The sequence below is a fragment of the Lithobates pipiens genome, unplaced genomic scaffold, assembly GCF_037356315.1.
Source record: "Lithobates pipiens isolate NorthernLeopardFrog02 unplaced genomic scaffold, aLitPip1_a1.2 Scaffold_16, whole genome shotgun sequence".
NCBI lineage: Eukaryota > Metazoa > Chordata > Amphibia > Anura > Ranidae > Lithobates > Lithobates pipiens.
In genome coordinates, this window is record NW_027507748.1 from 364,438,211 (window position 1) to 364,582,389 (window position 144,179).

Here is a 144,179-nt window from a genome sequence, read left to right on the forward strand (position 1 = left end):
AAATATTACTACAAATACTGCAGCTGCTGACTTTTAATAAATCGGACACTTACCTGTCCCAAGTTCCAGCGATGCGGGGAACGAAGTCCCGCTCATCCCCCTCTCCGCTCTGCGGCACCAGCATTGCAACTGTGGGCACTACGCATGCGCGAGCGGCGCCGTGATTGGCCATGCAGTCACCTGGGACCTGTGACGTGTCCCAGATGACTAACAGGAGGGAGGGGGCAGAGCTGAGCCCTTACTGTGCTGAGGGGAATTGACATCAGGAGCCCAGGCACTGAAGGAGGCAGACTACGAGGGACCCCCTAGCAACAGGCATTTAGAGGTGAGTTAAAAAAAAAACATTTTCCCAAAAAATGTTATTTATTTTTTTAGGAATTTTAATAATATTTTTTTTTTTTTTGAGTGGAACGCCACTTTAACCCACTTCTATTAAATGCTGCAATACTCTCTGCACCATTATAATTGTCCCTGTGTTATGTAAAAAAAATATGCACTATTGTACCTGTATGAGCTCCGCTCCCGCCGCTCAGCCGATTTCTCTCATTGCTTCTCTCTCTGGCTCACAGCTGCAGTAGGCTAGAGAGGAGAGATCTGAGTCGCCAACAATCAGCTAAACAGCAGGAGAGGAGCTCATACAGGTACAATAGTGCATTTTTTTTTACAGAACACAGGGACAATTATTATAATGGTGCACAGAGGATGGGGGACAGGCACTAGTAGCAGAGACAGGCAGAGAGGGGAGAAGGACTCAGGAGACAGATAGCAGGCTGCAACTGATGAAATCACGCAAACCCGGACCACGATGTCAGGGCTCATTAGCCGTGATTATCGTGGTCTATTTGCAGAGTGGAGGATATAGGCAGGCAGGATCAGCCAGGTATTTCAAGTGATACGGGGGTCCAAATGACACAGGACAAGCACTGTGCTGTATAACATGCTTTAACCACTTGCCGACCGCCCGCTGTCCATTGACGGCGGCAGAATGGCACTCCTGCACAAAGCGCCATAGCTGTACGGTGGACACTTTGAGTATAGGGGGTGCACGCCCCCTCCCTAAGGAGCCGATGCCCGTGCCTGACAGCAGCGATGTCTGCCGGCACCCACGATTGCTCCTGACAGAGCAAGGAGATCTGAACACACAAATCCACATCCTGTCATGGGAGAGGAGACAGATCGTGCATTCCTAGTATATAGGAACAATGAACGGTCTCCTCCCTAGTCAGTGGCGCCCCCCACAGTTAGAACACACAGTGAGGGAAAACATTTAACCCTTGATCGCCCCCTACCAGTGACATTTATACAGTAATCAGTGGCTATTTTTAGCTCTGATTGCTGTATAAAATGTCAATGGTACCAAAAAAAGTGTCCAATCAGTCCGCTGCAACGTCGCAGTCCTGATAAAAAGCCATGCAGTTGCTCCAGGTTTTGATAAATTCCCTTAAGGAGTCATTCAGATAGGCGCCGAGACAGGTCCTGTATGCTGAGCCACTTACTTTTGCTTCAACTATACAAGTGGGTGCACAGATCCGAATGCAGACACTATGCGTTCGAATACATGCATCCCTTCCTGTCTGTGTGTCTAATTTTGACATTCGACTATGTCCACGCAGCTGCTGTGTCCCAATTGACTTTGACTGGACTGCCTGCAGGGAACATCCCCACGCGGTACACAGCCATCACACTGGGCATGGACGCATATGCTCCATGTGAATGAGGCCTAATTATCATGTGGGCCAGATAGCAGGAAAGAAAAAGATGCCGGGTATGGGAATTTTTTTTTTTTTTTAATCATACTTATGTAGGTGGATAGCTGTATTGTCCCCCCGCTAGCTCTAAGGATGACAACCGAGTAATCAAACACTGCCAATCACTAATTTCGCAGTGTTCCCTGAGCAGAGAGCTGCTGGCTGTCAGGCCATATATTTGCAATCTTTCTCCAGACTGGACAGGCTCTGTGACATTAGCCGTCAGCCCACTGTCAGCTGAAAACAGGTCACAGGAGTGCAAAACAATCTGAACTGCTGTGATTCACAGAAAAAGTACAGTCAAACAAGCAATGCCTCCAGACACCCCTCTCCTAATAAGAGACCTCCAGGCACCCCCTCACCTGGTTTAGCATCTCCTAGTACCCCCCATCCAGGGGCCTTTGCCATAGCAACTACCATTTCCTAGTCAAGGGCCTCTTCTTTCCCTCTCCCCCCAGTCTAAGGCCTCCTCTAAAGCCCCCCTCTCAAATTCAAGGCCTCCTTTGCACCCTGCCCTCTGAATCCAGGTCCTCTGCCACAGCAACACAACTTTTCAAGTCCAGGGCCTCCGGCGTGCTCCCCTCCCAGTTATCATCTCCTAATCCAGGGTCTTTGCCAAGCCAACCCTTTTCCAGTCCAAGGTCTCCTCTTCTAATCCAGTTCCACGAAGGCTCTCCCATGCTGAAGTACCACTCTGGAATGCCTTTCTATAGCGCCGGCTATAGATTCAGTGCTAGTCCTCCTGTGTAGTCTCCCTCCTATTTGGATCATTTGGCAAACTATACAGTGGGTGCTTGCTGCCTGTCCATTATGCTTGATTAGGTGGCAGTGACACGCTTCCCAGTGTGGGTGGGGGTGATGGAACCCCTGGCGTCACCACGGGCATATGACCACCCCCCCTGCCTCCCCCTAGTTTCGGCCCTGGGGACACATCCCCGAGAATATAATGTATGTCCCAAGGAATCATGGATTTCCTGTGCTCAGCCTCCCACCACCAACACCCAATACTCATGAAATGTGGCCTGGACCAACTGTCACCACATCCATAGTACCTCAGACAAGCAGCATGGAGAGCAGGAGGCCCTATCACAGGATAGACGTACCTTCTGGTACCTCCATAGGACTTAGCAGCCCCCCCCACCTCCCTCCATCACTGTAGACTGCTACCCACTACATAAAACACAAGTCACATCTCTGATCGGATAATATAGAGGGCCGCCCTTTCATTATATTACCGGCATCAGAGCTTCTCCTCTCCGGCTCACGTGTGCCCAGCCCATCACCTAGTTCCTAGTTGTCACGGATTGCATCCGGGGTTCACATCGATGCGTTCGGCACTCAGCTAAGCCTGCCTGCTCGTGCTCCTTGGTCTGAGTAGGTGCGCGTGCACATGAAAAGTTCCAGGAAAGAGTGCAGAGCAGGTAACGGTGGCATGTTGGCGCAGAGTGAGGGAAGTCGGGATGTCGTTCTAGTAGAAGTCTCGGATAGAGGTGGCTGTGTCCTTCCCGGGCTGTCCTGTTCCGTCTCCCCCTCAGTCTTGTGTATTGGAGCTCACTCTATACTTGTGGCGTCTCCGTCCTGCGGGTACTTCGCAGGTAAATGTTGGTGGTCTGTCCGTCCCAGGACTCGGGCCTACCTCATGTACTGGAAACTAACGGTCTCCCAGCACTCTCCTCTCATGTCTGTGTGTTGGAGCAAGGCTCTTCTCTCTTATGGTGGTCCATGAGGTGGGAACTTTTACCAACTTGTTCAACTACAGCTAATGGCAGCAAATCTTTATTAGTATTTAAAGCGGTAGTAAACCCGCAATTTTTTTTTTATTTTTTTTTAAACCTGCAAAGCAAAATGCATAATGAGCTAGTATGCACCGCATACTAGCTCATTATGAAATACTTACCTTAGAACGAGGCCCCGAAATCTGGCCCGATCCACGCTGAGGGAGCCGACATGCTCCCTCGGCGTCTCTTCCGGGTATCGCGGCTCCGGCGCTGTGAGTGGCCGGAGCCGCGATATCGTCACTCCCGCGCATGCGCGCGGGAGATTTCAGTCCGGCCGCACGAGCGCTGCCGGATTTTCACGGAGAGAACCCCCTTGTGCGCATGCGCCGCTGCAGTCAGCGGCGCATACCGAGGGGAATATCTCCTAAACCGTACAGGTTTAGGAGATATTTTTTTTTACCTACAAGTATGCCTTATTATAGGCTTTCCTGTAGGTAAAAGTTAAAAAATTGACCATACAACCACTTTAAAGGGATTGTAAGGAGATTTTTTTTTTTTTTTTTTAAATAACAAACATGTTATACTTACCTCCACTGTGCAGCTCGTTTTGCACAGAGTGGCCCTGAACCTGCTCTTCTGGGGTCCCTCGGCGGATGTCTCAGCTTCCTCCCTCAGATGCTTCTCACGTTCATGGGAACTCCCTCGCATGGTGAGAAGCATCTGCGGGCGCGCTCCCGTGATACAGCCGGCGGCTATAGCCGCTCGCTGTATCACACGGCCCCGGCGCTCCGCGTCGGTGGATGTGATTGACAGCAGCGCGAGCCAATGGCTGCGCTGCTTTTCATTCATCCACTCCAGCCAATCAGCGGCCAGGCTGAACGGTAGACAGTGGCGGGACTTTCGAGGGGTCAGGTAAGTAAAACGGGGGGCTGGCACTGTCAGATGTTTTTTCACCTTAATGCATAGAATGCATTAAGGTGAAAAAACATTTACCTTTACAACCCCTTTAATAGAATGGAAAGAGATTAGAACCCCTGTCAGTTTTTTTTTTTAATGCTGACTGTGCCCCCGTTAGGGAGATTCGCCTTCCCTAATTGCCCTGTTATCACTGAAAAGGGGGAAAAAATCCAAAATTTCTGGTTGTCCCCAGAACAGGAGTAGAAGGGGAATCTTTCATTGGGGACACTCTCGCTTCATGGTGTGGCTATGGGACAGGAAATCTACTTAATGAGATACAGATGGGGGAATACAACCTGACAGGGGCTATAACCCTCCCTTAGGCTGGGTTCTTAGTACTGCGACTTTGCCAGGTGACTTCCTGGCGACTTGAGTACTACTTTGAAGCGACTTTGTCTTGTGCACGTAAGCAGAGATAACCGCATACAAGAAGATGTCACGCACAGCGTGGGTACTCATCCTGCAATGTCAGATCCATATCACATCAGTATAGATGAGGATCCGACTTGGAGGTGACTTCCAATAAAGTCAGATAGAAGTAGTACAGGAACCTTTTCTAAAGTCAGAGTGACTCCAGTAGTGCTAATAAGACAGTTCTCATTGACTAACATGGGATATTACATGTCACGCGACTCAGGATCTCACAAGTTGGATCTCACGTTGCGGCAGTGTGAATTGAGTCCTAAAGGGTTTGTTGTTTTTCACCTTAATGCATCCTTTGCCATAAGTTGCAAAACCTTCTGTCAATGACTGGCCCCCCAGCCCTAATTTCCTTGGCGGAGACGCGCTCTCCCTCTCTGCATGGGGTCCCGACTCTTGATTGGATAGATTGCTAGCAGCGCAGCCATTGGCGCCCCCAAGGTAACCTCCCCCGGGGAGAGCGCTTCTCCTAGGGGGTTATCTGATGTGAGGAGGAGCCGCCGAGGGACCCCAGAAGAGGATGATCAGGGCCACTCTGTGCAAAACGATCTGCACAGTGGAGGTAAGTATGACCTGTTTGTTATTAAAAAATAAATAAAACACAAAGTCTTAAATCACTTTAAGCCCCATACACACTATTAGATTTTCTGCAGATTTGTTTTCAGATTTACCAAAACTATATAATATGAGGTCAAACCTTAAAGTGGTTGTAAAGGGAATTTTTTAAATAACAAACATGTTATACTTGCCTCCACTGTGCAGCTCGTTTTGGCCAGAGTGGCCCCGAATCTGGTCTTCTGGGGTCCCTCGGCGGCTGTCTCGGCTTCCCCCCGCAAGTACTTCTCACGCTCATGCGAGCTCCCACGCATGGTGAGAGGTACTTGCGTGGCGCACTCCCGTGATACAGCTGGCGGCTGTAGCAGCTCACTGTATCACTCGGCCCTGCCCCCTGGCGCACCGCATCATTGGATGTGATTGACAGCAGCGCGAGGCAATGGCTGCGCTGCTTTCAATCCATCCACTCTAGCCAATCAGCGGAGAGGCGAAGAGGATGTCGGAGGTGAGCGCGGGACTTTCGAGGGGTCGGGTAAGTAAAAGGGGGGGGGGGGGGCAGCACTGTCCAGATGTTTTTTCACCTCAATGCATAGAATGCATTAAGGTGAAAAAATGTTTACCTTTACAACCCCTTTAACCACCTCCTATCCACGCTATAGCCAAAAGAAGGCTGCAGCGCTGACTTAATTTGCCCGAGCAGCCTGTACGCCCCCTGCAGGGTGCACGTGGTGCGCTCTCTGATCAGCGAGGCTATGAGACTTGGCTGATCACAGATCGGAGTAAGAGGTCGATCTCGACCCCTTACCACATGTTCAGCTGTCAGCCAATGACAGCTGATCATGTGATGTAAACAGCCGGTAATTGGCTATTTTTTCTCCTCACGCTGGTTACGTGAGGAGAAAAAAAACAATCACTGGTGGCTTTGAGAGGGACATCAGTCCCGATTGTGGAGAGCCTCTGCAGAGGCTTCTTGTGTCACCTATCAGTGCCACCTATAAAAGTCACCACCAATGTGCCTCATCACCAGTGCTGCCTATCAATACCACCTACCAGTGCCCATCAGTGTCGCCTTATCTGTGCCTATCAGTGCAGCCTCATCAGCGAATGTCAATGAAGGAGAAAAATTACCCGTTTGCAAAATTTTATAACAAACTATAAAGCATGTTTGTCTCTCTTTGTGCTGAGACAAAAAATTATAAAAATGTAATTTTAATAAACAGTGTAGCATGACCCTCCCAGCAAATGAAGTCCCCGCTGTAGCTGTCTTTCGGCTATAGAGCAGACGGCAAGTGGTTAACCACCTGGCGCCCGACCTATAGCCGAATGACGGCCGTAGAGCAGGTGCTTTCGTCCGGGTGGCCATCCCTGGACGTCCTAATGTTTACTTCCGCAATGCGCACCGCCGCGGGCGCGCATCGGGGAAGTTCTGTGTTTGCCGTGTCCCCCGGGGACAGGCAAACACAGATCGCTGTAAACGGCCAATCACAGCGGCCGTTTACAGCGCGATCGGCGTGTCCAATGGGAGATGATCTCATATGTAAACATATGAGATCATCTCAGCGCCGCTCTCCCTCCTCACACAGAGTGTGAGAGGGGAGAGAAGAACGGCTGCAGCGCCGTCAGAGTAAAAAAGTAAAAAAAAAAAAGTGCCATCCCGCCCCAGTGCCACCTGTTAGTGCTATCTGTCCCCAGTGCCATTTGTCCCAAGTGTCATCAGTGCCACGTATCAGTGCCATTTGTCATCAGTGCCATCTGTCATCAGTTTCACGCGTCATCGGTGCCACGTATTAGTGCCATCTGTCATCGGTGGCACGTATTAGTGCCATCTGTCATCAGTGCCACGTGTCATCAGTGCCATATATTAGTGCCACATATTAGTGCCATCTGTCAGTGCCACATATTAGTGCCATCTGTCATCCGTGCCACGTGTCATCAGTGCCACGTATCAGTGTCATCATTGCCACGTATCAGTGCCATCTGTCATCAGTGTCGCGTGTCATTGTCCTGGTGCTTCAAAAGTGTAATAAGTAGTCAACAAGTTAGATGTGTAATTTATGTTCCTAGAACACATGATGGCGCTCCCTGCATGTTGGGCCTCTCTATGTGTCCAGGCTGTGAAAAAGTCCCACACGTGTGGTATTGTAATACTCAGGAGGAGTAGCAGAATTTTTTTGGGGGTGTAATTTGTGGTATACACATGCCATGTGAGAGAAATAACCTATTACAATGACAATTTTGTGGAGAAAAATAAAAAAAAATGAAAAATCTTAATTTTACAAAGAATTGTGGGGAAAAAATGACAACATCAAAAAGCTCACCATGCCTCTTACTAAATACCTTGGAATGTCTACTTTCCAAAAAGGGGTCATTTGGGGGGTATTTGTACTTTCCTGACTTGTTCGGGTCACAAGAAGCGAGATAGGCCACCAGTACATCAGATGTGATCAATTTTGTGCGATTCGCACCACAGCTTGTAGACTCTCTAACTTTCACAAAGACCAAATAATATCCACTAATTTGGGTTATTTTTACCAAAGATATGTAGCAGTATAAATTGTGGCCAAAATTTATGAAGAAAAATTAATAATTTGCATAATTCTGTCACAGAAACAAAGAAATATGCGTTTTTTTTTTTTTCAAAATTTTCGGTCTTTTTTCATTTATAGCGCAAAAAATAAAAACCCCAGAGGTGATCAAATACCACCAAAAGATAGCTCTATTTGTGGGAAAAAAAGGACAAAAAATTCATTTGAGTACAGTGTTGCATGACTAATTGTCATTCAAAGTGTGAGAGCACCGAAAGCTGAAAATTGGTCTGGGCAGGAAGGGTGTTTAAGTGCCCAGTAAGCAAGTGGTTAATGACAGCCTCTTTCTGAGATTTGTTTACAAGTTTTTTTTTTTTTTTTTTTGCTAGATAATTACTTAGAACCCCCAAACATTATACATTTCTTTTTTCTAACACACTAGAGAATAAAATGGTGGTCGTTGCAATACTTTCTGTCACACCGTATTTGCGCAGCGGTCTTACAAGCACACTTTTTTTGGAAAAAATACACTTTTTTAAATTAAAAAAGAAAACCGTAAAGTTAGCCCATTTTTGTTTATTTTTATATTGTGAAAGATAATGTTACACCGAGTAAATTGATACCCAACATGTAACGCTTCACAATTGCACCCGCTCATGGAATGGCGACAAACTTACCCTTAAAGATCTCCATAGGCGACATTTAAAAATATTCTACAGGTTGCATGTTTTGAGTTACAGAGGAGGTCTAGAATTATTGCTCTCGCTCTACTGATCACAGCGATACCTCGCGTGTGGTTTAAACACCGTTTTCATAAGCGGGCGATGCTCATGTATGCGTTCGCTTCTGCACACGAGCTCTGCCGGACGGGGCATGTTTAAAAAATTAAAATAAATGTTGTTCCTATTACAAGGAATGTAAAAAAAAAAAGCATGACGAGACCTCTTAAATATGAGGTCTGGGGTTTAAAAAGACCTCAGATCTCATATTTACACTAAAATGCAATAAAAAAAAATTTATTAAAAAAAATTTTGCTTTTAAGAGATATGGGCGGAACTGACGTTTTGACGCCGCTTCTGCCCTGCAATTTTATGGAGACGGGTGGATTCCATCTTCCCCTCGCTTTTCTCCATACCAGGCCAGGAAGAGGACCTGATCGCCTCCGCTGCTGCCATCGTCTATGGTAAGTGGCCCCTCTCCCGTCGCCGATAAAAGTGATCTTGCGACGAATCCACCCCAGAGACTACTTTTGTCGGAAAGCGAACTGCTCACTGAAGAAGAGGATGCCAGGGTTATGCCAGCTAGCTGCTGCCATAACGATATCCCTCTTCAAAGTACCGATGTATATCGGCGTAAGCTGGTCCGGAAGTGGTTGTTTCTCTAGTCGTCTGTCCAGGACAGCACTAGAGAGATAGGCTCCACCTCCAGAGGCAGGAAACACAAACCAGATCTTTAAAGGGCGGTCTCCGTCCCTTCCCCTTCAGTCTTTGTGTTTCCTCCACCGGAGGAGGAGGCTGGATCAGGAGCTCCCCTTCCCCTGACGGTGGGATAGCCCATAAGAGACGGGGAAGGAGTTCGGATTACCTGTTGGTAAACGGACGTTTTTGAAGTCCTCCGGTCGGGTTGACTGCAGCTTCGAACCGGCGTTCTCCTTCTGAAGCCCGGGGAGGGCGTTCGTTTCCCCGCCTGACAATAGGTTCTAAATTGGCGCGAAGTCAGGCGGGGGGCGGGCACAGGCTTCGAGTTCCGGCCTGTGCATCACAGGAGGAGGATAGAGGACTTCCGGCAATCCACTACCGGTTCCGGGTCGCGCGGCGAGCGTGGACGTTCGGGACTTTGGCGGCTATTATAAAAAGCCGCAGCCACGAGGCGTTCGCGCTGCATCGCTTTATCGCCATTACGAAGGAAAACCTCCAGGCGGTTAAGCGCGTGCTTCAAGCGTTCGTGCTGCATCGCTTCATCACCGTTACGAGGGGAAGCCTTCAGGCGTGCTCTGAACGAAATGGATGCAGTGGAGAGTGGCAGTGGAGCCGAACCAGCTCAGGTAGGCAAACACAGAGGTGTCTTGTACCTACAGGGCTGGGAGAGAGGGGGGGGGGGGGAGTAATGGACTAATCAATGCAAAGGCATTTTGAAATGGTCCAGGTGTATTTTTCCTCCCTCCCTCTCTCTCTCAAACAGGATCCGGACTAAAGAGTCTTGCGAATCCTGTTAGCGGTTGGTGGGGTGCACATAGGTGTTTGGTGAAGGCGTCCTATTTTGCTAAAGGTTTCGCTGACGTTGGCTTGTTTGTTTTTTCCCTTCCTTCTTCTCTCCTTCTCTTGCCTTAGGCTCTGCCCAAAGAACCAGAGAGGTCAGGGGGGAAGAAGAGATGTCCTTCATGTATGGCTAAATTAAAAGAAGGATGGTCTAAGCCCCTTTGTAAACCATGCATAGACAAATTGGTCTATAAGGAAGCTACGGGAGCTTGTAAGGATTTGATTTCTGGAGTACAGAAAGAAATGGAATCCATCAAAGCAATGTTAGCGAACCTTGAAACCCCAAAACCAGCCGCAGTCCCCTCTGCTTCCACCCCAGTTGTAGGTGACGAATCAGAGGAGGAGGAACTTGATTCTCTGGATGGCCTAAGTGAGGCGGCATCATCCAGAGATGTTCCTGTTCAAGGGTCAAGCTCTCCCAGATACAGGCTCTCACTCGAGGAGGTTGATGCCTTACTGGGGGTAATTTATGAGACACTCGAAATCAGAGAGGAGCCAGTCTCCCTGTCCTTGCATGACCGGATGTATCAGACCCTTAAAACTGATTCAGTTAGGGTCTTTCCGGTTCATAGCACACTGATAGACTCAATCAAAAAAGAGTGGGAGGAACCAGAGAAAAAGTTATTTTTTCCTAAAAGCATGAAGCGGAGATTCCCCTTCAGCGAGGACCCCTCTTGTGTTTGGAATAAAGTGCCCAAGGTAGACGCAGCTTTTTCCCAGTGTGCAAAGTCAACAGATCTCGCCTTTGAGGACATGGGTGTTCTAAAGGAACCCATGGATAAAAGGATGGAAGTACTGTTAAAGAGGTCATGGGAAGTAACCATGAATAACTTAAAACCTGCAATGGCCACGACAATAGTGGCTCGCAACTTGGAGGTCTGGCTGGAACAATTACAGGGCCACTTGGAAGGGGGGACCTCCAGAAAGGAAATTCTGGATTCCCTTCCTATGCTACATAAAGCAGCAGGCTATATAGCAGATGCCTCTGCGGAGTCTGTTAAATTGTCAGCCAGGACCGCTGCCCTCGTAAATTCATCACGTAGGGCACTTTGGCTGAAGTCTTGGTCGGGAGACTCAGCCTCAAAAGTGAGGTTATGTGGCATCCCCTTTGAGGGAGACCTTCTGTTCGGACAGGATCTTGAGAAAGTCCTGGACCGTACTGCAGACAAGAAAAAGGCTTTTCCTGTCAAACCTAAGAAGACTATAGGCAAACGCTTTTTTCGTCCTCAAAGACAGGGACAGTCACAAGGACAGACCTCTAAGGAGTCAACCCCTAAGAAACAGTGGATGGGAGGAAAACAGAAAAGCAATCTCTTTTCCTCTTCTAAAAAAACCACTAAATCCCAGTGACGCGGTTCCTGTGGGGGGGAGACTGGGGCAGTTCCTCCCACAGTGGGAATACACTACTCCAAGTCCTTTTATCCGGAGGATCATCAGGGAGGGTTACAAAATACAGTTCACACACGTCCCACCTGCAAGGATGTGTCTGACCAAACCTCCCAAAGACCCCCAGAAAGCGTCAGCTTTGCTGTCGCAAATTGGCGATTTAATAGATCAGAGGGTTCTAGTGCCAGTTCCGCCACAGGAAATAAATCAGGGTTTATATTCACACGTGTTTGTAGTAAGGAAACCGTCAGGCAAATTCCGGTTGATCTTGAATCTGAAGTTACTGAACAAGTGGGTAACTTACAGGAAATTCCGGATGGAAACAATTTTTACAGTGAGATCAGTACTCCCTCCAAATTGTTTCATGGCCTCTCTCGACCTAAGGGACGCGTATCTTCACATCCCGATTCGAGAAGACTCTCAAAAGTATTTGAGGATAGCGATTCTTTGGGGAAGTCAGATTCGATACCTCCAATTCAGGGCTCTGCCTTTCGGTCTGTCTTCTTCCCCCAGGATTTTCACCAAGGTCCTGGCAGAAGCATTGGCTCCCCTAAGACTGAAAGGGATCGCTGTCATACCGTACTTGGACGACCTTTTATTCTTTGCCCCCTCAAAGCTCCAATTGCAGGGAGATCTGAGGGTAGCTATCTCTTGTCTAAAAAGGTTGGGGTGGTTGATAAACCAAGAGAAGTCACACCTGATACCAACACAGGTCTTACAGTATCTAGGTTTTCTGGTGGATTCAGTGTAACAGAAAGTCTTCCTCACGGAGGAAAAAGTGATAAAGGTGAAAGACATGGTAACCTTCCTGCAGTCCAATCAGACAATTTCCATCAGGTCAGCTATGGCAGGGTTGGGCCTATTGGTGGCAACAATCCCTGCAGTTCCTTGGGCAAGAGCTCATTTCAGGTGTCTCCAGGCCAATATTCTGGGCAGTTGGGACGGGACACAAGAGTCCTTGGACAGGACTATCCATCTATCCTCAAAGACCAAAAGGTCTCTTTGGTGGTGGAAGAGAGAAGAGAACCTAGTACGGGGTCTTTGGTGGTCTCCTCCAGTGTCTGTTCGCATCACCACGGATGCCAGTGCTTGGGGCTGGGGGGCCCACTTGGGGTCGAAGGTAGCCCAAGGATGCTGGGGGAAGACACAGTCCCAGAGGTCAGCCAATTGGAGGGAGTTGCAGGCAGTCTGGGAAGCCTTAAGGGTGTTCGCCAGGGATCTGAAGGACCACCATGTACAGGTCCTTTCCGACAGTATAGTGACGATTTCCTACCTAAACAAGCAGGGAGGAACAAGATGCCCGTCCTTGATCAAACTAACAAGTACGATCATGCATTGGGCAGAAGAAAACCTAAAATCGCTTTCAGCGGTCCATCTAAAAGGGGTGGACAACCACCTGGCGGACTTTCTGAGTCGACACCGGGTGTACGAATCAGAATGGTCACTAAACAGGGAGATTTTCCAGATGTTAGTGCGCAAATGGGGTCTTCCGGAAGTGGACTTGTTCGCCAGGAAAGCGAACACCCAGGTCCCAGTATACTTTTCCCTAGAGAGGGAGGCAGGGGCAAAAGGGATAGACGCTTTGGCACAAAGCTGGGCTTTTCACATTTGCTACGCCTTCCCCCCATTCAAGTTAATTCCTCTAGTCCTGAGGAAATTTTTGCAGGAACAGACCACATTGATACTAGTGGTTCCGTACTGGCCGAAGAGACCATGGTTCTCGGTGCTGCTGGGCCTGACAGACGAACCTCCCCTCATACTGCCCGAGAGAGAGGATCTGCTGTCTCAGGGTCCAGTTCTGCTACAAGAACTACAGACCCTAAAGTTATCGGCCTGGCGTCTGAAGAGAGTCTCTTGAAGTCTAAGGGACTCTCAGATAGGGTAATTAAAACACTTCTTGCTAGTAGGAAGAAGGTAACCCAAGCAATTTATGTTAAATACTGGAAAGTTTTTTGTTCATGGTTGGACACTAAAAAGGTGTCTATAAGTATCCCGACAGTCTTGGAATTTTTACAAGACGGTGTGGATAAGGGGCTGGCCATTAGTACCTTAAAGGTACAAATTACGGCCCTGTCTGTTTTTTTGGATCAACCTCTGGCGATAGACCCGCTAGTTAGCAGATTCTTTAAGGGGTTGACCAGGATTAAACCTGTTCCTTTCAAAATTTTACCCAAATGGGACCTGTCAATTGTGTTACAGGGATGGGTAAAAAAGTCTCTGGAAGAAGAACCTTCCTTGAGATGGATCACGCTTAAAACGGTGTTCCTAGTGGCTATTTCCACAGCCAGACGCATTAGCGAGCTTCAGGCACTTTCGGTGAAAGAGCAGTTTTTACAAATTTTTGAGGATAGGCTGGTGTTGCGCACGGACCCTGGGTTTTTACCCAAAGTAGTGACAAAATTCCACAGAACACAGGAAATTGTTTTGCCTTCGTTCTGTGGGTCTCCCACTAATCCTAAGGAGGTTGAGTTCAACCAACTGGATGTGAGAGCCTGTGTCTTACAATATCTGGAGATGTCAAAAAACATTAGAAAATCAGATGCATTATTTGTTTTACATGCGGGTAAAAAATTGGGGTCACAAGCTTCAAAAAATACAATTGCAAGGTGGATCAAACAAGCTATTGTAGAAGCCTACAAAGGAATGAAAATGGAATGTCCTTTTTCCCCCATGGCTCACTCCACACGGGCGCTATCGACCTCATGGGCAGAGCGAGCTGGAGCAACACCAGAACAAATTTGTCGAGCAGCAACTTGGTCAAGCTACTCGACGTTTATGAAGCATTACAGATTGGACCTTATCTCAGCGCAAGACCAGGCGTTTGGGAGAAAGGTCCTTCAAGCGGTAGTCCCCCCCCTAATCTGGTAAGTTCTCGTTGATCCTCTCTAGTGCTGTCCTGGACAGACGACTAGAGAAAACGAGAGTTAGACTTACCGGTAACTCTGTTTCTAGGAGTCGTCCAGGACAGCATGGATTCCCTCCCTATATGCTGTTATAATGCTGGACAAGTGTTTTTGTCGTTACAGAAGCCGTTTCCGGGGAAGTTCTCGTTTACAAGACTGAAGGGGAAGGGACGGAGACCGCCCTTTAAAGATCTGGTTTGTGTTTCCTGCCTCTGGAGGTGGAGCCTATCTCTCTAGTGCTGTCCTGGACGACTCCTAGAAACAGAGTTACCGGTAAGTCTAACTCTCGTTTTTAGTTTGTATGCAGTCAGGCAGGCCCTTTCACTATGTGGTTTTGGTAAATCTGAAGGAAATTTGACAACAAAAATTGAATAGGGTCTCAAGCCCCATACACACTATCAGATTTTCTGCTGATTTTTGTTTTCAAATTTACCAAAACCATATAGTGCAAGGGCCTGCCTGATTGCATACAAATTGAAACCTAAGGTTTGACCTCATATTATATGGTTTTGGTAAATCTGAAGACAAAAATCAGCAGGAAATCTGATAGTGTGTATGGGGCTTAAAGTGGATGTAAACCCAAACATCATCCTTTCTAAACTACTGCCATAGGGGTTATCTAGAAGGATATACATGCCTCCTGCATGTATCTTTAACTGTCAAATGTCTCCCCTCTGTCTGTGACTGTCTGTCTCTGTCTGTGAGACCCAAAAAACTGCATATTCTGTGGATGGGTCTGTTGTCTGGAGCTCGGTGAGTGGAGTCGTGATGTCAGTAGACTCCCCGCCCACCTCTACAGTACCCTCAATATGCATTTTCTCGTGTGTATTTCTTACCCTGAACTTCTGCTATGATCTCTAACATCCAGTGAAAAGACAGGAAAGTAACCACATGACTTCAGCATGCCCAATCATGCTAAGGTGTGGAACGCCCAATTCTGGCAGAGCAGCAGAAGAAAGGAGTGGGAGGGAATTAAAAAATATTGCATGTCTCTTAGCCTAGTGCATCACCGGTCACTCATAGCAAGGGGGAGGATTTGTCAAAGTTTTTCTCTGTTTGTCAAGATTTATCTCACTGAACAATAAAATAGGATTGCTCAGAGCTGCATTAACTCTGTATGGCAAGACTGGGCTCAAATGATAGGAAATCTTATACTCTACATTATGACATCAAAAAGAAAATTGGGGTTCACCCCTAAGCAATCCGATTCCTGTCCAAATTGACAGTTGGTTTGCATATCGCAATGCAATCTGTGGGTGTCATCAACTTTGTATTGACACCCGCAGCAGTTCACATAGGGCAGTATGAACTGCCTGCGAGTTGTTTGTGATGCAGGAACCCGTACTGGATTTGCACAGGTTCTTGCATCGCAGCAGTGGGAACCGAGCCTAAAATGACATCACAGGTATGATGGAAAAATGAACACGTAACAGGTTTCACACTGAATTCAGCCCTTACTCAAACATCTTAATATTCTGGATTTGTACATGTTACTGAATCTCAGTAGGGAGAGTCGGTCACTCTCCTAGAGCAGCATTAATTTGGCCATTCCCTTTAGTTCTACATTCAGTAAATATTTCTATTGGTGGTCATTAGAAACACCACTACAGTATATGGGCATTTCTAAAAAAAAAAAAAATATATATATAAAATGTTTTTTTTTTGTTTTCGTACATCACGGGACACGGAGCCATAGTAGTTACTATGTGGGTTATAGGCCGCCTTCAGGTGATGGACACTGGCATGCCCTAAATTAAAAAGTGCACTCCCTACATAACCCCTCCCACTGGTGGGAGTACCTCAGTTTTTTTCGCCAGTGTCTAAGGTGTTGGTCACGAGTAAAGATGTGCTGTGCTCTACTGGAGAAATCCTTGCTGGGGCTAGCCATGCAGCCGGATCCATTCAAAGTGTCTTTTTGGCAGAATTGAATGGTACCCGGGCCTCGTATCCGAAGAAACAAGGTCTAGCCTGTAATGCTTCTCTTTAGAGGGCTGCACCCTGGGACCCAGTACTTTTTGGTATTAAAGCCATAAGGTTTTTACTCGAGGTGGTGCTATTACAGGTCCAGAATTGTGGGTTTCCTCTAGGATCCCCTGCTCCTGAAGGTTTAACAGAACCCACCGTGAAGGGTGAAGATTGCGTGTGTTGGTTTACCACAGAAAACCCTGCGACGGGAAGTGGAGTTTTCTAAAAAAAAAAAAAATGCTCAATACAAGTGGTAAATGCTCAATACAGTCCCCAGTGGTAACACAAAGGCATGACAACACTTACTAAATTTTAAAGTGGTTGTAAACCCTCTTTTTGGACTTCTACCAATAGGTAAGCCTAGAATTGAGCACCTTTCTTATGATTGTCTCCTTTAAAGCGGAAGTAAACCTTGATGGGTTTTACTTCCTCTTTTGCTTGCTGCAAAGCCTGCAATTGAAAAGCATAATGGGCTAGTATGTGATAGCCCATTATGTGCCACTTACCTGCAAAAGAATCCAGCGATGTCCCCTGTGTAGGCGGCATCCATCTTCTGGCCTCTTTTCCTTCTGGGCCGTGTGACGTCACGCCAGAGCCTCGTGACGTCACACACGGGAGCTGCGATTACCGAAACTGCACTTAGTTTTGTTTATTCCCCAAGCATGCACCGTTTAAATTTTTGGCGGACTACAAGTGAAATATCTCCTAAATAATCCTAAACTTACTGAGCCCAGGAGCGAGCCTGGGTGCCTTGTGCAGGAGGAAGGGGCCAGAAGCGCCAGCAGGGGACCCAAAAAGCGGAGGATCAGGGCTGCTCTGTGCATACCCACTGCATAGAGCAGATGAGTAACATGTTTGTTATTTTTTGTTATTTTTTACTCTTGCTTTTAATAACTCTCTAGGATGACTTTCCTTCTGCTCATGATGTCATGCACAGGGGTAGGGGATCTACAAAGGGAAAAACAGGAAAAAGGGTCTGGGAAAGTAAGCATAGCCACTAATACACGGTCAAATACTTGAGGTGACCGTCAATAGATCATTCGCCTATTATGGTGTTGTTGCTGTAACCATAGCATATAACGAACAAATTAGCCCGATAGAGCCAGGCTAAAGGGGGATACTTTTAGCAACAAATTATAGATCAAGCTTTCAATCAATTTATTGAAATTTTATTTAAACAATTATGTATCAAAAAGATCGTAAGGTGCATTGATTAAAACTGACCGAATGAACAATCAGATTTGGTTACTGCATGCAAATGTGACGAACAGGACAAACCTAAAACAACATATAACACTGAACAAGTCCGGACGTATTGTTTTAGTCCACTGCTACCACACATCAATATACAGTGGTGTGAAAAAGTGTTTGCCCCCTTCCTCATTTCCTGTTCCTTTGCATGTTTGTCACACTTAAGTGTTTCGGAACATCAAACCAATTTAAACAATAGTCAAGGACAACACAAGTAAACACAAAATGCAATTTGTAAATGAAGGTGTTTATTATTAAAGGTGAAAAAAAATCCAAACCATCATGGCCCTGTGTGAAAAAGTGATTGCCCCCCCTGTTAAAACATACTATAACTGTGGTTGTCCACACCTGAGTTCAATTTCTCTAGCCACACCCAGGCCTGATTATTGCCACACCTGTTCACAATCAAGGCATCACTTAAATAGCAGCTGCTTGACACAGTAAGGTCCACCAGAAGATCCTTAAAAGCTACACATCATGCCGAGACCCAAAGAAATTCAGGAACAATTGAGAAAGAAAGTAATTGAGATCTATCAGTCTGGAAAGGGTTATAAAGCCATTTCCAAAGCTTTGGGAATCCAGCGAACCACAGTGAGAGCCATTATCCACAAATGGCAAAGACATGGAACAGTGGTGAACCTTCCCAGGAGTGGCCGGCCGCCCAAAATTACCCCAAGAGCGCAGCGACGACTCATTCAAGAGGTCACAAAAGACCCCACAACAACGTCCAAGGAACTGCAGGCCTCACTTGCCTCAGTTAAGGTCAGCGTTCATGCCTCCACCATCAGGAAAAGACTGGGCAAAAATGGCCTGCATGGCAGAGTTCCAAGGAGAAAACCACTGCTGAGCAAAAAGAACATCAAAGCTCGTCTCAATTTCTCCACAACACATCTTGATGATCCCCAAGACTTTTGGGACAACATTCTGTGGACCGATGAGACAAAAGTGGAACTCTTTGGAAGGTGTGTGTCCAAGTATATCTGGCGTAGAAGGAACACTGCATTTCATAAAAAGAACATTATACCAACCGTAAAATATGGTGGTGGTAGTGTGATGGTCTGGGGCTGTTTTGCTGCTTCAGGACCTGGAAGACTTGCCGTGATAAAAGGAACTATGAATTCTGCTGTCTACCAAGAGATCCTGAAGGAGAATGTCCGACCATCTGTTCGTGTACTCAAGCTGAAACGAACTTGGGTTCTGCAGCAGGACAATGATCCTAAACACACCAGCAAGTCCACCACCGAATGGCTGAAGAAAAACAAAATGAAGACTTTGGAGTGGCCTAGCCAAAGTCCTGACCTGAATCCTATTGAGATGTTGTGGTATGACCTTTAAAAAGGCCGTTCATGCTCGAAAACCCTCTAATGTAACTGAATTAGGACAATTCTGCAAAGATGAGTGGGCCAAAATTCCTCCAGGACGCTGTAAAAGCCTCATTGCACGTTATCGCAAACGCTTGGTTGCAGTTGTTGCTGCTAAGGGTGGCCCAACCAGTTATTAGGTTTAGGGGGCAATCACTTTTTCACACAGGGCCATGATGGTTTGGATTTTTTTTCACCTTTAATAATAAACACCTTCATTTACAAATTGCATTTTGTGTTTACTTGTGTTGTCCTTGACTATTGTTTAAATTGGTTTGATGTTCCGAAACACTTAAGTGTGACAAACATGCAAAGGAACAGGAAATGAGGAAGGGGGCAAACACTTTTTCACACCACTGTAAATGTAAATTTGGTAAGATGGGATCTAATTGTATCCCCTATATCATCTAATTAAAAAGTGGTTAGGTAGTGGGCTAATTCAATTCTGGAGTGGGGGGGGGGCGCAGTGCGAGAGTCGTGAAGGTTTAGGCTTAAATATTAAGAATGCACAGAAATGTCCTATATTCATCATTGGAAATCCACTTCATATGGTAATTATTCATCCTTAGGTAGCACTGGAAAGTTGGAATAAAAAATTGTATAGAAATAAATACAAATAGTATTAATGTATAGCAGCTTATTTCAAAACACTCTAAGAGAAAAGTCCAAAGCTCATTCAATGCAATCAAAAGGCTCCTATGAATATCATAGATCACATAGATGACGAATTCATTAGTTCCCGGTTAACATTTATGGCTAAGAGCCGATGAACGTCTGAGATGAAGCTACGCTAATGGCCATAGCGAAATACGTTGATGTCACTACACTGCCCTGTTCCGAGACGCTACTATAGTGGAGTGAGTACTGACTGAGCCGGGAGCAGTAACTTGAGAGGAGAGCCCAGGACCGTTCAGAGTTACGGAAGTGGTGGCCGCAATATCCACATACGCCAATCCTTCTCTCCGCATCTCTGCACGCCAACCCCCCTTCCGCTGTATCCGTTGTTGTAAGTTCAGTTCCAATCAGCTGTTATCAGGCTGACGTATGTGGACATTGCGGCCACCACTTCCGTAACTCCGGACGGTCCTGGGCTCTCCTCTCAAGTTATTGCACCCGTCAGTACTCGCTCCACTATACAAACAAACCCAAGGATAAACTGAGGAAAAAACCAAGCCCCGCCAGGGCACCCCAGTATCTGTGGTACGTAACACTAACTTATAAGTGTCCCCACAGTGGAGGCACATGCATTCTGATGGATAGGTGAGAGCAGGTGGACTGAATGGGAGCCACCCCTTCTTAAAGGTACAGGAGCACACAGTGTGGGCTGGTGGTATATAAAGCTTGCTTTTTCCCTCAGTTTATCCTTGGGTTTGTTTATATCTGTTGTTAGCCTTCCAAGCTTCTTACTGCGATAGCCAGCTATAGGTGTGAGCAGGTGGCGTCTTTTTGTATCACTGTTGTGTTTTTTGGTCAGGCATCTCACAGACACCTGTGTTGCCATTGTGCTGGGTGTTCAGTGTGCTCCTGTACCTTTTTAAGAAGGGGTGGCTCCCCTTCAGTCCACCTGCTCCCACCTATCCATCAGAATGCATGTACCTCCACTTTGGGGACACTTATAAGTTAGTGTTGGTACCACAGATACTGGGTTGCCTTGGCGGGGCTCTGTGGCTTACGCATGCATTTGCAAATATGTGCAGACTAAACCCCTGTTTTTAACGCATACTGTTAGACAGGTTATTCGGTTGTCTGTGGGTTGGTGGTAAGTAAAGCTTGTTTTGTTTCCTCGGTTTATCCTTTGGGTTTGTATCTGCTGTTAGCCTTCCAAGCTTCTTACTGCGATAGCCAGCTATAGGTGTGAGCAGGTGGCGTCTTTTTGTCTCGCTCCACTATAGTAGTGTCTCAGGACAGGGCAGCGTAGTGAAGTCAACGCATTTCGCTATGGCGATTAGCGTAGCTTCATCTGGGACATTCGTTGGCTCTTAGCCACACACCCTTTTATTGTAAATTTGCTGGCGGCCATTACCAATGAGTTTCATAATTTTAAAGGGACAATGTCCTGTTAGCAACAACAACTCGCATGCATTAACCTCCCATCCTCATCATTCGATTGGCATCCCACTTGTGCGGACGAGTAGAGACCTGGAGCTGCCGCTGTGATACCAATATCACTAATACTGAACGGAGTGGTAATGTATTGATTGACACACGATCAAAGTAACATGTAATGGGAATCTTGAAAAGTTGGGGCACAACCTCTCAATGTGGAAAGCAACAGGTTAGTCAGCTTACTTGGGACCTGTGCTAATAGGCTTTATGCTTTTCTCTGCTTACAAGTAAATAGGAACCCAAAAGCAGCTTAAAACAAATCACCAGGAGGTCAACCGCAGGTCAGATGCATCTGTCAGTGGAATTTGGAATGATCTCAGAAGCAATGCAAATGGCTATCAAATGCAGGCTAAATGTACTTGAGAGCAAGCAGTGCAGCTAAGTTTCTGCTCCCCCTGAGCATTGCTACTGGCTGGATATAGTATCAACTCTACAGACAAGAGTACATGCCAATCTCTAGGCAACCACACACATTTGTCTTCCACGCTGAGGCACCAAGACTTCCCTTAGTCTTCTCTGTATTTAAAAGTCAATCCTCAGTCCTCCTCTCCGCACGCCAACCCCCCTTCCGCCGTATCCGCTATTGTAAGTTCAGTTCCAATCAGCTGTTATCAGGCTGACGTATGCGGACATTGCAGTCACCACTACCGTAACTCCGGGCGGTCCTAAGCTCTCCTCTCAAGTTATTGCTCCCAGCTCAATCAGTATTCACTCCACTATAGTAATAGTACCTTTTAAGAAGGGTTGGCTCCCCTTCAGTCCACCTGTTGCCACCTATCCATCAGAAGGCATGTACCTCCACTTTGGGGACACTTATAAGTTAGTGTTGGATACCACAGATACTGGGGTGCCTTGGCGGGGCTCTGTGGCTTATGCATGCATTTGCAAATGTGTGCAGACTAAACCCCTGTTTTTAACGCATACTGTTAGACAGGTTATTCGGTTGTCTGTGGGCTGGTGGTAAGTAAAGCTTGTTTTTTCGTGGTGTTGTCCCTGGCCTCACGACCAGGGACAAACCCCACTTGGTCACCATGAATTAAAGAGGGAAGAAGGGGGGCTAAGCGTGTAGCTAGAATTTTAGCGTCAACGTTCAGTAAAGATATGGGGCGATAGTTGCTACACAGTGTGTGGTCTTTCCCGGGTTTAGGGATCACCACTATCTGGGCTTGCAAAAGCGCAAGAGACAGTGGATGGTGGTCATCCACCTCCTCGAATGCCTTCGCCATTATTGGGGCCAGTTGTGCAAATTGTTTAAAAAATAGAGGTGTGTAGCCATCTGGACCAGGGCTCTTACCCTTCTTAAGACCGTTTATAGCGTCTAAAAAGTCAGAGGTGGTCAGTGGTTGTTCCAGGTCTGCTGCCACTTCTGGGGCTATCCTTGGCAGTGCTGTGTCTTGTATGTATTGTAAAAGGTCCGAGTGCGAGGAGGGGTCAGGGTTGGTAGCTGCTGGGAGGTTATACAGAGATGAATAAAAGTCCCGGAAGTCCGAAACTATTTCCGAGTTTTTGGAGTGTTTCATGTGGGAGGAGGACATGAGGTGTGAGATATTTTGTCTACGTTGTTGGGGGTGTATAGTACGAGCGAGGTGTCTCCCGCATTTATTTGCGTGGGCATAAAAGAGGTGTCTGCCTTTAATACAGGCATTCAGAGTGCTCTGTGAATATCTGTTTGAGGTCCCTACGTGCATTAGAAAGTTCTGCCAATGTCCTAGAATCCAGGGAATGTTTATGGGAATCTTCGAGGGTAGATATCAGCTTGGAACACTTGGCTGATATCTGCTGTACAGGCTTTTTTTAATCGAACCATGCTGTATGAAAACTCCTCGTAACACACATTTCAGTGTCTCCCATTTGGTTAGATTAGAGGTATCATCATGAGCATGGGTAAAATTAAATTCCACAATCGCTGCGGTTATCACTGCACTACACACAGGGTAATTTAAAAGGTTGTCATTCAGTCTCCAGGAGTTACGTCTAGGGAGGTGTGGGGGTCTCCCAAGAGTGAAATGCACCGGAGCGTGGTCAGACCATATTTTCAGGCCAATCTCGCTGACAGGGTCACAGTCTAACATTGATTGGGAGATAAGGATGTAATCAAGCCTACTGTAGGAGTTATGTGCAGGAGAGTAGTAAGTATAATCCCTGTCAGACGGGTGTAGTACCCTCCATGGATCCACTAGGGACATGTCTTTCAGAGCGGTGCGTATATTAGTCAGCGTGGATGGTGGTATATTCGACTTGCCAGTAGACAAGTCCAGTCTCGGTACAAGTGGTATGTTCAGGTCCCCTCCTAGGATCAGATTGTGAGTTCCAAAGGCATGTAGGCGGGACGCCATGGAGGAAAGGAAACGATACTGATTCTGATTTGGAAAAAAAACATTAGCAATGGTTAAAACAGTTTGCTGATATTGTAGTTTCAAAAATACATATCTACCTTTGGGGTCTATTTCCTGATCAAGTACCACAGGGTTAAAGGAATTATGGAAGGCCACGGAGGCACCTCTTGTCCTGGCTTAGGGGTTAGTGCTGTGGAACCAGGTCGGGAAACATTTGTCGGAAATGGAGGGGGTTTTATCTGACCGGAAGTGAGTTTCTTGTAATAATAAAATTTGTGTTTTAGCTTTGTGAAAGTGATGTAGAATATGTCTACGCTTTTCTGGTGTGTTAAACCCTCTACAATTAAGAGAGGAAATTTTGATATTTAGGGAAGACATAGTGGGAGGGGGCAAATGGGGGGTATTAGGGTTCCTGTCTAGGGAGCTGGAGGAGGCATCTCCAGCTTTGAGGATGAGGGATTGGTGAATGGAGGTTAAAACTCAGGAAAAGGGGAGGGCGCTGAGGAAATAGAAGGTTACCAGCCCCAACAAAGGGGCTTAACATTAACGTCCAGGTAGGACACACGGGAGCACCGTCAACCCCAAGAGGGCCCCGGCGGACCTGTGCAAATATGCTAGTATATAACACCCTCAGGTAGGGTAAGCAGGGCTCAGTTAGACTACACCCCCTAGTGTTCAGTGGGGAAGAGGGAGGTGAACACTACACAGTAGTTCTAAGAATATATAAAAAACAGAGGCAGTAAAGACTCACACCCTAACGTGGGGAACATGGTAGGGCGAATCCCAGGGGCACCGCCCCAACATAGTAAGACGTCTAATAAAAGATGCTTGCCTAAGGCGCGCAGCACAGTGCGTTAAAAGAGCTTAAACCAACAATTAACAGTGCAAAATTAGTAACATGAGTGGCTGAGATACAACAGAAGTTTGTGTCCGGATCAGACACATGTCTGTGTTCAGGGTGGCTGTCAGATGGGCCTGAACTGAGTCCCGCTACTCCGGAGAGGTGTCAAAAACAGTTAGACCAAGTAGGTAGAGAGGAAGTCCTGAAAAGGGGACAGAGCCCCATGGTCGGCAATGTATTGCTAGCACTCAAAGTCAAGTCAGGCGTTCTCTCTGGAAAGGGGTGAATGGAACACCCATCAGCCACTGCAAAAGGTGGACCGGGGCAGCAAAATAACAAGAGCTAAAGAAAAAAACAGGGGGAGTTCCCCCATAAAAGGACCAGAAAATCATCCCGAAGGGGATTTAGAAGTTTGGGATCGGGATCTCTTCTTTCTGGACTGCTTTTCCCATCTGGGGGCTTTAGGAAAACCTGGGGTGGCCGCTTCCAATGGCCAATCCGGAATTTTAATCTGGGGCAGTTCAAATGCTCCTAGGAAATTAGGCAGGTCTCAGAGGGTGCGAAAGGTAGCCAACTTACCCTTGTGGGATGCAAACAAGTGGAAGGGAAAGCCCCACCTGTATTTGATTTGCTTGGAATGAAGGGCATCCGTGAGCGGTTTCAGGGCTTTCCTCATGAGTAAAGTCTGCCTTGAGAAATCCGTCAGAAGCATAATAGGTGTGCCATTAAACAAGATGGAGTCTTGGGTACGGGCAGCTTGCATGATCTCAGATTTAGTGTGGAAGAAATGTATGCAACAGATGATATCTCTAGGGTACGCTGGGTTAGGGTTGCGAGGGCCCAGAGACCTGTGGATTCTGTCAATTTCCAGATGATCTTCTTTAGGTTTATTCAGCAGTTGATTAAACATTGCTGTGGCCACCTTAGCTAGGTCCTTGTTCTTAACCAACTCGGGACCCCACGGATGCGAATATTGTTGCGGCGACTTCTATTCTCCTGGTCGTCGAGACCATAGAACAACTGTTGAATCTGATTTGTATGCTCTTGCAATATGTGATCATGTTCTATAATCCTGTTCACTGACTCCTCAACAGTGGCTTCAATATCCTCAAAGCGCTGACCTATATCATGGTGCAGGTCAGTGATCTCACGTTTATATGAGCGCTCCAGCCTGCTGATGTAAGCCTCAATGTCCCCTTTAGTGGGGAGAGCTTTAATATAACTCTCCATATCCCATGTCCCATGCTGGTTGTGTGTTTGAGGCAATGGGCTCCTGGGTCGCATCGGGCTCTGGGGGCTCTGGTTTCCCGGCTCGGGATTGCGGTGAGGGAGGGGAGGGTGCAGGCTGTGTGGCCAGTACCTGTGAGGCAGTGAGGGCTGCCACGCGTGTCGCTGCCATCTTGGAAGCCGGCGTGGTCCGGCTTGCGGGTCCCTTCGTGACGAAATAACTGCCGATTTCCCCTTTTTGTGACTCCCCGAGGTGCGGGGGGGGTGTCATCCGGTCCCCCTTCTGCTCATGAGGAAAGGCTGTGCAGCGATAGCTGGCTGTGCGCCGTATTGTGCTGTGAAGCGGGAGCTGAGGTCTCAAGCTGCCGTCTCCTTCATGCGCCAAGCCACGCCCTGGGCCTTATTTTAATATTTTACTCGCCCTACATTTAAGAAGACAGTTTGTGGTGCTGGAGGGGTCTCGGCCAATGCTGCAGACACTTCATATTTTGAAACTATTAATTGGAGCAAAACACCAGGCAAACATCCAGGTACCTAGCTAAAATACGTAAATTGTTTGCAGTTCTGTGAAAAGGTCACTGGACCTCTATGGTTAAATGAATGGAAGTCTGTAACAACTTGCCTCATGCAGGAATAATTCCTAATACGAGTGATGGCTGGGGGTTTTATGGGGAGTCTGGGTTCAACTTAAAGTGTTACTAAACCCAGGACGATGCATTTACTATATCTGGTCTCCCACAGTACCCAGAACATGGAAATGCAAATATTTTAATAAATTATAAACTGCTAAATACCTTTTTTCATCTGCAGTTAGAGCAGTCTTGTGACTATTGGTGTCTGGTTAAAGCTTGTAGGAGGAGTTTTCATTTTCCTCTGATTGTCTTATGTGGCTGCGTGACCCCTGACTTTCTGTCTGAGCGGTGCTGATTGGTCTTGTGCTGATCAAATGCACTTGCCGAAGAAAAAACCCCGCCAGAATTGCACACCAAATTGAGCATGTGCAGAGTGACTCCAAAGGCTTTATCTTATCAGGAGATGGATTGAGGACTGTGGAAGAAGGGGAGGATCAGAGAAGACAGGATCAAACGGCCTTTTTGCACAATACGGAGGATTAACGCCTTAGGATACACAGTGAGTATGACAAGTATGCTTTACTGCATGTACAGATTGATTTTACTGTTGCGGCTTTACAACCACTTTAAAGTGTTACTAAAACCACAAGGTTTTTGACCTTATGCATTCTGTGCATTAAGGTGAAAAAGCTGCTGTGGTGCAGACCCCGCCTTTTTCTTACTTGAACTCAATCTGATCCAGCGACGTGCACGAGCACAGCGGCTCCAGCTGCTATCTCTCCTCATTGGACAGGTTGAAAGCAGTGGGAGCCGCTGGCTCCCGCTGCTGTCAATAACATCCAGTTACAGCCCCTTTTTAAATACAGAGAAGAATAAGGGAAGTCTTGGTGCCTCAGAATGGAAGACAAATGTGTGCGGTTGCCTAGATTGGCACGTACTCTTGTCTTTAGGATAGAGTTGATACTATATCCAGCCAGTAGCAATGCTCAGGGGATAGGGAGGGGATTGTCTGGGGGAGCAGAAACTCCGCTGCACTGCTTGCTCTCAAGTACATTTAGCCTGCATTTGATATCCATTTGCATTGCTTCTGAGATCATTCCAAGCTCCATTGACAGATGCATCTGACCTGCGGGTGACCTCCTGGTGATTTGTTTTAAGCTGCTTTTGGGTTCCTATTTACTTGTAAGCAGAGAAAAGCATAAAGCCTATTGGCACAAGTCCCAAGTAAGCTGACTAACCTGTTGCTTTCCACATTAAGAGGTTGTGTCCCAACTTTTTAAGATTCCCGTTACATGTTACTTTGTGAGTAGGTTGTGTGGGCCAGCACCAGGATCTTCATTTATTAGAACCATTGGGCGGTTGTCCTTCCATTTTTCCATGGAGGGTTTTAAGCAACTGAGGGACTACATGCGTGTGCACACTCCATGCTCCTGTTTCTGCTACTCAGTGTGAGGTAGTCCTTTCCTGCCACTGAGCACAGGAATAGTACATTTCCACATTGGTTAGTCCTTGCTGTCTCCTACAATTGACCTGGTCTCCTCCAGCCAATTGAATCTTGCCTGCTTTCGGTAGTTATTTGGTAAGTGTCAAGGTTTTACCTTGTTGTCTAAGGTAAGTTATCCCTACTTGCAGTACAAAATGTCAGATCCCAGATTCCCTAAACGCTGATCCCATAGTTGTAGAATGCATTGAGTGCATGGCGGCAGCTCTGAACTGTTGATTTATCGGTCATTACATGATGACACGATCGTTTGTGCTCACAGCCGAATGTTCGTTTTTCGAAAATGGGTTTGGACGTTTTTGCGTATAGTGTATGGCCAGCATTAGGCTGTTTTTAAAATTGTCCTCTACTTAAAGTGGTTAAAACAAACACATGGCTGTAGCTTGTTTAGGCTTTAAATACAATTCATTACATTAACTTAGTTTATTATAGGCATGTAAAAAACATTGACAATTTAGGCAGCACTGTAGATTTACATCCCTGTTCTCAAAGAGCTTCGTCATTATCTAAGTTTCCTACACTCGAGGCCCCTTACATACACAGCCATACAGCTGCAGTGCATTCCTCTCAGGTCTGCTGCTTTCCAGAACCTAGTCCCTGAATAGACTGCCTGTAGCAGGGAGCATTGCTGCTAAACAACTCCAGTGCATGGGGCCTAAGCAGTATTGCGACCTGGGCTATGTTTTAAGCCAAATCAGGTTTGCTTTAATATTAAATTCTAAAATGGCTCTTGCAGTAGCTTTTATGATCTCTCTATCTAATATTATTTTATTTTATTTTTTTTAGCAAAAGTGTAGTTGTCCACAGTATAGGATATTTTTTTTGTGCAGTGTAAGTATTTGTGCTGACTTTAGTAGCTTGCAACCATCATAAGAGTTTATTGTACCGTATATGCTCGAGTATAGGTCGATCCGAATATAAGCCGAGGCCCCTAATTTACCACAAAAAAAATGGGAAAACTTATTGACTCGTGTATAAGCCGAGGGTGAGACATGCAGCAGCTACTGTTACAGCTTAAAAGAGTGGAAAAGAGGGTCAACAATACCCATCTGCAGCTGTATACCTCCCTGTGTCCATTGCAGCCTACCTGTGTCTTGTGCATGCCTCCGTGTGCCAATCTGCAGCCTCTTTGTCCTTCTGCAGCCTCTGTGTCCTTCTGCAGCCTCTGTGTGCCAAAAAACATACGGCGGCCATGCCAGGATCGCCGCACCTCTCCTCCTCGTCTGTGACAGACGGCGGCCATTCCACTGTTCAAAAGCCGCGCCGCCGTCTGTGATAGGCGGAACACTCAATTTCCCAGCAGTCAGTGTTCCGCCTATCACGGACATCCTCTCATCCTCGTCCGTAGTATGAGGATGAGCGGATGTCCGTGATAGGCGGACCACTGACTGCTGGGAAATTGAGTGTTCCGCCTATCACAGACAGGGAGGCGCGGCTTTTGAATACTGGAATGGCCGCCGTCTGTCTGCACCACACGCTGATCGGGTAGGCAGACGGCGGTGACTCGAGTATAAGCCGAGGGGGGCACTTTCAGCCTAAAAAAAGGGGCTGAAAATCTCGGCTTATACTCGAGTATATACGGTATTGGTAAAAATACATTCATTATTCTGACATTTGCGATAGGCACTAAAAGGGAAGTCCAGAAATTTCTGAGTAGACGAGTTTGGAAGTGAGCAGTCTGGGTTTGCTGCATTGCTACACAGCTCGATCCAGTATTATTACCATACACAAAATATGATGTGCCAACTGTTTGTGCAGCACTTTACAAAATAAGGGGAACAGTACGGTTGCATTAAATTTTAGGACAAGAGGGTTGAAGGGGGTTGCTGCTTGTAAAAGCTTACAACCTAAAGGATGCTGCATTTCATTTCTGCACCAGAGACCCAAAAGGTTGGTCAATGAATCGACTGCAGAGATTCAAGTGACAGCATTACCAGGAAAAATAAGATTATGAAAATACCACTTAGTCTGTGCAAAATTATGAACAGCATAAGTACTGGTGTCACTTTAAGATGATAGAGTTCATGATGGTAATTCCATGATTTACCAGAGCTTAGTAAATACTGTATTTTTATATAGGTAATTATGTGACATTGGTTGTTTAGAGCAGGGCTCCCCAAACTTTTGAGTACGAAGGCCACATCAGTTTTATAATTAAATGAATTGTTTTACTTCTATATTTTGGGATTCGGAATGATATGATTTTAGAACAAAAGCAAAAGAGGGGAGAGGGTCCTAACAACGACAGCATGACCCTAGCTGGGGGCTAGATCCAATATTGTAGCAGGCTGGATATGGCCTGCAGGCAGTGTATTAGAGACCCCTTATTTAGAGTTACAAAAATAACAACATGTTTAGCTATAAGTATTGTAAAGCAGTTCTATTAATCATCTTACTTCTGCAGAATTTCAGGTGCTGAAAGACCTATGAAAAGTACCAATGAAAGCAGTGATTTGACTGTAGATACGGTGAACTCTGAGTGACAAGTTGTGCGATACCCATCAACTTGGGAAGAAAGATGGAAGATATAAAGATCAGTATTGTCAATGACCGAGCAACTGGTATGAAGCACAAACAAGATGTTGCAGCAGTAACCCCTTGCTCTAAGAAACTTCGCAGTGTTGTCTTTCATTGTAGTACACCACATTCTGCATCTTTCCCTTCGTGGAGCTCTCCTATCTCTCAATCTAAAGGTGTCAGACAGAGCCATGCAAGTACCGCATTTTATACACTGGAGCAAAATCCTGAGTTCAGCGATGAGTGGGATGATTCTTTGCTGGAACCTTCAGATAATGAAGATGACTCACCATTATATCTGACAGTGGATGAGATTGAGTCCTTACTTGAAGATGACTCCTGCTTTGCAGGTGAAACTTCTGGATTGGAGAAATGCAATGCTACATGTATTGTTACTCCAGAATCAGAAGATAAAGAAAAATGTTGTGCTTTACCCTGTAGTCAGTTAGATGGTCCTAATACTTTTACCAAAGCAACCCTGTTTGAGGAAGACCTGGATAACTTTGCAGCAATGGCTCCATCACCCTGTCATTCAATCCTACATTCTGTAGAGGTTCAGGTGTCAAAACAGAAAAGCAACATTGTTGGCAATGCGAAATCTTCTGATTCTGTACAAGAAATAAATGGATTGTCTACTTCAGCAGTGCCTATAGTAACGAACGTAGAAATACTTACTCATCAGCTTGCCAGTGATGGCTCAGCCAACCTTCCTGTTCAGTCACCCAACTCTCTGTATACTATAGATGTAGTGGAATGGAAGGTTGACCCTGAACTGTGTTTTGATGGGGACATTGACAATCTCTTAGCAACCAGTCCCAGAAGTGGTTTGTCATCTGAAGATGATACAGCTGCTGAACCTTCTATACAGTGCACAGAACAAGGCAGATCTGTGGTATCCGATTCGGCAAGCACTATCAAGCTTTTGAATGCTGTCGCTGTTAATCAAACAGCCAATTCTGCTGATTCTGATAGTGCAGATATTGTTCAGCAACTCTCTCCATCCACTTTAAACCTATCAGATACACTGAAGGTCCATTGTCCACCTTCCACTGTACCTGAGCCTCCAAAAGATTCTGAGTCGCCATCAACTTCTACAATGGTCATCTCTGAAACCCAGTCAACTACTGATGCTGTTGAAGATTTGAAACCCAGCACATCTACAGAAAGTGATGCCACGTCCACTGTAGTTGTAAGTGAACAGCCTGAAAATTCAAGTGCCACACAGACATCCAGCAGCCAGCAAACGGTATGCAACACCCTTTGGTTGAATAATTTCTTAAACATGTAACTTGAAAAATAGATTGTCAAAACATAACTTCTAAGAATTATTTAATTGGTTGTAGTTTAAGGGTAACTCAATTTTTGTGGGAAAACAATGTAGCAAAAAAAAAAAAGATTTTTGTGTGTGTGTGTGTGTGTGTGTGTATGTGTGTATATATATATATATATATATATATATATATATATATATATATATATATATATATATATATATATATATATATATATATATATATATATATATATATATATATATATATATAAATGTAGTGTGCACTAAGATGCAAGTTCAATTTTAGGCCTTTGCAACAAAAATTTAGGCCAAGGGGTTAAATACATCAAAAAAGAGGCATAAGATCATGAAAGAATTAAAGCAATATGAGGCGGAGGTGATCTTTCTGCAAGAAATGCATATTTCGCACGAATCAAAGGTCAGGCTTTACTCCAAAAACTACCCGAGTTGGTATCGCGGCGACACAATAACAAACAGGGGGAGGGGAGTAGCAATAGGATTTGCAAAAAATATTCGCTTTGTCCTGAAGGAAAGAGAGACTCTGCGAATAGAAACCCTATAAAGTAGTTAAAGGGAATATTGGCCAGGCTACAGGAGTTTAAGAGCGGTTATGTGATCATGATGGGAGACATAGATTTTTGTTTCGATCCTAAGTTAGATAGTACGTCCGGTGCGCAGGGGATGAGTAATGTACAACTAAAAAGATAAAACAAAAACTGAGCAGTTGCCAATTGGTAGATGTGTGGAGGGTCCAACACTCAAAATCATTGGACTATATGTTTTACTCTTCTGTGCACGGGACATACTCTAGGATCGACCTATATTTTTTGTGAAACACAGAGCACTGGAAAGTGTAATCGAAACCAGTATAGAAATAACTACACTGTCAGATCACACTCCTGTAAAGATGAAAATGCAGATTCCTGGTCATCATAGCCAAGCTTTCTCGTGGCATTTAAATGAAGAATTAATCCATGATAAGGAGGGGTGCGAAATAGTGCGTAGGGAATTACAAAAGTATTTTTTAATAAATAGCACAGAGATTTCAGGGCAAGCTCTATGGGACGCCCATAAAGCATATATCTGAGGGATCTTGATAGCCCTGGGGACTAGGAAAAAGAGCGCTCTGAAAAGATTAAAAAATTAAGGGATGAAATCTTTAGAGTAGAACAACAACATAAAAAGGGTATTACAGATAAAAAGCTCTTCCAGAAATTAATATCCAAAAGAGAAGAACTACGAGGGTTAATGGAACAGGAAACAAAAAAAATCTTCAATCAATTGGCTAAAGAAAGATATCAGTAAGGGAACAAACCTACTAAATATTTAGCAAAAATGCTTCAAAGGAAGAAATCTATTAATTACATAGAGAAAATTCAAACAGAACATGGGGATATGGTTTACACAACAAAAGAAATGGCAGAATCATTTAAAACTTATGAGAGACTCTATGCAGTAAAAAATAAGGAGAAGGCGACAGGAGAAAAAATAAGAAAAATAAACGATTACCTAAATAACGCTAGATTGTCCAAGATTGATGAAAATGAAAAGGAACACCTAGAAAGCCCCATAACGGGGGAGGAAATAAAGCGCTAATAGATTCAGCCCCTGGGAAAAGTCCCAGACCTGACGGACTAACAATTTATTATTATAAAAGGTTTAAAGATATCTTGATCTCGAGACTATGCAAATATATGAATGGATTAGGGACAGAATACGAGATGAGTAAAGAGGCATTGACAGCTTCAATAACTGTAATTCGGAAGGAGGGGAAAGGCAAGACTGTTCCAGCTATAGACCAATATCGCTGCTGAATGCAGATACTAAATTATTTGCCAAAATACTCACAGGTAGAATGAAGAAATCAATGAACTCACTGGTTCACCCGGACCAGGTAGGGTTTGTATCTGGCAGGGAGGGTAAGGACAATGGGGTGAGAACCCTTTTTCTGTTATCTCAAAGGGAGGAGACGGGACCCCCGGTACTACTACTACTGTCGACGGATGCTCAGAAGGCCTTCGACAGGGTAGACTGGGAATTTATGTTCCAGACATTAGAAAAAATGGGAATTGGACCAAGGATGGCCCAATGGGTTAAAACACTATATCATCATCCTGCAGCAACTATAAAGATAAACGGGACACCCTCCCCTCCCTTTGAGATGGAAAACGGGACTAGACAGGGTTGCCCACTGTCACTCCTCTTATTTGTGCTATCGCTGGAACCATTACTCTACAATTCAAAACAATCCGGAAATTGCAGGAATTAAGCTGGGAAAGGCGGTGCAAAAACTTGCCGCATTTACGGACGACGTATTGTTTTATATTAGTAAACCTAAAAGCACAATACCTAAGTTAATTAAGGCCCTGGAATATTATGGGGAATTTTCGAATTTTTAAAATTAACCAAACAAAATCTGAAATCCTAAATATCAATGTTCGTAAACAAGAAGTACAACAGCTCCAAGAGGAATGTAAATTTACATGGGGCAAAGAATTGAAATACTTGGGAATAAAATGAGCAAGCTCTTTGAAGTAGATCTATCAACTAAATTACATCCCACTATTAAATGAAATCAAAACTGAACTTAGAAGGTTCGCTAATAGACCATTATCCTGGCTGGGACGAATAAACACGTTAAAGATGTTTATACACCAAAAGATCCTATATAAATTCCAGATGATGCTGATCGAAATACCTGCCAGTTATTTTTTAAAGCTGAAATCCCTAATGATCAAATATGTTTGGAATAATAAAAAACCAAGGATCTCCTTTTCAATATTAGAACAGAAAATAAAAGCGAGGGGGATTAGCAGCTCCTGATATTCAAAATTATTATAAGGCGATAGTGCTGTCTAGAATAGTCGAATGGGTGGGGGAGAAAGAGAGTGAGAAAAGGTGGGTGAATTTTTTGAATGTGTGTATATATAGTAAGGCACAACTTAGTAAGATAGTGTGGAACCCTCCACGGATTGCACCTAAGATTTGGGATGGGGTTTACAAAAAATTAAATGGGCACTATAACTCACCTCTTGTAGCACTGAAAGAAAATGAGTTTTTCCCACCAGGTAGAGGGGTAATAGGAGGGAATTGGATAAAAAAGGATAAATTACAAATAAAAGATTATTATTAAAGAAGGGAAACTTATAATATATAGAGAATTAGAACACGAGGGATTCATGTTAATTGGTGAATGGCGGTATCTCCAGCTGGCCCACTTCATTGAAAGGCTACCTGAACTAATAAGATCTGAAGATGAGCTGACTATGTTGGAGCGACTCTGTACAACAGACAACTCTAAAGGAATTATTTCCAGGATGTATGGGCTGCTGATGTCGGTTGGCGAGCTGGAGATCCCGCCATATATTAAAAAATGGGAAAATGAATTGGGAATACAGAGGGATAAAGAAACAATAAGTAAAATATTGAAATTAATTCACAGTTCGGCAATAGATAGCAAAACCGCTAAGATTAATTACAAATGCCTAACTAGATGGTACAATACCCCGGATAAGACTGCTAAATATCAACAGGGAGGATCGGCAGATTGCTGGAGAGGTTGCAAAGCTATAGGAACGATGGCACACCTATGGTGGGGATGCCCAAAAATTTAAATATACTGGGGGAAGATTTTACAAAAGATAAGAGATAACTAAAACAACAGTGAAAGGTGATCCTAGGTGATAGTACTTTTCCATGGGGGTAAAACAATATCGAGAAACAATCATCCCACACCTCCTTAACGCAGCAAAAAAAAATGGATCCCTAAGAAATGGCAGGAGGTTGAATGCCCAACGATGTGGGAGTGGGTAGATGCAGTTGAAGATATATTCAATATGGAAAGCCTTAGTATTGGGGATGAAAATAAGAGAAGCATTAATAAAAAAAAATGGAGATGTTGGAAAGATTTCAAGAAAGTTTTTGGAGTTATACAGCACAATTAAGATTATAAAGACCTATGTCAGAGGAGGCTACGGGAAGAGATAAAATACTGACGTTTTGGGGATTTGTAGTTAAGAAATATACATAAGAGTAACAAATGCTACAATGATGTGAAGACAAAAGGAGACGGTGATGAACGGAAAGTTGATTTATGTCTCTCTAGAGAATTTGTTGATGTGGCTATAAAAAAAAAAAGAACCTTGCAAGTGCATCAGTGACTTGATAATGAAAGTAGCTCTGATACAGATGCACTTTGCACATTGACACAACCAAACAACCAACTATTTCTTCAGAGCAACTGAAGGTAGGAATCTGCAACAAAGTTTGTTAAAATCTTTACAAAGTTCATGGATCACCCAGAGGGGATTGTTTTCTCAACCTAGGTGGAGTTACTTTTTAAATAAAAATACATAATATAGTATATCTCGTTACACTGTGGTGAAAATAAATAGGTCACGTGTACAGGGATAACAGCTTGGACCTCCAAAAGCACAATTTATGTAATATAGCACATATATTCCTTAAATTCAGTTCAGTGATTTATATTTCATTTTTTTTTTTTTTTTTACTTCTATGCAGATCACAGCCCCTGCAACAAATTCCTCTACAGCTGTCCAACAAAGGTTATGTGTTGCAGTTACACCATTGCCAAAACCAGCACACAGGTATCTGACTTTTTCCAGTCCGTATCATTGATGCTTTGTTTGTCTTGATAAACAACTTGTCCTTATTAGTTCTCAGTATGCATTTTTGCTGTAACAGTTGCTAGATCTTTATTTAACATGAACCTATTTATCATTTTAAAACTTAAATAAGTTTACCTTTTAACAAAAAATAATAAATGCACATATTTTTGCTGGTAAAAAAAAAGCGCAATTTTTTTTTTTTTTAGATTCTGGGGGCCTCTAAGACTATTAGATTTTCTGCAGATTTTTGTCTTCAGATTTACCAAAATCATATAATATGAGGTCAAACCTTAGTAGTTCCAATTTGTATGCAGTCAAGCAGGCCCTTGCACTACATGGGTTTTTGGAAATCTGAAGACAAAAATCTGCAGAAAATCGAATGGCTTGTATGGGGCTTTAAGCATTGCACCAGTAGATCGCTAGTGTCATACACTGACAAATCTGCAGGAGACCTGTATCTGTGTGCCCATACATCCCGTACAGGCAAGCAGATACAGTCTGACAGAGAGAGAATGAATGAACTCCCACAGCCCCATGGTAGTTCATTTAAAACTACAAGCCGACAGCCACAAAGGCTGCCAGACCTTGTATTTTTCTGTTCACAGAACACCGTGAATGAGTGACGCAGCCAGACAGGTGGAGCCACTAGGAAGGCCACTTTCTGGGAAACGGTCAACAGGAGAATCTCCCTGATATTTTCAAATGGCGGTTTTTGAAGCGCTGACAACACCAGGTTCAAATCCCATGGGGGTAACGGTGGACGCACCAGAGGGACTACATATCATACCCCCTGAACGAAGGTACTCACTAAGGAGTGCAATGCCAGGGGTCGTTGTGGAAAAAAAGACAGCTAAGGCTGAAATTTGCCCTTTGATGGCGCATGTTGCGTTTTATATACACAGTGCGCCTGCGTGAAACTCCGCCCGCCCCTGATGTTCTCTTTCGGCACAGTGGGGAGAGAGCATGGCGGAGACACAGCAGGTGCACACTAATAGTTCCACTAAGGAGGAGGAGGGCGAGGAAAGCCCGGAGCCTGAAACATCCCGAACCTGGAGGAGAAGATTTAAGGCCTCAAATATGTCTTTTGGAGAGATGGTGGAAATATTGAAGAGGGCCGACTATAATGGGAAGTATGGACCTTACCCAAACCCAAATATTAGAAAGGCCAAGATCATGACTAAAGTTGTGAAGAGTCTTCAGAAGAATTTTGAGGTACGACGATCCAAGGATCAACTGAGAAAACACTGGTCAGACCTGAAACTGAGGGAGCACGATCGGTACAGAAGGATCAAGCGAATTCTTCAAAAAAGTAAGTAGTTGTCGTGTGTTCATATTATTATTATTATTGCTTGCTTACTGCTTGTGCTTTAATTTAATGTTGTACTGTTTAAAATGGCCACTTTCAAGTTCATGGGTTCAATCGTTCGTAATAAACATAGTTCGTTAGTCCACTCCAAAAACGATGTTTTGCCAACTTGCACTTGACTACATTTCTTCACACTACAGGTAAGTATTCCAGCTTTAGAAAGTGTCAAAAATAATGTTCTCATCAAAAAAACACAATTGTACGACGCTTCCAAGCAATGTTTCATATTCCTATTTCTGCCCTCTGTATGCTAAGCATTCCTTTTTTACATTCTCATAGCGAGAGAAGACTCGGGACATCTGAGACCACCAGGGACCCCACACCTTCCAAAGAAGGGGGAAATACCAACACCAGAAGCAAAGGAGGAGGAAGGAGAGATTGGCGAAATTGTCACCACAACAGGTGAGTGTCGGAGACCACAGCTTCTGGTAAGCTAATCAATATATGTCTGCATATTTATAATACATGGTGTGTTTTTTTTATTTTTTTATTTAGGTGATGTGGAAGAAGAATCACATTTTACCAGTGAAAGTGCCCAGATCCTCATTGGGGAGATAATGGGGTGCAATCGCGATTTAGAGAATATACAGAAAAACATCAATGATGTTCGACAAAAAATGAAGAACATCATTGATGTTTTGGGGAGAGTCTGAAACACCCCCAACCAGCTAGCATAGTTTTGAAATTTTCAAAAACACTTTTATATTTAAAAAAAAAAAAAGCCAAATTTGGAAGATGCACACAGTGTGTCAACATGTACTATCTCCCATCATGGGGGATCAATGTACGTGTTTTGTGGGTGCAACCCCTTCCTTGTTACTAAAGTGGCTGAGATGAAGGGGTTGCACCCCCCAAAACATGTACATTGATACCCCATGATGGGAGATGGCACATGTTGACATTAGGCATGGGATCAGGAGGAAACTGGCCACTTTTTTATTCTCAATTTGTGTTCATCTTCCAAATTTGGCTTTTCCAGGGGTGACACCCCATCTGATGAAGGCAATATCAGCACAGTTTGTACATACTTATGTCTGATATTGTCTTCACTTTTCAAAGTTGAACTTTGTAAGTTCCTGTGTTCTGCTTTGATACATGCCTGTTTACACAAAAAACGCCAAGTTATAAAAATGTTACCCAAAATAATGTTTTCTATACACCAAATATGTTGGTTTGTTGTAAAACCCTTTTCTAAAAGCACATGTGAATGTGCTTTGAGTAAAAAGTTAAACTATCAACAATGTGTGGCTTCCTTTTTCAATGCGCAAAAGCAGTATTTGTAGTAAAGTTGTTGTTTTCTGTGGTACTGAGTGTTATTTACTAAAGGCAAATCCACTTTGCACTCCAAGTGCAGTTTCAGGTGCACTTTAGCAGTGCACTTTAGCAGTGCACTTGTAGTGCATAGTGGATTTGCCTTTAGTAAATAACACCCACAGTGATGTTTAAATTTCCATAATCATGCTACTTTCATGACTCCACATATTTCTGCCATGGTGCTGAAAATGAGCAATATTTTTGTCAGTAATGCACTACATACATTATTAACAAAAACAAGGTGTATGTAGCAGACCCACGACATAAAAAGATTATCTGAAGAAGAGACTGTCACCTCATCTTGCTCTGAACTTGGGTTTGCACTGTTGTAGAAAAAGGCCCAAAAAAAAAGTAAAAATACCTAGGAAACACCTAAAACACAGCCAAGCAGTAAATGAAAACAAAGATTATTGGAGTTTCAAAAAAAACTTTAAAAAATGCCTCTCAGACATTGTCTGGCATATCAATGGCCCCCCTACCCATAAAGTACTCCATGTATTTGTTTCTGACCTCGCGGGCGCTTTGGGGGTCAAGCCAGGACGAGCAGCTTCAAGGGCCGTGAGGTTCACATTTTCCGGCAAGTCTGCATCAGGGCCAACTGAGGCCACATAGTTTGAATGTTTTTTCAAAAAATTGTGCAGAACGCAGCAGGCAAGCACAATGTGATTTAGTTTATATTCCGCCATGTGTATTGGCGTCAAAAATAGGCGGAACCGGCTGGCCATTATTTCAAAAGTGTTCTCCACGACTCTTCTGGCTCTGGCCAGCCGCACATTAAAGATCCTCTGATCGGGGGTGAGGGTCCTCATCGGGAAAGGCCACATCAAGTGGTTTGCCAGAGCCAAACGCCTCATCCACGACGAAAACGAACGGGAGTTCATCTACATTCTCCTCTGGAGGTGGCAAGCCCAGACTGCCACTCTTTAGATGCCAGTAGAATTCCGTCCGTGCAAACACTCCGACATCCGGCCATTTTGCCCCACGTCCACATACAGGAAGTCATAGGTCGCTGACACCACCGCCAACATAACAATACTATTAAACCCCTTGTGATTATAATAGTAGGACCCCGAGTTGGGGGGTGGGACGATGTGGACGTGTTTCCCATCAATTGCACCTCCACAATTGGGAAAGTCCCAACGGCTGGCAAAGTGGGAGGCCACAGTCTGCCATTCCTGTGGCGTTGAAGGAAACTGTGGAGTCAAACAAGAAAAAAAATTAGTCATTTTGCACATCAACATTGCAAGCAGATTAGACACAAACATTTTTGAACAATATCAGTATAACATTTTGGGAAATGAGCATTTAAAGCCTAAAGTATAAGGTCCCCTTATCAGATTCATCACCCCACCCCATCTAATGGGCCATTGCAAAAAATTAGGGGGGGGGGGGATGTTTTGGACAGGTAACCCTCTCCACTTTATTGAGAGCTGAATAAATAATGTGTGGTACTTTGGCCCACCAGACAGGTAAGAAGTGTCATAATACAAAAAAAAGGAACAAATGGAAGCACATTTTGACATTCTACGATTACCTATCAAGATAATAATAGGAGAAAAAATAATTAAACTGTAGCATTTGAAAGTATTGAGGCAGGTCCTTGCACTACATGCTTTGGTGAATTTATCCATAAATCTGACCAGAAAAAAGGTAGGTATAGTGTGTATTGGGTTTGGCAAAGTCAGCAGCACTCTGCATAAATTTAAGCACACACATAACATTTGTACATTTTAGGGGTGTTTAGGGGAAAGAAATACTATGGAACTGACTAAATACTGCTAAGTTTGCTAATATTGCTAAGTGACTAGATTATAGGTTTATGGCCCCAGAAGAGCATGCTGGGGAAGTTAGTGAAGGCAAATATGCATGAAGGACAAAAAAGGAACTTGAAAAGCTTCCAGCATGCATGAAAAGAAAGGGGCACAGCATATCAATTAGAGCATATTGCAATCCTGGTAATTAGGGAATGAGGAAAGAAATACAAGACATTAGCAAACATTAAATACATAGAATGTGATGTTAAAGGAGAAAACTTGCCTTCATATAGTCCTTCTGCAGGACCTGAATGATGGCAGAACAGGTCTCTGGAATAATGATTCCCAGAGCCTGGGGGAAAGATGCCTGTCGAGAACTTGAGGTCCTGAAGGCTTCTCCCTGTCGCCAAGTAGCTCAATGTGGCGATGAGCCTCTGCTCCGGAGTGATGGCTTGCCGCATGCAGGTATCCTGCGTGCTGATATAAGGGGACAGCAAAGCCAGCAGACGGTGAAAAATGGGGTCCATCATCAGGATTATTCTCCCGGATCTCACAAAGCAAAGGCATGTGCGAGACTTGATCACGCTGGCGCAACCAATTCTTGGTCCACGAACTTGTCCTTGCCCTGTTCATGGACCGGGCTTGTGTCAAAGCTGAAAGCCCAACACCAAGCCCCTATACAGCACAAACTCTACGACGAGTACGTACATGAAACATGGCTTGAAAACAGTCAGCTGGTCAGAACGGACAACAGAAAGCACCGATAAACAGCGATCTGAAGCACAAATCTAAAAAGCGCGAATCGTCTCTAACCAAACTTCTACTAACACGCGATAAACACGAGATCCGCAAAAGGAGCTCAAAGGGTGCCAGACGTGGTGCTAAACTTCCCTTTTCTAGTCCCGTTACCGTGTTCTTGCCAACCGCCGGAAATTCCGGCAACTTAGTCCGACCATGTGTATGCAACACCACTTCCGGACCACTTCTGTACTAAATCCGTCGGAATTTATCAGACGGATTTGGTTGTCGGAATGTACGACCGTGTGTACAAGGGCTAAGACATAACATACCTGCAAAGCAAACATGATAAAACACAGTAACAATAAAACATTACAGTGAAGCATAAAATACAGTACAACAGAACAATATAGCGATTACCGTATTTATCGGCGTATAACACGCACCCCAAGTTTAGGAGGGAAGTTTAAGGGAAAAAAACTTACATTTAAATGTCCATCTGCAGCCTTGTCAGTGTCATATGCAGCCTTGTCATGCAACCTTGTCAGTGTCATATGCAGCCTGTCCATCATTGCAGCCTTGTCATGCAGCTTGTCCATCATTGAAGCCTGTCTATCATTGCAGCCTTGTAATGCAGCCTTGTCCATCGTTGTCCCCTTGTCAGTGTTATTTTCAGGTTCTATTTTTAAAAAGGCGCCTCCTAGATGTCCTGTTTATCTCGGCGGCACCCGGTAGTTCTCGGCCGCCTTTGGCCCTTCTTGGCGGCTTTTGGCCATTCTTGGCGATTTTCTGCTGCCGAGAAGGGCCGAAGGCGGCTCAAAGCCGCCCAGAGGCTCAAAAATCGCGGGGGATCGGCGTATACCACATTTTCCTCAGATTTTAATGGGGAAAAAGTGCGTGTTACACGCTGATAAATGGGGTATATAATATATGTAATTTTATTTTATTTTTTTTACTATAACTATGAACGTTTCAAGTTAGGGTCTCAAAATGGGCATACCTGGGACCCGTGACCTGGGTCCAGCTTTCTGCAAGTCCATCCTCACCATTGGGGGCCCTGGTGAGGAAGCAGGCTAGGGCTTCGACTCTGCACCCTGTGGAAACCCAAGTTGGTGTTCTACAAGGGCTCACCATCAGACACCTGACCGACTGCTTTTAGACATCATATGGTTAACCACTTGCTTACTGGGCACTTAAACACCCTTCCTGCCCAGACCAATTTTCAGCTTTCGGTGCTCTCACACTTTGAATGACAATTACTCAGTCATTCAACACTGTACCCAAATGAATTTTTTGTCCTTTTTTCCCCACAAATAGAGCTTTCTTTTGGTGGTATTTGATCACCTCTGGGGTTTTTATTTTTTGCGCTATAAATGAAAAAAGACCGAAAATTTTGAAAAAAAACCTGCATATTTCTTTGTTTCTGTGACAGAATTATGCAAATTATTAATTTTTCTTCATAAATTTTGGCCACAATTTATACTGCTACATATCTTTGGTAAAAATAACCCAAATTAGTGGATATTATTTGGTCTTTGTGAAAGTTAGAGAGTCTACAAGCTGTGGTGCAAATCGCACAAAATTGATCACATCTGATGTACTGGTGGCCTATCTAGCTTCTTGTGACCCGAACAAGCCAGGAAAGTACAAATACCCTCCAAATGACCCCTTTTTGGAAAGTAGACATTCCAAGGTATTTAGTAAGAGGCATGGTGAGCTTTTTGATGTTGTCATTTTTTTCCCACAATTCTTTGCAAAATTAAGATTTTTCATTTTTTTTTATTTTTCTCCACAAAATTGTCATTGTAATAGGTTATTTCTCTCACATAGCATGTGTATACCACAAATGACACCCCCAAAAAAATCTGCTACTCCTCCTGAGTATTACAATACCACATGTGTGGGACTTTTTCACAGCCTGGCCATCACGTGTTCTAGGAGCATAAATTACACATCTAACTTGTTGACTACTTATTACACTTTTGAAGGCCCTGGAGCACCAGGACAGTGACACGTGACACTGATGACAGATGGCACTGATACGTGGCACTGATGACAGATGGCACTAATATGTGGCACTGATGACACATGGCATTAATACGTGGCACTGATGACAGATGGCACTAATGCGTGCCACCAATGACAGATGGCACTAATACGTGCCACCGATGACGCGTGACACTGATGACAGATGGCACTGATAAGTGGCATTGATGACGCGTGACACTGACAACAGATGGCACGTGATACTGATACGTGGCACTGATGACAGATGGCACTAATACGTGGCACTGATGACAGATGGCACTATGTGGCACTGATGACACGTGGCACTGGGGACAGATGGCACTGGGGACAAATGGCACTGACAACAGATGGCACTGGGGCAGGATGGCACTGGGGCAGGATGGCACTTATTTTTTTTTTTTTTACTTTTTTTTTTACACTGACGGCTGCTGCAGCCGTTCATCTCTCCCCTCTCACACTCTGTGTGAGGAGGGAGAGCGGCGCTGAGAGATGATCTCATATGTTTACATATGAGATCATCTCCCATTGAACATGCCAACGCGCTGTAAACGGCCACTGTGATTGGCCGTTTACAGCGATCTGTGTTTGCCTGTCCCCGGGGGACACGGCAAACACAGAACTTCTGTGGCGGCGCGCATTGCGGAAGTAAACAGGACGTCCAGGGACGGCTACCCGGACGAAAGCGCCTGCTCTATGGCCGTCATTCGGCTATAGGGCGGGCGCGAAGTTGGTTAATACTAAAGCCATAGGGGGTTCGTTATTATTTTTCTTTTTTCTTTTTCTTTTTTTTTTCCAGTGAAGTGAACAGAAAACTGATTCCTTTATCTATACAAAAGTGGTGGATGAAGGCATCCCCTGCCAGGTCAGAATACACTGATCAGCAGCTGTATCTGCTTATCGAGAAAAGTTTTCCAGCATGTCCTTTCCACAATCAATCGACTTCTGTCAAGCAGATAATCACACATTACTGAAAAATTGCCTGGTCTCCGCTGAACTGGCAGAATTTTGATCAGTGTATGGCCAGCTTAAAGCGATTAGTAAAGCACCAGTTTTTTTTGTTTTTTTTTTAAACCTGCAAAGTAAAGCCATAATATGCTTGTATGCATCACATACTAGCACATTATGTTTAACTTAGAATGGCGTCCTTGGTTTCTCACCGTGGCGATCGGGGATGAGGCATGTCCCTTGGACACAGCCTATCCCAGATCCGTGTAAAGAGCCAATAAAAAAATGTCTCTTTACCATGTGACCGGCTGTGTCTGATCACAGCCAGTCACTTGTACTGCCCATGTGCACGGCGCTTGTGCACGCCCCTAGGGCGAGCGCAGAACGGCGATTGGGTGGGAGGTTTGTCACCCTGACACAGCCCAACTCTGATCGCAGTAAAGAGCCAATGAAATTGGCTCTTTACCATGTGACTGGCTGTGTCCAGTCCAATTTAACTTCCCTAAATGTTTTCATCACTGTGGTCGAAAACTATCATTGATTTAATCCTACTAATGGTTGGAAATTGAATGAATGTTCTTAAAGCACATTTCTTAACAAAATTCAACTCAAATAGTGTATAGTAAGCTTAAGAGCTTGTGTCTTGTACTATACTCCAAGAAAAGGATTTTAGCAGTAATTCAAAAATTGTATAACAATGCCGCTTACCAGTCCTTATATGTGGTGGTTGCATTGTTTTTTATTTTTTAGGAACTACACAAGACACCCGCTGATCTTTATAGAAATGCAGTGGCCTTATCACTCCTGTAAGCTAAACTGAAAGCACAATCTTTCTTACCTATCTTGTGTAAACTATTAGTCTTAGCAGTCTATCCTGTAATAAAGATGAACAAAAGCAGACATACTTGATGTCCATCCTGTGTGACAACCTCTATAGATAGTATCCAAGTAAAGTGTGTGTATACGATTACGAATTAGGTGTAGTTCAACATGGGTTTTGTTTTTTTATGTATACAGTGCCTTGAAAAAGTATTCACACCCCTCTGTGAAGTCCTAAGAGGTTTGTTAGGGAACACAGACCAGTCAGGGATAGGAATGAGCTTCAAGTTCGAGTCAAACTCATGCTCGGTTCGAACATTGCCTGTTCACCAAACAGCGAAAAATTTGGGGTGTTCGCGGCTAATTTGAAAAGCAGTGGAACACCCTGTACAAGTCTATGGGAGAAATCTAAAGTTCTAATTTTAAAGGCTTATATGCAAGTTAATCTTTCCATCTTAGGCTAAAAAGTTAAATTTCGGTCTCCTCTGACCAGAGCACATTCTACCACATGTTTGCTGTGTCTCCCCTTGACTTCTTATAACTTTCTTTCAACAATGGCTTACTTGCCACTCTTCCATAAAGGCATGACTAATAGTTGTCCTATAGACAGATTCTCTTACCTGGGCTGCGGATCTCTGCAGCTCCTCCAGAGTTACCATGGGCCTCTTGGCTGCTTCTACAATTAATGCTCTCTTTGCCCAGCCTTTGAGTTTAGGTGGACAGCCATGTTTTGGTAGGTTTGTAGTTCCATATTCTTTCCATTTTTGGATTATGGATTGAACAGAGCTCCGTGAGCTGTTCAAAGCTTGGGATTTTTTTTATAACCCTGCTTTAAACCTCTTCACGAGTTTATCCCCGACTAAGGATGAGCCGAACACCAGTACCTGCGAACAAACCTAAACTTCATGTGAACTTTAGAACCCTATTAAAGTCTATGGGACTCGAATGTTCAAAATCAAAAGTGCTAATTTTAAAGGCTAATGTGCAAGTTATTGTCATAAAAAGTGTTTGGGGACCTGGGTTCTGCCCCAGGGGACATGTATCAATGCAAAAAAAAGTTTTAAAAACTCACGTTTTTCCGGGAGCAGTGATTTTAATAATGCTTAAAGTGAAATAATAAGTGTAATATTCCTTAAATTTTTTTTACCTGGGCAGTGTGTTTAGTATACCTGTAAAGGGGCGCATCTTTCCCGTGCTTAGAACTGTCTCTGCAAAAAAGTGTAATTTCTGCAGGAAAAAGTCATTTAAAATCACTTGCGGCTGTAATGAATTGTCGGCTCCCCGTAATGCAGAAAATATTGATAACAAAAAAAAGCGAGGGGAACCCTGCGTCCCCTCAAATATCCATACCAGACCCTTTATCCGAGCACGCAACCTGGCAGGCCGCAGGAAAAGGGGGGGAGAGAGGACCCCCTCCTCCTGAACCGTACCAGGCCACATGCCCTCAACATTGGGAGAGGATGCTTTGCCCCCCCCCCCCCCCCCAAGCACCATGTCCCCATGTTAATGAGGACAACATGGGGACATGGAAACCTGCGTTACATCAGAGGGGGGCGGGGTCACCCGCACGTCATTGGGGAAGTCGGGCTTTCCACTTGCATCGAGGGCAGGTCTGTATCTGTCACTGGCAGCCTGACACTTCTTATATGAGGAGGGCGGGGCCACACGCCACCTGACCCCACCCTCCTCATATAAGAAGTGTCAGGCTGCCAGTGACAGATACAGACCTGCCTCTGAAAAGTGTCCGCTCTGAACTGCGCAGGCGTATCGCTTGCGCAGTACGGAGCAGAAGGAGATTTAGAAAATCTCCGAAGATGAACGGCTCCTGCGCCGTGAGTCCAGGTGCAAGCCCCACCATCCAAGTGGACATAGGGCTGCACATATTAGAGGGCCCCTCGCGGGCTCGCCACGCTTCGGGCATGGCCTCGCTTCGCTCGCCTCTTTTTATTCTAAATCTATGTCCACTTGGATGGTGGGGCTAGAACCTGGACTAACGGCACAGGCGCCGTTCATCTTCGCCTATTTTCGGAATCTGCTTGTCCTGTGTACCTACTGCGCATGCCCAGTACACAGCGGACACTATCTGACAGGACACCGGGATCCCCGCAGTGTCTCCGCCGGTGGAGACAGAGGATGGATGCGCTGCGCTGGAGGGAGTGATCACCCATTGATGATCATCCGTCGCTGGATAGCAAGAGTGGATTACCACCGCTGGAATCTTTTTGTTTATTTTTCTCTTATATTCACCAACCGACACAGCTCCTCTCTGTAACAAAATGGGTTGTCAGCCCTATCACTGGAGATTACTAGGCAAAGTTGTAATACAACACTTCAGAACTTTTAGTTCCGCCCAGGGGGGCGTTCCCTAGGCTACAACCCCCACAGCCTGCCCTAGCAGACTCAGTTTTATTTTGCCTAGTGAAGGAGATGCACCTAGGAACCCTGCGGGCCCATAGGTCCGTGTTTTTTGATGCAGAAGCTTTGCTTTTTGCTCAAGTTGAATGATCCTGTGATCTTCTATCAACAGCCGGCTGGGTGACAGGCTGGTTCACTTATCCTTGTAGTCTCCCCAGTCTGGCCATCGAGCGTGTGCAGGTCACAGCTACGGCTTGGCAGGCCACGACATACCTCACCTCCAGAGGTGGTTGATGAGCTTTTATGCTCCGGGGCATACATATGATCGGGCTACTGATGTTTGCGTCACAGTATGCTGGGCCAGAAGTCTTCCCTTCCCCTAGGGCGAGCGCAGAACGGCGATTGGGTGGGAGGTTTGTCACCCTGACACAGCCCAACTCTGATTGCAGTAAAGAGCCAATGAAATTGGCTCTTTACCATGTGACTGGCTGTGTCCAGTCCAATTTAACTTCCCTAAATTTTTTCATCACTGTGGTCGAAAACTATCATTGATTTAATCCTACTAATGGTTGGAAATTGAATGAATGTTCTTCAAGCACATTTCTTAACAAAATTCAACTCAAATAGTGTATAGTAAGCTTAAGAGCTTGTGTCTTGTACTATACTCCAAGAAAGGGATTTTAGCAGTAATTCAAAAATTGTATTACAATGCCGCTTACCAGTCCTTATATGTGGTGGTTGCATTTTTTTTAATTTTTTAGGAACTACACAAGACACCCGCTGATCTTTCTAGAAATGCAGTGGCCTTATCACTCCTGTAAGCTAAACTGAAAGCACAATCTTTCTTATCTATCTTGTGTAAACTATTAGTCTTAGCAGTCCATCCTGTAATAAAGATGAACAAAAGCAGACATACTTGATGTCCATCCTGTGTGACAACCTCTATAGATAGTATCCAAGTAAAGTGTGTATACGAATTAGGTGTAGTTCAACATGTTTTTTTTTTCTTTTATGTATAGAGTGCCTTGAAAAAGTATTCACACCCCTTGAAATTTTCCACATTTTGTCATGTTGCAACCAAAAATGTACATGTATTTGATTGGGATTTTATGTAATGGACCAACACAGTGGCTCATAATTGTGGAAGGAAAATGATAAATGGTTTTCAATTTTTTTTTTTTTTACAAATAAATATCTGAAAAGGGTGGCGTTCCTTTGTATTCAGCCACCCTTTACTCTGATGCCCCTAACTAAAATCTAGTGGAACCAACTGCCTTCAGAAGTCACCTAATTAGTAAATGGAGCCCACCTGTGTTTAGTTTATTTTCAGTATAAATAAAGCTGTTCTGTGAAGTCCTAAGAGGTTTGTTAGGGAACACAGACCAGTCAGGGATAGGAATGAGCTTCAAGTTCGAGTCAAACTCATGCTCGGTTCGAACATTGCCTGTTCACCAAACAGCGAAAAATTTGGGGTGTTCGCGGCTAATTTGAAAAGCAGTGGAACACCCTGTACAAGTCTATGGGAGAAATCTAAAGTTCTAATTTTAAAGGCTTATATGCAAGTTAATCTTTCCATCTTAGGCTAAAAAGTTGTTAAATTTCTCCAGTCATCTTCCAGGACGGCACACCTGAGAGATGACTGGTCCACCTGACAGGAAACACAATCAACAACAAGTTTAAAAGTCCCCACCCCTCCCTCAGACCCTCAGTTCTTGATTGTGTTTCCCACAGGATGGCAGCGAAACCAAGTTTCTTTTTACTTTCGTGATTGGGGGTCGGGGACCCTGTTTTTTCTCCTTAGGTGTATTTTCATGGGACTTAACAGACAGGGTCTGTGGTGCTCCCTTATAACCCCCAGGGAACACTTGGGGGTGATAGCCCTCACTTTAGGCCTCTTTCAGGAGCCTTGCTATAGTCTCAGGGACAGGGGAGTTGTCCCTGTAGTACTAATCCCCTTTTGCCTTCCTACCTTGAACAGGGTTCGTTGGTGGATTAAGGTGAGCTGCTTTTTCCGATGCTGAACGCGGATGGCGTGCGTTCCAGCACCACGGCGCATGTCCGGAAGTTAAGTAACATCACTTTCGGGTATCGAGTTCCGGCGCATAGGTGCGTTCCAGCCTCAGGGCGCACCGGAAGAGGCCGTACGTCATTTCCGGACGTTCGGACCTCCTAAAGATGGCGCCGATCGGCGCGTTTTTTTAAACAAACCGGTGTGTGTGAAGCACCCTGTTTTTTCTTCTGGAAGCGTTTTTGTGTGGCAGCATCTACAAGGGGACGCTCAAGATAGTACCTTGGTCCAGCGATCCTGCAGGGCAGTAAATCGCCATGGAATTGGAGGGTGCGTCTGAGCAGACAGCCGTGGAGGTCGCCACAGGGGGTGAGTGATCCAGCTGTGTTCAGGGGCAGGGTACTCTAGGGTAGACTGCCTGTGCCCCTTTAGGACATGTGTAGCTAATCATCTATTTGTTTTTTGACTATTCCCAGGGACTGAAAGCTCTGCCCAGGGGTCAGCTGCTAGGTCTAAGGGAAAGGCTACTGCAAAGTCCAGACGTTGTGGGTATTGTAATTCTAAGTTATCACAAGACCACACTAAGCCTTTCTGCGATAGATGTATCATTAAGCTCGCAGGCAAGGAAACCGCCCAGGTCGTGAAGGAATGTAGGGCCTTACAAGCAGAAATGTTGGCTACCCTTCAGTCCTTTCAATCTACCTTAGTGAAGGGTTTGGAGGAGGGACCGTCAGAGAGAGAGACCCCTCAGCTCCAAGAAAATTTTTCCACATCTTATGCGGAAAGTTCCCAGGGCCAAGTCTCCCTTTTGTCGGAGGTGGAGGAAGGTCAGGTCCCAGATTTTAGCTCTGGGGAGGAAGATTCAGACCAAGATAGCCAGGGGGAGGCTAAACTTGGGGGACTTTTTCGAGTGAGGACATGGAAGGCTTATTAAAAGCCATTTACGCCTCAGAAGACATCCAGGTTCCCTCTGCTCAAGTCTCAGCGCAGGACAGAGTAAATAGAGGTCTAGGAAGGTTGCAGGCTAGAACCTTTCCCATCCACCAGTCTCTGAAAGAGATAATCCTCAGAGAATGGAAAGAACCTGAACGCAAGCTTCTCAAATTGAAAGCTTGGAAAAGAAGGTGCCCCTTTAAAGATGTGGAGGAGAATGCATCCTTAGCGCAGGTTTCTAAGAGATCAGATTTATCCTTTGAAGATGCTGGAAATATCCAGGATCAGATGGATAGAAAGTCGGAAACTTTACTCAAAAGAGCCTGGGAGGTGAATGCGGCAGCAATGGCACCGGCTCTAGCTTCCGCCTGTGTAGCCAGGAATGCAGACACCTGGCTCGGCAAGTTAATGGATCACGTTTCCCACAGTAGGGAGACTAAAGGAATCGTAGACTCGCTGGAGGTAATCAGTCGAGCGGTTGCTTATGTGGCAGATGCAGCAGTGGAGACTGTTAGGACCACAGCTAAGGCAGCAGCACTTTTGAACTCTGCCAGGAGGGCCCTATGGGTAAAGACCTGGGATGGAGACTTTACTTCCAAATCTCGCCTATGCGGCATTCCCTTTGAGGGTTCCCTGCTCTTTGGCTCAGGCTTAGATCAGGTGTTGTCCCGATCTACTGAGAGGGGTAAGAAGTTCCCGGTGAGGCCCAAGAGGGAAAGGGGTAAGAAATTTTTTCGAGGCCCCTACTCAAAGACCCATCATAAGGGCAAAGCTGAACAGAGGAAGAAGTGGAACTTGGGAAAAGGAAAAGAAAAAAGTGCAATTCTTTTCTCCAGTTTCGGAGCCTCCCAGAAAGAAGGCAAATGACGCCACCGTAAAGGTAGGCGCAAGACTCGGCAACTTCCTTCCCCAATGGGAAAGGATTACGCAGAGTCCATATATTTTAAAACTCTTAGAAGGGGGTACAGACTAGAATTTCAGAGTCTTCCCCCCACAGGAGTTTCTGGTTACTTTTCCTCCCAGGGACCCAACCAAGGCCAAAGGGTTACTGAAAAATTTAAAGGAACTAGCAGAGCAAGGGGTGATTGCTCCAGTACCAACCAGTCAGCTAGCCCAGGGTTTTTACTCACACGTATTTGTGGTCCCAAAACCCTCAGGCAGGTTTCGGTTGATAATAAATTTGAGAAGACTCAACCGTTACTTCACAAGAAATTCAAGATGGAGAGTATTTACTCAATAAGAAGACATCTTCAGACAGGAGTTTTTATGGTCACCCTGGACCTAAAAGACGCCTATCTACATGTACCCATTGCTCCCGAACACCAGAAGTACCTACGCTTCGCAGTTTGCATACAGCAGGAGGTACAACACTGGCAGTTCAGGGCTCTTCCCTTTGGACTGGCGGCAAGTCCAAGGATATTCACAAAGGTGATGGCATATCTACATCTGCAAGGGATAGGGTTAATACCCTATTTGGACGACTTGCTGATCTACAGTGTGGATCAGAGGCAAGCAGTTATAGACAGAGACATCGTGTTAGAAACTCTGGAGACCTTGGGCTGGATGGTCAGTCGGGAGAAGTCCTCACTGACTCCATCTCAGCTAAAACTATACCTAGGTTACCTGTTAGACTCGCAGGCACAGAAGGTATGTTTACCAACAGAGAAGGTAACGAAGGTCCAGAATGCGGTTGTCACCCTTCTCGAAAGAGGAGAAGCCTCTCTGAGATATATAATGAGACTGCTGGGTCTCATGACAGCCTGCATCCCGGCAGTAACCTGGGCACAACTTCATTCTCGGGAGCTTCAGTCTTTCCTTCTTGCCTCATGGGGAGGAAAAAGAGAAACATTAGAGAACAGAATACCCATCACAGAGGAGGTATCTCGTTCTCTGCGGTGGTGGCTCGACCCACAGAATCTGTTGAAGGGTCGCCACTGGTCTCAGGTAGACCCTTTGGTCTTAACCACGGACGCCAGCGCTTGGGGTTGGGGGGCTCATCTGGGAGTCCGATATACCCAGGGGTCCTGGAGCCACGGCCAAGCCAGGGAATCTTCCAATTTCAGGGAACTTCTGGCAGTAGGCAAAGCCCTAGACTATTTCCGAGAGGAACTACAGGACAGGGAGGTTCAGGTCCTCTCAGACAACCTGGTCACGGTGGCATACTTAAACCACCAAGGGGGGACAAGGTCGGTCAAGCTAAGACGGGTAGCACAACAGATCCTTGTGAAAGCAGAAAAGAGGGTTCTTTCACTGTCAGCGGTTCATATAAAGGGCTCACTCAATCTGCAGGCAAATTTCCTAAGCAGACAGCCCATCCTTCAAGGGGAATGGGGATTGAGCAAAGAAATCTTCTTCCTGGTGTGCAGACATTTTGGCAAGCCAGAAATAGATTTGTTCGCCTCCCGAGAGAATGCGAAGGTTCTCGGGTTTTTCTCCCTTTTACAAGGATCAAGAAGCAGAAGGGATAGACGCTCTTGTACAAGTGTGGGATTTCAGACTGGCTTATGCCTTTCCCCCATTTGTACTCCTTCCCAGAGTCCTACAGAAATTAACCTACTCAGGGTCAGACCTGATACTGATAGCACCCTGGTGGCCCAAGAGAGTTTGGTTTCCCACCATTCAGGGTCTCTCGATAGCTCCCCCGCTCCGTCTGCCGGTACAACGAGACCTGCTCAGTCAGGGTCCAGTCTTTCACCCCGACCCGGGTCGTCTCTCTGACAGCATGGCTATTGAGAGGGAAATACTCCGAGACAGGGGCTGTTCGGAAAGAGTGATAGATACTCTTCTCCTCAGTAGGAAAGGAGTCACCAGAAAAATTTATGCAAAGGTCTGGAAAGTCTTCTCCCACTGGCTACAGTCTAAGGAGGGGGCTCTCCAGATGATACCTACCATCCTAGACTTTCTTCAGGAGGGGGTGGACCAGGGTTTGGCAGTTAGCACCCTAAAGGTCCAGGTGGCAGCCCTGTCCGTGTTTTTTGATAGGAAGCTAGGACAGGAGCCGCTAATAAAAAGATTTTTGTCGGCCAGGGAAAGGGTAGTTCCAATTAAGTCGGTCAGTTGCCCTCCATGGGACCTGTCCCTGGTATTAGATGCCCTAACAAGGGGGCCTTTTGAGCCGGTGGCTCAAATTTCTGTTAAACTCTTATCATTTAAGTTGGCCTTCCTTCTGGCTATCACTACGGCCAGAAGGGTGTGCGATATACAGGCTCTGTCGATTTAAAGAGCCGTTTTTGCGCATCCTAGAGGATAGGGTAATCCTCACTCAGGATCCTCTTTATTTGCCAAAGGTAGCTTCATTATTTCACAGAACACAGGAGATTATTCTCCCGTCCTTTTGTCAGAATCCTAAGAATAAGGAGGAGGAAAGATTCCATTTCTTAGATGTCAGACGTTGTCTCCTAGTCTATTTAGAAAGGGTGAGAGACTTTAGGAGATCCAGTCATTTATTGATCACCTTCTCAGGGAAGAGAAAGGGTCTACAAGCATCTAAAACAACGATAGCCAGATGGGTTAGACAAACCATATCCATCGCTTATAGACAGGCGGGTAAACCAGTACCAACCCACCTTAAGGCGCATTCAGCCAGATCCCTAGCGACCTCCCGGGCAGAAAGGGCAGGCGCCTCAATCGACCAGTTCTGCAAAGCAGCAACATGGACGAGCCATAAAACTTTTCTGAGGCACTACAGAGTGGAGCTGTTGTCCCCTCAGGATTTGGCATTTGGCAGGAAGGTCCTACAAGCGGTTGTCCCGCCCTAAAGGTAGGCCTGAACTTCTTGCTTATCCTCTCAGGTGTGCCGTCCTGGAAGATGACTGGAGAAAATGACCAGTTACACTTACCGGTAACGTCTTTTCTAGGAAATCTTCCAGGACAGCAGGCCTACTTCCCTACCCTTATTTTATTGGTGTGGTATATTGATTCCTCACAGAATGTTCCCTCTGACACTGGTGTGGGATTTTCTTTACCATAACTGAGGGTCTGAGGGAGGGGTGGGGACTTTTAAACTTGTTGTTGATTGTGTTTCCTGTCAGGTGGACCAGTCATCTCTCAGGTGTGCCGTCCTGGAAGATTTCCTAGAAAAGACGTTACCGGTAAGTGTAACTGGTCATTTTCGGTCTCATCTGACCAGAGCACATTCTACCACATGTTTGCTGTGTCTCCCCTTGACTTCTTATAACTTTCTTTCAACAATGGCTTTCTTGTTACTGATCAGGAGTTGACTACCATGGAATGTCTCCCAGCTCTTCAGGACTGGCAAGTACAGAGCAGCTGGGCATTCCCTGGGGTGTCGATTCAGGGGCCCCCCTCACCCCCTCTCTTCTCTCCCTTGTCCCTGACTCCCCTCCTTCCCCCTCCTCACGGGGATCTGTGATACTGAGCGGTGTGTGCGTGTGCCCTGGGCTCTCACCTGGGGGTTTAGCTGTACTGGGGTGCCTGGGTCTTGAAGCTTTATTCCCGATGGATGCCTGTAAGGTTTGCCCCTGTGTTGGTGCGGCGCGGTGTTTGCCACATGTTTCTCTATGTCTCTCATGGCGGTGGCCAGCGGCCATTTTAAGTGTGGGCAAGGGTCACACAGGATTTTGGGCTTCAAGCGGCCATTTTCCTAGTGATTCTCTATTAGAATACATTGTACATCTTGTAGCCGGACCGCGTTTTTGTGCTCTAGCAGCAGCCCCTGTGCCCTCAACTTCCTGTTTTTGTCATCGCAGAGCGCTGGGAGGTTTTTCCTGTGAATCTGGACACGTGTTTCAGATTTCTCACTGATCGTTCACCGATCGTTCACCGATCGTGCCGAGGGCCTGCCACCGACACAGCTTTGGTACCTCTGCATCTGGGAGCGCTGGGGATATACAGGCACTGCTGTAATTCAGCGTGGAACTGCTCAGGATGGTGAGTCCAGCGGGTTAGAACCCCTCACTCAGCGGCAGCAGGAGAGTGGGACTGTCACTGTCCTAAGTCCCCTTCGGGTGGCAGACAGGGTAGGGTCAGCATGGTTTCAGAAACTGGTTCTTCCCCCAAAATCCAGGCATTTGCAACCGGGTCACTTGCGGGCTGCGCGGTCCCTATGGACACCCTTACGACGGTCCTCAATTTGTTTGTTGCCAAGATAGAGGCGGTACATGGGAAGAAAGGTGCTAAAAAGCGGCCCCTGCCCCCCCCCCTCCGGGGAGAGCTCTGACACAGACTCAGGTCCTGCATAGACCGGTGATCCCTGCTCTGTCTTGTCAGAAGACGTTGACCAGGACCGTTCGGACAGTGAGCCGTCCGGGTCCGTGTGCGACAAAGCGCTTGTTGGAGCACTTATCACAGCTGTGCCTGATACCCTGAAGATTCAGGAGCCAGCAGGTCCCTCTGATGTACCGGTCCCTTTTGGGTCCCGCAAGCCAGCACATTCACCTAAGGTGTTCCCGTATCTGACTTATTTTGACAAGGTCATTTACAAGGAATGGGGTCGCCCGCAACGGACCTTTGTGGTCCCCAAATACATGGCAGTGCATTACCCCTTTGAGGAAAGCCTTCTCAAGAAATGGTCATGGACCCCCCAGTATCCAGGTTAAATAAAGTAACTATGATCCTGGTTGAGTGGACTCCTGCATTCCAGGATCCCACGGACAGGAAGGCCGAGGCGGTGGCTTGTTCCTTGTTTACGGTTGTGGGGTCAGCCGTGCGACCTGTACTGGCATCCTCACTTGTGTCGCAGACACTGACTGAGTGGGCAAAACGTTTGCACCGTGGATTGGGAGAGCAACAGGCCTCCCCTGTCTGCGTGGAACTAGCAGACCAACTAGTGCAAGGCCTTAAGTACATCTGTGACGCAGCCCTGGATACTCTCCCTCTGTTATCCAGGGCTTCAGTGTCAGCTGTTGTGCTGAGGCGCCTGATTTGGCTAAAATGCTGGTCTGCTGACCAGGCATCCAAGAAAGCCTTGACGGATCTTCCTTTCCTTGGCAACCGGCTCTTTGGAGCCTTGTTCGAGGACATTATTAAAAATGCCACTGGTGGTAAGAGTACACTACGCCCACGGGCTAGGAAAGCTAAGGAGCCACACCGCAGGCAAGGGGCCTCTTTTTCCGCTCACAAACGGCTTTTTCATCCGCCCGGTGCTTCGACAAAACGTCCCCAGCCCGACAGGACGCCCATGGACGGTCAAAAACATCCCTGGAACCGCAAGCCTAACAAGCCTGCAAATAAAAGTGCTACCGCATGAAGGTTTGACCCCATCCATGTCTCGGGTGAGGGGTCGACTTCGGGCGCTTGCAGCCCGGTGGTCCTCCCGGTTATCCGACCAATGGGTCTGCGATCTGATTTCCAAAGGCTACAAGGTAGAGTTTCTCTCTTGGCCGCCAAACAGATTCCTTCCCTCCAGCATACCCTTAACCCCGGTTCGCCGGGAGGCCCTGTTGGGGGCGGTGAGGGACTTGCTGGATCGTGGGGTGATTGTACCAGTTCCGGAATCGGAACGCTTCCAGGGATTCTACTAAAATCTGTTTGTGGTTCCCAAGAAGGAAGGGGTACCTCTGATCTTGGACCTGAAAGCCCTCAATCACTTTGTAAAAGAATGGAATCAGTTCGCTCAGTAGTCGCTGCACTCCATCAAAGGGACTCCCTGGCATCCGTAGACAACCAGGATGCGTACCTGCACATACCCATTTGCCTTCGGCATCAAAAGTTTCTGCGTTTTGCAGTCGGGGAAGCCCATTACCAATTTGTGGCTCTTCCTTTTGGTCTGGCATCAGCCCCCCAAGTCTTTACCGAGGTACTGGCTCCAGTATTGGTGTTGCTGAGACAACATGAGATCGCGATCGTGGGCTACCTGGACGATCTCCTCCTGAGAGCATCTTCCGCCTCAGAATTAGAGGAGGATATGGTGATCACCATGCAAACCCTGCAAGAATTTGGGTGGCCGTTGAACCTGAAGAAGTCGGTGATGGTGCTGACTCAGCGTCTAGAGTACCTGGGTTTACTGTTGGACTCCAGGTAAGCGAGAGTTTTTCTGCCTTCAGACTCTCAGATGTGCGGTAAAACTGCTGATGAACTGCAAGTGGTCGTCGTTCGGCTTTTGCATGTGAGTACTGGGACTCATGGTAGCCTCCTTCGAGGCAGCACCCTACGCCCAGTTCCACACCAGAGTACTGCAGAAGGCGATCTTGTTAAAATGGGACAAGTCTCACCTGTCCCTAGATCGACAGATCCGGGTGAGCCAACCAGTTGGGGACTCTCTGATCTGGTGGTTGACGTCCCCGGTGATTCAGTCCGGAAAATCATTCCTTCCTCTGAAATGGACGGTGATCACTATGGACACCAGTCTATCCGGCTGGGGTGCAGTGATGGGGGTTCAGTCGACTCAGGGCCTCTGGTTGACAAAAGAATCTGAGTTGCCGATCAATCTGCTCGAATTGAGAGTGATCAGGCTGTGTCTTAACACATGGTCGTGAGGCTTCAAGGGCGTCCGATCAGGATACAGTCGGACAACGCCACGGCTGTGGCATACATAAATCACTAAGGGGGAACAAGAATCTCAGCCACTGCTCGGGAGGTCGCGCACATACTTCGGTGGGCAGAGCGACACGTACCGGCCCTGCCAGCCATTTACATCCCAGGAGTGGAAAATTGTCAGGCGGACCCTCTGAGTCGACAGATGCTGGACCCAGGAGAATGGGCATTGCATCTGGAGACATTCAGGCTGCTGTGCCTGAAGTGGGACACACCAGATGTGGATCTACTGGCCTCCCGTCTAAATCGGAAGGTGCCAAGGTTTGTGTCCAGGACAAGAGATCCGTGGGCAGACGCGTCAGACGCGCTGGTGGCTCCGTGGGATAAGTACCAGCTGATCTACGGCTTTCCTCCACTGAAACTGTTGCCACATCTGCTTCGCAGAGTGAACGCCAAGGGAATCCCAGTAATACTGGTTGCCCCAGATTGGCCTCAGCGTCCCTGGTACGCAGATCTGGTGGCAGATGGTCCCTGGCGACTGCCGTTGCGAGAGGACCTATCTCAAGGTCCAATTTCCCATCCTGCTTTACCATCGCTGGCTTTAACGGCATGGCTATTGAGAGCCAGGTGTTGAGGAACCGGGGTCTGTCGGACTCTGTAATTCCATCTATGTTGAGGGCACGGAAATCTTCTTCTCGGAAGATATACCATCGTCCCTGGAAGGCCTACATCTCCATGTGTGAGGAGAAAGGATGGCATCTGTGTTCCTTTTCCATGGCAAGAATCCTGCTGTTTCTCCAGCAAGGAGTAGACCAGAGATTGGCATTGAGCACCATCAAGGGGCAAATATCAACTTTGGCTGTTTTTTTTTCAACGACCCCTGGCATCGCACTCCTTAGTGGGTACCTTCCTTCAGGGGATACGACATGTAGTCCCTCCGGTGCGCCCACCGTTACCCCCATGGGATTTGAACCTGCTGTTGTCGGCGCTTCAAAAACCGCCATTTGAAAATATCAGGGAGCTTCCCCTGTTGACTCTTTTCCAGAAAGTGGTCTTTCTAGTGGCCATCACATCGGCCAGGATGGTTTTGGAATTGGCAGCCTTGTCTTGCAAGTCGCCCTATCTGGTCATCCACAGGGATAAGGTGGTGTTACATCCGCAACCATCTTTTCTACCGAAGGTGGTCTCTGCTTTTCATATCAACGAGGACATTATATTACCATCACTGTGTCCTAAGCCGAAACACCCCAAGGAGGTGGCCCTTCACGCTGCGGACGTGGTTAGGGCACTGAAGGTGTATTTGGTTGCCACGGCTCCCTTTTCGGAAGTCAGACTCACTGTTTGTTTCGGTGGCTGGTCCAAAGAAGGGCATGGTGGTCTCGTCAGCCACCATTTCCAGGGGGATCAGACAGATTGTAGTACAAGCCTACACCTTGAAGGGGCAGGGGCCCCCCTTTCCGGTCACGGCCCACTCTACAAGGGCAATCGGAACGGCTTGGGCACCAATCGTCGGTCGCTCAGGTGTGTAAGGCGGCGACCTGGTCATCTGTCCATATGTTTACAAAGTTCTACAATGTAGACGTCAGTGCATTGGCTGATGCCTGTTTTGGCCGCCAAGTTTTGCAGGCGGCCGTGTAGTTGCAATTAAATATGCAACCTTTTTTCCTGGTTTTTTTCGGTAAAAACGCAGTACTGTTATGTTAATGCACTGTTGCACTACTTCCGCAATTGGTTGCGGTCTTGGGGATCACTCCTGTTGAGGATACCTGGTTATTTGGTGGTGGTTTTTCCACGCACTGCTGTTTTTTGTGTGTTTAGTTTCACTAGTTCCCACTTGCCATGGTGGATGAAGTCTTTTATGCTGTTTTTTTTCCCACCCCTCGTTTAGCTCTGCTTGGGGACGTGCCATTTTGTTACAGATAGGAGCTGTGTCAGTCAGTGAATATAAGAGAAAATAGGATTTTTTTTGTACTCACCTTAAAATACTTTTCTCTGTAATTCACCGACCGACACAGCACCCACCCCTCCTTTTTCTCTTTATGTTATACTGTTTGTTGACGTACTGAGTCTGCTAGGGCAGGTTGTGGGGGTTGTAGCCTAGGGGCCGCCCCCTGGGCGGAACTAAAAGTTCTGAAGTGTTGTATTACAACTTTGCCTAGTAATCTCCAGTGATAGGTCTTTCAACCCATTTTGTTACAGAGAGGAGCTGTGTCAGTCGGTGAATTACAGAGAAAAGGATTTTACGGTGAGTACAAAAAATCCAATTTTTTTTTAATAAAGGACTTTGGAATGGTGCGTATGCCTTTTTTAACAATTTTTTTACACTTTCTTTTGAGAAATGGTAGGGGTACAAAAGTATCCCCTTGCCATTTCAAACGGTGAGGGGGGGGCGGGATCTGCGGATGGGCTTCCAGATTCTGATAAGCTCCCCGCCCGCAGACCCGCACAACTACCGGCCAGGGTTGTGGGGATAAGGCCCTTGTCCTCATCAACATGGGGACATGGTGCTTTGGGGGGGGGGGGGGAACCCCAAAGCATCCTCCCAATGTTGAGGGCATGTGGCCTGGTACGGTTCAGGAGGGGGGGTGCTCTCTCGTCTCCCCCCCCTTTTCCTGCGGCCTGATAGATTGCGTGCTCGAATAAAGGGTCTGGTGTGGATTTTAAGGGGGAACGCCACACCATTTTTATTTTATTTTTTATTTGGTGCGGAGTTCCCCCTAAAATCCATACCAGACCTGAAGGGTCTGGTATGGATATTTTGGGGAACCCCACGCTTTTTTTTTTTTTCTATCAAAGACTTGCAGGGAGCTGACAATTCATTATAGCCGCTAGTGATTTTAAATTACTTTTTTTTTTTCCTGCAGAAATGACACTTTGTGCAGGGACAGTTCTAAGCACGGGAAACATGCGCCCCTTCACAGGCATACTATACACACCCCCCCAGGTACGAAATGTAAAGGAATATTACACTTGTATTGTTTCACTTTAAGCATTATTAAAATCACTGCTCCCGAAAAAACTTGAGTTTTTAAAACTTTTTTTTTTGCATTGATACATGTCCCCTGGGGCAGGACCCCAAAAACTTTTTATGACAATAACTTGCACATTAGCCTTTAAAATTAGCACTTTTGATTTTGAACGTTCAAGTCCCATAGACTTTAATAGGGTTCTAAAGTTCACATGAAGTTTAGGTTTGTTCGCAGGTACTGGTGTTCGGCTCATCCTTAGTCGGGGATAAACTCGTGAAGAGGTTTAAAGCAGGGTTAGGTTATAAAAAAAAAATATCCCAAGCTTTGAACAGCTCACGGAGCTCTGTTCAATCCATAATCCAAAAATGGAAAGAATATGGAACTACAAACCTACCAAGACATGGCTGTCCACCTAAACTCAAAGGCTGGGCAAGGAGAGCATTAATTGTAGAAGCAGCCCAAGAGGCCAATGGTAACTCTAGAGGAGCTGCAGAGATCCGCAGCCCAGGTAAGAGAATCTGTCTACAGGACAACTATTAGTCATGCCTTTATGGAAGAGTGGCAAGAAAGCCATTGTTGAAAGAAAGCTATAAGAAGTCGAGGGGAGACACAGCAAACGTGGTAGAATGTGCTCTGGTCAGATGAGACCAAAATGTAACTTTTTAGCCTAAAAGCAAAATGCTATGCATGGCAGAAAAGTAACACTGCACATCACCCTTAGCATACCATCCCCACCGTGAAACATTGTGGTGACAGCATCATCTTGTGGGGATGCTTTTCTTTAGCAGGGACAGGGAAGCTGGTCAGAGCTGATGGGAAGATGGATGGAGCCAAATACAGGGCAATCTTAGAAGAAAACCAGTTGGAGTCTGCAAAAGACTTGAGACTGGGGTAGAAACTCTCCATCCAATCTGATAGAGCTTGAGCTATTTTTCAAACAAGAATGTGCAAAAATGTCTCTCTAGATGTGCAAAGCTGGTAGAGACATAACTAAAATGTCTTGCAGCTGTATTTGCAGCAAAAGGTGGTTCTACAAAGTATTGAATAAGGGGGGGGTAAATACAAATGCACGCCAAACTTTTTTCAGATATTTATTTGTAAAAAAAAGTTTGAAAACCATTTATCATTTTCCTTCCACTTCACAATTATGTGTCACTTGTTGGTCTATCACATAAAATCCCAATAAAATATAATTACGTTTTTGGTTGTAACATGACAAAATGTGGAAAATGTTGAGGGGTATGAATACTGAATACTTTTTCAAGGCACTGTATCTGGGTATGATCCTCAATTAAGACAGGCCAAGGTGCTTCTGATGGACAAGCTCTAAACCTTCAGACTGCAGTTCCACTGCTCCTGTTCCATAGAAGGTCTTCCCTGTGGTCTTGCATGCAGCTCTTGAGTCTTACAATGTTCACATTCAAAGTGGTTCTGTAAGCGCACTTCTATATGAGGGTCCTGCAGAGGAAAATTCTGGGCTGGTCAGTCAGGGCCTCTCTTCTCTGCTTGCTTCGATCTCCCTTCCTACAGGCTGGGAATTCCTTCTCCCCCTCCACTCGTTGGTAGCCTCTTCAGGTGCCAGTTTGGCTAGGGATGGGTCCTGGGGTCAAGATTGGCTCAGGGTTACTGGAGGAGGCTGGGTTGCCCAATATTGTCTTGGGGTTACATGCGTTTGGATTGTGGGATGGACCTTCCCCAAGGATGCCCAGCCAGTATCCAATTGGACAACCCCATCAAGGTGGCCTGTGTCAATCACCATGGTTGTGTGAAGAGTGCAATAGCAGTGCTGGAGTCCTCCTGCATCTTCGGTGGGCATAGCTTCACGTACCGGTTATTGTGCAGAGTACCCTCTGGGCATCTAGAATTGGCAGGCAGATTACCTCCATCGTCACACACTAGATCAAGAATAGTGGTCCCTACACCCAGCCATGGGTTCTGCCTTCACTGAAGGTCCCTTGATGTGGATCTTCTGGCATCTCCGCTCACAGGGAAGGTACCAAGGTTCATGGCAAGAGGGAGGATCCTCTGGTGAATCCAATAACAGCTGTGATGGCACTGTGGGATTGGTATCGCCTTATTATGCGTTTCCTTTTCTTGAAATACTCTTGTCTGCTGCGCAGGCTAGTGGCCAAATGGATTCCAGTCACTCTGGTGGCTCCAAATTGGCCACACCGGCCATGGTACGCTGATGTGGTGCGGCTTGTCCAGTCGCTCCCTGACGGCTGTAGAGGAAGAGGCGCTTTTGCCCTAAGGACCGATCTTCCACTCGGTTTTTACCGTCTCTGGGTTTGACGACACGGCTATTGAAATCCAGGTTCTGAGTGTGATGGGGTTTGTCGGGTTCAGTGATCCCTTGAATGTTGAGGACACGCAAGTCTCGCTCTAGGAAAAATCCTCATTGCACCTGGAAGACCTATATCACCTTGTGTGGGTCTTGGGTGTCTTGCACTTTCTTGGTGGCTCGGGTTTTGGTCTTTCTCCATTGGGGTGGAAACACTTGCCTTGAATAGGATTTTAAGAGTCTGGTTTCTGCACTGACGATTTTCTTTCAACAGCCCTTAATCATGCACACCTTGATTCGAAACTTGATTCAAGGCGTTCGCCATGTGGTGATGCCTGCGTTTGTTTTTTTCTGTTGTCGCCGTGGAACCTGAAACTTTTTACTTTCGGTTTTCCTAGAGCACCTCTGAGACTTTCAGTATATCTATGTTCACTGGCCAGGAAGTACATACAGAAAGCTGAAGAGAGAATAAATAATAGTTCCTCTGGTCCCAGGAGTGGAGTTGTGCACGGAGAATAACTGGGACTGGTTTCTCCCAGAAACAGTAGTGAGTGAGACAGAAACGTGTTCAGAGGCAGACCAGACCAAGGTCAGAATAGGTGGCAACCTTGCACTATTGTGGTGATGAAGAACACTGTTGCTAGCTGTACTGGCTCTGGTGACACTGTACTGATGTGGCCGCAATAGGATGTTGATGGCTGCACTGGTTCTCATGACTTTGGCACTGGTGTGGCAGCAATCAGGAACACTGTTGCTGACTTGCATTGGTCTGGAGACACTGAGATTTGTGTGGCAGCAATGAGTAACTCTGTTGTCTAGCTTACACTTGTGTGGCAGCAATCGTGAACACTGTTTTCTAGCTTTCACTGGTCTGGTGATATTGAGACTGGTGTGGTGGTGATCCAAAACACTGTTGCCATTTTACACTGGTCTGGTGAAACTAGCCATGGTGTGGCGGTGATCAGGAACACTGTGTCTCATTGCTGCCACACCATGCGAGTGCAATCAGGAATAGTTTGACGGAGATCAGGGGCCCTAGCATGATGACACTATTGGGGTGGCTAGCGATCAGGAACATTGGCTGGTTACACTGGTATGGTTACCCTGTACTGCGGTGACTATGGATCAGGGACAATGGCTTCATTGGTATGGTGACACTGTACTGGGGTGGCTAGCAATCAGTTACACTGTAGCAGGCTGCACTAGTATGTTGACACTGAGGTAATCGGGGATACTGTGGATGGCTGTGTTAGTATGGTGATACTGTACTGGTGCAGCTGGTGACCAGGGACAAGGAGTGGCTGCACTGGCATACAGTGTCACCAGAGCAACCAGCCAGTGTTCCTAATCACTAGCCACCCCAGTACAGTGTCACAATAAGGACGCTGGCTGCTCTGGTGACACTGTACTGTGCTAAACAAAATAATTTAAAATATTGCATGGTACAAAGCCAATTTTATTGGCCCTGTACCCCTCTCTGTGATCTGTTGTGTCCAGTGCTCGCATGCCTGAATTTTATGCTGTAATGCGATCTCTTCCATAAACGTTTTAAGATGCTATTGAAAAGATTCTTGGTGTGCTGGAGATATGTGCCTTAACGATGGACACAGCACTCAGAGGGCATGCTCTCGAGCAGCTTAAAGGGGAGGCCACCTTAAAAGTGAAAGCGTGTGGTCGTTTTTACTTTTTTTTTTTTTTTTGTTTTTTTTCCATGGATCAACCCATGTAAGATTTTTGAACTTGTTATAATGCATTGTATTTACCCTTGTGTGGTGGTTCTCTTTGAAGCAGACCTTGCAAGGCATCAAATGTCTGCTTTTTAGGTTCAATAATTTTTTTTTTTTTGTTTTGAACATAAGTTTGAACAGAAAGAAGTAAGAACAGGACCAGGTGCCCGACAAAAGGCATTATGGTCTAATAAGTTCGACTTATACAAAAAATATAGTGCATTTTATGTCATAAGTTTAGGTAACTTGAGGTTGTCATTGAGGTAAAATTTCAAACATAGTACTGACTTTCGTACAAGTGCAACTTCTATCGGTCTGGGCGCCCATGTGGGAACCTGCTGTGCCCGGAGACCGAGGAAATCAATGTGTCTACACTGAGCATTGGGAATTATCAGAACAATAGTGTTGGCGTACTTTCAAGTTCCATGAGTACCGTATACACTCGAGTATAGGCCGACCCGAATATAAGCCGAGGCACCTAATTTTACCACAAAAAAACTGGAAAAGGTTATTGACTCGAGTATAAGCCTAGGGTGGGAAATGCAGCAGCTACCGGTAAATTTCAAAAATAAAAATAGATACCAATAATGTTTTTGAATATTTATTTCAAAGAAAAACAGTAAACTATCTCTGTAAGTGTAAAAGAGGGTCAATAAAAACAATATGGTATCAACAATAACTTTAAAAGTACAAAAACCTTAGCTCTTTCAGCAACCAAGCTAAAACACAAGAGTTAAAATCCTTCAAAACTGGATTCCTCCTCATCATCTGTATGTCCAAACAGAGCTTCAGCATTAGCTGGTGTGAGGTTATCAGCATAGACATTGTCATCATCACTGAGTTCGCAGTCATCACCATCACTGCTGTCGTTCTCATACAAAGCGCTGTCTTCACTGCCATCCATAGCATTACTAATGCCACATTTCTTGAAGGCGCGTTGCACCATGTCCTCCGGAATCTCTTCCCATGCATCACGAACCCACTTTGCTATCAATTCTATGTCGGGCTTCATCAGATTTCCACCTTTTGTCAGTCGGGCTTGACCAGATGACATCCATTCATGCCACATCTTTCTCACACGGTCTTTAAAAGGTTTATTTAAACACGCATCTAGCGGTTGCAATACAGATGTAAGCCCACCTGGAATAACGGCCAAAGTAACTTGAGAAAATTTTGCCATTTTTTTTTAATGCCATCAGATGTGTGGGCTCTGAACATATCCTAAACTAGCAATGATGGTTTTTTCTTTAAGGCTGCTCCTGGTCGTTCTTTCCAAATTTCTTCCAGCCATTTTTTTGTTCAGTCTTCATCCATCCAGCCTTTAACATGTGCGCGCACTGTAATTCGTGGTGGGAATTTGACCTTTTTAGGCAAGGTCTTTCTTTTAAAAATAATGACAGGCCGCAGCTTAGTTCCATTAGCCAAACCTGACAGAACAACTGTGAAATGATTTTTTTCATTTCCTGTGGTTCTGAAAAAAATAGTTTTGTCTCCCAAACTTGCCACAGTTCTGTTGCTTGGAAGATCAAAGGTCATAGGTGTTTCATCCATATTTCCAATATCTCCCAGGTCATAGTTATGGATCCTTCTTTGTTTTATGATGAATGAATGGAATGACATCACTTTTTCATCAAGGTCTTTTGGCAACTTCTGTGAAATCTTTGTTCTTTGCCGCAAACATAGGCCAAACCTATTCATGAAGCGGGTACACCATCCTGCTGACGCAACAAATTTTTCAATGCCTGGTGCTTTTAATTTGTCATCTTGTGCCATTTGAAGGGCACGTAAGCGAATTCCCATGCGTGTTACGCAGTAACCATTTTGACGACACTCCATAACCCATTTATGCAATTCAGTCTCTAGAGCCCCATATGAAGTTGTTAAACCACGTTGAGCTTTTTTTGCCTTTGGAATCTTTTCCAAGTCAGCTTTCTTTTTCCGCCATTCCCTCACTTGTTTTTCATCAACACAAAATTCCCTACCTGCAATACTGTTATTGCTTTCTTCTGCTCTTGACACAACCTTAAGTTTGAAACCAGCTTCGAATGACCTGTGTTTTTCTTTTGGTCCAGGATTACCGGTAGAAGTATTGGGATCCATTTCTAACAGGATAAAAAAAAATAAGATATTACAGAAAGTGTTGACATGACTGTTTGCATAGAGCAGCCTGTGTTAGGGCTCATAATATACCGTACATTCTACCAGTGTCCTGCCTGTGCCCATTAAATATACAGCCTGCCTGTGTCCATTAAATATACTGTACAGCCTGCCTGTGTCCATTAAATCTACCGTACGGCCTGCCTGTGTCCATTAAATATACTGTACAGCCTGTGTTATATTCTTAATATCTAAATTTTAATTGGCTTTATTATACTTTATTTAGAATATGAATTCTCCATATTGTGTGAAAGAAACTTTGAGTAAACATTTAAAACCTGTCAGGATTTTGAGGAATATTGTATATTTTATATAAGCTTTTCTTAAATGTAAGTGAAAGTTTGCATAGTCTGAAATTCTCCCTTCTCCCTTACATCCGGTCATTTTAGGCTGTGGAGCTGTGTTTTAAGTGTTAACATATGTTAGATTGTTATAGTAACCACTCATTAGCCCACACTTTTGTAAAGGAGGAATTATCTTTCGGGCGGGAGATTAGTGCCTGTTAATATAGTAGAGAGTTTCAGGAGACTGGCTCTTGAAAATGCAGCAGCCTAGAAGAAAGACATATATCAGGCTCACTGAGTTTTCCAGCATACAAAGGGTTATTCGGCCATTTTAAATGACAATAGAAGCCACATGGCAATAACCTTACATTTTCATAAGACAATTTTTAAAGATATTATTGTACTATTTTTGTAAGAATTATTTTCTATTTAAATGTGTACAAATAAATACACATTTTTGAATTACGCTGACTCTGAACTTATTAAGGAAATTCGTCTCACAAGATTAATCGATCTCAACAGATATACTTAAGACTTTGTAATATTTATTCATTACAAGAATATTTTTACAGCCTGCCTGTGTCCATTAAATATACCGTACAGCCTGCCTGTGTCCATTAAATATACTGTACAGCCTGCCTGTGTCCATTAAATATACCGTACAGCCTGCCTGTGTCCATTAAATATACCGTACAGCCTGCCTGTGTCCATTAAATATACCGTACCGTACAGCCTGCCTGTGTCCATTAAATATACCGTACAGCCTGCCTGTGTCCATTAAATATACCGTACAGCCTACCTGTGTCCATTAATTATACAGCCTGTTGAATAACATATACAGCCTGCCTGTGCCCATTAAATATACAGTAGCCATTGTAATAATGCTCTGGATAACACATTAGACAGCCTGCCATTGCCCATTGAATAACATATACAGTCTGCCTGTGCCCATTAAATATACAGTAGCCATTGTAATAATGATCTGGATAACACATTAGACACATATACAGCCTGCCCATTAAATATACAGTAGCCATTGTGATTTTTCACTCACCTCATGATGCTGATGTCCTGCTGTGATGATGATGATGTCCCGTGCAGCCGCGGAAGCGATGTCCCGCCTCCTATGACTAGAGGTCGACCGATATATCGGCCGATATTTGCCGTTTTTTTAATAATTGGCATCGGCCGATTGTGCTGATAAAAAGCAGATTTAGAACTACAGCGGGACTTTGAAATGACTTCTGTACTAGAAGTCAGTGTAAGTTGCCATAGAAACGTCTTTCCTCCTCTCTGGGCAGGCTGCCAAGAAAAGAACAGAAAGATACAATGTTTACACTTGAATGAATGAAGTCATCTCAGTGTGTGAAGTTCTCAGTTTAACCATTTAAAGACTAAATCTTTTGACACCTGTTGCTTACAAGTAAAAATCCTGTATTTTCTGCCAGAAAATCACTTGGACCACCCCAAAAATTATATATATTTTTTTAGCAGAGATCCTAGGGAATAAAATAGCGGTTGTTGCAATATTTTATGTCACACGGCATTTGCACAGAGGTCTTTCAAATGCATTTTTTTGGGAAAAAAATACACTATTTAAAAAATAAAATAAAAACAGTAAAGTTAGCCCATTTATTTTTTTTTTCGTCCAAAAGTTTTGACTACCTGTTTTTATTTAATATATAGGTTTTTTTTTTTGGGGTTTTTTTTTATCTAAATGATACATACAAGTAAACTGATTGGAGGTTTGTTTTGTTTAATAAATGTTTAAATGTAAGAAATTTTCTGTATCACTTATGAAGGCTGCTTTCACACTGGAGCGGGCAGGTGTTGATGGTAAAACGCAAGTTTTAGCGGCTCTTTACCATAATTTTAGCGGTGCTATTTGGCTGCTAGTGGGGCACATATAACCCAGCTAGCGGCCAAGGAAGAGGTTAAATGCGCCCATGAAGCACTGCTGCCAAATCGCATTGCATGCGCTTCGGCAGTGGTGCCCATTCATATCAATGGGCAGGAGTGGTGGAGGAGCGGTATACACCACTCCAAACGTGCTGCTTGCAGGACTTTTTTTTAAGATCCTGCCAGCGCATCGCCTCAGTGTGAAAGCACTCTGTCTTTCACACAGACTGCAGGGGAGCCATTTTGCAGGCACTTTACAGGCGCTATTTTTAGCCCAAAAGCGCCTGAAAAACGCCCTAGTGGGAAAGGTGTGTTAGATCAAGGGGGATTAAAAAGAAAAAAAAAATAATAAAAAAGGAAAAAAAATAAAAAAAATCGGCCTAACATATCGGCCCAAAAAAATCGGCATCATATATCGGCTATCGGCCGCCATGATTTCTAAATATCGGCATCGGCCAGAGAAAAACCCATATCGGTCGACCTCTACCTATGACACACGGCACAGTGATTCCTATCATTGGATCACTGTACCAGAGAAGGTGGGACATCGCTATGTGGCTGCTTGCCATAACAAGGAGGAGGTGGGACATCGTTGCAGAGCGGCAGGAGGGGGAGGAAGGGGAATCGTAAGAGGAGAGGGGATGGTGCAGTGCGCGCTGAGCAGCAAACTGACACAGGCCATTCACGAGCGTCACCCAGCGGCATGGCCCCGCCCCTTTTTTTCCTCCATTTCGTGCAAATTTTTCAGTGACTTGAGTATAAGCCGAGGCGGCTTTTTTCAGCCCAAAAAGTGGACTGAAAAACTCGGCTTATACTCGAGTATATACGGTAATTGACATATTCATATTGAGGAGCTAAAATACCCTTGGTTTCGTGGTATGGCTATATATAGCCAAAAACAGATATGTTATGTAGAAATAGAAGTGATACTAAAAGGGGGGAAACCAGTTGAGGAGAAGGGAGGTTGTAGGGGTTGAAGGGAGGGGGGGGGGTGGAGAGACAGCAAGACTCATTTTAATGGGGGATTATCCATCCAAGGTGTGAAATCATAATTTTGGGATTAGCCTCTCAAGGAGTATTCTCCAATTAGAGTCTTTGCTTCAGTTTATCTGAGGTAGAGTAATGCCTCCCAGATACTCCAGATAAAGGAAAATGTTGCATATTTGTCTAGGGATTTGGCTTGCATCTCCTCCCATAAGACTAATGTTGTTTATCTCGCCTACCCATCCTATGAGGGATGGGGAGGAGGTAGTTTTCCAGTGTCTAGGAATTAGTTTCTGACCTGCACTGAGGAGCAATTTTAGGAGGTTATGTTTTTGAGATTTAAAGCGGAGTTCCACCCTAAAGTGCTCATCGGAACCCTCCTCCCCTCCGGTGTCACATTTGACACCTTTCAGGGGGGAGGGGGTGCAGATACCTATCTAAGACAGGTATTTGCACCCACTTCCGGGCATAGACTCCCATGGGAGTCTATGCCTCTTCCTGTCCCGCCGCGCTGTCTACTGGGGCACACACGGGTCCCAGAGACAGCGGGGAGCATTCTCATTGCGCTGCACGACTCGCGCATGCGCACTAAGGGGACCAGGAAGGGAGGTCGCAACGCTTCACTTCCTGATACCCTCACCGAGAATGGCGGCGGCAGCAGCCAAGAGCCAAGCGCTTGATAGGCCTCGGCTGCCGATATCGCTGGACTCCAGGAAAGGTAAGTGTCCATTTATTAAAAGTCAGCAGCTGTAGTATTTGTAGCTGCTGGCTTTTAATGTATACATTTTGAAGATTTGCATCCAAAATTAGCAAATCGCATCGCATTCCCACCAGATGTGGTTGTACATACCTTTCGCTGAATTACATCTCCAGCAGATGTCGGTGACTGGCAGGAACATGATCTTCAGGTTGGTTGGCATACGCTACCACCTAGACACCAGCTTGTAAATTTTTTTCCTGAGTATAGCTCAAAATGACTTGTGGGTAAAGAGGAAGGCCTTACCCCATTCTGCCTCAGATGTCTCTCCCGAGTTCCTCTGACCAGGCTTTAGTGTACTTAGGTAGGATGCCATGAGTGTGATCCAGAATCAGTTCGTAGATCAGTGCTAGGGTGTGAGGGGGAGTTTCAGAGTGTGCATAACTGTTCAAAGCCAGTCAGGGGTTTGTGGATCTATTTGGAGTCGTGAAGTTTCTTGCAGTAAGAGGTCAAGTGTAGACGAGTGAGCCATGTTATGTTGGAGGCCGTAGTGGTGTGGTTTGTCACAAAGGTACCGTGGGTGTTATTGATGGCGAGTAGCTCTCCTTTCTTCTGTACCAGATTACTAAACCATCTCAGGTGAGGGGGACAACATTGAAAGTGATTTGTAGGTCTGACCATAGCCTCAGAGAAGTGCTCGGAGGTCGACTAATGACAAATCTTATTCCACCAGGGTGGAGGCTTTGATGAGAGGATGGGAGAACCACTCCAGGACTCGGGAGACCACTGCTGATATGTGATAGAGCTCAAAATCTGGTAGCCCTGTCTTACCTATAGATGTGGGAGAGCATAAGAGCTTCAAATGTCTGTTTTTTATAAACATTCTCTTCCCCCTCCATCTTGCTGAAACAGTGTGTAAAGCAGGGCTCGACAAAACCCGGGCGCCAGGTCGCATTGGCGACTAGAAATAGCGACCTCGCGCCTGGGGCAGCACAGCTGGGGGTATCCTGTCTCTGTGGACCCCCCCAGCGTGATCGCGTCGGGCCGTTCCGCCGGCGGCCGAAAATTTAGGCCGCGGCTTTGATGCCTTCTGCGGTCCTATGATTCCTTATGGAATCTGGCGCCCTCTTGTGGTCGCCGTTGGTATGACAAACCAGCAATGCTAATGACTGTTTTATATTACCTGCCTCTTCTTCCCTTTATTTAGAACCCCCTAAACATTATATATATTTTTTATTCTAACACCCTAGAGAATAAAATGGTGGTTGTTGCAATACTGTCTGTCACACCGTATTTGTGCAGCGGACTTACAAGCGCACTTTTGTTGGGAAAAATAATTTAGTTAATAAAAAAATAAGACAACAGTAAAGTTAGCCCAATTATTTTTTATATTGTGAAAGATAATGTTACGCCGAGTAAATTGATACCCAACATGTCACGCTTCAAAATTGCACCCGCTCATGGAATGGCGACAAACTTTTACCCTTTAAAATCTCCATAGGCGACGTTTAAAAAAAATTCTACAGGTTGCACGTTTTGAGTTACAGAGGAGGTCTGGGGCTAGAATTATTGCTCTCGCTCTACCCATCACGGCGCTACCTCCTATGTGTGGTTCGAACACCGATTTTATATGCGGGCAGGACAGGGCGCGTTTAAAAATTATTATTTTTTCTGCTTATTTTAACTTTTTTTTTTTTTCCACTGTTCTTTTAAAAAAAATGTTGTGTCACTTTTATTCTTATTACAAGGAATGTAAAAATCCCTTGTAATAGAAAAAGCATGACAGGTCCTCTTAAATATGAGATCTGGGGTCAGAGAGACCTCGGATCTCATATTTACACTAAAATGCAATTGAAAAAAAAATTGTCATTTGAAAAAAAAAAAATGTCCCTCTAAGAGCTATGGGCAACGGCGCTGCTATCTTCCCCTCACTCGTCTCCATGTCATGCCAGGGACAGGTCCGGATCGCCGTCACGGACCTGGCTCCTAACTTTTTAAGCTGGCTCCTAGATTCCAAGCAAATTTGTCAACCCCTGGTGTAAAGGTATAGAAAAATCACCTGTGAATAAAGGGTAAAAGGTTAAATAAAATAACCCCTCCCCCCCCTTCTTGACTTCCATAACGCATGGAGTATTTTCTTCATCACTATGCCAAAAATGACAAGTCCTGAGCAATGTTGAGTACATAAAGTCTCATGAGAAGATGCTGGGGTCATCTTCTCTGCATAATTTGGGATATTGTGCATTTCCCCAGGATTTTGCCATAAGGATGCCGCTCTCACCTAGGCGCAACAGAGGTAAGGCATGTATACTATTCAATTTTTCCCCTACGTGTGAAATTTTTTTTTTACACTTTAACTTTGTTTTTGCAAGAGTGACATATTAAAAAACCTTGTATTTTAGGTTATTGTAGACTGGGGTATTTTTATGTAACCTAGTCAAGGATGCAATCATTTTTTTAACTGAAAGTATTTTCGAAACTGGTGTGTGTCTGTGCAGTCTGCATGAAGTTATGATACAACTCTATATTCTTGCCCAAGTACAGTGGTACATTTTTCTTAAACTTTTTCTTTTGCAAACTGTATTAGTCATGCGAAAGCCATTTCTTGAAATCTAAGCTCTTTTTTTTGCAGAATATCTTTGCAACCTTTTCATACCTCAGCTTTCAGTCTTTGAAGCAGTGGACTGTGCTATCTCTAGAATGGGTACCTTGCAAACGCTTTCTATCAGAGTGTACAGTCTACTGTAGGGGTGCACCAAATGGGTTTTTTGGTACCGATACCGAAAATGAAAAATACACTAGGCCGAAAACCGAAAAACATTTTTGGCTCCATTATCGGCCATTTTTCTCTTTCGGCAAATTGCCGAAAAGGGCATTTTCGGCCGATATGTTTCGGCGGCCGAAATTTCGGTGCATCCCTAGTCTACTGCCAGGGTAGATGGGTATTGTTGGTATCTTATGCCCATAAGATGTTCCAGTCTTAAATATTTGTTGTACAGTAAGTATCCAGCTCTGTGTGTGTTTGTGAATAATATGCATGTATATCTCAGGTACTCCTCTCCAGCTGCAGGTTGTGTTTGATTTACTATTCACTTGATTCTTATATTTTCTAATGATTTATGTATTTCAGGTCATTTAATTTTTCTAATTGTGATCTGGAACATGATAAAGATAATTACTGTAATCGGGTTTTCATGCATATTGATGGTCCGGAGGGAGCAAAAAATGTAGAAGGTAAGAAAACTATCCTGTGAATATATAGTTACATTTTAAGAGAGAATGAAGGCTAATGGTTTTAAACATTTTGTACTTGCTGAAGGTAAAGGTAGACTTTGGTGAAAATGTTTCTTTACCTTAGATTTGGTAAGCGATTAGAAACATATATTTTTTTCTCATTCTTTTTCTATTGCAGTTTTTGTTGCTGGGATGTCTTTGTTTTTTTTATATATACATACATACCAAATGAGAGACAACCTCTCCCACAGGGATACCCCGAGTGAAATCAAAATGACAAATAAAGCTCTCTTAAAAAAAAAAAGAAAACTGCAAATGTTTATTGTGAGCGTTACCATTCCTCTACATTACATAATTGTCACAATGTGCTATCTTTTAAATCAGCAGGCTTTGTTGGTAAACTTGTGGGGTAAATATCTGGGGTTACACAAATTATATAAACACTACATTGGCATACCAGAAAATGCATTTGTTTATAATATTTCATCCTAATAAAACCCTGAGGGAATATTTTTTTTTTTCAAATCCATTACCAAATTAAAAGTCCTATGTGTCTCAAAAAACACTAAGGTACACTTAAAATGCTTTTATTATCATAGCTGTATGCCCTACATCGGTGGCGGGGGTTACATAAACTGCCAACTGCTGCAGTGTGACAGCGTGACTCCAAAAGCCATCTGTTGGCTTTTTGTGACCCCCCCCTTTCCCCACACAAATGAACATAAACCCATTGGGGGGACATTTACATCTAAAAAAAAACTTTGTTTGCACTACACATGAAATTTAAGCCAAAAAATGGTTGGTTCAGCAGGAACTGGATGACTTTCGGCCCATGTGTACATCTGTCTGTTCTGCAGAAGCCGTTCTTACGACCAACTTCTGTTTTTTTTTTTTTTTTTTTTGGAGGGGGTTTAACTGATCTAAAGGCCAAAAATGATTTTTTAAACGTGTGCTTAAAAATCCGAAAATATCTCTGACAGCAAAAAAGTAAAGGCATGGAACCAAGATATCTCTGAAATGGGAAAAAACAATGTGTCCTTAAGGCTATTTAGGGAAAAGGAACTCCAAGTGGTTATTGAACAGGACAGAGTACAATTGATATAAAACAGTTTTACTTGACCTTACAGTTGGGCAGAATCAAAAGCTCCAATACGTTTTGGCATTACCAGTAAATTGCCCCCCAAAAATTAAAAAGTCAGTTCCTAACCCAACACTTTGATGCTTAAAGGATAAGTTTACCTTTCAAAGCATGTTCCACCCATATTTTATCCTCTGAATTAACTTACTACCAGTACCAATAGCCCCAGCTGACGGCTTGTAGCTCTAAATGAGCTTTAAGGGTGCTGATGAGTGCCCTTGTAGTTCTTTCACAAGCCTACAACTTTGTAACTGACAGCCCGTATGCAGGTATAGGCTGAAAGCTGCAGGGCTTGTCTCCAAAAGCCTGGCATTACATCCATGATCTACTCATAATGGGTGCAATGCTTTCCAGGCTCCTGCAGGAAAAAAAGGAATAAAGTCACTTTTTTTTTTTTTTTGGCGAAAATGTCCATCAAGTCCAACCTATGTGTGTGATTATATGTCAGTGCGGTCGTTCAGGTGCTTATCTAATAGTTTCTTGAAACTTATCGATGCCCCCAGCTGAGAACACTGCCTGTGGAAGGGAATTTCACATCCTTGCCGCTCTTACAGTAAAGAACCCTCTACGTAGTTTAAGGTTAAACCTCTTTTCTTCGAATTTTAATGAGTGGCCATGAGCCTTGTTAAACTCCCTTCCGTGAAAAAGTTTTATACCTATTGTGGGGTCACCAGTATGGCGTTTGTAGATTGAAACCATATCGCCTCTCAAGCGTCTCTTCTCCGGAGAGAATAAGTTCAGTGCTCGCAACCTTTCCTCATAACTAATATCCTCCTGACCCTTTATTAGCTTTATTAGTCCTTCCTGAGGACCGGTGGCCAGAACTGGACAGCGTACTCTAGGTGCGGCTGGACCAGAGTCTTGTAGAGCGGGAGAATTATCGTTTATCTCTGGAAATAATCGCCTTTTTACTGCATGCCAATATTCTGTTTGCTTTGTTAGCAGCAGCTTGGCATTGCATGCCATTGCTGAGCCTATCATCTACTAGGACCCCCAGGTCCTTTCCATCCTAGATTCCCCCAGTGGTTCTTCTCTCAGTGAATACATTGCATTCATATTTTTGCCACCCAAATGCATTATTTTACATTTTTCTACATTGAACCTCATTTGCCATGTAGTTGCCCACCCCATTAATTTGTTAAGATCTTTTTGTAAGGTTTCCACATACCGCGGAGAAGTTATTGCCCTGCTTAGCTTAGTATCGTCTGCAAATGCAGAGATTGAACTAGCCCATCCTCCAGGTCCCGCACAGAACCTTGGGGGACCCCACTACCCACCCCTGACCATTCCGAGTACTCCCCATTTATCACCATCCTCTGAACTCGCTCTTGTAGCCAGTTTTCAATCCATGCCAGTGGACCTTATTTTATACAGTAAACGTTTATGGGGAACTGTGTCGAATGCTTTTGCAAAATCCAGATACACCACATCTACGGGCCTTCCTTTATCTAGATGGCAACTCACCTCCTTGTAGAAGGTTAATAGATTGGTTTGGCAAGAACGATTCTTCATTAATCCATGCTGATTACTGCTAATGATACCATTCTCATTACTAAAATCTTGTATATAGTCCCTTATCATCCCCTCCAAGAGTTTATATACTATTGATGATGTTAGGCTAACTGGTCTTTAATTCCCAGGGTTATATTTTGGGCCCTTTTTAAATATTGGTGCTACATTGACTTTTTTCCAAACAGCTGGTACCATTCTTGTCTGTAGACTGTCAGTAAAAATTAGGAACACTGGTCTGGCAATTACTTGACTTGAGTTCCATAAGTACCCTCGGGTGCAAGCCATCTGGTCCCGGTGATTTATTAATGTTGCGTTTCCCAAGTCTAATTTTAATTCTGTCCTCTGTTAATCATTGAGGTGCTTCCTGTGATGTGTCATGAGGATAAACACTGCAGTTTTGGTTACTGAAGCCCCTCGATTACCTTGTGAAGACTGAGGAGAAGAATAAATTCAATACCTTTGTCATCTCCACATGCTTTGTAACCAGATGTCCTTCCTCATTATTTATGGGACCAATATGGTCTGTCCTCCCTTTTTTACTGTTTACATACTTAAAGAATCTTTTAGGATTTTATTTTTCTCTCCTCGGCTATGTGTCTTTCATGTTCTATCTTAGCCATCCCTTTGGCACCTGTACATTTCTTGTTACATTCTTTATAAAGTGTGAATGCTGATGATGATACCTCAACTTTGTATTTTTTAAAGGCCTTCTCCTTTGCTTTAATATGCATTTTTACATTGTAGTGAAGCCATCCAGGATTTTTGTTCACGCTTTTAAATTTATTACCCAATGGGATGCATTGGCTAATGCCTTTATTTAATATGCTCTTAAAGCAAACCCATCTCTCCTCCGTGTTCTTCGTTCCTAAGATTTTATGCCAATTTATGCCTTCTAGCAAGGTTTGTAGTTTAGGGAAGTTGGCTCTTTTTGAAGTTCAGTGTCTTTGTATTCCCCTTATGTTTCCTATTTGTGTGATTTTATATTGAAGCCAATTGACCTGTGATCTCTGTCACCTAAATTGCCCCATATTTCCACACCTGTGATCAGGTCTGTATTGTTTTAGTATTCCTTTAAAAGGTGAACGTATTTTTTAAATAGGTGCCTACGTGTATCTATTTTTTTTTTTCTGGAGTGCCTTGGAGCAGGGTAACCTGTATGATGTATTATAGGTCCATTTCCTCAAGCTGCAATAACACGTTAGCATGTTAGTGTTGTTTACATTTTCAAAGCTTGACCAATTTAAAAAATTTTTTTTTTGAAAACTTGGAAAAATCTGAATTTTTGTCTAGAAAATTACTCCAGCCCCCAAAATACAGGCCTAGGATACACAGTGGACTGACTTCTGCAGTAAAGGTTGTACACTGAGGGAGAACCTCCAATGGACAAAGCACACCCTTCAGAGGTGCGGTTGGATTCTTGGTCTACAGAAATACCTGGGGTTGGTCTTGGACACAGCATAGAGCAAGGTGATCCAGCTACACAAGAAAGCTGCCTCCCTTCTAGTGTAAGCTTACAACCTTCAGTCCACTGAGAATCCCTCAGTCAGGATCTCCATGGGGATCTCGGGCTTCATGACGGGCTCATTTGAGGCAGTTTTGTATGGTCAATGGCATTCCAGGTCCCTGCAGTACAACATTCTGTCAGCATGGAACAGGTTGATGCAGTGTCCAAACTATGCCATGCACCTATGGACCAGAGCCTGGAACTTTTTCAAACTGGTGGATGCCAAGACGTTCACCAGAGCTTAGCAGGTCCTTTCTTTCTCTGACCTGGATTGTCTTCTCCATAGATGGCAGCTTTCAAGTTGTGGAAGAGTGGCTTCCAATCACCATTCTGAAGTTAAAAGCAATTTCTATACCTTCTGCAGAGGACACATCTCATGGGTCTGCCAATTAGAGTACCGTCTACCAACAACTCCACAGAATCCAGGTTCAACAAGACAATGGACAGCCCGCATGCAGACATCTAGCTTCCCTATTAAGGGATCTGTCCTTACATGAGGTTGTCCTGGGAGCCTGGCACCCATTCCCTGAGGGGGCAGTGGTGACTGGATTCTGGGCAGGCTGTCGCACCATCATACTGACTAAGGGAACTCTCTCTGCTCGTGCTTAAGGCGCCGGTGGCCATCTTGGTGTGGCCTCAGCCAGCGTCCATTTTGGCGGTGCCCTCGGGGGGCTCGCTCCACAGGAGTGGGTCCCCTCCACAACCGGATCACCCCTTCCAACACCTGTGGTGAGATGGGGGTCACCCCATCCCCTGTAATTGTGACCTGAAGGATGTTGTATGTGGGGGTGTCCCCTTCCTGAATGTCTGTGCTTCCTGCCTTCGCATGGGTCCTCCTGACACCCTCACATCGTTGGGTGTTCTGCGGAAAGCCAATTGTCCCAGAGGCTGTGCCCCCCCCTTTTTGTGCTGGACTCTGACCGTGTTCAGTTCGTTTTTTTGTTTTTTCAAAAAAGTTTTTATTTGGTATAACAAAATTGTTACATACAAAACCCACCAGATAGGTAATACATATCAGTATCAAAGTCACAGTGATTCAGTCAAGGAAATTAATGTCAGCATTCTGTTGGTATACATTCTTGAATCCCAAACATACCCCTGTACAGCATTTACGCTGTATTTTTTAAAAATATTTAATGATATCAAAACAGCAGACCGGAAAACAGAAAAATCTCTGAACAAAATGGCCCAACATGCAGGGAGCTCCAGCAGGCATTCTAGGGGCATGCATTTCAAGTCTAATTTGACTATCTAATTACACTTTGAGGCACTGTAGTAGCATGGATGCGAACTGATGTGGCATGGATGAGCCGTGGGTAGGATGGCTGAGTATAGCTGGGTATGGCAGGGTATTGCAGAGTATTGACAGAGTCAGAGTATGGGCAGAGTATTGATGTGTCTGGAATGGGAACTGAGCAGCACTGAGGGCACTACATATCCAACCCACAGCGCTGCTGCAAACGATCTCTCCCCTCACACTTTCCCGATCGGTACAGAGAAGGGAGGGAGGAACCAGACCTGATGCCGGTCTGTTCTGATCACACCGTCATTTGACAGAGCGATCACGTGATAAATGGCCACTATTAGTGGTATTATAACAAAGTGGAAGCAACTCAACCATGAAGTGGTAGGCCACATAAAATGACAGAGCAGTGTCCTAGCATGCTGATGCTCACAGTGCGCAGAAGTCACCAACTGTCTGCAGAGTCAAGCTACAGACCTCCAAACTTCGTGTGATCTTCAGACTAGCACAACAGTGCATAGAGAGCTTCATTGAATGAGTTTCCATGGCCGAGCAGCTGCATCCAAGCCTTATGTCACCAAGTGCAATGCAGAGCGTTGGCTGCAATGGTGTAAAGCACGCCGCCACTGGACTGGAGTTCCAGTGAAGGGAACTCTTATGCCTTATACACACGGTCGGACATTCCGACCACAAAATGCATCAGATTTTTTCCGACGGATTTTGGCCGAAAATTGTGTTGCATACACACAGTTGCACAAAGTTGTCGGAAAATCAGATCGTTCCGAACGAGGTGACGTACGACGGGACTACGTAGAGACCAATAGCTTTCGTCCCCAAATTTACTCTGAGCATGCGTGACACTTTGTGCGTCGGAATTCTATACACACGATCGGAAAAAGTCAGATATAATTTTGTTGACAGAAAATTTTAGGTCCTGCTCTCAAATATTTTACTTCGGAAATTCCGATGGAAAAAGCCTGCTAGAACCCACACACGATCAGATTTTCCGACAACATAATCCGATCGGACTTTTCCCATCGGAATTTACGACCGTGTGTACAAGGCATTAAAGTGTCAGCATATCTTAGATTGTAAGCTCTAAGGAGCAGGGCCCTCTGATTCCTACTGTATTAAAGTGTATTGTATTTGTACTGTCTACCCTCAAGTTGTAAAGTGATGTGTAAACTGTTGACGCTATAAAAATAATACCAAGACATTTTGGCCAATTTTATGCTCCCAACTTTGTGGGAACGGTTTGGGGATGGCCCCTTCCTGTTCCAACATGACTGCACATGAGTGCACAAAGCAAGGTCCATAAAGACCTGAATGAGCGAGTTTAGGGGGGAGGATCTTGACTGGCCTGCACAGAGTCCTGACCTTAACCCAATGGGACACCTTTGGGAGGAATAAGAGCGGAGACTGCAAGCCAGGCCTCCTTGTCCACATCAGTGCCTGACCTCACAAATGCGCTTCTGGAAGAATGGTCAAACATTCCCATAGACACATGCCTAAATCTTGTGGTCAGCCTTCCCAGAAGAGTTGAAGCTGTTATAGCTGCAAAGGGTGTGGCTGTACTACTGCTGATCTCCTGAGCTCCAGTGAGGCCTACTGATCCAGGGAGCTTGATTACTCTCTATACCCAGAGTGGATGCAGGAATCTGGGGTAGACCCAGGGGAGGATCCCCCGGATGGCCAGAGTACTGGTCCTCCCATACCAGTGTTTGAGAACCTGGGAAATGGCCCAGCTAAAGGTGAAAGCCTGTCAGCCTACAGAAAGAAGGTTTGTGCTAGGATTGCGAGAATTGCCAAGGAGGAAGAGGTTTTGGCGAAGTTAAAGTTGGATTTCAAGCATAAAAAAAATGCAAATGACCGGCTTCACAGTTCTAAGAGAAGACAGATGCGGCCTGAGTTAATCGCTTTGGAGGCAAAAGTGGAAAAACAGAGTCGGCTGGTGGCCACATTAAAAGAAACCAGCGGTGCTTTCAAGGAGAAGTATGGCAATGATGATCGCTTCTGTACAATGCGCAGAGGGGCCATAGAGGCCAGTGGAGGGCAGGCATCACCAGAATGCGAAGAACCAAGGTCAGTGCAAACCAAAAACATTTCTGTGGGCTTGGACTGTGTTTCTGGCCAGCATGCTGGAAAATCTTTGCATCCCGTGCCAAGTATCAATATGCCGGCAGAAAAATGGAGAAAGCTCTGGTGCACAAGTTGCAGGTGATCAGCAATCAAATGTTTTGACTGGCAATATGTCATCAGGCCAAGGAAGTTCTGTGCTCTTCTCACCGCAGCAGGAGGATATGGAGCAAGATGATCCATCTGAGCCTGTGAAGGGAGCAGGTATGTTAAAGCTAATTTCAGAAATGGAATCACCTTTGCATGGTCGCAAGTGTACCATGTCTGGATCATCTGAGGATGAAGAAGAGGATAATGATGTCCCCCCAAAACCTTTGAAACATCAGGGGACAGAAAAATCTGTTTTTGTTCATGACTTGCCTGTACAACATAATGGAGGTGTAGTTCCTATAGATGGTGCAGTAGAGGGCAGCGGAGAGCAAGCGCATCTCCTGGCTGAGACTTCCACCTGTGTACAGCCAGTCAGTGAAGGGTGTACAGACTCTGCTGTGAAGAGTGCTGATAAGGACATCTCCACTGTTGGTAACCCTTTAGTTACTGGTAATGAAGTAAGAATTGCCAAGGGTAAAGTAAATATTTCTTTGTCAGAAGTCTCTACTCCATCTGTTCCCGACAATAATGTTGTTACTACTGTATCTAAAGAGGGGTCTGTAACTAAAAGTGATGTACAGGATGTTGCAAGGAGTGTGATTGTCTCCTATGCTGCAGTGCTGGCTGCACCTGTCCCAAGGGTGTGTAGGGCCAGTTATTCTGCAGTCACTAGGGGTGATGTGAGTGACGGTCCAGCTAATCTGACACCATCTGGTAGCTCCTTTAAACGCCGCAATGTGGTCCAATTAAGGTGGACTGGAGAAGGGCCCCCCCCCACCCAAATAGGAGAGATGTGGTGGACCGTATTCTGGGGATGGGTTTCAAAGCAGAGGAGATTTTTGCACTTATCAGCCCGGTTGGGTCATATGAGTATGATCTCTCCTTTGTCAAGGCGGAAGGGTTAGATGTCTTTTGGGAGAGGTATGAGCAGAGGTGGAAGGAGTCCCCAAGATGGGCAGGTTTGTCACCCAAAGTAATTTTTCGCCAGCCATTATACAAGAACGTCACCATTCTAGTACAAAATGAGTCCATTCCTGCTGCGTATCTGGTGGTGTGGTTGGGGCGATATGCGGATGTCCAAGCCCCCTTGAGGAAAGTTGTAGATGATAAGGGGATATGGACAGGAGGATGGACAGTGTTAGTAAAACTGCATGTCACAGGTAATGTTGTTAAGCACATCCTTTCGTCTGCCTTTATAGGTCGTGACAGGATTATTACCTTTTATGCAGGGCAACCAAAGCTGTGTCATCGCTGTGGTGAAAAGGGGCATTTTTCCAGTTCATGTTCTGTGTAGAAATGTTCCCTCTGTCAGGGCTCAGGGCATGTTGCAAAAGACTGCAATAGTATTCGTTGTAATCTTTGTAACAAGTTAGGTCACCCCTATAGCCTTTGCCCTGAAGCCCTCCATAATCAGCCGGAGGTTGTGGAACTGCTGAGGATGGAGGAGGAGGAACGTGGGGGGCAGCAAGGGGTTGGTGGAACTGTTTCAGCTAGTCCTGAGGGCCCCCCCCCAGGAGTCAGTCTCCCAACCTGAAGGTGTGACCCCCTCTTGTGTCTGTTCCCCAGTCTGTGCTCCCTACTGTGTCGGTGTCTACTTCTGTTGTGTGTTCTTCCCCAGTGTTTCAGGTGCCCAGTGTTCCAAATGTAAATAAGTCATTCAGATTTGCTGAGGCTGCCAAAGGGGCAGATTCATGCAGATCTGAGGTGGCAGCTTCATCAGGGCCTTCCCTAAGGCAGCGTAAGACCTCTAGTAGGGGTTCTAAAGTGAAGAAGGGGGAAGTTGTCACTGCTAATGATTTAGATGAGGTCTTTCAGGGTAATGTTTCAGGGGAGGAGGGAGAGTGGACCAAGGTGGGGAGAAGGAGGAATAAGGTAGTCCTGACCTCTGCCTCCTCGGTTTCATCTTTTAGAGGTAGATGACCTACCTCTGGGAAACAAGTTTGGGTCCTTATTTGAGGGGGAGGAGGAGTTTTCCATGTCTCAGATGGAGGAGGATGAGGTAGAGTGTTCCTTAAAGAGGTTAAGGTCTCCAGTAAGGGGGGAGGGAGCTCAGGCTAAGAAACTCCTACCTCAATCATCCTGATGGCAGTTCCCACTCCGATAAAGGTGGCAACGATTAATGTTGTCTGTAAGGGCTTGTGATATGGCCTTATTTTTGCTCAGCGAGATAGATGCTGATATTTTATTTTTGCAAGAGACCCGGCTAAATAGCCTTGCCGATGTCCAACTGGCAAAGAGGGAGTGGAGGCATGGGCCCTCCTTCTGGTCTCTTGCGGCTGAGCCTTACAGCGGAGTTGCAGTACTTTTTACTGGCATGATAACGTGACGGCAGGTTATCGAGGTGGAGATTGGAAGGTGTATGGTCCTGGACGTCTCTGTGAAGGGGCATGATCTGCGTTTAATAAATATTTATGGACCACAAACTAGATGGTAGAGGAAATGCCTCTTTACAAAGATTAAGCCTTTCCTTTTTACATCTCGGCAAGTTGTCTTTGGAGGTGATTTTAACACCGTTACTAGGCCCAAAGACAGGAAAGGCTCCACTGACAGCCTGAGATATGATAGCGTCTTTCTCAATACGATAGCCCGGGAAGCAGGTCTGGAAGATGCGCATATTAAGCATTGCCCAGACAGCACGGGGTACACGTTTAAGCGAGGCAGTTGTGAGAGCAGGATAGATAGTTTTTTTTTTTTAAGGGGGACTCTGCCTTTTCGCCTCCTGAGTGTTGTATGGATGAAGTTCTCTGATCACCTTTTGCTGTTTGTTATTCTCAATGCTTCAGATAATGCCACCTAAAGGAAAGGGTATTTGGAGGATGAATTCGGCTCTGCTGGATGATGAGGAGGTAAGACAATCCTTTTGAGGGTTTTTTTCAGGCTCAGGTAACCGTCCTGGATTTCTTCAGCAGTAAGTCGGAATGTTGGGAGCTTGCCAAAAGTCGGATTAGTGTGTTTTTCAAGGCCATAGGAAAAAGGAAACAGTTTGGTAAGTACATTGCCTACCAGCAGCTGCGGAGAAAACTTGATCGCCTTGTCTTGAGTGGTGGAGATTCAGGGGCAATCTCTGAGGTGAAACTTCTCCTTAGGAAGTATCAGTATGACCGGCATGCTTCTTTGGTTCTGGAAAGGGACTATGGGAAATATCACTCGCCCGACCCTTATCAGAACTGCAAACAAAGCACAGCAGTTAAGACGGGTGTTGGGCTAAGGGATAGTACGGGCTCTTTGACAAAATCCAGGTCAGGGATCCTGGGGGTCTCCAGGTCTTTTTATGTAGATCTTCTGGGAGAGAAGTACCTCGATCGGGCAAAGATGTCGAGTTTTCTGGATTCTACACCAGGTCTGGGAAATAACATTCCGCTGGCAAGTTTGACAGGGGAAATCACAGCAGAAGAGGTAGTCAAAGCTATAGATGGTCTGGCTATTAAGAAAACCCCGGGGCCAGACGGATTGACTGCTGAATTTTATAAGACTTTCAAATCCAGCTTGGTACCTTATCTTGTGGAGGTATTTAATGGCTGTCTGCAGGAGGGTTCAATCCCTCCCTCCATGAGACAATCTGCTGTGATTCTGTTGTCAAAAGGCAAGGATCCCTTGATGATTGAGAATTGTTGCCCCATTAGCCTTCTCAATGTCGATAGAAAGATTCTGGCAAAGATAATTTTCTGGCGCTTGTCGTCAGTAGCAGACAGACTTCTTTCTCGTCAGCAGCACTGTTCGGTCCAGGGCAGAAGCACTTTTTCAGCGGTGTTAGCTGTCCGGGGGGCTCTGGAACATTGCAGGGCTGAAGGCTGGGGAAAAGTATTTGCTGGCATTGGATCAGGCAAAGGCTTTTGATCGTGTCAATCATGAGTACCTCTGGCTTCTCCTTGACAAGTATGGCCTGGAGGGTGGGTTTATTGGATGGCTTAAGACTTTATACAGAGAGGCAGAGAGCTTCATGCTTGTTAACGGTTGGGTTGGACGGACCTTCAGGGTTGGATCGGGGTGCGCCAGGGGTGTCCGCTGAGCCCTTTGCTATACGTGTTCACAATCGACCCCTTCATCAGAAGGCTAGAGAGCGGTCCGTTGTGCGGGGTGCCGGTGGGCATTACTGGTGAGCCGCCCTTGAGGGTTGTAGCCTATGCTGATGATGTTTCTGTCTTTATCTCTGGGACAGAGGAGGCACAAGAGGTTGTCTCAATTATAGAGCAGTATTCTGAGGCATCAGACTCCAAGGTCAACCATGATAAGAGTGACGTTTTTTGGATGATTGAGGGAGGTGAGAGCTTTGCACTTCCAGACACCTTCCCCAGGCCTCAACAGAAAGTCAAAGTATTCGGCATCGAGTTTGGCCCTGATGATTACAGTAAGTCAAATTGGGAAGCCAGGCTGAATGATGCTGATGTCGAGGTGAAATGCTGGAAGGGGTGGCGGCTCTCCTTGAGGAAAAGGGTGGACTTGATTAAGACCTACCTGATTCCTACCTTTTTGTATGTCAGCTTTGTTTGCATCTTGCCAGAGTCCTGCTATACCAGGATTTATAGTTTGTTTCTTCCAGTTATTATGGGGGAACAGGCTGAATCTTGTGAAGCGGAATGTGACTTGCCTATCTAGGCAGAAGGGTGGCCTAGGGATGGTCAACCCGGTTGTGTTCTTCTCTGATGTTTTTGAAGCACAATTTTGGAGAGACCGCCTGGATGGGTTGGTATTGTCCAGATCTGGTTTAGACCTTTTCTGGACTGTTGGGAGAGTGGCGGCCCAGTGAAAAGCCTAAGGATCAAGCATGGTAAGCTCCCGGCTTATGTTGCCCCGTGCCTGAAAATTCTTAAACGGTGGCATGTGACAGCGGAGGATATCAGGTCCCTTCCTAGGAGACTCCTGGGTGAGAAGATCGTGGGTACTGTCTTTCATGCGCCACTGGCCTTGAGGGATTGCCCAGGTCATATTATGAGGGAGGGTTTACGTTTAATAAATTCTGAGCGGATTTCCTTGAAATGTAGGGACCAGGCCTGGCTCGCTTTCCACGGTAGGCTCTATGTGAGGGGGAACGTGAAGTGCCGCTCTTTGGACAATCGTGGTTGTCCAAGAGCAGAGTGTCAGGGTGAGGTGGGAACCATGGACCACTTCTTGCTTCAGTGCCCTTTCAATATAGAAGTCTATAAAAAGGTGGGGAGGGCTCTGAATATTCCTTTCCTGCCTAGCATGTCTTATGCTGAGTGGGTGTATGGAGCATTGCAGAATCGCAAGGGATTTGATTTGGACACTTTTTTTTTTTTTTTTTGTTTAGTCAGTTTAGTAGTCCGATATTACACCTGGAATGCACGGTGTCGGGTATCTCTTCGGCAGAAAGTCCTTCCTGTTCTGGTGGTGGTGTGTGAGATTCTTGGTGAGGTAGGTAAAATTCGGGGTCTCGGGAAGGACAGATGGCGGCAAAGGGTCTGGATAAAGGCGTGGAGGAGTATCAGGCCTGTAGCTGCTGTTTGTTGATCTTTGGGTGTTGGGTTCTTTCCCTGTTTTCTCTCTGGACACTCCCTTAGATTTTCAAAGTTAAACATATTTTTTTTGAAGAAAGGCTACATACACATGATAATCTATGTTTCTTGGTCTGAATGGTAATCAAGTTGAGTAATGGTTATGTGTGTGTGTGTATGTATGTATGTATGTATATGTGTGTGTGTGTATGTATGTATGTATGTGTGTAAGTATATATATATATATATATATATATATATATATATATATATAATAAAACACACGCACACCCCATCAAATTGTGGTAAAATCGTGGTTTGCTATTTTACTGCGTTTTCCCACGGTCAGGCTAGGCTAGTGTACATGTGACCTAAGAATTAGGTTTTGCCTTTACTTCCACTTTAAGGAGAATTTCATTAAGTCAGGAAAGGAAATTAAGTGGGTGTACTTTTGGGAGGCTTGTGCATCCCCTAGTAACTAGATTTGGTACTTCCTTAGACTATCATACAGGAGTCCTAGGTTGTAATTTAACTACTTCCCACCTGGCCAATGTGTGTGTGTGTATGTATGTGTATATATATATATATATATATATATATATATATATATATATATATATATATATATATTATGGCCGGGTGGGAGCTCTCTCCTGACTGGACGTTCAGGAATATCCTCCAGAAGGAGGTGGATCGTGCTCGCAGCAGCGCTATCCTGATGCGCTCGTGTCACCCAGACACGGCTCATATCGGATGGAGGGCTCTGTGATTAGCCCTCCTGATCACATGACAGCCGCGTCCAGTCGCAGCCATCATGTGATGTAAACAAACAGCCGGTTGCTAGGCAATTGGTTCGCCTCTCCTAACTCAGAAGTTGTCGCTGAGGAGAGGAGAGCGGATCGCTGCAGTCGGTTGGTGATCAGTGAGTTTGAGCTGTGTTTTTTTTTTTTTTTGTTTTTTTACAGTTTTTTTTTTTTTTTTACTCACTGATCACCAGTCTAGTGTAAAACACACATGTCCCCAAATAATAAAAACGCATGTCCCCCACATATATCCCACTAAAATCACATGTCCCAGTGATTATCTGCACACACATGTCTGTGATCACCTGCACACCTCTGTACATGATCATTTGCGTACATATGTCTGTGATCACATGAACCAATTATTTTTTTTACCAAAAACATGTCGCAGAATACCCTTTGGCTTAAATTTGTGACAAAATGCAATTTTATTGGATTTCTTTTAAAATAGAAAGAAGAAAATATTGTGTTTTTGCTTATATCGCAAAAAATAAAAAGAGAGTCGGGAATAAATACCACCAAAATAAAGCTCTATTTGTGCAAACAAACTGATAACAATTTAATTTGGGTACAGCGTAGCATGACCGCTCAATTGTCATTGAAAGTGTGAGAGCGATGAAAGCTTAAAATTGGTCTGGGAAGGAAGGGGGGCGAAAGTGCACAGTATTGTAGTGGTTAATCAGTCCCTATGCTGATGAGTTATAATAACAAACTAATATTTCATAGGATAGAAAGAATTAGACCTAACCTCAATCTCTCTGTACATGGCTAACTATCCCATTCTGAATATTATTTTCTCTCTTAACCCATTTACTAATACGGTTGCCTAATTATTGCATCCCTTACTACTACTGTAGCAGGATATATTGTATCTGTGTACTATACCAGATCTGTATCCAGTGTTTTATATAAGTTCAGTGCTTTTATATTGCCTTCCTAATGAGAATTTGAATTTGCAAACAGTAAACTGGGCTAAGCAGCCAGAGATTATACCCACAACCTCCGTTTTCAAAGTCTTACCTCCACTTGTTACAGCAGTTCTGCAGGTTGTCTAAATAAGCATTAAAGAGGGATTCCACCAAAAAAAAAAAATATTAAAAGCCAGCAGCTATAAAAACTACAGCTGCTGACTTTTAATAAATGGACACTCACCTGTCCCGGGTTCCAGCAATGCCGGCAGCCGAGGCCGATCGATCGCTCGGCTCTCGGCTGCTGCAGTCACCATTCTAGGTGAGGGAATCAGGAAGTGAATCGGCTTCACTTCCCGGTTCCCTACTGCGCATGCGCGCGCCGCGCAATAGGAAATCTCTGCGCTGTCACTGGGACCCGTGTGTGTCCCAGCAGACAGCGCGGCAGGGCAGGAAATGGCGTAGACTCCCACGGGAGTCTATGCCCGGAAGTGGGTGAAAATACCTGTCTTTGACAGGCATCTCTACCCCCCTCCCCCCTGAAAGGTGTCAATTGTGACACCGGAGGGGGGGAGGGATCCGATCAGCGGAGGTTCCACTTTAGGGTGGAATCCCGCTTTAAGTGTTAGACCTATTGAACTAGGTAATCCTGCACTCAGCAACAGACCTGGTTCAACACATCCCCTCTCTTTTTCTGTAATACTAGTCTTTGTAAGTACACTTGTTCTAAGGGGTGTGGCTGTCACTCTGCTATGCCAACACAAAACACTGTAGGGGAGCCCAGAAAGCTGCATTTTCACTAAAAGAAAAATATATTCTAAGTAATTTGCAAGCAATGCAGAGTTAGAAGGGGTAGAGAACTATAAAAAAGATAAATGATTGGAGAGTTTTTTTTCTTTCTATAAATATTATAGTTTTAGCTGAGACCTATATTAGATAAACTAATAATGATTCTCGGTTAATATATTCTATTAACCACTTCGCGCCCAGGCCAATTCTGACATTTCTCTCCTACATGTAAAATTCCAAATTTCTTTGCTAGAAAATTACATAGAACCCCCAAACATTATATATGTTTTTTTAGCAAAGACCCTAGAGAATACAATGGCGGTCGTTTTTATCTCGCACGGTATTTGCGCAGCAATTTTTCTAACACGTTTTTTTAGAAAAAAAACAATTTCATGCTTAAAAAAAAAAAAAAACAGTAAAGTTAGCCCAATTTTTTTGCATAATGTGAAAGAGGAGGATACGCCGAGTAAATAGATACCCAACATGTCACACTTCAAAATTGCACGTGCTCGTGGAATGGCGCCAAACTTTGGTATTTAAAAATCCCCATAGGCAACGCTTTAAATTTTTTTACTGGTTACATGTTTTGGGTTACAGAGGAGGTCTAGAGCTAGAATTATTGCTCTCGCTCTAACGTTCGCAGCAATACCTCACATGTGTGGTTTGAATTTTCATATGTGGGCGGGACTTACGTATGTGTTCGCTTCTGTGTACAAGCTCACGGGGACAGGGGCGCTTTACTTTTTTTTTTATTGTTTTATTTTTTTTAGCTTGGCACGATCGGACATATTTACAGTGAGATATGGGGTCAATAAGACCCCATATCTCACCTCTAGGCTGGGAATAATACAAAAAAAAAAAAAGATACTGGCTTCCTAGCCAAATCGGCGCCGTTAATTTGAATACAGAGGCCGGGCGTGACGTCATAACATCGCGCCAGGCCTCCGAACGATCATAGAGACTCCGGGGACGATCTGGTCCACCGGAAATCTCTATGGTAACTTGCGGGGGCCGGCGGATCCTGTGACCGACTCACCGATGGAGGCGGTGAGTTGGTACAAGCTCCGGAGGGGGGGGGGGGGGGCGTGACGTCATAACATCGCGCCCGGCCTCCGAACGATCATAGAGACTCCAGGGACGATCTGGTCTGCCGGAAATCTCTATGGTAACTTGCGGGGGCCAGCGGATCCTGTGACCGACTCACCGATGGAAGCGGTGAGTCGGTACAAGCACCGGAGGGCGGCGGGGGGGACGTCCCCTCCCGCCGCCCGTAAGAACGATCAAGCGGTGGAACAGCCGCTATGATCGTTCTTATGGTGCAGGGAATCGCTGGCTGAAAACGCCGATATCTGAATGATGTCTGTGGCCTCAGGCATCATTCAGATATAACCACCGAAAGCCCATGACGTCAATAGACGTAGTATGGGCGCCAAGTGGTTAAAAATGTTTATTTTAAATTAATATATTGTTCTTTGCTGTACATATTTGTATGTCTTCTCTCAGAATACTTTAATATTCACACACATTTGAAAGTCAGGCTTTGACTTTACTGGTCTAGATTTAAACCAATTCTAGGTTTTAAATGTCTTACACCCCTTTCACACCAGGGCGTTTTGCAGGCGCTATAGCGTTAGAATCCGCCCTAAAGAAGCTGCACCCCGAGGGCTTTCACACTACAGCGATGCGCTGGCAGGACGTCAGAAAAAAGTCCTGCCAGCAGCTTCTTTGGAGCGGTGAAGGAGCGGGGTGTTTACCGCTCCTCCACCGCTGTTCCCCATTGAAATCAATGGGGCAGCGCTGTAATGACGCTGGCAAAATGCCGCTATTGCGCCGTATTGCCAACGGTTTTAACCCTTTCGCAGCCGCTAGCAGGGGGTAAAAGCGCCCCGCTAGCGGCCGAAATGCGCCGCAAATCCGGCGGTAAAACACCGCTAAAAATAGCGGCGTTTTACCGCCGACGCAAAGGGCAGTGTGTTGTGAAAGGTGTCTTAAGCCTAACTCCAGGATTGCTTGCAGTTTTATAAATGTATACCTGTTTTAGAGATAATCACCCTTTGTTTTTTTGTTTTGACAGATCCCTTTCATGAGCTGGCATCATTATTGAACCAAATCAGCAGAAAGAATCAGGACTGGCAACATCCCTCCAATTTTTCTAGAAGGTATGACGAATATGTTCCATCTTTGTTTTGCTGACTGTACATTAAAAAATATAAATGTACACACACTTGAAGTTGTGCACCATTGTAATCTTCAAACAGGTATTTACCATTTGAAGTCTTTTATTTTTTTTGTGACTCCAGACATCTGAAAAAATTATGGAGGGGTGTGGCCAACACGGTGTCTGACCACTGCCCTTTCCACAAACTTGTGACAACTGACTGGTTAACCACTTCAGCCCCGGAACGATTTACCCCCTTCCTGACCAGAGCATTTTTTGTGATTCGGCGCTGCTTCGGTTTAGCTGACGATTGCGCACTCCTGCGACATACCCTAACAAAATTGACACCCTTTCCCCCCCCCCCCCCCACAAATAGAGCTTTCTTTTGGTGGCATTTGATCACCTCTGCGGTTTTTATTTTTTGCACTATACACAAAAAAAGAGTGACAATTTTGAACAAAAAGCTATTTTTTTTTACTCTTTGCTATAATATCCCCCAAAAATGTATAAAAAAAATGGATTTCTTCCACAGTTTAGGCCGATATGTATTCTACATATTTTTGGTTAAAAAAAAAATCGCAATAAGTGTATATTGTTTGGTTTGCGCAAAAGTTATAGGGTCTGGCGGCGTTCTGCGGTTTTTATCATGACTGTGACATTGTTGCAGACAGATCGGACACTTTTGACACTATTTTCCGACCAATGACTTTTGTACAGCGATCAGCACTAAAAATTGCCACTGATTTACTATATCTGTAAACTCTCTAGTTACTCAAGCAGGCAAGATGGACAGCTTTATGGGGCACGAAGATGTGTATTGGTATTAGATTCTGCTAGTCCTATTAACAGACTGGTAAGAGATGTCTGAGGTGCAACTAAGAGGTTGTGTAAACTGAAAAGAAGAGGGAGGGGGAAAGTCACTGCAGCTACAGTGGGTAATAGGAAGGAATCAACCCGATTACAAATAATCACATGTTGTTGCTTTGTAGCCTGAAATAAAGACACACCGTTTTTGTTTTATCGATTTGCATTTACTGTGCAACTTATAACACCAACATGTCAGGGGAAAAAAAACAAAAAAAAACAGAATCACTAAGTTGGTAAAAGGATCTCCCCTCCTAAAAAATTACTTGTAAACTCGATCAGGCCGGAGCTAATTGCCTTCTCAATGGCACACAAAGCCATCTGATTTTCAACTGTGATCAGCTGTGGTCATTTTGATTATCTCAGCATGAAAAGAGCTTTCCTGGACTATTTCAGTCCCTGAATCAGCTATGAGTGGCAAGACACTGTCAAAAGATCTCTGGGATAAAGTGGTGGACAGACACAAGTCAGGAGATGGATACAAAAAAAATTTCAAAGGCGTTATCAATGTCTATTATTATTATTATTATTATTATTTTTATACACGATTTATATAGCGCCAACAGTTTACGCAGCGCTTTACAATGTATAGGGGGGGGCAACACAATTGCAGTACAATACAAAAGGTACAGGAGGGCCCTGCTTGTAGAGCTTGCATTGTAAAGGGAGGGGGTGGTGGTACAAAAGGTAATAGCCTTTTGTCTAGAAGCATGGTGAAGTCTATTTTTAGGAAGTGGAAGGTATTTGGTACAACACAGACCTTTCCTGGTTTAGGACATCGTTTAAAACTGGATGAAAGAGCCAGGAGGAAACTGGCCAGAGAGGCTACCAAGAGGCCTCCAGCAACTCTGAAGCAGTTGCAGGAATTTATGACAAAGAGTGGTCATTGTTTTCTTGTGACAACAATATCACAAATTCTCCACAAATGAGGCTTGTATGGGAGGGTTGCAAGAAAAAAAACGCATGCAGTTATGACTGAGTTTTGGCAAAACGCACCTTGAAGATTCTGAGGTCATATGGAAAATTATGAGAGCAAAATAAAAAATTTTGGCCTCAACACCAAACGATATGTCGGATATGGGCAGAAATCCAATACAGCTCACCATTCAAATAATAATATTCCTACAGTAAAGCATGGAGGTGGTCCACAAACTGTCTCCATTACATTTAACTGAACTTGAGCAGTTCTGCAAAGAGTAGGCAAATATTGCAAAGTCTAGATGTGCAATATTAGTAGAGAAATATACCAACAGACTAAAGGCTGTAATTAAAGCAAAAGTTGGTTCTACAAATAACTGAATCAAGGGTGATCCTTTTTCCAACTCAGTGATTCTGTTTTTGAAATTTTATTTTTCCCCAAATAGTCTTTCAGGACAGCCACCATAGAGAGACCCTGGCTCCTCCCCATCTTAGGAAACACCGCCTTCAATCTTAAGATTTAAGCCTCATCCACCCGCTGGCCCCTCAGTTATGGTGTTTCCTCCGGTGGATTTCCTGAGCAGGAAAACTCTGAGGGAAGGCAACTGGGTGTTGAAATGGGAGATCTTCAAAATGATCACCCAAAGATGGGGGGTCCCAGTGGTGGATCTGTTTGCCTCAAGGGAAAACACAAAAGCGTGTCTTTTCTTTTGCCTAAACAGGTGGGATGGGACGTTAGGAGTGGGATGCACTGGCTCAGAGCTGGGGGTTCTCCAGGTGCTATGCCTTCCCCCCTCCTGTGCTGCTTCCTGCAGTTTTAATGAAATTTCAGGAGGAGGACACAACTCTCATTTTGATCGCCCCATACTGGCCCAGGAGGCCATGGTTCTCCATTCTGAAGGGTCTCGCTGCGGAACCTCCCTGGTTGCTTCCAGCCCAGGAGGATCTTCTTTCCCAGGGGCCAATCTGTTGTACTCAGGTAGAACGGTGGAACCTCGCAGCTTGGTTTCTGAGGAAGAGTTACTGAGGGGCAAGGAGTTTTCTGATTGCTTAGTGGCCACTCTTCTGAATTGCAGAAAGAAGGAAACGCAGCCTATCTACCGGAAGGTGTGGAAGTGTTTCAATAGTTTGCGCTTGGAAAGCTCTTTCGATGTACATAGCTCTGTAGCAGTGTTGGAATTTCTGCAGGCAGGGGCAGATAAGGTTTAGCCCTTAGTACCCTGAAGGGACAAGTATCCGCTTTAAGTGTTTTTCTAGAAAAAAAAGTTAGCAACGGATCCATGGATAGCTAGTTTTTTTTTAAAGCCTTGAGTAGACAAAGGCCAGTCAGAATCTCCCCTTTCCCTGTGTGGGATCTTTCGTTAGTCTTACAGGCACTCACAGGGGAACCCTTTGAGCCATTGGGAAGCTGCACGTTAAGATCACCCTCAAAACTGTATTTTTGGTGGCGGTCACTACGGCAAGGAGAGTGAGTGAACTTGAAGCCCTCTCGGTGAGGGCACCTTTTTTTCCAGTTTTTCCAGACCGTGTAGTATTTAAAACGGATTCGGCATTTTTGCCAAAAGTAGCCTCTAAGTTTCATAGAGGTCAGGAAACTGTTTTACCTACTTTTTGTTCGAATCCTGAGGGAACAGGAACATATTTCTCTTATATTCACCGACCGACACAGCTCCTCTTCGACCATTGGGTTGTATACCTTTCCCTTTAGGAGACACTAGGCAAAGTTGTAACACAACACTCAGAACTTTCAGTTCCGCCCAGGGGGCGATCCCCTAGGTATAAATCCTGCCTTGCAGTAAGCAGTTTTATTTTGCCTAGTGAAGGAGATACACCTAGGAACCCTGCGGGCCCATAGGTCCGTGTTTTTTTTGTGCAGAAGCTTCGCTTTTTGTGCAAGATGAGTGATCCTGTGATCTTCTATCAACAGCCGGCTGGGTGACAGGCTGGTTCACTTATCCTTGTAGTCTCCCCAGTCTGGCCATCAAGCGTGTGCAGGTCACAGCTACGGCTTGGCAGGCCACGACATACCTCAGCTCCAGAGGTGGTCGGTGAGCTTTTATGCTCCGGGGCATACATATGACCGGGCTACTGATGTCTGCGTCACAGTATGCCGGGCCAGTATCCTTCCCTGTACTGTTCAGGAGTCGGCTACAATGGAATGTCTCCCCCCTTTTCAGGACTGGTAAGTACTGCTCTCCCTGTTCTGACGGGGCTGAGCAGCTGGGCATTCCCTGTGAGGTCGATTCGGGGGCCCCCTTACCTCCCTATCTTCTCTCCCCTGTCCCTATCTTCCCTCCCCCCTTTGGGGGGGAATTCTGCATGTGGCTGCTGAGCGGTGTTTGTGTGTGCCTATATAGGGGCTCTCTATGGGCTCTCATCTGACATAGGGGGGCTGGCTGAATGGCAGTGGTCCTGGGACTTGTATGGTATGCCCCTGGAGGGGGGCCTGTGAGGGTCTGCTGGGAATGGTGCAGCGCTGTGGCTCTGCAGGGGTTTTTATATATCTACCTCATGGCGATATTTGGTGGCCATTTTAGGTGTGGGCAGAGCTCACTGTCTGGGCTTCAGCGGCCATTTTCTATGTGATTTCTATTCAAGGCACTGGCAGCCATTTTCTGGAAGCCTGAACATATTTCAGTGTTCCCTGACAGCAGCATGGCTCATGTGCTCTCGCAGCCTTTTTTCCCTGTGATTCCCGTCTGTGTACTGGACGCTGAGCGGCCAATTTATGGAAGCCTGAGCATTTTTTCTGATCATTTTACTGATCGCTCCAGCGGTTATCACCAACTCAGTTTTTTGTTTCCTCTGTACCTGGGCGCACTCATGGACTACAGGCACCACTTGTGGACAGCGCAGAACTCCCCAGGGTGGTGAGTCCAGCGGGAATAAGCCCCTCAGTCAGCGACAGCAGGGAGGGTGGGACTGTCACTGTCCTAAGTCCCCTTCGAGTGGCAGACAGGATAGAGTCAGCATGGCTCAGAAACTAGTGTTTCTTCCTCCAAAGTCCAGGCAATGGCAACCGGGTCACCTGCAGACTGCGCAGTGCCCATGGACACCATGATGGCGGTCCTCAACTCGTTCATTGCTAGATGGCGGCGGTGCGTGGGAAGATAGGTGCAATAAGGTGGCCCCTGTTCCCCCCCCCCCCCCCCCAGCTCTGGGGAGAGCTCTGTCACAGACTCTGGTCCTGCTGAGGCTGGTGACCACTGCTGTGTCTTGTCAGATGACGCTGATCAGGACCGTTCTGACAGTGAGGATGAGTCCCCGTGTGGGTCCGTGCGCAACAAAGCGCATGTTGGAGCACTTATCACAGCTGTGCGTAATACCCTCAACATTCAGGAGTCAGCAGGTTCCCCTGCTGATGTACCCCGCTCCCTTTTGGGTCCCGCAAGCCAGCATGTTCACCTATGGTGTTCTCTTATTTGAAAGTTCACTTAAGCCGCGTACACACGTAGCCGCCTGTCCGCCGGACTTAGTCTGGCGGACTTTCCCGCCAGGCTGTCCGTCGGACTTTCCGAATGGGCTACTTGCCCACACACGGCACTTTTTCAGCGGACTAATACGGCGTACCAAGTCCGCCGTACTATCCGCCCTACTTTTGAAATGAACGGACTCGCCCACACACACGGAGGAAAGTCCGCTCATTTCAAGCGCGTCTCCAGGTCGGCGGGGCCCGCGAAGGAGACGCCGCTGGACCCGCCACCTGGTATGGACTTAAAGGGGAACCCCAACGCTGAAAAAAATCGGCGTGGGGGTCCCCCCCAAGTCCACAACAGACCCTTGTCCGAGCACGCTACCTGGCCAGGAAAGGAGGGGCGAGCGCCCCCCCCTCCTGAGCCGTACCAGGCCGCGTGCCCTCAACATGGGGGGTGCCCTGGGGAAGGGGACCGCGTGGCCCCTCACCCCAAAGCACCTTGTCCCCATGTTGATGAGGACAAGGGCCTCTTCCCGACAACCCTGGCCGTTGGTTGTCGGGGTCTGCGGGCGGGGGGCTTATCGGAATCCGGGAGCCCCCTTTAATAAGGGGGCCCCGGATACCGGCCCCCTACCCTATGTGAATGAGTATGGGGTACAATGTACCCCTACCCATTCACCTGTAAAATAACGTATAAAAAAAACACAACACACAAGATAAAATAGTTTATTGCACAGCTCCGGGGGTCTTCCGTCTTCGGGGGTCTTCTCACCGTACTTGCTAGCGGAGGACCCCGGCATTCTTCTTCGTCGCCGCGGCCTCTTCTTCCGACTTCGACGGTCTTGTCCCCCTCTTCGGTTCTTCTGCGGGGCCACCGCGCCTTCTTATAGCTCTTTTACAGGCGGTGGCCCGGTCTTCTGTCGCCGCCGCCTTCCGTTCTTCTTCTTCTCCTGGAGATGTTGACTTGCCGCAATGCCAGGGACGTGCTGCGTGGGGACTTATATAGGGACAAGGGGCGGGGTTATCGGTTGATGTCACATGGGTTGATGTCACATGGTGACCCCGCCCCCTTACGATGTCACAGTTCCGGGGGATGCTGGGACTGTCGCCATGTGACATCAACCCATGTGACATCAACCCATGTGACATTAACCGATGACCTTGTCCCTATATAAGTCCCCGCACAGCGCGTCCCTGGCATTGCGGCCGGAGAGAGCTTCGAGTCAACATCTCCAGGAGAAGAAGAGGAACGAAAGGCGACAGAAGACCGGGCCACCGCCTGTAAAAGAGCTATAAGAAGGCGCGGTGGCCCGGCAGAAGAATCGAAGAAGGGGACAAGACCCCTGGAGTCGGAAGAAGAGGCCGCGGCGACGAAGAAGAATGCCGGGCTCCTCCGCTAGCAAAAGAGCTACAAGAAGATAGCGGAGGAGTCCGGCGAGAGAACCCCCGAAGACGGAAGACCCCCAGAGCTGTGCAATAAATTATTTTATCTTGTGTGTTGTGTTTTTTTTTTTTTTGTACTTTATTTTACAGGTGAATGGGTAGGGGTAAATTGTACCCCATACTCATTCACATAGGGTGGGGGGCCGTTATCCGGGGGCCCCCTTATTAAAGGGGGCTCCCGGATTCCGATAAGCCCCTCGCCCGCAGACCCCGACAACCAACGGCCAGGGTTGTCGGGAAGAGGCCCTTGTCCTCGTCAACATGGGGACAAGGTGCTTTGGGGTGGGGGGGCCACGCGGCCCCCTCTTCCCCAAGGCACCCCCCATGTTGAGGGCACGCGGCTTGGTATGGCTCAGGAGGGGGGCGCTCGCTCGTCCCCCCCTTTCCTGGCCGGCCAGGTAGCGTGCTCGGACAAGGTTCTGTTGTGGACTTGGGGGGGGGGGGCCCCCACGCCGATTTTTTTGGGCGTTCGGGGTTCCCCTTTAAGTCCATACCAGGTGGCGGGGCCAGCGACGTATCTTCGCTGGCCCCGCCTACCTGGAGACCCGCTCGAATGAGCGGACTTTTCTCCGGGCGGGAAAAGTCCGCTCATTTCAAAAGTACGGCGGACTGGCACACACACGGCCGGATTGTCCGCCGAAATGCGAGTCCGGCGGAAAGATTGGAGTGCAAAACTACTTTCTAAGTCCGCCGTACTTTCAGGTCAAAAAAGTATGCCGGAGGCTACACACAGGGGGATTGTCCGGCGGACTTCAGTTTGCCGGACTTTTCCACCCGCTTGTTTGATCGTGTGTACGCGGTATAACAGGGAGTGGGGTCACACGCAACTGACCTTTTTGGTCCCCAGACACATGGCGGTGCGTTACCCTTTTGAGGAAAACCTTCTCACAAGTGGTCGGCTCCTCCGATCGTGGACCTCCAGTATCCATGTTAAATAAGTAACCATGATCCCGGTAGTAGGAACTCCTGCATTTAAGGATCCCGCGGACAGGAAGGCCAAGGCAGTGGCTCGTTCCTTGTTTACGGTTGTGGGGTCCGCTGTGCGACCGGTACTGCCATCCGCACTGAGCGGGCAAAACCTTTGCACCTCAAATTGGGAGAGCAACAGGCTTCTCCTGTCTGCGCGAAATTAGCCGACCAACTAGTGCAAGGCCTTAAGTAGGTTGTGACTCGGCCCTGGATACCTCCCTCTGTATCTAGGGCTTCAGTGTCAGCTGTGGTGCTGAGGCGCCTGATTTGGCTAATATGCTGGTCTGTTGACCAGGCATCTAAAAAAAACCCTGACGGGTCTTCCCCTCCTTGGCAACCAGCTCTTTGGAGCCTCTTTCGATGGCATTAGTAAAAATGCCACTGGTGGTAGAGTACATTACTCCCACAGGCCAGGAAGGCTAAGGAGCCACGCCGTAGGCAAGGGCCCCTTTTTCCGTTCACTAATGGGTTTTCAGACCGCCTGGAGCTTCAGTATAACGTGCCCAGCCCAACAGGACGCCCACGGACGGACAAAAATGTCCCTGGAACCGCAAGCCTGCAAGTGTAAGTGCTACCGCATGAAGGTTTGTCCCGACCCATGCCTCGGGTGGGGGGTCGCCTTAGGGAGTTTGCAGCCCGGTTGTCCCCTCGGTTTTTGACCAATGGACCTGCGATCTGATTTCCTTAGGCTACAAGATAGAGTTTCTCTCTTGGTCGCCAAACAGATTCTTCCTCTCCAGCATACCCGTATCCCCGGCTCACCGGGAGGCCCTCTTGGGGGCAGTAAGGGACCTGCTGAGTCGCAGGGTGGTTGTACCGGTTCCGGAATCGGAACGTTTTTTTTTTTATTCTTTTTATTTGTTTTAAAAGAAAAAAGTACAGAACATAGCCTTGGGGCATTCCCCGGCTCAAACAATACAACACAACAGGTAAGGCAGAACACCTAAAACACTCATCAGCCTAACCCAAAGAACATACAACAACCAAACCCCATAGCTTGCTGCTAAAATTGACAGGAGTAATGTAAGTCCCAGTAAGTAACATTAAGCATAGTGATGCACTATAAGCAGTCTACCAACAGAGATCTACAAGTGGGCGTCAACCGGATACTCAGGCATCCCAAACGCTACCCTAGAGAGAGCTTACCAGAGGAGTTGTCTACTGGATAGATTAGGTTGATAACCTAACAGGGCTGTCCCGCTCCTCAATCGTTGTCTCAGACTCCAACCAGATATTCCAAACCTTCTGAAACTTCTGAGGGCAACCCCGGATGAAATATGCTTCTTTGTACAGTGGTATTGCAAAGTTAACTAATGATTTCCATGCACTCAGGGTGAGGGTCGCTGTAGGGGCCCTCCACCGAAGCACAACAAGTTTCCTCGCATAAAAGAGTAGCAGCCCCAGCAATGTGCGGACTGCCCGCGAGGGAACCAAAGCATCCACCAACCCAAGCAGACACATCTCCGCCGTTTGAGGTATAGGTATCGTTGTCAGCTCAGTAATAAAAGAGAGTATTCTTGACCAATAACGTTATACCACGGGGCAAGCCCAAATCATATGAATGTACCCCGCCAAATCCGCTCCACAGCGCCAGCACTGTGACGAAGAGTCAGGGTAAATCCTATGAAGTCTACATGGGGTGTAATAAAATGTATGTAGTATTTTAAATTTAATTAGCCGATCTCTTGAGGAAATCAAATGTCTAAAGGGGGAGTCCCAAATATCCTCCCAGTCCTCCCCATCCAATCCCGGCAGCTCCGCCACCCAAAATTCCCTAAGTTTTTCCAATCCACTATGAACCGAGGGCTGCAAAGCCTTGTAAATTATGGACAATGGTTTAAGCAGCGACTCCTGACGTAGAAGCGACTCCATACCAGACTGGTATAAGGTCAGGGGCGAACCGCCAAACTGAGTCCCAAAGGCATGACGAAGCTACAGGAATCAGAAGAAGTACACATTGGGCAAATCAAACCTAGATTTAAGCTGGTCAAATGTCAGCAATGCACCATTCTCACAAACGTGGTGTAGACACCGAACGCCCCTCGACGCCCACACAATCGGATCCGGAATAGAGTAGAATTCAGGCAGGGAGGGATTGAGCCACAATGGAGTATTAGGAGAGAGCACTCGGGGCCCAGTCGGCCGGTGGCCACACATCCCAGACCACGCCCTCAGCACCGTCCTCATCGAGACTGTGAGAGGATGCGGAGCTCGAGGGCCGCTAAATAAAACGTTCCGCAGTGCCTCGAATGAGCCCACAATGGAGGCCTCCAAGGCAACAGCTGCGTTGGTGGCATCCGAGGTAAGCCAGCCATGGGCATGCGTGAGCATCGCTGCCATGAAGTAGAGAAAAAAATTAGGGCACGCCAGGCCCCCCTGCGTCCAAGGTCGCTGTAGTATGGACAAGCGGAATCGGGGAGGCGTGGCGCCCCACAAGAAACTGGAGATGTGTGAGTCTAGTTGCCGAAAAAGAATTTTGGGTATCCACGTTGAAGAATGGCGCATTACGTATAGGAGAGGGGGAAGCAATTTCATTTTAATTAAATTAATTCGACCTATTAACGTAAGGGGGAGGTTGACCCACACTTTGAGCCTATTCTGTGTGGTTTGTAGGATGGGAAGAAGATTCAGTTTACAAAAATCCTGTACCCTGGGAGAAATGATGACAGGAATCAGATGTTTCCAGGGATTCTACTCAAATATGCTTGTAGTTCCCAAGAAGGAAGGGGCACGTCCAATCTTGGACCTGAAAGCCCTCTATCACTTTGTTAAAGTGCAGAGGTTCAGAATGGAATCAGTTCGCCCAGTAGTTGCTGCACTCCATCAAGGGTTCTGTGACAGCAGAAATTTCTGCGATTTGCAGTCTGGGAAGCCCACTACCAGTTTGTGGCTCTTCCTTTTGGTCTGGCATCAGCCCCCCGAGTCTTTACCAAGGTTTTGGCTCTGGTTTTGGCGTTGCTACGGCAACATGGGGTCGCGATCGTGCGATATCTAGATGATCTCCTCCTGAGAGCATCTTCTGCCTCAGAATTAAAGGAGGATGTGGCGTTCACCATGCAGACTCTACGAGAATTTGGGTGGCTGTTGAACCTAAAGAACTGGGTGATTGTACCGACTCAGCATTTGGAGTACCTAGGCTTGCTAGACTCAAAGGAAGCGAGAGTTTTTCTCCCTTCAGACAAGCTGCAGGCCGTAAAACTGCGGATGAACCGCAGGTGGTCGTCGCTTTGCTTTTGCATGCGAGTCCTGTAGCTCATGGTTGTCTCCTTTGGGGCTGTACCGTTTGCCCAGTTCTACACCAGAGTCCTGCAGAAGGAGATCTTGTCAAAATGGGACAGATCTCAGTTGTCCCTGGATCGTCAGGTTCAGGTGAGCCAGTCCGTCAGAGAATCACTGATCTGGTGGCTGAGGTCCCTGGTGATTCAGGCCGGAAAATCGTTCTTACTTCTAAAGTAGACAGTGATCACACAGGATGCCAGCCTTTTCGGCTGGGGTAGCGTAATGGGGGTTCGGTCGGCTCAGGGCCTCTGGTCGACGGAAGAATCCAAGTTGCCGATCTGCTCGAACTGAGAGCGATCAGGCTGTGCCTCTCCACATGGTCAATGAGACTGCAAGGACATCCGATCAGGATCCAGTCAGACAACGCCACTGCAGTGGCATACGTCAATCACCAAGGGGGGGGCGAGTAGCTCAGCCGCAGCACGGGAGGTCGCTCACATACTTCGGTGGGCAGAGCGACATGTACTGGTTTTGTCGGCCATTTACATTTCCGGAGTGGATAACTGGCAGGCGCACTGTCTGAGTCGCCAGATGCTGGACCCAAGAGAATGGGCGTTGCATCCGGAGATATTCAGGTTACTATGCCTGAGGTGGGGTACACCAGACGTGGATCTTCTGGCCCCCGTCTCAATCGGAGGGTGCCAAGATTCGTGTCCAGGATAAGAGATCCGTGGGCAGACGCTTCAGACGTGCTGGTGGCTCTGTGGGATCAGTACCAGCTGATCTATGCTTTTCCTCCACTGAAGCTGTTACCACATCTGATTCGCAGACTGGAAGCCGAGGGGATCCCAGTAATACTGGTGGTCCCAGTTTGGACTCGGCATCCCTGGTACGCAGACCTGGTGCGTCTGGTGGTAGACTCTCTTTGGCGACTGCAATAAGGAAGTATGTAAAGAACCGCGCTCCCTCCGACAATACCCAAGCAAGGGACGCTTTAAACTCAGTAATCCCCTTGAGCCCTTATAATATCAAGAGGGGGGATATAATGGCATATAGATGTAATGTTGGATGGAGACAAAATTAATACCATAAATCAAACACCGTATGTGCAAATCAAATGATAAACATAATCACATTGCCCTTATTATAAGGTGTATATATAACAAAAAATTAATACCCAAATGATTGTGTAAAAAATTTAATAAATAAATATATAAAGTTCATGAATCTCATTGAATTAGTCCTTATAATAGTCCAACCATAAGGAATCCAAACTCAATTCCACCACGTGATGAAACGGTGATTAGCAATGTAAGACATCTTTTACTTCATATCCATGTCCATGATGTGTACTGTGTGGAAAACTTCACCACCACCACCAAGATAAAAGTTGGCTCCTTACCAGATGCTTAAGAATGAACAGCATATAAATAATATAGTCCAGATTTCTCAATCCTCCCACATAAGTCCACTCCGACCACTGTACCACAGGATATCCCAATCTCTGTGAATTTTATCAGTGGCTAACCATAAATAGGAAAAAAAGAGCGCTCCAATAGTGTAGAATCTCTTTTTTGAAATATAAATTAAAAATTGCACTTACAGACATGTGGAAAAAGTTCAGACTTCAAAAGTGGGCAGCGCCTGCCGTACGCGTACCCCCACAGACTTCTCCTTTCCCAGTCTCATACATTAAAAGAAAACGAGGTGAAAACAGCATGACACACCGCCCTACGCATTTCGTGAGATTTCACGTTGTCTCGGGGCACGGGTGGCATGCTGTGTCACCTCATATATATATATATATATATATATATATATATATATATATATATATATATATATATATATATATATATATATATATACTATGCTTCATTAGATTCAAATGACCCCCCAGCTAACCAAGCCTCGCTCGTGATCCGTGCGGTGGAAGAATACACCTCCGCTGCACAGCCTATTCCCGCATATCTCCGCCCTGACGTCACATACTGTTTTGCCACGCCTCGTTTTTGCCCGGATCGAGGCACGAGGACCGCTTCCGGAACTCAAGCCTCGCTCCGGATGGAACCAAGGTGCACAGGTCACTTCCGGAGTTGAGACTTTCAATGGTAATCCCCACACACAATTCTAATAACTGCAGCAAAACTGCCAATACGCCAAACAACTGAATTAACAAATACGCATTGCAGGCGCCTCATCCATAACCCCCACGATACATAATTCTCCATTCCATACAACGGAGCCATTCCGGAAGTGTAAAAACATCTAACCGGAAATGGGGTCTATCATGATGTTAGAGACAAATAAAAAAGGGAACATGCGCACAGCGTACCCGAACAGCTCGGATACGCTACTTACAGGTGACACGTCAGTTCCACCCACATGGAGCGGTCTCACCATTGAAACCATAATAGGCCCAAAACTCGGCCAATCACTAGCCCGGAAATGGAGTCCAATGTACCATTGGGGACAGACGAGGCACATCTGCACATGATGCAATAGAAATTAATATCTATGAAAAAATTTTTTTTCTCTTTGGCGACTGCCATTACGAGAGGACCTTCTGTCTCAAAGTCTGATTCTCCATCCTGTTTTACCATTGCCGGCTTTAACGGCATAGCTATTGAGAGCCAGGTGTTGAGGAACTATGTTGAGAGCACGGAAATATTTCTTCTCTGAAGATATATTATCGTTCCTGGACGGCCTGCATCTCCATGTGTGCGGAGAAAGGTTGACATCCATGCTCTTTTTTTCCTTATCCAGGATCCTGTTGTTTTTTCAGCAAGGAGTAGACCAGAAAATGGCGTTAAGCATTATTAAGGGGCAAAAATTTCAGCTTTGGCTGTCTTTTTTTATTTATTTATTTTTTTTATTTTTTTTCCAGCGACCCCTGGCGTCTCGCTCATTGTGAGTACCTTTGGTTCAGGGAGTTCGTCATGTAGTCCCTCCGGTGCGTCCACCGTTACCCCCATGGGATTTGAACCTAGTGTTATCGAAGCTTCAAGACCCGCTGCTTGAAAATATCAGGGAGTTTCCCCTGTTGATTCTTTCGCAGAAAGTGGTCTTTCTAGTGTCCATCACCTCGGCCAGGAGGGTTTCGGAACTGGCAGCCTTGTCTTGCAAGTCGCCTTATCTGATTATCCATAAGGATAAGGTGGTTGTTGCATTCGCAACCGTCCTTTCTACCGAAGGTGGTCTCGGCTTTTCACATTAATGAGGACATTGTGTTACCATCTCTCTGTACTAGGCTGAAACACCCTAAGGAGGTGGACCTTCACGCTCTGGACGTGGTTTGGGCTCTGAAAGTGTATTTGTCTACCACTGCTCCCTTTCGGAAGTCAGACTTGATGTTTGTCTCGGTAGCTGGTCCCAAGAAAGGCATGGCGGTCTCATCAGCCACCATTTCCAGGTGGATCAGACAGATTGTAGTACAAGCCTACGCTTTAAAAGGGGCAGGTGCCCCTCTTTCCGGTTATGGCCCATTCCACAAGAGCAATCGGAACATCTTGGGCCTTCCGACACGAAGCGCCTGTCGCTCAGGTGTGTAAGATGGCGACCTGGTTGTCTGTCCATGCATATACCAAGTTTTACAAGGTAGACGTCCGTGCATCGGCTGATGCCTGTTTTGCTGCAAAGTTTTTGCAGGCGGCTGTATAGTTGCAATTGAATATGCAATATTTTTTTATCCGTTTTTTGTGTTTTTTTCGATAAAAACACAGTACCTTTTTAAGAATGCACTGTTGTATTACTTTTTTTTTTTGTGTGTGGTTGTGGGTAGTCACTCCTGTTGAGGGTACCCTGATCTTGTGGTGGAGGTTTCCACGCACTATTGTTTTGTGGGTACAGTTTTACTAGTTCCCACTTGCCATGGTGGATGATGTTTTTATGCTGTTTTTCCCACCCCTCGTTTGGCACTGCTTGGGGACGTCCCAATGGTCTGAGAGAAAATAGGATTTTTTTGGCTCACCGTAAAATCCTTTTCTCTGTAATTCACCGACCGACACAGCACCCGCCCCTCCTTTTATCTTTACGTTATACTGCTTGTTGACGTACTGATTACTGCAAGGCAGGGTGGAGGGTTGATACCTAGGGGACCGCCCCTGGGCGGAACTGAAAGTTCTGAGTGTTGTGTTACAACATTTGCCTAGTGTCTCCTAAAGGGAAATGTATACAACCCAATGGTGTAAGAAAGGAGCTGTGAATTACAGAGAAAAGGATATTACGGTGAGTACAAAAATACAATTTTTTTCATAGTTTGGACGTTAGAAGGTGTGCCCTGCAATATTTAGAGAGCACAAGTCAGTTTAGGAAGTCTGACTCCTTTTTTGTGTTATTCTCAGGGTCCAAGAAGGGGTCCAGAGCCTCTAGGCGTACAATTGCCAGATGGTTGAGGTTGGCTATTAGTCAGGCTTATGTGATAAGGGAGGCGGAACCCCCAGTGGGATTAAAGCCCACTACTAGGTCAGTGGCGACTTCTCAAGCTGAGTGGGCTGGTGCTTCTCTTGAGCAGATTTGTAGGACTGTAATGTGGTCCAGTTTGTGAAGCACTACAGATTGGATCTGCTGTCTGCTAAAGACCAAGCCTTTGGTTGTAAGGTGCTGCAGGCGGTAGTCCCACCCTTGTCCCATCCTCTCTATGGTGGCTGTCCTGAAAGACGATTTTGGGAAAAACTGAGTTACTTACCGGTAACATCCTTTTCCAGAAGTCTTTCAGGACAGCACCAGTTCCCATCCAGATTTAAATTTATGGAGGGCTCATCGCATAAGACCGTCGGGTAAGAGAAAATGTTTGGTTTGATATGTTCTTGTGTCTCCCCAGTTGGCCGGAGGTACTCGTGAAGAACTGAGGGGCCAGCAGGAGGATGAGGCTTAAATCTTAAGATTGATGGCGGTGTTTCCTAAGATGGGAGGAGCCACGGTCTCTATATGGTGGCTGTCCTGTAAGACTCCTGGAAAAGGATGTTACCGGTAAGTAACTCAGTTTTTTATTTTTTTTTCTGACATGTTAGTGCTATATCTTTTACTTGGATGTTATAAGTTGTACAATCACAGCTGGATAAAACAAAAACTGTCTTAATTTCAGACTGCAAAGCAACAAAATGTGATTATTTTGAAGGAGTGTGATTCTTTTCAATACTCGCTGTATATCTTTTATGACAAAATGGCATGGGTGACCTGAGACCTGAAAAAATGGCTGCCACACACAGCTTTTTTTTGCCCAGTACACACGACCATTACAGGGCTCATGTTGTATAGACAACCAAAACTGTCTTCCAGTTCATTTTCTGGTGTGCAATTGTTGCATATGTTCTTGTGAAAAAACTTGTTGGTTTGGAAAAGAATGGCTTCTGGGTAAAAATAGGTGACTGAATACATTTACAGTTTTATTTATCACAAGATGGTCTGTAAAAAAATGTATTCATCTAATCACGCAGTGGCGGAATTATAGGGGTCGCTGTGATCGCCAAGGCGACCGGGCCCCGTGCTGCAGGGGGGCCTTGAGGGCCCCCCTGTATAATTGAAGGAGCGGGCGGCTGTGACCGAGCTCCCCGATCTTCAGCCGAAGTGTAATCGGCACTGTGCGGGGAGCTCAGAGTCATCACACTGCTTGTAACTAAAGTGAAAGCAGTGTGTGCTCTTTGTCTCCCCCTACAGTGCAGTACCCGGCAGGAAGAGGTAAGATAAAGCACTGCCGTTTTTGAACAGACTTTATGTGTGTGTGCATTTGTGTGTGTGTGTGTGTGTATGTGTGTGTGTATTTGTGTGTGTGTGTGTGTGTGTGTGTGTGTATGTATGCGTGTATGTGTGTGCATGTGTGCGTGTATGTGTGTGTATGTGCATGTGTGTAGATGGCGAGCGGGCAGGGGGGGGCACACTGGCGGCATTCAAGGACACACTAGCAGCATTTGATGGCACACTGGCAGCGTTTAATGGCACAGTTGTAGCATTTGAGGGCACAGTGGCAGCGTTTGGCACAGTGGTTGCAATTGATGGCACAGTGATAGCGTTTGATGGCACAGTGGCAGTGTTTGAGGGCACAGTGGCAGCGTTAAATGGGCACAGTGGCTGCAGTTGATGGCACAGTGGCAGTGTTTGATGGCACAGTGACAGCTTTTGATGGCACAGTGGCTGCAATTGATGGCACAGTGGCAGCGTTAAATGGGCACAGTGGCAGTCTTTAATGACACAATGGCAGCGTTAAATTGGCACGGTGGCAGCGTTTGATGGCACGGTGGCAGCGTTTGACGGCACGGTGGCAGCGTTTGACGGCACGGTGGCAGCGTTTGACGGCACGGTGGCAGCGTTAGACGGCACGGTGGCAGCGTTAGACGGCACGGTGGCAGCGTTAGACGGCACGGTGGCAGCGTTTGATGGCACAATGACAGCGTTTGATGGCACAGTGGCAGCTTTTGTTGGGCACAGTAGCAGCGTTTGGGCACAGTGGCTGCATTTGAGGGTACAGTGGCAGCGTTTGACGGCACAGTGGCTGCATTTGATGATTTGGTTTATAAAAATTTTTTGTGCCCCCCAAAAATTTTGAGCACCAGCCACCGCTGTTTAGATGTATTTATGCACATTTTATGTATCTGCGTTTAATCCTGCCCCCCCTTCCCATATTAGAGCTGGGCGATTTTCTAAAAAAAAAAATGTTGTAATTTAAAAAAAAAAAAAAAACTAAATTCACAAATCGAATCCAGTTTTTTTTTTATGGACACCGCGCCAGTCCTGAGGAGCTGCGGGCAGGAGTTTTTAGGTGAGGCCGTGGCTTCGTCCTAGTCCGCAAGTCCGGCCTCGCGGGCTAAGCGGAAGCCACGGCCTCACCTAAAAACTCCTGCACGCAGTTCCTCAGGACCGGTGCGGTGTCAGCACTGATCCTGGTGAAAAAAATAAATATCTGAAAAAAAACTATTTGCTGAAAATTTTAATCGATTTGACCTCTCAACTCAATTCAAGATTCAAATCGATTTTTTTCCCCAGCCCTACTCCATATGTGTACAATCAGAACTGTTTTTTTTTCTTGCTTGTTCAAAGTAGCAGCAAAAAAAATGCTATTACTCTGAAAAGCGATCTGTGCTCAGATCGCTTTTCAGAGGCATTTGACAGCTGGTAAAGGGGCAATATGTTGCCTCCTGACCACCTGTTTTAATCCCTTAATGTGATTGTAAAGGTTTTGCTTTTTTTTTTTTAATAACAAACATGTTATACTTACCCTCACTGTGCAGCTCGTTTTGCACAGAGTGGCCCCGAACCTTGTATTCTGGGGTCCCTCGGTGGCTCTCGTGGCTCCGCCTCTTATCAGACAACCCCCTAGGAGAAGCGCTCTCCGGGGGGGGGGGGGGGGGGTTACCTTGCAGGCGCCCCTGACGCTCGCCTCATTGGATTTTATTAACAGCAGTGGGAGCCAATGGTTGAGCTGCTATCAATCTATCCAATCAGGAGCCGAGAACCCCGGGCAAAGGAAGAGCGCATCTCCACCTGGTGAAGTTCCAGGGCTCAGGTAAGTAAAAAGGTGGGGGCTGGGGTTCCGGTGACTGCCAGGTGTTTTTTCACCTTAATGCATAGGATGGATTAAGGTGAAAAAACACAAGGGTTTACAGCCCCTTAAATGCATCATCACTATGCTGCAACTGCATGCAATGCACACAGTTGCAGGGTGGTTGCAATGCAGCCCCATTCACCTAGGGATGTACTTAAAGGGTGCCCTGACTGGAAAAAGCTTGAGAAACACCGACATAGAGGAACCCATCTCTCCATTTTCCTCTTGCAGCCGCTGAATGCCTGTGGGAGGGAGAGGTGGAGAAGTGGCGGCAAATGGAGAAATTGGTTCCTTTACATGTAGCCACCCACTTGCAACCGGGTCCTGTTGTTCCGCCACCAAACTCGGAGTAAAGGGCCCTGTCAGGGGGGCCCTTCATGGTTTCTTGCATCGGGGCCCTGAAGGTTCTAGTTACGCCACTGTAATCACGGTTTGTGAGACTGACCTAGTCTGCTCATGTGCAGTTCTGTTTTAATGTGCATACCCACACCCTGGCATTTAAGAAAGCAATGGACGTGCTGGACTTGAATATCACTCCTGTATGTGGCGAGTATGTAGGTTGCTGTGCAGTCTAGATGCAAAAAACATACTTTCAGCGCTAATAGGTCTTCCAAGGTGTGGAGTAACAGATTTCAGATAAAATGGTGGTGTATATATGGGATCCAAAACTGGGTGGATGCTGCCTTCCTCAGATGGGGTAATCTGAAAGGAACTACAATAAAAACAAAAATGGAAGGTGCAAACGCCTAGTGCATTACCAAAGATAAAAATGCAACTGACAAAAGGCCATGAACACAGTGCATGAACATGCACAGAACACGGGGCACAGCTAACGTGTTTTGGGGGTGCACCCCCTTCCTCAGAGCTCAGAGAAGAATGGCTTCTGGGTAAAAGGAGGTGACCTAATACATTTACAGTTGTATTTATCACACGATGGCTCTGTAAAAAAAAATGTATTCAACTAATTGCGGTTTGTGAGACTGACCTAGTCTGCTCATGTGCAGTTCTGTTTAACCGCCTCACGCAGATATACTGCGGCAGAAAGACACGGACAGGCAGAATCGCGTACCTGTACGTTGCCCTTTAAGAGGCGGGTTGTGGGAGCTTTGTGTACATGGGGATACCCGCGATAGTCTCACTGAGACAAAGAACAGGGAAATGCTAAGGTAAACAAGCATTCCATGTTCTGCCTAGTGACACTGTCATGGATCACGCTCCCTGTAATCGCGAGTGGTGATCAGTGTTGTCGCACGTAGCCCCTCCCCCCCACAGTTAGAATCACTCCCTAGGACACACTTAACCTCTAAAGCGCCACCTAGTGGTTAACCCCCTCACTGCCAGTCACATTTACACAGTAATGATAGCATTATTAATTGCACTGAGCGCTGTATATATGTGAATGGTCCCAAAATCGCGCCAGAAGTGTCCGATCTGTCCACCATAAATTAAAAAAAAAAAATATCTCTTATATTCACCGACCGACACAGCTCCTCTCTGTAACTAAATTGGTTTGTTAGCCTGCCATTAGGAGAACTAGGCAAAAATTGTAACACAATCCACAGAACTTTAGTCCCATCCCGGGGGGCGGACCCTGTGCTAACAACCCTCCCTGCTCAAGGAGAATGACCTAGGAACCCCGCGGGCCCTTTGGTCCATTTTTTTGATGCAGGTTTGATGTTTTTTGTGCAAGATGAAAGATCCTGGGATCTTCTATCAACTGCCGGCTGGGTGACAGGCTGGTTAAGTTATCCTTGTAGTCTCCCCAGTCCGGCCATCGAGCGTGTGCAGGCCGCAGCTAAGGCTCGGCAGGCCACAACATACCTCAGCTCCAGAGGTGGTCGGTGAGCTTCAATGCTCTGGGGTATACATATGACCGGGCTACTGATGTCTGGATCACAGTATACTGGGCCAGCAGCTACCCTGTAACTGCGTAGGAGTAGGTCTGTGATGTAATGTCTCCCAGCTCTTCAGGACTGGTAAGTACGGCTCTACCTGCTTTGGTGGGGTGAGCAGCTGGGCATTCCCTGGGAGGTCGATTCGGGGTCCAACTCACCTCCTTCTCTTCTCTCCCACGTCCCTAGCTCCGCTCCTTCCCCCCTGCGGGGGGGGGGGTGGCTGCGTGTGTTTGTGTTTCGCTGGGTCTCTCACCTGTAGGGAGCTCTGTGCGGCTAGCGTTGGTCCTTGTCCCAGTCTGGGGGGTCCCAAAAGGTGTCTGTGGAGGTGTTCTTGCTGAATGCAGGCAGCACTGTTCTGTGTTTTTTCCTGTCACTGCATGGCGCTGTGCGGTGGCCATTTTGACTGTGGGCAAAGCAGGTTCCCCTTGTGCGCCTCAGCGGCCATTTTCTATAGGATTTTCCTATTAGTTGCATTGGCGGCCATTTTTTTGGAAGCCCAAGCGCTCTTTTTACTGCAGTTCTCTTGTGACAGCTTTACATGGGCTCTCACATGCTGTTTCCTGTGTCCACTCTGTATACAGGACGCTGGATGGCTCTTCCCTGAACGCTGGTGCAAGCTCTGCAGATCGTTTCACCGCTATTCTATACATACAGCTGCTGCCGACACAGTTTCTTCACTCTGCAACTGGGTAACCTCCTACGGACTACAGGCACGGCTAGCGACGTTCACAGAACGCTCCAGGGTGGTGAGTCTGGCGCTAGGTACCCCCCTCCCCCCCCACATGCGGCGGCAGCAGGAGGGTGGGACCTTCAATGTCCTAAGTCCCCTTTCAGGCGGCAGACGGGGTAGGGTCAGCATGGGTTCAGAAACTGGTGTTTCTTCCCCCGAAATCCAGGCTATTGCAACCGGGTCACCTGCGGATAGCGCTGCGCCCATGGACAGTGAGGATGATTCCGGGTGCGGGCGCGACAAACCGCTTGTTGGAGCACTTATCACAGCTGTGCGTGATACCCTGAAGATACAGGAGCCAGCGGATCCCTCTGCTGATGTATAGGTCCCTTTTGGGTCCCGCAAGCCAGCATGTTCACCTAAGGTGTTCCCGTATTTGGCTTATTTTGACAAGTTCATCTACAGGGAATGGGGTCGGCCGCAAAGGACCTTTTCGGTCCCCAAAACATGGCGGTGCGTTACCCCTTTTGAGGAAAGCCTTCTCAAGAAATGGTCGGCTCCTCCGGTTGTGGACCCCCCAGTATCCAGGTTAAATAAAGTAACCACGATCCCGGTAGAGGGGACTCCTGCATTCAAGGATCCCATGGACAGGAAGGCAGAGGCAGTGGCTCGTTCCTTGTTTATGGTTGTGGGGTTAGCTGTGCGACCAGTACTGGCATCCGCACTGGTGTCACAGACACTGACTGAGTGGGCACAACTTTTGCACCGCGAATTGGGAGAGCAAAACGCCTCCCCTGTCTGCGTGGAACTAGCAGACCAACGAGTGCAAGGCCTGAAGTACATTTGTGACGCGGCCCTGGATACTCTCCCTCTGTTATCCAGGGCTTCAGTGTCAGCTGTGGTGCTGAGGTGCCTGATTTGGCTTTAAATGCTGGTCTGCTGACCAGGCTTCCAAAAAAGCCCTGCCGGATCTTCCCTTCCATGGCGACCAGCTCTTTGAAGCTTTGTTGAATGACATTATTAAAAATGCCACGGGTGGTAAGAATACACTACTCCCACAGGCCAGGAAGGCTAAGGATCCACGCCATTGGCAAGGGCCCTCTTTATCCACTCGCAATCAGCTTTTTCGTCCGCTTGGAGCTTCGACAAAATGTTCCCAGCCCGACAGGACGTCCACGGATGGTCAAAAGCGTCCCTGGAACTACAAGCCTGCGAACAAAAGTTCTACTGCATGAAGGTTGCCCCCACACGCGTATCGGGTGTAGGGTCACCTTCGGGAGTTTGTAGCCCAGTGGACCTCCCGGTTATCTGACCAATGGGTCTGCGACCTGATTTCCACAGGCTACAAGATAGTTTCTCTCTTGGCCACCAACCAGATTCTTCCCCTCCAGCATACCCGCGTCCCCGCTTCGCTGGGAGGCCCTGCTAGGGGCGGTAAGGGACTTGCTGAATCAGGGGGATATTTACCAGTTCCAAAATCGGAACGCTTCCAGGGGTTCTACTCAAATCTGTTTGTGGTTCCCAAGAAGGAAGGGGTACATCCAATCTTGGACTTAAAAGCCCTCTCAATCACTTTGTAAAAGTGCAGAGGTTCAGAATGGAATCAGTTCGCTCAGTAGTTCGCTGCACTACATCAAGGGGACTCCCTAGCGTCTTTGGACATCCAGGATATGTACCTGCACATACCCATATGCCTTCGGCATCAGAAATTTCTGTGTTTGGCAGTCGGGGAAGCCCATTACCAGTTTGTGGCTCTTCCCTTTGGCCTGGCATCAGCCCCTGAGTCTTTACCAAAGTACTGACTCCAGTACTGGCGTTGCTGCGACAACGCGGGATCGTGGGTTACCTAGATGATCTCCTCCTTGAGAGCATCTTCCACCTCAGAATTAGAGGAGGATGCGGCGATCACCATGCAGACTCTGCAAGAATTTGGGTGGCTGTTGAACCTGAAGAAGTCGGTGGTTGTGCCGACTCGGCGTCTGGAGTACCTGGGTTTACTATTGGACTCCAGGGAAGCGATGGTCTTTCTTCCCTCAGACAAATTGCAGACTCTCCGATCTGTGGTCAAACTACTGATGAACCGCAAGTGGTCGTCGCTCCGTTTTTGCATGCGAGTACTGGGGCTCACGGTAGCCTCATTCGAGGCAGTACCGTATGCCCAGTTCCACACCAGAGTCCTGCAGAAGGAGATTTTGACAAAATGGGACAAATCTCCGTTGGCCCTGGATCGACAGGTCCAGGTGAGCCAGCCAGTCAGGGACTCTCTGATCTGGTGGTTGTGGTCCCAGGTGATTCAGTCCGGAAAATTGTTTCTTCCTCTGAAATGGACGGTGATCACTACGGACGCCAGTCTCTCAGGCTGGGGTGGAGTGATGTGGATTCAGTTGGCTCAGGGCCTCTGGTCGACGGACGAATCCAGGTTGCCGATCAATCTGCTCGAATTGAGAGCGATCAGGCTGTACCTCCACACGTGGTCGATGTGTCTTCAAGGATGTCCGACCAGGATACAGTCCGACAACGCCACGACTGTGGTGTACATAAATCACCAAGGGGGAACAAGAAGCTCAGCCACTGCTCGGGAGCTCGCTCTCATACTTTGGTGGGCAGAGCGACACGTTCCGGCTCTGTCAGCCATTTACATCCCGGGGGTGGAAAATTGGCAGGCGGACTATCTGAGTCGTCAGACGCTGGATCCAGGAGAATGGGAATTGCATCCAGAGATATTCAGGCTGCTGTGCCTGAAATGGGGCACACCAGATGTGAATCTATTGGCCTCCTGTCTCAATCGGAAGGTGCCGAGATTCGTGTCCAGGACAAGAGATCCGTGGGCAGACACGTCAGACGCACTGGTGGCTCCGTGGGATTAGTACCAGCTGATCTACGCCTTTCCTCCACTAAAACTGTTGCCACATTTGCTTCGCAGAGTGGAAGCCGAGGGGATCCTAGTAATCCTGGTTGCCCCAGATTGGCCTCAGTGGCACTGGTACGCAGACCTGGTGCGTCTGGTGGCAGACGCTCCCTGGCGACTGCTGCTGCGAGAGGACCTCCTATCTCAAGGTCTGATCTTTCACCCTGATTTACCATTGCTGGCTTTAACGGCATGCCTATTGAGAGCCAGGTGCTGAGGAACCGGGGTCTGTCGGACTCTGTGATTACAGCTATGCTGAGGGTGCGGAAATCTTCTTCACGGAAGATATACCATCGTACCTGGAAGGCCTACATCTCCATGTGTGAGGAGAAAGGGTGGCACCCGCACTCCTTTTCTATATCCAGGATCATGCTGTTTCTTCAGCAAGGAGTAGACCAGAAATTGGCATTGAGCACCATTTAGGGGCAAATTTCGGCTTTGGCTGTCTTTTTTCGGCGACCCCTGGCATCTCACTCATTAGTGAGTACCTTTGTTCAGGGGGTGCGACATGTAGTCCCTCCGGTGCGTCCACCGTTACCCCCATGGGATTTGAACCTGGTGTTGTCGGCGCTTCAGAAGCCGCCGCTTGAGAATATCGGGGAGATTCCTCTGTTGACCCTTTCACAGAAAGTGGTCTTTCTAGTGGCCATCACATCAGCCAGGAGGGTTTCGGAAATTGGTGGCCTTGTCATGCAAGTCGCCTTATCTGGTCATCCACATGGATAAGGTGGTGTTGCGTCCGCAACCGTCCTTTCTACCGAAGGTGGTTTTGGCTTTTCATATCAATGAGAACATTGTATTACCATCGTTGTGTCCTAAGCCGAAGCACCCCAAAGAGGTGGCCCTTCACGCTCTCGATGTGGTTAGGGCTCTGAAGATGTACTTGTCTGCCACGGCTCCCTTTCGTAAGTTAGACTCACTGTTTGTTTCGGTGGCTGGTCCAAATAAGGGTATGGCGGTCTCGTCGGCCACCATTTCCAGGTGGATCAGACAGATTGTAGTCCAAGCCTATGCCTTGAAGGGGCATGTGCCCCCCTTTCCAGTCACTGCCCACTCTACAAGAGCTATCGGAATGTCTTCGGCCTTCTGACACCAAGCGTCTGTCTCTCAGGCGTGTAAGGCGGCGACCTGGTCGTTTGTCCATACGTTTACCAAGTTCTACAATGTAGACGTCCATGCATCGGCTGATTCCTGTTTTGGCCACAAAGTTTTGCAGGGGGCCGTGTAGTTGCAATTGAGATTTTTTTCCTGTTGTTTTTTTTTTTTTTTTTATATATATATATATAAAAACGCAGTACTGTTTGTTAATGCACTGTTGCATTACTTCCGCAAAAAGGTTGCGGTGTTGGGGATCTCTCCTGTTAAGAATGCCCAGTTATGGCGGTGTGTTTTTTTCCGTACACTGCTGTTTTTTTCTGGGTTTAGTATCACTAGTTCCCACTTGCCATGGTGGATGAAGTTTTAATGCTGTTTTTCCCACCCCTCGTTTGGCACTGCTTGGGTGACGTCCCATTTAGTTACAGAGCAAAGCTGTGTCGGTCTGTGAATAAAAGAGAAAATAGGATTTTTGTACTCACCGTAAAATCCTTTTCTCTGTAATTCACCGACCCACACAGCACCCACCCCTCCTTTTCTCTACGTTATGAGTTCTGCCTGGGAGCAGGGAGGGTTTTTAGCACAAGGTCTGCCCCACGGGGTGGGACTAAAGTTCTGTGTATTGCGTTACAATTTTTGCCTAGTTCTCCTAATGGCAGGCTAACAAACCCCTTTAGTTACAGAGAGGAGCTGTGTTGGTCGGTGAATTACAGAGAAAAGGATTTTACGGTGAGTACAAAAATCCTATTATCCCAAGGTTTGAACATCTCATGGAGCACTGTTCAATCCATCATCCGAAAATGGAAAAAGTATGGCACAACTGCAAACCTACCAAGACATGGCTGTCCACCTAAACTGTCAGGCCGGGCAAGGAGAGAATTAATCTGAGAAGCAGCCAAGAGGCCCATGGTAACTCTGGAGGAGCTGCAGAGATCCACAGCTCAGGTGAGAGAACAACGATTAGTCGTGCACTCCACAAATCTGGCCTTCATGGAAGAGTGGCAAGAACAAAGCCATTATTGGGAGAAAGCTATAAGAAGTCCCATTTGCAGTTTGCGAGAAGTCATGTGGGGGACACGGCAAACATATGGAAGAAGGTGCTCTGGTCAAATGAGAACAAAAATGTAACTTTTTGGCCTAAAAGCAAATATGTGTGATGGAAAACTAACATTGCACATCACCCTAAACACACCAATACAAATGCATGCCACACTTTTCACATACTCATTTGTAAAAAAAAAAATTGAAAACCATTTATTTTCCTTTCACTTCACAATTATGTGCCAATTTGTGTTGTTCTATCACACAAAATCCCAATACAATCAAAAACGTAAATGTATTTTAACATGACAAAATGTGGAAAATTTCAAGGGGTATGAATACTTTTTTTTTTAAGGCACTGTATGTGTCTGCAAGGCAGTTGGAAAACTTTCTGAAATTGTAACAACACCGTTTCGAACATGTGCATGCACGGTTTTAAACTTGGAATTTCAGAGTGTATAAAAAAATTAGTTCTACTTTTAAGGACTTTGTATGTTCTCAGAATACAATTTTAAATTTAACTGGTGGTTGCTATGAGTTGTTCAGACAGCCTCCAATTTATTTTTATTGATGTCTTGTAGGAATCACCCTAGGCATGGAAGGAAGTCATCTAAACGCTACACTTTAAAGGAATGGGGGGAAAAGAATGGTGGAGCTGTACAGCGGTTTATGAACATCCCAGATACATTCCAGCGAAACCCACTTCCTGATGATCTGCCTTTTCAATTTTCCTGAATGTCATTAAATGTGAAGGGTGTTCAAATTTAACTTCTGTTTGCTTTAAAATGACAAAATGTTTAATAACCTTTAACAAAAATGTTTACAAGACCAGCAGGTGACACTTTTGGTCATGTTTGGGTATCGGCTAGTGCCTTTTTTTTTTTTCTTAATGTGGGGTAGTTTTATACAGTAAAGCTCCATGTTTTACTTTTATTGTTGTTAACCAGACGTTTTATGCCTGTGTTGTAATTCTACTTGGTTTTGTTACTCTGTTAAATAAATATACTGTATTATTTCAGTTGTCTGCCCACATGCCTTAACCCCTTCCCGCCGAGCGTACGCAGATATGCGTACTCGGCTTTCGGGGGTTATACCGTGATGATGTCTGCAGCTGCAGGCATCATCCTGGTACCGTTGTTAAGAGCGGGCGATCGGCTTTCTAAAGGATAACAACCAATGCGGCTTAAAGCCACTCGGTTGTTATCCCGGAGGAGTGGGAGGGGACATCCTCCCCCCCTGCTGCTCTTACCGGGCCTCCCGGTGGGACCGGAGAGCCGATCGACGATCTGGCTCTTCCGACGGCTAGTGACAGGCTGTAACAAAGCCGGAAACGGCTTTGTTCCAGTCTCCTTGGTGTAAACACGGAAGTGACGTCACTTCCATTTTACTTGGCTGCCAATGGTGCCAGATTTTAAAATATATACAGTATTCAGATACACAGTTTTCGCTGATCTGAATACTTTGAAGTGCAAAGGAGGGTTTTGGGGTCTTTTAGACCCCTCCATAAAGAGTACCTGTCACCACTTTTTCTGTCACAAGGGATGTTTACATTCCTTGTGACAGCAATAAAAGTGATGAATTAAAAAAAAAACACAATTTAACCACTAGGCATCCGCTCTATAGCCAAAAGACTGCTGCAGAGCGGACGCCAATTGCCGGGAGGCCGTCCCTGGACGTCCTCCTGTTTACTTCCGCAATGCATGCTCCCGCAAGCTTGCATCGGGGAAGTTCTGTGCTGGCCGTGTCCCCCAGCCAGTCACAGATCGCTGTAAACGCCCAATCACAGCGGCCGTTTACAGCGTGATCGGCGTGCCCAATGAGAGATGATCTCATATGTAAACATATGAGATCATCTCTCAGGGCCGCTCTCCCTCCTCACACAGACAGCGTGTGAGGAGGGAGAGATGAAAGGCTGCAGCGGCCGTAAGTAATGTCCCCAGTGTGCCAGTGCCATCTGTCCCCAGTGTGCCAGTGCCATCTGTCCCCAGTGTGCCACCTGTCATTGCCATCTGTCCCCAGTGTGCCATCTGTCAGTGCCACCTGTCAGTGTCATCTGTCCCCAGCTCCATTTGCCCCAATGCCACCTGTCAGTGCCATCTATCATCAGTGCCACATATTAGTGCCATCTGTCATCAGTGCCACCTATCAGTGTTGCGTGTCATCTTTTATCAGTGTCACCAATGCCACATATCAGTGTCATGTGTCAGTGCCACGTATTAGTGCCATCTGTCATCAGTGCCACGTATTAGTGCCATCTGTCATCAGTGCCACGTGTCATCAGTGCCACGTCAGTGTCACTGTTCTGGTGCTCCAGGGCCTTCAAAAGTATAATAGGTAGTCAACAAGTTAGATGTGTAATTTATGCTCCTAGAACACGTGATGGCGTTCCCTGCTTGTTGGGCCTCTCTATGTGGCCAGGCTGTGGAAAAGTCACACACATGTGGTATCATAAGACTCATGAGGAGTAGCAGAATTTATTTTGGGGCATTATTTGTGGTATACACATGCCATGTGAGAGAAATAACCTATTACAATGACAATTTTGTGAAAAAAAATGAAAAAAAAAAAAATCTTCATTTTGCAAAGAATTGTGGGAAAAAAATGACAACACCAAAAAGCTCATCATTCCTCTTACTAAATACCTTGGAATGTCTACTTTCCAAAAAGGGGTCATTTGGGGGGTATTTGTACTTTCCTGGCTTGTTCGGGTCACAAGAAATTAGATTGGCCACCAGTACATCGGATGTGATCAGTTTTGTATGATTTGCACCACAGCTTGTAGACTCTCTAACTTTCACAAAGACCAAATAATATCCACTAATTTGGGTTATTTTTACCAAAGATATGTAACAGTATAAATTGTGGCCAAAATTCATGAAAAAAAATAAAATAATTTGCAAAATTTTATCACAGAAACAATTTTTGGTACAGTGTTACATGACTTAGTAATTGTCATTCAAAGTGTGAGAGCACCAAAGGCTGAAAATTGGTCTGGTCACGAGGGGTGTTTAAGTGCCCAGTTGTCAAGTGGTTAATCGTATAAAAATAAATAAGGAACAACATTTTTAAAAAAAACGCCCTGTCACCGCAAGCTCACGCAGCAAAGAAAACACATACAGAAGTTGCGCCCGCATATGTGTGTTCAAATCACACATGTGAGGTATCGCCACAATCGTCCGAGCGAGAGCAATAATTCTAGCACTAGACCTGCTCTGTAACTCTAACCTTGTAACCGTAAAAAAAAAAATTGAAAGCGTCGCCTATGGAGATTTTTAAGTACCAAAGTTTGTCGCCATTTCACGAGTGCATGCAATTATAAAGCATGATATGTTTTATATCTATTTACTCAGCATAACATCATCTTTCACTTTGTACAAAAAAATTGGGATAATTATACTGTTTGTTTTTTTAATTCATGAAAGTGTCCCTTTTCCCCAAAAATTGCTTTTAAAACACCGCTGCACAAATGCCATGTGACATAAAATATTGCAACAATCGCCATTTTATTTTCTAGATTCTCTGCTAAAAATATATATATATATATATATATGTGTGTGTGTGTGTGTGTGTGTGTATGTATATGTGTATATATATATATATATATATATATATATATATATATATATATATATATATATATATATATATATATAATGTTTGGGGATTCTAAGTAATTTTCTAGCAAAAAATAGGGATTTTAACTTGTAAACACCAAATGTCAGAAATAGGCTTAGTCATGAAAGGGTTAAAATGGTTGTAAACCCAGATAAAAATTTAACTAAACATTTTAGCTAAATCGGCAAAGCCGCACAACTCATTTGTGCGCAGTTTGTCATCTGTAATCCTCCCCGGTTTGCTACTGGGAAAAAAAAATTTGACACATGCAAAAAAAAAAAAAAAAGATAAAGGCCCCATGCCCCCTCCCCTTTGACTTACATACAGAGGAAGACTCATGCATGAGTGAAGGGTGAGTGTGGCTTACTGCCCCAGCCTGATTATAAGAGCCAGGGCTGGATTAACATAGGGGCTATTGGAGCTGCAGCTCCAGGCCCCTTTCTCAAGATAGGCCCATTTGCCCAAAAAAATAAAAAATAATAATAAAAAAAAAGATAGACTTTGAGGATTGTAGCTCGGTGATCAGGAGTTTGAGACCCCACTCCAACACTGGTTAAAATATGGGGCTGCTATCATCTATGGTTCCGGAGATACGGGGCTCCTTGCGCAGCCTATCAGACGCTACATACAGAGCGGCCAGTTTCAATACAAGCTGGAACACTGCAGCAGACTGAGAGGATGAACTCAGTGCTTATAATAATTATTTGTATATTACTTATAATAATTAACCCCTTGCCACCCAGGCCCATTCTGAGGCTTCTCTCCTACATGTAAAAGTCATCATTTTTTTATGCTAGAAAATTACTCAGAACCCTCAAGCATTATATATTGTTTTAACAGACACCCTATGAAATGAAATGGTGGTCTTTGCAACTTTTTATGTTACACGATATTTGCGCAGCAATTTTTCAAACTTTTTTTTTGGAAAGAAACTGTTTTATTCATTAAAAAACACTAAAGTTAGCACGATTTTTTTGTTGTGTGTTAAGCGATGCTTTACATTTTTTTACAGGTTACATGCTTAGAGTTACAGAGGAGGTCTAGTGCTAGAATTATTGCTCTCGCTCGAACAATCGTGGCGTATGTAACCTGTGTGTATCTGGCTCTGATACTAACCAGTGCCTACCCAGGGACTGACTAGTATCTCTCCCGGGCCTGTCCCCACACACCCTCTCACCTGCTGACCTGTGAATGGGGCAATCACTCCCGCAGTGTTATTGTGTTCTGCCAGTGAATACAATGATCAGTGTTGCTAACTATAGCTGGCAGCACTGATTGTTTTGGGGAAAACCTGACAGGCTGGTTGTACTCAAGTCGGTTAATAGGTTGACTTGTGTAAAACCAGCTAGCCCATACATAGATTGAATATGGCTGGTCTCTGCTTAATTGGTGTAATTCCAATCCATGTCTGGCCAGCTTTACCACTACGCAGTCCCTAAACATCCTTCCACAAACCTTTACATTTTTCCTTCCCAGATTACTTCATCCTCCTCTTTTGTACATAGTGCCCGCTGTCATACACTTCTCTCCTGTACATAGTGCCCACCGTCATACCCTCCACACTACTCTTCTGTACATACTACTCACTTTCATACCCTCCACACTCCTCTCCTATACATAGTGCCCACTGTCGTACCCTCCACACTCCTCTCCTATACATACTACTCACTGTCATACCCTCCATACTCCTCTCCTATACATAGTGCCCACCGTCATACCCTCCCTCCACACTCCTCTTCTGTAATTACTGCTTACTGTCCTACTCTCCACAATTCTCTCCTGTACATAGTGCCCACTGTCATACCCTCCACACTCCTGCAAATATTGCTCACTGTCATACCCTCCACACTCTTCTCTTATACATAGTGCCCAATGTCATACCCTCTACACTCCTCTGCTGTGCATACTGCCCACTGTCATACCCTCCCTCCACACTCCTCTCCTCTACATAGTGCCTTCTGCCATACCCTCTGCACTCCTCTCATGTACATAGTGCCCACTGTTAGACCCTCCATATTCCTCTCCCTCACCTGCACATACTTCTCACTTTTATACCATCCTTACTCCTCCCCTATGCCTCTTACCCACAAAAACTGTTCTTTAAAATTATACTGAATGCCCTCAATGTTACCAGCTCTAGAATGGGCACACTTTTGTCAGTTGAACTAAAGGAAATCTCACAGTCCTCATATTTGTTCTGCCCCATTATTAGTACTTATTTAATTTTGTAATTACTATTGTGATGTATAGAGGAACATAGGGGATGTCAGCTACTCTAAATATAGCACTTGTAAAAAAAAGCATTCCTGAAAATATTTTTGAAATGTTGACAACTATGCACTTAGGCACTTCCCAAGGGCCACAGGGTCAGTAGGGGGCCCCATGAGAGGCTCCTGTGATATTAAAGCATTAGTAAACTTTTCTAACATTACTACTTTTTAGAGGCACTTGGGTAGGTTATGCCATAATGTACAAGTATGCCCAGCATATTGGCACATCAGGGCACACTTAAATTGTCAGACTGAGCCCTCTAGTGCTGTGCTATGATCAATCCAGCGGGGCCCGGGCACTTCCATCTTCACCCGGTCTTCCTTCTGGGTTCTGTGCCTTCGGTCACTTGCCTTGGCCAGGCTGCGTTGATGTCATTCCCACACATACTCATGTGCATCCTCTTTCTCTCACCCCCCCTTTCTCTCTCATTCTCCCTCCCTTACCCCTCACACCTCTTTCATCCCCTTTCTCTCTTTTTCTCTCTCTCATCCTCCCTCCCTCTCTTTAATTTCATTTGTTATAACAAAAAATAGTTTGCATTTTTTATTTATTTATTGTTTATAAAAGGCCCCACCAAAATCCTCAGCACTAGGCCCATGATGTTCTTAATCTGGCCCTGATAAGAGTGTTTAGTTTTAAATGCTTGTAAACCTCATATGCGTAATTTCTCCAATACATGCGCCATTTTATAGTTTATGTAATAATCCAAACTGCTGTATTTCCTCTGTATTCTCATCTTTAAGTCTGTCACAGCTCTCTGGAAATCGTCAGTCTATGGGTGGTGGAGTTGTGACATCACTGGCCCTACCTCCCAGCAGGGAGTGACGTGTGCTGCTAAGCCAGCGCTAGTGTGTACAGCGGGGATGCGGGCCAGTGATGTCATGACTCCGCCTCTTGCTCTGGTCCATGGACACACCCATGAACCAGAGATTTTCAAAAAGCTATGACAGGCTTAGAGATGAGAATACAGAGGTATTAACAGCAGTTGGATTTTGAAAAATGATGCATATGAGGTTTACAACCACTTTAATACAGGGCTTTTATACACCCTTCCTTACCAGACCAATTTTTCGCTTTCAGAGCTCTCACAATTTGAATTACAATTACTCAGTCATGCTACACTCCACCCAAACCAAATTTGTATCATTTTTTTCTCACAAACAGAGCTTTCTTTTTTTGGTATTTAATCACCGCTGTTTTTTTTTTTATTTATATAATAATATAAGCGGAAAAAAGAGAATTTTTTGTTTCTATTGTAAAATTTTGCAAATAAAACATTTTTCTTCCTAAATTTGGGCCAAAATGTATACTGCTACATATCTTTAGTAAAAATAACCCAAATAAGTGTATATTATTTGTTCTCTGTGAAAGTTATAGCGTCTAAAAGCTATGGTGCAAATCTTTGAAAAATGATCACATCTGATCACACCTGATGCGCTGAAGGCCTATCTCATTTCTTGAGACCCTAACAAGCCAGGAAAGCACAAATGCCCCCCAAATTGCCCCTTTTTGGAAAGCAGACATTCCAAGGTATTTAGTAAGTGGCATGGTGAGTTTTGTGAAGTTGTCATTTTTTCCCACAATTCTTGGGAAAATTATAATTATTCTTTTTTTTTTTTTTTTTTTTTGCACAAAATTGTCATAACAAGTTATTTCTTTCACACAGCATATGTATACTTGCAATGACACCCCAAAATGCATTCTGCTACTCCTGCTGAGTATAGTGATACTACATGTGTGCCTTTTACACAGCCTGGCCACATAGAGGGGTCTAACATCCAAGTAGCACCGCCAGGCATTCTACGAGCATAAATTGCACATCTCATTTGATAACAACCTATCACACTTTTGAAGACCCTGGAGCACCAGGACAATGGAAACACCCACAAAACGACCCCATTTTGGAAAGCTAACAACCCAATGTATAATCTATGAGGCATAATGAGTCTTTTGCATGGTTCATTTTTTTCCTGAAGTTTTTGGAACCTGGAAAAAAAAATGAAAACGCATTTTTTCTTTAATACAAAGTTGTCCATTTATAAGATATTTCCAACACATAGCATGTACATAGCAAAACTGACACCCCAAAATGCATTCTGCTACTCCTCCCGAGTATGGCGATACTACATGTGTGAGACTTTTACACAGCCTGGCCACATACAGAGGCCCAACATCCAAGTAGCACCGTCAGGTGTTCTAGGAGCATAAATTACACACATAAATTCCTGCCAACCTATCGCATTGTAGAAAAGATTACCTGCGGTTTAGTAGTGCAGTAGTCTACAGAGGAGAGCATCGGTCCAGGCAGCAGGCAGGAACATGGACAGCGACAGCAAATCCGGCAGCAGGCAGGAATAGTCAGTACAGGTAGAGATGTTGTCAGCACAGCCAATGCATTGGTCCAGATAGCAGGCAGGGATGTGGTCAGCAGAAGCAAATGGATCAAAGGCTCATCCATGCAGCAGGCATGGTCAGCACAGCCATAGTATTTGTCCAGGAAGCAGGCAGGACCATCAAGCTTAGGGCATCGGTGAGGAAAGAATGGGGACAGGGGTAGAGGCTTCTCCCACCCAAATCGCTTTGAAGCCTCCGGACAACCAGACCCTGTTCTGGGAACACAAACAAAAACTGGTTTTCTGAACTCCGAACACTATTCTGGAGCCCCTCACATGTGAGACCCCTGTGTAGCAGGGTAAAAGATCAAACCAAGGGGCAGGCAAAAACATGGTCAACAGGCTGAGGTCAGTGCAGGTAAAAGACAGAAATAGACGGTAGGCAGAGGCATAGTCGATACAGTCCAGGGTCAGTTCACTTGAAAGGCAGAAACATGGCGGATAAATAATGCAGACGGTAGGCAGAGGCATAGTCGAGAAACAGGCCAGGGTCAGTTCACATGGAAGACAATGATACGGTTGGTTGAGGCAGGGAAATATTTATGACGGAAATTGAAAACTGGGAAATGGCAGTAGTAGAAATAGGGGCTAATAGTTTTCCAGAGTGTGATATCATCTGAAGCACTGTCCGATGCACAGGCCCGCCCGGTTGGGAGGGACAGTCGGGACAATGGAAGCTGGTGTCTTTTCTAATTCCTCTTTTGGTGTACACCCGACATTTTTTTTGGAGTCGTCTTCTGGATTCTGATGGTGAAATGTGGTCTGGAAAATGGCGCTCATGTAGTCTGCTGCCAGAATCTGAGCGAATGCTTTCAGGGGGGAATCTTGTTGGTAGATCAGGGAAGTGACAATGTCCTCAATATACTTTTTGAAGGTGGTGGGTGTTTCTGTTGATTTTTGATAGATGATAAAAGAATTTAAAAGGGCCAAATGAAAAAAGTAAATTGCGCACCACTTTTCAGTTTTTAATTTGCTAAAAAAGTTTAAAATATCCAATAGATTTCGTTCCACTTCACAATTGTGTCCCACTTGTTGGTGATTCTTCACAAAAAATTAAAATGTTATATCTTTATGTTTGAAGCCTGAAATGTGGCAAAAGGTTGAAAAGTTCAAGGGGGCCGAATACTTTCGCAAGGCACTGTATATGATAACCCTTTTGGAGGAGTGGGAATGCCAACTCACAAACTATCTTTCCACTTATTCCCATGTAGGATGTACACTCGGGGCTGGAGCCGGGAATCTTTGCCTTCGTACACGCGGAATAAGTACACATAACCGGTGGCGCTTTCGCAGAGCTTGTTCAGCTTCAAGCCATACCTCGCTCTCTTACTGGGGATATATTGCTTGATTCCCAGCCGGCCTGTGAAATGCACCAGGGATTCGTCCACACATATATTTTTGTCAGGGACATAAAGTTCGGAAAACTTCTTGGAAAAAAAATTAATTAGGAGGCAAATTTTATACAGTTTGTCAAAGTTTGGGTGATTTCGGGGTGGTGTGGGGGGGGGGGGGGCACTGTGAGTTGTCTCTAAAATGCAGAAAGCGCATTATAAGTTCGTATCGGGACCTGGACATGAATGAGGGGAAAACTGGCATATGATGGATGGGTTTGGTCGACCAATACTTATGAGTTTCATTTTTTTTGTAAGCCCCATGTTTAGCGTTAGGCCTAAAAACTATTTAAGCTCTTCCGCTGTTGTGACAGGTACTCCTTATTTAGGGGGGGCAATCTGGGCACAGTAAGACAAATACTGGGGTACAGTAGTGGTAACTCGCTGTTAGCTGATCTCCTCCTCACACTGGATCAGTGTGTGAAGAGGAGAACCCAGCAACAGGAGTTACATACAGCTTTTGTTTACATTTAGTGACAGGCTGTCATTGGGCACAGCCAGTCACTAAATAGCCAATTTCATTGGCTTTTTACACTGATCGGGGCTGGGCTGTAGCTAGGGAAAAAGCTTCAGCCAGCCTCAGCCCCATCACTACTGATCTCCTCCACGGGAGCGCACACATGCACTCCGCTTCCCGGATATTGCTATGCAGCGCCGGCTTGTGACGGATCACAGCCGGTAAAGCTGCGCCGCCACCGATTCAATACCCCCATTGGGGAAAGGCTGTGTCCCTAGGGACACACCGGATCCCCGATCGCTGCTCTGCGGGCCCCCGGGGGCCCACAGTAGCGGCGGAAAGCCGAGGACTTCATATGACGCCCACCCAGGATGGGAGATCCCATCTGCGGCCGTCATTTGACTATGGCTGGGTATTGAAGTGGTTAATTCATGTTTCTTGCAGCATTACACTTGACTGCTGAGTCACAGACTGCATATTAACAGTTATTTAAGTGGTGGCTTTTTATCTCCTTTCTTATTTCATTTCCCGGTTTATTTTCACTATAGCCCATTTTGTCGCTCTTTACTTCCTTCATCTATTCATCTCTTTCCACCTTTTTCTCTCTCCTCTGTTAGGCTTGGTCCTGGCAACTAATTATGTTGGTTTAGGGTTTATCTATGAATTGGAAGCTAGTTTGCTGTAAATCCGTGCCCCCCTGCTTTCCTACTATGCCAGTGGAAAATCAAATCCAAAGTTTAATATGAATGCCCCTTTCTGATGAAAATAGTGGTGGGATAATGTCAATATTACAGTGCAGGATTCTGGAATATGCCTTCAAACTGGCATTGAAAGCTGCATCAGGTTTCTAAACTGCTTGCATAGGAAAGCCCAGATTTAAAATCTGGTCTTTCCAATACTTTTATTATTATATAATCATCTTTACCAGTGTACAACTAAAAAGACAAATTAAAAGCATGAATTGTTTTTATCATAGAAAGCAAAAATTTTTTTTTTTAAAGCGGAAGTCCTCATCTTGTCACCTATTTATCTAGGAACCCATCTCCAGGATTTTCTGTGGCATCATTTGAATATGGGTTCCTTTTTGCCTGTGCCAACCCTGTCTTTTCCATCTGTCACTAGAGGATTTGCACCTGCATGTGTATCACCTCCACCTCTGTACATCCACTCTGACTAGTCCAGTCCTTTGAGGAATAGCACACTATCCTAGTGTTTTTTTTAAAGCTAACCATCAAGGTCTGACATTATACAATCTGACTGCCAAGTGATTGTTTCAAAGAGACCTTGTCACCAACTTAAAAAATTGCATGTAAACACGAAGGGAAATTCAAGTGTTTTTTCCTTTCATAATGTGCAATCAACTTGCTAAGAAAATACATTTGACCAGTCTATTCCCTAGCATGCTCCCCCCTTTTTTTCCCTGTATGTGCTACCCCCCTCCTTTTCTGGGAGTGTCTATACTGACCCAACATTGCCATCCCTCATCTCTTTACATAACCTTTTATGTAGCCATTGCTTGTGGGCTTGAAGAATACCATAGAGTATCACTTAAGTGACAGCTTTGAGGCTACTGACATCACATACAAGGTGGGAGCAAAAGTAGTCTCAGGGCTTTTACATATCTCTACAAAGAAAAACTTTTTGTAGGTAAATAACATGCTTAAAATATATTAAATGCATTTGTAATCTTAATAGAATATTTATTTTAGTTGAAACAAAAGGTCTGGCTTTAAATACAGGGGCAGCCCTCCTAACCCTCTTGTATTAAATTGTTAAAAAGTCTCCCTTTTATATTGTAAGGCCGTTGGCGCTATATAAATCCTTTATAGTAGTAACCACTTTATTTTTTTTTTAATTATGTAATATATAAAGAAGTTGGGGCATCCAAATCATTTTTATCAAATTACATCTGCCAGCTACCGACAGAGGAAGTTGCTTCCATATAGCAGTTTTTTGTTTGAACTTAGCTAATAAAGGGGCTAAATTATAAATTCTAAATTGCTTGGGATCCTTAGTCAGAGTGATTCCGAGATATTTCAATTTGTCCACTATCACCATTTGGGGTACTCCTAATGTTGTTTGTTGGTCAACTGAGTCCATTGGGAGACATTCCGACTTTTCCCAATTAATCTCCAACCCAGTAAAATCACCAAACTCCTGCACTGTACCTATTGCTTTTGTCAAGGAATGTCCCATATCTCCCAAAAATAACAAAATATCATCTGCGTAAAGCGCTATTTTTTCCTCCCCAGATTTTCTTAGAAAACCGACTATCTCCCGGTTTGCCCTAATTGCACAAGCCAAGGGCTCTATAGCAAGGGCGAAGAGTAGGGGTGACAATGGGCACCCCTGCCTCGTTCCTCTCCCTAGCTCTATTTTATCGGAGAGCTCATTATTGATTTTTAATCTGGCACAGGGTTTATCATATAACATCTTAATCCAACCAATAAAGGATGGGCCTAAACCAAATTTCTCCAATACTTTCCATATGTAACCCCATTCTACACTGTCAAATGCTTTTGTTACGTCTAGTGCCACTACTGCACCCGGGGAATCATTATCTGTTGGAATCTGTAAGTTCAAGAAGGCTCTCCTAATATTCATACTGGTTGACCTATTGGCTATAAATCCTGTTTGATCCATGTGCACTAATCTTACTATAACTCGGTTAAGTCTAATTGCTAATACTTTGGCCAGTATCTTTGCATCAGTGCAAAGAAGAGAAATTGGTCTATACGCTGCTACATTTAATGGATCTTTACCTTCCTTATACAGTAAAATTATAATTGCCTCCATCATTGATAGAGGCAATTTGCCCTCCCCACTTACTCCTCTTAATGTTTCCAACAATTCAGGGAGCAGTATCTCGCTAAAATTTTTATAAACTTCAATCGGAAGGCCGTCTGGCCCAGGCAATTTTTGATTTGACATGCTTGCAACTGCTTCCTGAAGTTCTTTCAAAGTGATTGGGGCTTCCAACTCTTCTCTTTCTTCTTGTTTCAAACAAGGCACCTCTAGATGGCCCAGAAATGACTCCATCTGCTTATCCATCCCTATTTTCTGTGCAGTGTATAATTTTTTATAATATTCTCTAAATGCTTGACCTATACTCCCAGTTTCCGTTGTAACCACCCCTCCGTTGTTCTAATCCCCGGAATTGAAGATGGGCCAGAATTGCTCTTCACTAGTTGTGCTAACACTTTTCCCATGCTTTCCCCTTCTGCAAAGGAGACTTGGCGATAGAACATGCGTTGCGTCTCTGCTTTTTTCAAGGCTATCAACCTGAATTCTTGTTTATCTAGCCACAATTTTTCTTTTTCCAGGGTGGGATCACTGATATAATTCCTTTCAGCCTCTAGCACTTCTCTCCCTATACTCGCCTCCTGCTCTCTTGACTTTCTATTAGATTTTGCAATGGATTGAATCAGGAGTCCCCTCAAAAATGCTTTCAAAGCATCCCATAACATCCCTGGACATACTGTACCTCGGTTGTTTTTTAGGAATTCTTTTAGTTCCATCTGGATTTTCTCTAGACCTTCTCCTGACTCTTTTTTTTATTAGTTCTAACCACAGAGGGTTCAATTTCCATACCTTCTGTCCCCTCCGTTCCCTCATTTTTAAGGTTACTAACATTGGGGAATGATCTGATATACCCCTGGGCTGATATTCTATCTTTTCCACCAGCTGTAGGGCCAGGTCATTCCCCAATGTCATGTCTATTCTGGACAACGTGGCGTGCGAGGCCGAACGGCAGCTATACTGCCGGGCTCGCGGATTCCCCGTTCTCCATAGATCCAGTAGTCCTACTTCTTCCATGTATTGACCCAGCCTCCCATGCCCCGCAGATTCCACCAGTATCTTTTCTGGGAATCTATCCAGTTTAGTATCTAAAACTGTGTTGAAGTCCCCTACTATTATAATAGGGATTCCATCTATCCCCAATAAAAATTCATATAGTTCAAACAACACTTCCATTCTAAATGGTGGGGGAATATAAATATTTGCCAGTACACATTCTCTGTTTTCAATTAAACAATGTAAAAATATATATTTACCCTTTTCGTCTTGGATGGCTCGTTTACAAAGTTCACCCCTGTTCTTACCATAACGCTCACCCCTCTACTGTATGACGAGTATACGGAGTGGTATTGATATCGATATTTTCTGTTCTGCAGCCGATGCACTGTATCTTTCATCAAGTGTGTCTCCTGCAGACAGAAAAAGCCCAACTCCGTATCCCTCCATCATAGAAAATACCGCTTTTTGTTTCACCTGTGTCCCCAGGCCCCTCACATTCCAGGAGCCTATCTTAATTTTCCCGTCCTGCATCCTCAGAGTAAAAAACAGAGAAGGGGAAAAAGAGAAAATCAAAGAAAAAGAAGGATATAAGAGGGCAGAATATATTTCTGGAGAATGTGGAGATTAAGATCTTCCCATATCCCCACACCTTCCAATTCTTCACTATCTTCTTTATTAAATTAAACCTGGCTTCCAAGACCTTGATCCCCACTAAGATGCCATATTTTTTAACCAGCACCACATTTTCCTCTATTATATAGCTCCTAACGTGAGTTGTGCTATCTACTTGTTTATTGCAGTTTTTCCCCATGTTATCAATCAGTTTTACTTGTTTTTTTGCTACTCAGTGTTTTATATTTATTCTTTATTTGAGTTATCTCCTGAGCCCCATTCAATAGTACACACATAATTTTTTTCCCCCTAACCTTCCCCCCTTTCTCCCCTCCCCCTCCCAGCAACCCTCCCCCCCTCCCAGCAACTTTCCCCCCACCTACCCAGGTGATATTCAGGGGGCTTCTTAGTGACCTTATTCCACTCTTTTCACAACATATATACCACATATCCCTTCTCCACTCCTTCCCGCCGTGTATTACCACTCTTCCCCCCCCAAAAAAAAAGACAAAAAAAAAAAAACCCCATTCAAACTCACCCCCCCCCCCTTCTGCCTTCCAACCAGACTCACACTCCTAACCAGGAACCATGGATGCTAAAAAATTTCTCTATTTTCTTCAATCCACTTTTCCACCTCCATTGGGGAGCTAAAAACCTGCGTATACCCTAATGCGTTAATCCGTAACTTTGCAGGGTAAAGAAGAGCGTATGTCAATCTAAGTTTCTGTAGCCTGCACTTCACCTGGAAGAACTCTGCCCTTTTTCTCTGAAGTTCTGGGGAAAAATCGGCATATAATGAGATCCTGACCCCCTTATACAACATATTCCCCATTTCCCTTGCTTTCCGTAACAACACCACTTTATCTTTATAATTTAGTAATTTCATCAATAATGGCCTAGGGCGACTTCCCTCAGGTGGAACTCTAAAGGGGACTCTGTGCGCCCTTTCTACAGAAAACATTGTTGAAAATGAGTCTCTTCCAAACATATCAATTAATAAATGTTCCATGAACTCAGCGGGATTTACTCCCTCGCTTTTTTCAGGGAGACCCACTACACGCACATTGTCCCTCCGGAGTCTATTTTCCATTTCGTCCATTCTTATTGTGTAAACTGCTCCTTCAATGCTTCTAGCTCTTTAGTTAGGAAGGTTGCATCATCTTCTAGCCTACTGGTCCTTGTCTCAAGTTCTACTGTCCTCTCCACCACTTTCTGTAAATCTTGCTTTACCACCAGCAGGTCCTCCTTCACTCCCTTCATTTGGGTACACAATTCCTTCAATGAGGTGTTACATGCATTTACGGCTATTAGCACATCCTTAATAGTAGGCTCCTTTTCCAACGGGAGAGGATCAGCTGTTATAGTCTCTAAATTCTCCAAATTCAATTCTCCTGCACCCGGATTCTTATTAGCTAAACCTTTTGCCACTGCGCCAGCCTGTATATTAATATTAGTGTTTAAATGCCCCGTACTTTTCCTTTCAGGCAGTATCCCTTGTTGACCCTTTGTCTGCCCCTTCTTTGGAGGGGTCTGAGATGTTTGTACTGGATTGTGGGCAAATTGTTCTAATTTGGCTGCTGTGGCAGACTGTTGCGTGCTTTTTTCCCCCCTCTCCTTGGCCGAGCGCAGATGCATCTTTCTTTCTTTCTTTTTCCCTTTTCTCGCCACTTTCCTCCGCCTTCTCTTTAGGTGTTTCCCTCTTTATCTAGCTTATTCCCATCCGATCTTCAAATCAAATCAGTCCTGGATATTGTATTTAACACTTTCTTAACATTGTAACACATCCGTCCTCCACCACCACTCATTCAAAGGTTTAATACAGTGTTAGTCCAGCATTCCAGTGTACACTTCATGGATCGCATTTAACTCTCTACTTTTTTTACTTCACAGCCGCTACTTATTTCACAAGCACAAATTCAAAAAAAAATCAGTTAGTTTTTTTTTTTCAGGACTGCCACGATCCCTTGATAAATCACTTAGTGCACCAGCCGTCTTTGCCTTATAGCCATTCCACAGATATTCCAATATTCCACTCAAGCGTCGCAGATTTCCTGGCTTCACTAGCCGCAAACTACTGCCTTTACAGCAGGTGATTAGTTGCATACACCGCTTAATACCATACGTTCATCTAGATAGGCAATACATCCTGGTGAGCCATACAGAGCGATACAGAGCAATGCAATACACTCCAGTGAGGGGAGGGGAAAGAAAAATAAGAGATGATCAAAGACCTCCTCACCCCCAACCAGCACTCTCCTGTTGGCTTTTTTTTTTTCTGTTTTTGACTGTTTTCAGACACCGCAATGTCCACTATGTCCACAGCGTTTTTGTTTTTTTCCACACCTCACTCCTCTATCTTCGCCCCCCCCGCACGCCACCGCTTACCTCCCTCCTCCTGTCGCGGCTTACGGGTGGGCGGGGAGAGCCTCTTGTTGCCAGCTGTATGTAAAGTTGGTTGCTGAAGTTCAGCGAGACTCGGTGGCTCTGAAGCAGTCGGCTCTGGGGGGTGCTCGTGTATCCTCGTATGTCCTCGGCCGTTTTCGTCAGAGACTCGGGACCCGGCAGTAGACGCTGTTCCCCTGGGGGGCTCAGCTCCGTAATGCGAACGTGTATCGTCGCCTCTCCTCCCGTTCGGCTTCAGCAAGTGGCTCCAACCCTCCTCACAGTGCATCCAGCCACAAAGTCATACACGCCACACTCTCCCCATGGGGCCATAGAGGAGGTAACACACGGCGTCTCACATCCCTCACTCCACCTTACACATCCGGTCACGCCCCCAGTAACCACTTTAAGGCCGGGCCTATTTCTCTTATATTCACTGACCGACACAGTTCCTCTCTGTAACTAAATGGGTTGTATAGCCTGCCATTAGGAGAAACTAGGCAAAATTGTTACACAATACACAGAACTTTAATCCTGCCCCATGGGGCGGACCCCGTGCTATCAACCCTTCCCACTGCTCCAGCAACTTCATCTTCAGTTTTTTTGTTTTGCCTAGCAAGGAAGAGTCCTGCAGAAGGAGATATTGACAAAATGGGACAAATCTCTGTTGTCCCTGGATCGGCAGATCCAGGTGAGCCAGCCAGTCAGGGACTCCCTGATCTGGTGGTTGAGGTCCCCGGTGATTGAGGCCGGAAAATCGTTCCTTCCTCTGAAATGGACGGTGGTCACCACAGGCGCCAATCTGTCCGGCTGGGGTGGAGTGATGGGGATTCAGTCGGCTCAGGGCCTCTGGTCGACGGAGGAATCCAAGTTGCCGATCAATCTGCTCAAATTGAGAGCGATCAGGCTGTGCCTCCACACATGATCGATGTGTCTTCGAGAGCGTCTGACCAGGATACAGTCAGACAACGCCACGGCTGTGGCGTACATAAATCACCAAGGGGGAACAAGAAGTTCAGCTGCTGCTCGGGAGGTCGCAGAGCAACACGTTCCGGCCCTGTCGGCCATTTACATCCCGGGGGTGGAAAATTCGCAGGCGGACTATCTGAGTCATCAGATGCTGGATCCAGGAGAATGGGCATTGCATCTGGAGATATTCAGGCAGCAGTGCCTGAAATGGGGCACACCAGATGTGGATCTATTGGCATCCTGTCTCAATCGGAAGGTGCCGAGATTTGTGTCCAGGACAAAAGATCCGTGGGATCAGTACCAGTTGATCTACGCCTTTCCTCTGCTGAAATTGTTGCCACGTCTGTTTCGCAGAGTGGAAGCCGAGGGGATTCCAGTAATCTTGGTTGCCCCAGATTGGCCTCAGCGGGCCTGGTATGCAGACCTGGTGCGCCTGGTGGCAGACGCTCCCTGGTGACTGCCTTTGAGAGAGGACCTCCTTCTCAAGTTCCAATCCTTCGCCCTGCTTTACCATCGCTGGCTTTAACGGCCTGGCTATTGAAAGCCAGGTATTGAGGAACAGGGGTCTGTCGGACTCGGTGATTCCAACTATGCTGAAGGCGCAGAAATCTTCTTTCAGGAAGCTATACCATCGTACTTGAAAGGCCTACATCTCCATGTGTGAGGAGAAAGGGTGGCATCCGCGCTCCTTCTCTGTATCCAGGATCCTGCTGTTTCTGCAGCAAGGTGTAGACCAGAGGTTGGCATTGAGCAACATCAGGGGGCAGATTTCAGCTCTGGCTGTCTTTTTTCAAAGACCCCTGGTGTCTCACTCATTAGTGACTACCTTTGTGCAGGGGGGCGACATGTAGTCCTTGTGGTGCGTCCACCGTTACCTCCGTGGGATTTGAACCTGGTGTTGTCGGCGTTTCAAAAGCCGCCGTTTGAGAATATCAGGGATTCCCTTATTGACCCTTTCACAAAAGGTGGTTTTCCTAGTGGCCATAACATCGGCCAGGAGGGTTTCGGAATTGCGGCCTTGTCCTGCAAGTTGCGGCCTTGTCCTGCAAGTCGCCTTATCTGGTCATCTACAGGGATAAGGTGGTGTTGCGTCCGCAACCGTCCTTTCTACCTAAGGTGGTCTCGGCCTTCCATATCAATGAAGACATTGTATTGCAATCATTGTGTCGAAGGAGGTGGCCCTTCACGCTCTGGATGTGGTTAGGGCTCTGAAGGTGTACTTGTCTGTCACAGCTTCCTTTCGGAAGTCAGACTCGCTGTTTGTTTCGGTGGCTGGTCCTGAGAAGGGCATGGCGGTCTCGTCGGCCACCATTTCCAGGTGGATCAGACAGAGTGTAGTCCAAGCCTACGCCGTGAAGGGGGAAGGTGCCTCCCTTTCCAGTCAGGGCCCACTCTACAAGAGCAATCGGAAAGTCTTGGGCCTTCCGACACCGTTTACCAAGTTCTACAAGGTAGACGTCAGTGCATCGGCTGATGCCTGTTTTGGCCGCAAAGTTTTGCTGGCGGCCGTGTAGTTGCAATTGAATTTTTTTCCTGGTTTTTAGATAAAAATGCAGCACAGTTTTGGGTTAATGCACTGTTGCATTACTTCCGCAATGTTGCGGTCTTGGGGATCACTCCTGTTGAGGATACCCAGTTATATAGTGGTGTTTTTCCCACACACTGCTGTTTTTTTGTGGGTGTAATTTCACTAGTTCACACTTGCCATGTTGGATGAAGTTTTTCCCACCCCTCGTTTGGCACCGCTTGGGGAAGTCCCATTTAGTTACAGAGAGGAGCTGTCGGTCGGTGAATATAAGAGAAAATAGGATTTTTTGTACTCACCGTAAAATCCTTTTCTCTGTAATTCACTGACCGACACAGCACCCACCCCTCCTTTTTTCTACGTTATACTGCTTGTTGACATACTGAAGCTGCTGGAGCAGTTGGAAGGGTTGATAGCATGGGGCCTGCCCCCCTGGGGTGGGATTAAAGTTCTGTGTATTGTGTAACAATTTTGCCTAGTTTCTCCTAATGGCAGGCTATACAACCCATATAGTTACAGAGAGGAGCTGTGTTGGTCGGTGAATTACAGAGAAAAGGATTTTACAGTGAGTACAAAAAATCCTATTTTTTCTTACGTTCACTGACTGACACAGCTCCTTTACTTAGACCATTGGGTTGTTACGCCACCTTCAGGAGAGGACTAGGCAGAATATATTAACATGTACAAAAAAACAGAACTTTCTAGTTCCGCCCAAGGGGTGGTCCTTTCAGTAACAACCCCCCAGCCTGCAGCCTCAGTTTTTTTCTGCCTAGTGAAGGGGAGGGACCCTGCGGGCCCATCGGTCCATGGACTTTTTCTGCAGAAGTTTGCTTTTTGCGCGAGATTAAGATCCTGTGATCTGCTATCAACAGCCAGCTGGGTGAGAGGCTGGATACCCTTATCCTTGTAGTCTCCCCGGCCTGGCCAGCAAGCGTGTGCACACCAGAGCTCCGCGCTGTGTCGGCCACGACATGCCCCCCAGGCTCCAGGGGCGGCCGGTGAGCGTAATGCTCTGGGGCACACATATGACCAGGCTACTGATGTCTGCGTCACAGTGTGCTGGGCCAGCAGCCACCCCATACTGATCGGAGAGTGGGTCTGTGATGGAATGTTCCCCAGCGCGTCAGGACTGGTAAGTACAGCTCTCCCTGCCTTGTGGGGCTGAGCAGCTGGGCATTCCCTGGGAGGTCGATTCAGGGGTCCCTACTTCCCTCTCTTCTCTCCATGTCCCTATCTCCCCCCCCCCTGTGGGGGATGATGCATGGGCTGCTGAGCGGTGTGTGTGCCACATAAACAAGGGCCCCCTGGGGGGGGCTCTCGTCTTGGGTGGGGGGCTGCGCTGGGTGGCTGTGCCCTGGGTGGCTGTTGTCTCTCCCCTGTAGGTCTGTGTCTGCTGATCGCTGTTTGCCGCCATTTCCTCTGTCTGTGTTTCACTGTTCCTCTCTGTATACCGTGCTCAGCAGCCATTTTTGGTGTGACCAGGGAGAAGCATGGTCAGAAACCATTTTTCTGTAGTTCGGCGGCCATTTTCCCTGTGATTATGTCCTTTGTACTGGACTGCCATTTTGTTGTAGCCTAAACACATTTTTCATGCATAGCACTGTTCCCTGAGGCTCAGCACAGCGCGGTTTTCTCTCACAAGCACCTGGGAGCTAACACAGGCACACCTAGCTGGACAGCGCAGAACTCAGTCAGGGTGGTGAGTCCTGAGGTAGGGGCCCCTCAGCCTGCAGCAGTTAGGAGGGTGGGACCATCACTGTCCTAAGTCCCCAACAGGTGGCAGACAGGTTAGGGTCAGCATGGCTTCAGAAACTGGTGTTTCTTCCCCCGAATTCCAGGCAATTGCCTGCAGACAGTGCAGTGCCTCTGGATGCTTTGTCGGTGGTCCTTAACATGTTCATTGCCAAGATGGAGGTGGTGCATGGGAGAAAAGGCAGTAAAAAGCAGCCCCTGCCCCCCTACGTCCTCTGGGGGGCTCTGACGCAGACTCGGGCCCTGCTGAGGCTGGTGACCCCTGCTCTGTTTCAGACGACCAGGACCGATCGGACAGTGAAGATGAGTCCCCGTCCAGGTCCGCTTGTTGAAGCACTTATCACAGCTGTGCGTGATACCCTGAAAATTCAGGACACAACAGATTCGCAACGGTCCTTTTCGTCCCCAAAAACATGGCGGTGCGTTACCCCTTTGAGGAGAACCTTCTCCAAAAATGGTTGGCTCCTCCGGTCGTGGACCCCCCAGTATCCAGGTTAAATAAAGTAACCACCATCCTGGTAGAGGGGACTACTGCCTTTAACCACTTACAGACCGGACCATTTTGCTGGTCAAAGACCAGACCACTTTTTGCGATTCACCACTGCGTCGCTTTAACTGACAATTGCACGGTCGTGCGACGTGGCTCCCAAACAAAATCTTTTTTTCCCACAAATAGAGCTTTCTTTTGGTGGTATTTGATCACTGCTGCGGTTTTTATTTTTTGCGCTATAAACAAAAATAGAGCGACAATTTTGAAAAAAATGCATTATTTTTTACTTTATCCCCCAAAAATATATAAAAAAACATTTTTTTTCCCTCAGTTTAGGCCGATACGTATTCTTCTACATATTTTTGGTAAAAAAAATCGCAATACGAGATTGATTGGTTTGCGCAAAAGTTATAACGTTTACAAGATAGGGGATAGTTTTATGGCATTTTTTTTAAGAATTTTTAATTTTTTTTTTACTAGTAATGGCGGCGATCAGCGATTTTTATTGTGACTGCGACATTGCGGCAGACACATCGGACATTTTTGACACATTTTTGGGACCATTGTCATTTATACAGTAATCACTGCTATACAAATGCAGTGATTCCTGTGTAAATGACACTGGCAGTGAAGGGGTTAACCAGTGGGTGGCAGTGTAGGGGTTAAGTGTTTGGGCTTTTAAGGGGGTTGGGCTTTCATTTAGTGAACACTGATCTCTGCTCCAATCACATGGAGCAGAGATCAGCGTTGCTAGGCAGAATGGGGAAATGCTGTTTACACGGCATTTCCTCAATTCCGCCGTCCCGTGAGACGATCACGAGTATGCCCGCGGCAATCGAGTCCGCGTGACTCGCGACTGGACTCACGGGGGTCCCGACCGACACGCGAGCGCGCCGCTGGCGGCGCGCTCGCAATGGCAGGGCGGCATTGAAGATTGGACGTACCTGTATGCCAATATGCCTGCGCGTGCCATTCTGCCGACGTACATCGGCGCGCGCTGGTCGGGAACCGGTTAAGGACCCCATGGATAGGAAGGCCGAGGCAGTGGCCCGTTCGTTGTTTACGGTTGTGGGGTCAGCAATGTGACCAGTACTGGCATCCGCACTTGTGTCACAGACACTTACTGAGTGGGCAAAACTTTTGCCCCGCGAATTGGGGGAGCAACAGGCTTCTGTCTGCTTGGAACTAGCAGACCAGTTAGTGCAAGGCCTTAAGTATGTTTGTAACGTGGCCCTGGATACCCTCCCTCTGTTATCCAGGGCCTCAGTATCAGCAGTGGTGCTAAGGCTCCTGATTTGGCTAAAATGCTGGTCGGCTGACCAGGCATCTAAAAAAGCCCTGATGGATTTACCTTTCCTTGGTGAGCGGCTCTTTGGATCCTCTTTGGATGACATCATTAAGAATGCCACCGGTGGGAAGATTACCTTACTCCCACAGGCCAGGAAGGCTAAGGAGCCATGCCGTAGGCAAGGGCCCTCATTTTCCGCTCTCAAATGGCTTTTTCGTCTGCCCAGGGCGTTGGCTAATCGTCCCCAGCCCGACAGGATGACCTCCTGAAGGACAAAAGCGTCCTTGGAACCGCAAGCAAAAGGTTTGCCCCGCCTCGCCTTTGGGAGTTTGCAGCCTGATGGGCCTCTCGACTGTCCGACCAATGGGTCTGTGAACTGGACATAGTTTCATAGTTAGTAAGGTTGAATAAAGACACCAGTCCATCTAGTTCAACCTGAGTGAGTGTCTACAATTGTCCCTATCCCTGTACATTCACATGGGTCCCTACCCTCAAGGAGCCCACAATCCAAGGTCCCTGTTCATATACTAAGGCCAATTTTGGAGAGAAGCCAATTAACCTACCTGCATGTCTTTGGATTGTGGGAGGAAACCGGAGTACCCGGAGAAAACCCATGCAGGCACAGGGAGAACATGCAAACTCCAGGCAGGTGGTGTCATGGTTGGGATTTGAACCAGTGACCCTTCTTACTGCTAGGTGAGAGTGCTAACCACTACACCACTGTGCTGCCCAACTGATTTCCTCTGGCTACAAGATAGAGTTCCTCTCTTGGCCACCAAACAGATTCTTCCCTTCCAGTATCCCCTTACTCCCGGCTCCCCGGGAGGCCCTCATGGGGGCAGTAAGGGACTTGCTTAATCGCGGGTGATAGTACCTGTTCCGGAGCCGGAAAGATTTCAGGGGTTCTACTCCAATCTGTTTGCAATCTCCAAAAAGGAAGGGGTACGCCCAATCTTGGACCTAAAAGCCCTCAATTGCTTTGTAAAAGTACAGAGGTTCAGAATGGAATCCGTTTGCTCAGTAGTCGCTGCACTCCATCAAGGGGACTCCCTGGCGTCTTTGGACATCCAGGATGCGTACCTACACATACAGTGGTGTGAAAAAGTGTTTGCCCACTTCCTCATTTCCTGTTCCTTTGCATGTTTGTCACACTTAAGTGTTTCGGAACATCAAACCAATTGAAACAATAGTCAAGGACAACACAAGTAAACACAAAATGCAATTTGTAAATGAAGGTGTTTATTATTAAAGGTGAAAAAAAATCCAAACCATCATGGCCCTGTGTGAAAAAGTGATTGCCCCCTAAACCTAATAACTGGTTGGGCCACCCTTAGCAGCAACAACTGCAACCAAGCGTTTGCGATAACGTGCAATGAGGCTTTTACAGCGTCCTGGAGGAATTTTGGCCCACTCATCTTTGCAGAATTGTCCTAATTCAGTTACATTAGAGGGTTTTCGAGCATGAACGGCCTTTTTAAGGTCATACCACAACATCTCAATAGGATTCAGGTCAGGACTTTGGCTAGGCCACTCCAAAGTCTTCATTTTGTTTTTCTTCAGCCATTCGGTGGTGGACTTGCTGGTGTGTTTAGGATCATTGTCCTGCTGCAGAACCCAAGTTCGTTTCAGCTTGAGTACACGAACAGATGGTCGGACATTCTCCTTCAGGATCTCTTGGTAGACAGCAGAATTCATAGTTCCTTTTATCACGGCAAGTCTTCCAGGTCCTGAAGCAGCAAAACAGCCCCAGACCATCACACTACCACCACCATATTTTACTGTTGTTCTTTTTATGAAATGCAGTGTTCCTTCTACGCCAGATATACTTGGACACACACCTTCCAAAGAGTTCCACTTTTGTCTCATCGGTCTACAGAATGTTGTCCCAAAAGTTTTGGGGATCATCAAGATGTGTTGTGGAGAAATTGAGACGAGCTTTGATGTTCTTTTTGCTCAGCAGTGGTTTTCTCCTTGGAACTCTGCCATGCAGGCCATTTTTGCCCAGTCTTTTCCTGATGGTGGAGGCATGAACGCTGACCTTAACTGAGGCAAGTGAGGCCTGCAGTTCCTTGGACGTTGTTGTGGGGTCTTTTGTGACCTCTTGGATGAGTCGTCGCTGCGCTCTTGGGGTAATTTTGGGCGGCCGGCCACTCCTGGGAAGGTTCACCACTGTTCCATGTCTTCGCCATTTGTGGATAATGGCTCTCACTGTGGTTCGCTGGATTCCCAAAGCTTTGGAAATGGCTTTATAACCCTTTCCAGACTGATAGATCTCAATTACTTTCTTTCTCAATTGTTCCTGAATTTCTTTGGGTCTCGACATGATGTGTAGCTTTTAAGGATCTTCTGGTGGACCTTACTGTGTCAAGCAGCTCTTATTTAAGTGATGCCTTGATTGTGAACAGGTGTGGCAATAATCAGGCCTGGGTGTGGCTAGAGAAATTGAACTCAGGTGTGCACAACCACAGTTATAGTATGTTTTAACAAGGGGGGCAATCACTTTTTCACACAGGGCCATTATGGTTTGGATTTTTTTTCACCTTTAATAATAAACACCTTCATTTACAAATTGCATTTTGTGTTTACTTGTGTTGTCCTTGACTATTGTTTAAATTGGTTTGATGTTCCGAAACACTTAAGTGTGACAAACATGCAAAGGAACAGGAAATGAGGAAGGGGGCAAACACTTTTTCACACCACTGTACCTATATGCCTAAGTCCTCAGAAGTTTCTGCGATTTGCAGTCGGGGATGCCTACTACCAGTTTGTGACTTTCCCCTTTGGCTTGGCATCAGACCAAGACGCGCGATCATAGGCTACCTAGACGATCTCCTCCTGAGAGCAACTTCCACCTCAGAATTAGAGGAGGATGTGGAGATCACCATGTAGACCCTGCAGGAATTTGGGTGGCTGTTGAACCTTAAAGTCAGTGATCGTACCGACTCAGCGATTGGAGTACCTAGGCTTACTGCTGGACTCCATGGAAGCGAGAGTTTTTCTCCCTTCAGACAAGCTGCAGACTCTCAGAGCCATGGTAAAACTGTTGATGAACCACAGGTGGTCGTCGCTACGTTTCTGCATGCGAGTTCTGGGACTCATTCATGGTGGCCTCCTTCGAGGCAGTACCGTACGCCCAGTTTTCACACCAGAGTCTTGCAGAAGGAGATTTTGACGAAATCTGACAAATCTCCGTTATCCCTGGATAGGCAGATTCAGGTGAGCCAGTCCGTCATGGACTCCCTGCTCTGGTGGCTGAGATCCCCGGCTCTTCGGTCCAGGAAGTTGTTCCTGCCTCTGAATTGAACAGTGATCACAACGGACGCCAGCCTAACCGGCTGGGGTAGAGTACTGGAAGTACAGTCGACCCAGGGCCTCTGGTCGGGGGAGGAATCCAAGTTGCTGATCAATATGCTCGAGCTTCGATCAATCAGGCTATGTCTCTCCACATGGTCAGTAAGACTTTGAGGGTATCCGATCAGGATCCAGTCAGACAACACCACGGCGGTAGCATATGTCAATCGTCAAGGAGG

The 144,179-nt window shown here is 45.9% G+C and overlaps 1 protein-coding gene across 6 annotated transcripts; it reads left to right on the forward strand.

Annotated features, from left to right (window-relative positions):
- Positions 1 to 3,083: 3,083 nt before the first annotated feature.
- Positions 3,084 to 118,719, forward strand: S100PBP (S100P binding protein). Of its 6 annotated transcripts, none has more exons than XM_077482023.1 (6): positions 3,084 to 3,169; positions 30,035 to 31,393; positions 35,963 to 36,048; positions 73,892 to 73,995; positions 91,646 to 91,730; positions 118,288 to 118,719. In XM_077482023.1, the coding sequence occupies exons 2-6, from the start codon at positions 30,149 to 30,151 to the stop codon at positions 118,439 to 118,441; spliced, it is 1,674 nt and encodes a 557-aa protein (XP_077338149.1). In that variant the 5' UTR covers positions 3,084 to 3,169; positions 30,035 to 30,148; the 3' UTR covers positions 118,442 to 118,719. The 6 variants fall into 6 exon arrangements, with proteins under 6 accessions (XP_077338149.1, XP_077338151.1, XP_077338148.1 ...); XM_077482025.1 differs by lacking the exon at positions 3,084 to 3,169 and adding an exon at positions 3,174 to 3,238; XM_077482022.1 differs by lacking the exon at positions 3,084 to 3,169 and adding an exon at positions 3,176 to 3,343.
- The last annotated feature ends 25,460 nt before the right edge of the window (positions 118,720 to 144,179 follow it).

Coding starts and splice junctions, on each gene's coding strand:
- S100PBP (XM_077482023.1), top strand. CDS start 30,149: ATGGAAGATATAAAGATCAGTATTGTCAATGACCGAGCAACTGGTATG. Junction 73,996..91,645: donor GGGAGCAAAAAATGTAGAAG/GTAAGAAAACTA, acceptor TTGTTTTGACAG/ATCCCTTTCATGAGCTGGCA. Junction 91,731..118,287: donor CCCTCCAATTTTTCTAGAAG/GTATGACGAATA, acceptor GATGTCTTGTAG/GAATCACCCTAGGCATGGAA.